This window comes from Phaenicophaeus curvirostris, chromosome 11 (genome assembly GCF_032191515.1).
Source record: "Phaenicophaeus curvirostris isolate KB17595 chromosome 11, BPBGC_Pcur_1.0, whole genome shotgun sequence".
NCBI lineage: Eukaryota > Metazoa > Chordata > Aves > Cuculiformes > Cuculidae > Phaenicophaeus > Phaenicophaeus curvirostris.
The window spans coordinates 1387055-1499740 of NC_091402.1; the positions used below are offsets into that span (position 1 = coordinate 1387055).

Sequence of the window (112686 nt, forward strand, 5' to 3'; positions counted from 1 at the left end):
AAGAGGGAGATTTTAATCCTCCCTTATTTTGGATGCCAAGGTCAAATAACAGATTTTTCAGAACACGTAATAGAATATAGGTGATCATTCTAGTGCTCCTGATGTGGAGTGGGCACCCTGTGTACCCCTGTTACTCTGTTCACCTGATGCCAGTTCCTCCACACCCTCTTGAAAATAAACTTCTCTGTCTTGGGCAATTCCTCCAGCATGTCTCAGCAATCCCTACCTATTCCTGGTCAACAAAAACAGGTGAGCAGCCTCCTCCCATGCTTCCTGCTGTCATTTATCAGAGTATTTATCATTTATCATTTATCCATAGTTTCTGACAGAGGAGCATAAATTGTGTCTCTCCAATCCACTCACTGTTTGGAGTAAGCATAATTAGAGAAGGAGGGAGAACTCCTAAATATCATCTGAACTTCAATAATTTTGTCTTGAACTTCTGAAGCTCACCTATGCTGGCCACATTCAATGTCTCATTATTGCCATCTCTATATCATTATTATCCGACACTCTCAAAAACTCTCTGAGAGAGCTGCTGAGCTGATGCTTTTTGTGTACTTGTAGCCCAGAAAGCCGACTGTATCCTGGGCTGCATCCAAAGCAGTGGGACCAGCACGGTGAGGGAGGGGATTCTGCCCCTCGGCTCCGCTCTCGTGAGACCCCACCTGGAGCCCTGCATTCTGCAGTCTTCAGTGCAGGAAGGACTTGAATCTGTTAGAGAGACTCCAGAGGAGTCCATGGAGATGATTTGAGGGCTGGGGCACCTGCCATCCAAAGACAGGCTGAGAGAGTTGGAGTTGTTCAGCCTGGAGAAGGGAAGGCTCCAGGGAGCCATTTCTACCTAATATCTTATCTAAACTTTCCTTCTTTCGGCTCTAAACCATTCCCCCTCATCCTATCCCTGCACTCCCTGATAAAAAGACACTCCCCAGCTTTCCTGGAGCCCCCTTTAAGTACTGGAAGGCCAGGTTAGATGGGAGGTGTCCCTGCCCATGGCAGAGGGCTTGAAAGTGGATGGGCTTTGAGGTCCCTTCCAACCCAGACCATTCTATGGTTCTGTGATTGTATGTGAAAACAGAAGTTGTGCAGCAAAGGGACAGCAACTTCTGGGAGGCAAGCTGCCACCCATAGTGAAGAGACCATGGCTGAAATCTGAAGATATCTCTCTCCACTCCCCAAGCCAGAGTAACCCAAGCATTTGTGCTAATTCATCAGCTGACTCAGCTCTTTGTTTGGGAATTTTCCCTGTAGACGATACAGGTCAGCTGTCAGGTTCAGTCTGATAAAAGGCTGTTTGGAAAGCAGAGAGTGGATGTTCACAGAACGGTTTTGGTTGGAAAAGACTTTCAAGATCATCAAGTCAAACCATTGATCCAGCCCTGCTAAGTTCACCACCAGACCATGTCCCTGAGTACGACATCTACTTGTTTTTTAAAAACCTCCAGGGATGGGGACTCAACCACCTCCCTGGGCAGCCTCTTTCAGTGCTTGACAACCCTTTCAGTAAAGAAATTCTTCCTAATATCCAACCTAAATCTCCCCTGGAGTATCTTGAGGCCATTTGCCCTTGTCCTGTAACTGGCTACCAGGGAGAAGAGACCAACCCCCACCTCACTACAAACTCCTTTTAGGTAGATGGAGAGAGTGATGAGGTCTCCCCTCAGTGTCCTTTTCTTCAGACTAAGCAACCCCAGCTACCTCAGCTGCTCCTCATACAATTTGCGGTTTAGACCTCCACCAGCATCATTTCCCTGCTCCTGCTGGCCACGCTATTCTTGATGCAGGCCAGGGTACTGTTGACCTTCTTGGCCACTTGGGCCATTGTTGGCTCATGTTCAGCTGACTATCAATAAATCAACCACCCACAGGTCCTTGTCCTCCAGGCAGCTCTCTGGCCACTCCTCTCCAAGCCTTTAGCACTGTATGGGGTTGTTGTGACCCAAGTGCAGGATGCAGCACTTGATCTTGCTGAACCTCGTGCCATTGGCCTTGGCCCATGGATCCAGCCTGTCTGAGTTCCTGTGCAGAGCCCGCCTACCCTCAGGCAGATCAACACTCCTACCCAACTTAGTATCATCTGTAGACTTAATTTGCTCCTATCAAGGACAGGGACGTGGGTACTTGTTGTTGTTGTTTTTGTTGTTTTTATTATTACTACTCTTTGACAATTTGAAACAGAAGAGTACTTCAGAAATACCTACTGTATCTAGCATTAGTGTGATAAATTTTAATCCTCACAGCTGTGATAAAGAGGCAAAGAGCATCCAACTCAGTCTTCCAATCCACATTAACAGTGCTTTTTTCTCTGCCATAGACTATGTGTACTGAATGGCATAGATTTTAAGTCCATTTTTACCTAGTCTGTAGATCATAAATTATTGCTGATCAAATTGTTCATCTAAACTTTGAACTACTTTTGATGGAACTACAATTATGTTTGGAAATGATCTGGTTTAATTTTAAAAGCCATTTGAGCCTCTCAGCCCTACCTAAACCGCACCTTAGTATTCCTGAATGAAGAACCTGTATGCCAAGGCATCACAGCATCACAACATACATGATCAGTTTGAACTTTTTGGATACCCAGATAGAAACCTGAGAGCTTTTCTCCCAGGACATAGAATCATGGAATGGTTGGGTTGGAAGGGACCCCAAAGCCCATCCAGTCCCACCCCCTGCCATGGGCAGGGACACCTCCCACTGGATCAGGGGCTCCAAGCCCCATCCAACCTGGCCTTGAACCCCTCCAGGGATGGGGCAGCCACCACTGCGCTGGGCAACCTGGGCCAGGGCCTCCCCACCCTCACAGCAAAGGACTTCTTCCTAAGATCTCATCTCAATCTCCCCTCTTTCATCTGAAAACCATTCCCCTCATCCTATCACTGCACTCACTGATCAAGAGCCCTTCCCCAGCTTTCCTACAGGAAAATCTTTGCTGTTCTCTGTTATATCTGCTGGTTCTGGCAAGCTGCAACCTCAGGGTCTTTACTACAGAAGAACATCTTTTGTTGCTATAACTGTGCTTGAAACAATAAATTTGTCATGAATGGAAAAAAAAAAATAGGACCAAGAGCCATATCAATGTACCATCGACACCATCACTGATCTGAGGCAGCCTTCTTGCTGCAGCTCCTGTCTCCTTAGTTATTAGCAGGACAGATGCAACTGTCTGAGAGAGGGGCATTAAGCAATAGGTTAAAAATGTCAACAAAACACTTTGGAGGCTCACGATGTACTGGTAAAATAGGATTGCCCCTATCACAGTTGGTGAGGGTTAGTTTTAGTGACTTCACTCTGAAATATCTTGCACTCACAAGCTTTTTTTTTGTTTGGATTTTTTTTTTTTAATAACTGAATACTCGGAGGAATCATTTAGCACTTGAACATATGATTGAGCTCATTTATAGTAATGCAAGAGCTACTGGCTTTCAACAACGTAGGTGTGGAGGCATCTCTGAACACAGCTTTGTTGTCTGGTCAGGTCCTACCACTTCCATGTTGCTCTGCTGAGTCCCAGCTTTTCACCTGCATACCCTTGGTGATGACATGTCTCTCAGGCAGCTCCGACCATGCAACACTAGTGTTTGTCCTCTCTGACATTTGCTTTCCCACCTTCCAGTACTCCGGATTACCTGGCAACTTCAGGGAGAGTTGTACTGGAAGCTGGGGCTGGCTGGTTGCAGGGATATCAGATTTTCTGTCACCCTGCACGTATCTCCAAATAGGTGTCATAACGAATGCAAGATAGTGGATGAGTGGGGTTTAGCTGGAATAACAGTGAAACAAAGTAGCTCGGGCACTGGCAACAAGAACATTAACAACAGCAAAAATGGGTTTAGGAGCATGTGCAAGGTGGAAAAGTGGCAAAAGTGGCAAAGGGAAACAGGTGAGCTCCCACCACCAGCTGCTGTATTTTGTAGATTTCATAGAATCCTGGAATGTCCTGAATTGGAGGGGACCCACAAGGGTCATTGAGTCCAGCTCCTGTCCCTGCATTGAGTCCAGCTCCACCCCAACATTCAGATCGTGGACTGAGGGTGTTGGCCAGAGGCTTCTGGAATATTGTCAGGCTTGGTGCCGTGACTGCTTCCCTGGGAGCTGCTCCAGTGCTCCACCACCCTCTGGGGGAAGAACCTTTTCCTAATGTCCAACCTAACCCTCCCCTGACACATCTTCCTGACATTCCCTCAGGTCCTAATTACTGTCCAAATTCTTGGGCCACCCAGTCTGCGCAAAAGTTGTTGTCCTCTCTCTCTTTTCCTCTTTCTTCCTACCATAACATCAGCAGAATGAAAAAAGGGAACAAGGAGCAGAGTGGGAAGTGGCTGCCACATCCCATGGTGACAATCCAGCTCCCAGGGGCTTTTCAAACATGATTGTGTCTACATGCACAACTCTGAAAGGTCTGACTGCGTATAGCACAAGGCAGCAATTCCCCCTGCCTGCCCAAGCAAAGTGCTGAGGATGCTTTTCAAACTTTCACGGAGCTGCAGTGATCCCGTAGGGAAGCAAGCCTGGGCTGGTGAGCCCTGCTCGCCCAGCCTCTCCTGCTGAGTCAGTGACACGGAGACAGAAAACCTGAAAAACATCAGCATGCCTTGAGGTATTTCTGTAGCCCAGGTACAGAAACAAAGCAGGGGCTGTGTAGGGAAGTGTTTGAAGTGGGAATATATTCATGTAGGAGAAAGAATTATGGCAGGAGTTGAACTATAACAAAGCTCCAGAAAAGGAAGTTGTGGTCAGCTGCAAGTGTTTAATCTAAAGGTAAGGTTAGGCCTGTTAAAGGTTTACCAAGCAGGCTTGCAGCCCAGTAAGGGGGGAAACAGTAGAAAAAAAAAAAAAAGTGAATAAAAGAGAAATTCAACCCTGATCGGTGTCACTGGGTACATCATCTATCTGCTGGAGAAAGAGGAAACGGCAACCTCAGCATTTGTTTCCCAAAACACTCTGGTTCCACTCATTCTTATTTACATAAACTGCCAATGGCTTACTAGCATACTTGATACTAGAATAGAATACTATTTAGACTCTGAAAGCAGGGAAACAAGTTGACCATGGTATAAAGTTTCATTGAGATATCTCCCAGGGTACCTCATAATTCTTGGTTTTTTAATTGACTTCCTTTGCTTTCACCTCAGTTCTTCTCATTGGGAAATTGCACTGTAACCAGAACTGGGTAGAAAAGCTGGGGGAAACCATCCCTTCCTTTTGCTGCTTCCTTTATCAGTATTTGGGGAAATGTGGAAGTTTCAGTTCTGTCCAAGTTGAATCACTGCCATAGAAAGACCTGTGAAAGTGATGTACAGATGTAGCAGTCTATAGCCAGTACCTATGGTCCAGGGAGCTGGGAGCTGGCAGTTTATTTGCTTGTTTACAGAAACACTAAAAATAAAGACTCTTTATTTCACCCCACAAATGTTTTATTTGCATGGAGAAATTTGGCACGAAATTAACTGTTTGGATCATGTAATTGTATCATAGAATTGTTAAGGTTGGAAAAGACTTCTTAAGTTCATCCAGTCCAACCATCAGCCCTACACCACTGTGCTTGCTAAGCCATGTCCCAAAGTGCCACATCCACATGCTTTTTGAACACATCTTATGTTCCTATTGTTATATTTTATGCTAAACTTGCATATGAAAGCTGTGGGGTTTATATGTTTTCAATCAATTTGTATCCTTCTACGTCATCCTTCAGTATTTCCTTCAGAGCAACATCGGTTCCCAGGCTGAAGATGTTCATGCTTCAGTCTTAGCTCTTTTCTAAAGGGAAAAAAATGCAAGCAGCTCCATGCAAACTGCAGCCTTTAGGTTCTTCTAAGTCAGCGTGAGAACTCAAGACACCTAATTAGAGTGTCTTTGAAAAGTAGGAATCCTTCTGGCTTTGTCTCATGTTCCAAGACTTGCGTGGAGAATCCACTCTCCTTTCTTCTTCTTAAGCTGCCACTTCAATATTTCCTTTCTGTCTTCTTGTGCTACAGCATCAGGACAACAGCCACAGCCACAGGAGTGATTCAGTGAGGGGATATTCTCGCTTTATTCTGCTGGGGAGAAACTGTGGAGAGAAAGGTACATAAATTATATATGTCAGGCTCAGGATAACACTGTCATTTCTCTATTTGCTCTTCCCTGTCACGTCAACAAACACCAGAGTCAGCTGGAAAGAACTGTTGAAGAAAGGACAGTTGAGAGCCTCTAGCCTGGTGTGCTGCTTCCCAGATGGCTGGAGCTCAGCTTTGATGTGCAGAGGCATGTTTGCTTCTCTCAGGAGCCAGTTTGGGGTGGGGTGCAGCAGGTTTCAGTGTGAGTTCAAGAAATGAGATGTGCTGCCTGAGGGTCCCTTTAGGAGCGATGCAGAAGATCTGTAATCATAGTTAGGTAACTGGCAGAGAGACCATGGGATGCTGGCAACTCTGCCTAAGCAAGGAGGAAGTCACAAAGTGGGAGATGCTACCAGAGAGGCTGGGAGTAGCTGAACCAAGCTATGGGAGACCTGACTTCAGTGGGATGTTGTACTACGTCCCTCCAGTTGCATCCTTCCAACTTGCCCTTCCGTGACACAGGGCTGGGCTTATGCCCACAGGAGAGACTAGAGCCCACACCCCACAGACCGTGTGTCTCTCGAAGTCCTCTGTCCCTCCAGCAGTAGGTCCCCTCCAGCCTGTTCAGATGCCCTTGTGAGCAGCCCTTCGGTGTGAGTCTTTCAGCCAGTGTTACTTAAGGAGGAATAATCCTTCTCCCTGGGAGAGCATCTGCATGGGTTCCATGCAAAGCAGTAAAACTGGTGCGGTATCTGGAGAACTGGAGCAGCAGTTGCCTTATGTGGGCAGGGCCTGTGCTGGCCCTTTTCTTCGTTCTTTTGCACTTACAGAAGAGAATAAAACATACTTAGTTCCTGCTCCAGCTCCTGCAATCCGTTAACCTTCCATTCCACAGCGAGGTGCTGTTTTTCCCAGGGGAAGGTGATGCAGTAAATGTGTTCGGAATAATGAAAGCTGTCTAGCTCATTCATGGCTTTTTGAGTTCTGCCTTTGGGGAGACACATGCAAAGGTACTGCACAAGGCCTGATTTCTCCATCTGCTTTGGAAACCTTTCCCTCTTACCGTACAGGCTCATCGGGCGTCCAGGCAGCCAACAACAACAACAGCAGGGGCTTGGCTTTGGCCAGCTTTTTGCTCAGATAACTGGGCTGTGAAGCCCGAGTGGGGGAGTTGTTGGTGAGCACCACCTCAACTGTTGCACCGAACCAAAAACATGGTAAGTAAAAAAATCTTTGTCGTATAGAGAATGTCTTGTGCTGAAGAGAAGGGAAAGGAGGTATTTGTCCTTCCCCAGAAAGCAGACAGACTGTCATTTTTATTGAACCTCCTCCTAGTTGCATGCACTGTGACTTCCTGCCAAAAAGCAGTTTCAAAGCATGTTCTCCATACCTGGCTTATGCTGCATGTCCCTAAATTTGCTGGATTTACTGTATACAGAATAACAGACTCATAGAATCACCAAATGATTTGGGTTGGAAGGGACATCAAAGCTCATCTAATTCCACCCCCTGCCATGGGCAGAGACACCTCACACTCAATCAGGTTGCTCAAACCTGGCCTTGAACACCTCCAGGGATGGGGCAGCCACAACTTCTCTGGTCAACCTGGGCCAGGGCCTCCCCACCCTCACAGCAAAACATTTCTTCCTAAGATCTCATCTCAATTTCCCGTCTTTCAGCTGAAAACTGTTCCCGCTTGTCCTATCCCTGCACTCCCTAATCAAGAGTCCTTCCCCAGCTTTCCTGCAATCCCTTTCAGCACTGGAAATTGTTCTAATGTCTTCCTGGAGCCTTCTCTTCTCCAGGCTGAACAACCCCATCTTTTTTTTTTTTTTTTTCAATCTTAATAGAATCATAAAATCACTAGGTTGGGAAAGACCTCTTAGATCAGAGTCCAATCATTCCTATCTCTCACTAAAGCATGTCCCTGAGCACCTTGTCTACCTGTCTTTTAAATATGTCCATGGATGGTGACTCAACCGCCTCCTTGGGCAGCCTGTTCCAGTGCCCAACAACCCCTTCCGTGAAAATGTAATCCTCCCTTGGTGCAGCTTGAGTTCACTCTCAGCCTGTCCCCTGGATGGGAGGTGCTCCAGCCCTGGGATCATTTCTGTGGCCCCCTCTAGACTCACTCCAACAGACCCATGTCCTTCCTGTGCTGAGGATTCCAGAAGTGAATGCAAGGGCTCCAAGTATCTGCAGCTCCCTCTGGCTTTAGCACTACTGAACACCCAGGGCTGAAGTAGATCTTCAAAACATAAAGCACCCAGAGTCCAGAACCATTCCCAGAAAAGAATATATCCTTCTGTGTGAAAGGTGTTCTACTTCAGAGCTGTCATCTGGCTATCTATAGCGATATCAAGTTCTATTAACAGTAATTAGCTATATCGAACAAATAAACAGTGTGTGGTTTTATGACCCTTATCTGAAGTCTATTACACAAACGTAAAGCAGACCTTTCAGCAGATCACTTGCTCTCAGAGCTGTTTTACCTGCAGTTTGCATTGCATGGTTCTAACTCACTTTTTCCACAAAAGAGAAAATGTACTTACCAGCCAAATTTCCTGCGTGGAAAGAGGGACTCTCATGCTGTCAAAGATCAATCCCTTCTTGTGCTGGGACCTTAGATGAAAGTAGAATGTACAGGACATGCTGTGAAGAGCACAAGAGTGAGTGTCCATAGCAGGAAGATGTGCCAGGGGAGGGTTAGGTTGGACATTAGGAAAAGGTTCTTCCCCCAGAGGGTGGTGGAGCACTGGAACAGCTCCCAGGGAAGCAGTCACAGCACCAAGGCTGACAATTTTCCAAGAGCCATTGCCCAACACTGTCAGCCCCACAGTGTGAATGTTCGGGTGTCCTGTGCAGGGACAGGATCTGGACTCAATGATCATTGCAGGTCCCTTCCAACTCAGGACAGTCTATGATTCTATGACATATGTCAAGTTAATGTGCTTTTATCTACTTATATTGAACTAGGAAACTATGTCCATTTCCTCAATGGACTGGCAACAGTAAAAGAGCAAAATAAAATGCTTCTCCAGCCTTGCTGGCTCCTGCATGGTCATGCAGACACTTAGGTAAGGAATTTTACTCATGTCAATAAGAGCTTTGCATTTGTTCAAATACAGAACTGTTTGCAGAAGTTGCCCTGTGTCACAGTTCGAGACGGATACTTTGGTCAAAACTCTGCTTGCTTTCATCCTAGTTTGATCTGATTTCTGATATTGTCTTATTCCTAAATATGTGGTTAAAGCCCAGCTTGATGGTTCCAGTCCATTTACTTAATGTTTTTTAATGTTTCTTTCTTTGCACTGAATTTATTGTCGAGAACCGGCTGCTCGAGGCAGTGGTGGAGTCCACATCCCTAGAGGATTTGTAAGTTGTGTGGATGTGGTGTTTAGGGACACGGTTTAGTGGTGGAGTTAGCAGTGTTTGGTTTAGGTTGGACTTCACGATCTTTAGGGCCTTTTCCCACCTAAATGATTCTGTGATTCTATGCTTATTTTGAAGATTCGCACAGCAGTGCGTAATCAGCTGGCCAAGTACAACATTGGGATTACTCTCCTCTCCATAAAAATGTCATCAGGGAGCAGTTAGTTGCCCATCTGCAGAGGGTCTACAGCAGTAGGAGTTCAAAACTCAGTGCTAGCAGGTAAAGACAAGGCTGATGGATTTAGAAATGTTGTCAGTGGTACTGCACTGCCCTGACCATGCACAGTTGGGATAAAGAGGAGCTTTCCAGGTGACCAAAATCGGGTCCCTTGCACTGAGCTGAGCAGGGGAAGACGGAAGACAGGAAGAGCTCGAGAAAGAAACAGAGGCTGCAAGAACAAAACATGCAATATGAAGCCAAATAATTCATATAATTCATATATGAAGTATCTATGAAATATTGATAAATGCTGTAGGCGTAATGACATAAAAAACAATAGCTAGTTTCAGTGCAGTGACAAATAGGTGGAGCATCCTTTTCAAGTGTGACATATCTGGGATATGTGTGAAATACCTGCATGGAAGGTGTACTTGGATGGAAACAGGAGAACGCTGATTATGGTTTTGGCATTATATACAATGTGAGTTTGAATTTATGGAAGGGCTTTGTCTGTGGATTCTTATTGTAAGCATGGGTTGTAATGACCATATAGTTTACCTTCATTACTGTGTATAAGAATTGCAGGTATTCCAGTCCAGAATAAGACCATTAACATTTCCTTTATTTGTGCTGCATGTTAAATTATGTTACCTGTATAACACTGTGGATTTCTTCACGTCAGGGCAACAATGGATTGCAGTTCCTTGGATGTGGATTCACATCAGGCTGCCTCTGGCTTCAAGCTCTTCTCCACCAGCTACAAGGGTTTTAAGCTGAAAAGGCAGAGACTGATATGAGACCTTAGGAAGAAACAATTTGCTGTGAGGGTGGAGAGGCCCTGGCCCAGGTTGCCCAGAGAAGTGTTGGCTGACTCATCCCTGGAGGTGTTCAAGGCCAGGTTTGATGTGTCTTTGAGCAACCTGATCCAGTGAGAGGTGTTGATCCATGGCAGGGGGGTGGAACTCCATGGACTTTACTGTCCTTTCTAATCCAAACCATTCCATGATTCTGTGATTCTTTTGGATCAATTAAATTAATGTCACAGTTATGTTTTGGGTTTGCTTGTATTTTAATCTAATCTAGAAGATTGGCACTGAGGAATACCGTATTTTGAACAGCAAAATGAGTAGAAAAGGAATAACAGCCATTTCTTGCCTCATTGAGATACTTAACCTTGCAATGGGTGCATGATTGCATCAGCAAGATGTGCTTCACAGTTTGGCTTCCCTCAGATGGGGAAAGTGCTCTATTTAAAATTTATTGAGGGACAGTAAGTCATTCAAAATAGATACACTGGCCCAGATGTGAGGTGTCACAGAAGTGTGCTGGCTTGGAAGGAGAAAGAAATTTTTGTAAGCAACTTTTACGTGAGCCTAGTCTCCAATCAAAAGCAGAGTTGACGTACTTCCCAGAGGCTTGCTTTATATAAAGAAAAGTGGCACTGCCAGGAAGGTGCTCTAGCAGTGAGGAAGTCATCTGACTGCAGAAATGCTGCCTTGCTGTATCTCCCAGATCAGCTCTTCAGCCAAAAATTATAGAGGAGGAGGCCTCAGTGGCACCCTGGGACACTGGCACATTGCAGGGGGTTGCAGAAATGCTCTTCAAAGGCATCAAAGCTGCAGTGCCCCATTGGCGTTGTAAGGGCATTCTTTCTGGGGCCAAACCCCTGCCCTGCACCCACAATTTGGAGTGATTCAGCTGCCACTAATGAAATTGCTGTTGCGTGTGACTGTGCAGGCAAAGCAGGTTCTGGCTTTGTCTCACTTCTGAGCATATAAGAAGGAAAATAAAAAAATTTCTTTTCTCACACCGGTGGAAGCAAGTAGAAACATTCCTGCTTGTACAGAGAAGTGGCTTGTGCAAACCTCATGGAGTTCAACAAGGTGAAGCACAAGGTTCTGCACCTGGGTTGAAGCAATCCCAAGCACAAATACAGGCTGGGAGATTAAGGGATGGAGAACAGCCCTGAGGAGAAGGATTTGCGTTGCTGATGGATGAGAAGCTCAACATGAGCCAGCAATGGGGGCTTGCAGCCCAGAAACCAACCATGTCCTGGGTTGCATCCAAAGCAGAGGGACCAGCAGGGAGGGAGGGGATTCTGTCCCTCTGCTCTGCTCTGGTGAGACCCACCTGGGGCCCTGAGCTCAGTTCTGGAGCCCTGAGCACAGGGAGGACATGGAGCTGTTGGAGCGAGGCCAGAGGAGGCCACAGAGATGATCCGAGGGCTGGAGCAGCTCCCATCCAGGGAGGTCAGACTGTTGGGGTTGTTCAGCCTGGAGAAGAGAAGGCTGCTGTAAGGAGCAGCTTCCAGTCCTGCAAGGACAGGTAGGAAAGCTGGGGAGGGGCTCCTGATCAGAGAATGCAGGGACACGATGAGGAGGGGGAACGGTTTTAAGCTCAAAGTGGGGAGATTGAGATGGGATCTGAGGCAGAAATGTTTTGCTGTGAGGGTGGGGAGGCCCTGGCCCAGGTTGCCCAGAGCAGGGGTGGCTGCCCCATCCCTGGAGGGGTTCAAGGCCAGGCTGGATGGGGCGTGGAGCCCCTGATCCAGTGGGAGGTGTCCCTGCCCATGGCAGGGGGCATGGAATTAGCTGATCTTTAAGGTCCCTTCCAACCCAAGCCGTTCCACGATTCCACGCTGTCCCCGCGCGGGGTGCTGCCGGCTCTCTCGCTCAGCACTCCCGTGTACTCGCCCGTTTTTCTCTCGGTCCTTTCTCCCCGGCCCGGGACCCGCCCCGGGGATGGCGCTGGGGCCGGGGCCCGGGATGCCGTCGCGCCCTTCCCACGGCGAGCGCAGCCCGACAGGGGGCGCGCGAACACATCATCCACCGCCCCCGCGCTGCGCACGCTGGGAGTCGTAGTCCTCAGGGCGGGGCGCGCAACGTGCCGGGAGCGGGCGCGGACTACACGTCCCAGCGTGCCGCGCGGCGCCGGGCCGGCCGTGCCTTTTGAATGCTTTCCCTGCGGTCGGCGCTCGGGGCGAGCGCGGCAGCGGCGCGGCGGATGGCAGCCCCGGCGGGGTCCCCCGGGTAGCAGCGGCAGCCGGGGCCGCGCCAGCGCCATCGCCGTCCGGTCCGCTCGGGGAGCCGGCGGCCGCCCCCCCCCCCCCCCCCGTCGACATGTCGGTGGCCGTGGAGGAGGAGGAGTACGCGCGGCTGGTGATGGAGTCGGAGCCGGAGTGGCTGCGCGGCGAGGTCCGGCGGCTCTGCCAGGAGCTGGGGGAGACCACGCGGGAGAAGATCCAGGCGGCGGAGTACGGGCTGGCCGTGCTGGAGGAGAAGCAGCAGCTGAAGCAGCAGTACGAGGAGCTGGAGCTGGAGTACGAGACCGTCCGCGCCGAGATGGAGCAGCTGAAGGAGGTGAGGGCGGTGCGGGAGCCGGGCCGGCGGCCGCTCCCCAGCCCGGGGGTGGCGGGTCCCGGCCCGGGGGGCGGCGGAGCGGCGGCCTCCAGCGCTTCCCCCTTCCCGGCGATAGCGCTCGGGGACGACAGAGGGACAAAAAAAAAAAAAAAAGGCTTTCCTGCCCTGCCCTGCTCCTGTGCCGGGGAGGGGGAAGGGGAAGCCTCGCTCGTCTGTCGCGCCGGCGGCCGCGGCTGTCGCGGAGCCGCCTTTGTCCCCGGGGCCGGACCCGCTCCCTCCTGCCGGCCTGCGCTCGGCCTTGAAGGAGGCGTCAGCCCTGAGGAGCGCGCTGCGGCGACGCTTGTCGGAAGAGATGATCTTGTTCGAGGTCAAAGGATTCCTCCTGCGGGGCTGCGCCCCCCGGGAGCCGCGGGAGCCTTGGGAGCAAGGAGCGTGGGAGCCGGGCCGAGCACCTACACTCTTGGGTGTTTGGGTGACTGTGTCTGTGCGAGCCCCCGGCTGCCTTCATAGAACCACAGAATCCCCAGGTTGGAAAAGCCCCACCAGATCATGGAGTCCAACCATTCCCATCAATCACTAACCCCTGTCTCTCAGCACCTCATCCACCCGTCCCTTAAACCCCTCCAGGGAAGGGGACTCAACCCCCTCCCTGGGCAGCCTCTGCCAGGGACCAATGACCCTTTCTGGGAAAAATTTTTTCCTAATGTCCAGCCTGAACCTCCCCTGGCGGAGCTTGAGGCCATTCCCTCTCGTCCTGTTTGTAACTGATCTAGGCCTTACCTGGACTGTGTAAGACCTGACACAGCATCACTAGGTTGGAAAACAACCACAGGATCATGGAGCCCAACCGTTCCATATACTGATGACCCGTAGACTTGATTGTAGATGTCTTTTCAAACCTCAGTGGTTATCTGATTCTATATGTGGTTTTATTTGACTGCTGCAAAGTGTATCTGACGAGTTTTTCATTTAAGTTCATTGAGTTGGAAAGGGGTTTGAATAATACTGTGTTCAGTTCTGGGCCCCTCACCACAAGAAGGATGGTGAGGCTCTGGAGCGAGTACAGAGAAGAACAACGAAGCTGGTGAGGGGGCTGGAGAACAAGTTTTACAAGGAGTGGCTGAGAGAGCTGGAGGTGTTTAGCCTGGAGGAGGCTGAGGGGAGACCTCATTGCTCTCTACAACTACCTGAAAGGAGGTTGTGGAGAGGAGGGTGCTGGCCTCTTCTCCCAAGTGACAGGGGACAGGACGAGAGGGAATGGCCTCAAGCTCTGCCAGGGGAGGTTTAGGCCGGACATTAGGAAAAAATTCTTCACAGAAAGGGTCATTGGGCACTGGCAGAGGCTGCCCAGGGAGGGGGTTGAGTCCCCATCCCTGGAGGTGTTTAAGGGACGGGTGGGCGATGTGATGAGGGGTATGGTTTAGTGTTTGATAGGAATGGTTGGACTCAATGATCTGGTGGGTCTCTTCTAACCTGGTGATTCTATGAATATCAAAATACAGTATTTCAAGGGAAAGTAAATAACTTGTAAATGGAGTGGCACAAATTCTGCCCCTGAACCTCTGAAAGCCATTTCTACCTGCATCTCTTGTGGCTTTTGGAGTTGTTAATAAAGCTTTATTCTGCTTTTGTTATGTTAAACAAGCATTAAGCAGAAGAGGTTAATTACTTTGAATTATTTGGCTATAAACTTGTTAACTAAATATGCAAGCTGAGCTGAGGAACCCAGAGTGAAAGCCCAAGATGGTCACAGGAGCAGAGATGCTGCATGGAACCGTAGGGTAGAGGCAGACGGGAAAAGAAGGTGCAAGTGGTAGAGCTGTGCAAAACAAGTAAACCAGTACAGTCAGTGGGATGGGAACCATGGCATCGAGGGAGAAGGGACTGGCGCAACCTGTCTCAGCAAGGCAGAGCCTGACCCGGGGGCGGCCGCCAGGTCACCTCTGTCACAGGTAGTGCATTATGCACTGGGCTGGGCTGTGTGCACTTGGGCATTACATGTTTTGGATTTTGGATCAAAAAGGCTTAGAAACAAGTTCTTTTAGGGCTGTAACAGTTCAGAAGCTTGAAAAAGAGATGGGGGGAAAAAAAAAATAAAAAACACCCAGAAAAAGGCAGCATCAAGAATGATTCACTCCTTTTTGCTTTTAACATTCCAAAGGATTTGCTTTGTGTTTGCATGTCCTGCTGTAATTAAGTGAAGAGCTGGGAGGCAAACAGTTCTGGGAACAGCTTGAGGACTGCACTAGTTGGCCTGTGCAGGGGTAGGGTGTTACTTTCCTGGCTTTCTTGAGATGCTGCAGAGGAATCTGCTCTGCATTAGGTCTTGCAAACCTTTTGCAGATACTTGAAGCCTACTCTCAGAGGAGGAGTTTATCTTCCTCGCTGCTGATGCAACCTCTTGCTTTTTGCAGGCACAGCTAGAGGAGCCATACGTACGATTGCCTCATGGCACGCTACTCGAGGGAGGGCATTATCCCACTCTGCTCTGCATTGATGCAGCCCCACCTTGAGCACTGGGTGCAGTTTGGGCACCACAGGATGAAACCTAAAGCTACTGGAGGGTGTCCAGAGGAGGACATAGAGTTGGTGAAGGGTTTAGAAGGGAAGCCGTGTAAGGAGCAGCTGAAGTCTGCTCTGCAGCTTCCTCACAAGGGGAGGAGGAGCAGGCACTGAGCTCTTTTTCCTGGTGACCAACAACAGGACCCAAGGGAATGTCAGGAAGATGTGCCAGGGGAGGGTTAGGTTGGACATTAGGAAAAGGTTCTTCCCCAGAGGGTGGTGGAGCACTGGAACAGTTCCCCAGGGAAGCAGTCAAGGTTACCTCAGCCCTACAGTGTGAATGTTCGGGTGTCCTGTGCAGGGACAGGAGTTGGACTCAATAATCCTTTTGGGTCTCTTCCAACTCAGGGCATTCTATGATTCTATGTCTCCACCTTGGGTTACCTGGGGTTGCTTTTGGGGAAGGCATGGAATTGATGTGGCATGTCTTGCTAGGACAGGAGTGCTTTCCATCTCTTGCTTCTTAACTGTGACTTCGTGCAGCCATTTAAAATACATAAATTCTTGTCTCTAAACCTGATTTTGTTGTTCTCTGCCACATCTGGAGAACTCAGCATAGGCCATGTTATGCTGAGCGCTGCGCACAGCAGAGTTTCCTGTTGTGCTGGTTGTTGCAAATCTGGATATACTTTAATTTGATGTTATGAAGCACCCTGTATCTGGGCCCTACTCTTATCGTGGGTAAATGGGCTCCAATTATGCATAATATGGTTCACTGCTACAGTCATCAGATCTTCCATAGCTTTCTGGACAGGTTCTCCTTCCTGTACCCCATCCCTGATTTTGACAGATTTCATAGCTTTAATCTCCACAGTTTTATCCCTCCTGTAAGTGCAGATGGCATCAGAGCTGCGAGTTCACGCCAGACTTGCTATACAGGTCCTGGTGCAGCTGGAGAGCTCTCCTGTCCTGGCACTGAGGCTCCACACAGATCTGTCTTTAGTCTGAGTCATGGATAAATTGTCAACTTTTACCTGAGTTCATCCTTTTACCTGTTTGTATGCTGATATATTTATGGTCATTTGTGCTGCATTTCTTCTACCATATTAATTTGAGAGAGATAAATGTAAATACAAATTGCCTGCGCAGGTAAATTTGATAATTATCTTGAGCCTCACCTTTGCTTTTGTAAAAGGGAGTTGATTTCAAACTTTTATTGAATGTTATAGATAAATATCACAATTTTCCCTAGTTCAGAGAAATAAGCAACTGGCTTTCTCATCGTGAAATACCGCGTTGTATTTTATGCGTTTAATTTTTATTGGTTTTTTTTCCCCTCTAGGAGATGAAATAATTACGAGTTGTTTCTGTAGCCTGTGTTCAGCTGTGATGTTGCCCTGTGAGCCTTTGTCTGCAGTGGTGCTAATTGTAGTGGTTTTCACAGAAAGCATCATTGGGCATTGGAACATTCACAGAAAGGGTCATTGGGCACTGGCAGAGGCTGCCCAGGGAGGGGGTTGAGTCACCTTCCTTGGAGGGGTTTAAGGCACAGGTAGACGAGGTGCTAAGGGACATGGTTTAGTGGTTGATAGGAATGGTTGGACTCGATGATCCGGTGTGTCTCTTCCAACCTGGTTATTCTGTGATTCTGTATAAATGACAGGGCTTCCTACCTGCCTGGAGTGGGGTTTCTGTACGTATGGGGAAAATCCATAGTATCAGCTCTTTGTGCACTTCAGATCACAGAAGTAGTTGCTGGAGGGTCAATTCTTGGGATTTTGGTGATTGCTAGGGGAATGTGGCGAAGAAGGTTAGCTTGGAAAAGGGGTTATCTGCTGCTATCTGCATTTGGAGCTGCTTTTGAGAGGTCAGATTTATAAATATTAACACTGTTATGAAAGTGGCTGCTCTCCAAAGTTCCTTTTTGCTCAGGTGGTGGTGGCGGCAGACTTGTGTGTAAATCCCTTGGAAAATATGTGCATTATAATATGAATTATTTATTTCTGTAGTAATTTAAAAGTATGCAAGTAGACTGTGGCAGTCCTTTAAGTCTGAAAGCATGTCAGTACATCACAGTTAACAAGATATGTATGGTTTTATATGGTTTGTAAGGGAGACAGGAGGCAAAAAAGCTTACAGGAAGAGCGGCAATGTTTTGTACGTGACCCCTTGTTTCTCTGTAGGGTGGCAGCTGCTCTCGATTTCTGTTTCTTGCCTTTAAGTATTGTGTATTGACTTTATGCAGTGGCATGGATTCTTTGTAGTGGACACCTGGGTAGACCTGGAAGCTGTTTTTCTTGAAATAAACATTCCAGTAACCCCTTGCATCTTGATTTCCCATGAAGCCAAAGCAGAGTGTGCGGTTCAGTCAAGGTGCTGCGTCCTGGGCTGCGAGATCTGTGTGGCTGATTTGGATGTTCTGTGCAGTATCTGTGATCACTGACAGATTTGGATGCTCTGTGCAGGTGGAGGTACAGTACCTGTGGTCACTGATGGAAGTTTTGCTTTGCTTGATTCACTTACGGATGTAGCAGTTAATTGGATTCTTTATCCAGACTGGTTTAATGACTTAACTGTGCACCTTCAAAAGTACGGGGGAGATCATGCCCTTTCCTGTATACCTTACATAGCGCTGTGCACTTTACAGACAGGTGCATAAGCTGGTTACTGAAGGAGCATTGCTTTTCCTCACTTCCAAAGCATTTTACCAGTTGTGCTGCTGTAGTGCTGTGCCCGTTCTGTCTTTAGAACTAATGGCGAAAAGGGAAGAAAAGGTAGGGCTAAAGTCATGTAAAAGCCAGTGACAGACTAGGGTTAATTCCTCCGTGCTTGTTGTTCAGTGCTGGGTTGACCAGGCGTCTCCATTTGATTACGATCAATACTGATGTGCAGTAGTCCTACCTCAGAGGCCTTAGGTGCAGCTCTGCAGCCTCCTTTTAACACGTTTGCATGTAATACTGATTCCTGCTAAAAGGGAAGGATCTTAGTGATGTTGGAGGTTGCCTCTAGCCTTCCAGCACAGTTAAACCAAAGGATTTAGTGCACAAAACAAAGGAAATGTTTTTTTAACTAGACCAGCTTAGGCAAAATTTAATTCTGTTTATACATGTGTAAATCTAGAATCAGAAAAGTAAAAGAAAAGTATATAGGAAAAAAAGTAAAAGAAAATCAGAAAAGTAGATTACAAGTGGATGGGTATTGGGGAACTGGTACCAGTTTTGCACGTATTACTGGAAAATAGCCGTGCTTGTGTGACCTTTCCTGTGGATGTGTATGGACTCTGCCTGCTACACTTTGAATGTAAGAAGAGAATTGCTGTCTCTAGTGTAAAATCAGACTGAAAACTGTGGTTGTGGTAAGCAAAATATTCCCATGTAAACTAAGCTGCTTATATTCTGATAAATCACAGATGGTTTATGTTAAGAATAGAGCCACCTGTAATTTTAATCTGATGTCTGCAGTGGCACACTGTGCTGTGTTCTAGAAATACTGCTTTTCTTACGTGTCCTTGTTTTGAAAAAATCAAAGCCTGAAGAGTTAAACATTCAATTTTTTTCTGCTGTACTGGGATTAGTAACCTGTAAGGCTTCATGTTGCTAACTTAATTTCCTTTGCTAGTGTTGCTTGAACTGCCTTTCTTAAAAATCAAAACAGAATAATGTTTGTAAAGTGCTGATTTCAGATTATTTTCTTCTGGAAGTACTGAATTTTCTTTTGGGGCTATTTCTTTCATGTGGAATCATGTTATTAATGCCCCACCCTCAGGAGTAGTGGTTTTCCCGTAGCTGCTGTGGTCTCAGCTCTGAGACGTGGTGAAATATGAGGGTTTATTTGTGTTTTGTGGTGCTTGTCTGTGCCATGGCCTGGGATGAGGACTGTCCCTGAGCCACCAGCAAAAACTAGGTAATTTGTTTCTAATTTTCTACATTAGATTAAACCTGAAGTGTCATGAAAAAAGTTTGGCAGTAGTAGTGCCATTGACTACCTATTTTTCTGCTGGCTGCATAGCGACACTGGGGGTTTGTGGTCCAGGTGGAGGGGATATGGTGAGCTGCCCTGTGGAACTGAGCCAGATTGTCCTCGTAATTTGCTAATGAAAAAAAAGAAAAACATCTTTCTATTTTTGTATTAGATCGGTCCCTGATTTGGGTGGCAGGAGCACTGCACGTAGCTGTGCAGGTCCCACAGCAGCAGCGGACAGGGGATGGAAAGAGCACCTTAAGCCAGTCTTGCTGCTGAGCTTGCTGGTGAAACACCTGCCCAAACAGCTCCAATGGCACCCTGGGCAGCCTGTGCGGGTCCTGCTTGTCTGACGGATGGGAATGTTCTAGGGATGCTGGAGTGGTGACGGCATGGTTGTCAGGCTGGCAGTTGTGTCAGGGGTTCATGTGGGGATGTAGTCTCTCTTGCAAAGATTTTTGTCTTTGCCTGAATAAACTGTTCCTGTGTTGTGGTTTAAATAGGATCAGCTTCTGACTCTTAACTCAGTCATTTTAATTAACTTAATTTCTCTGAAAACTAACTGCATGGTTTTGAGACAGCGCTCTTCTCTAAAGAGTTCACACAGGGCACTAGTATGCAGAAAGGCCAATGCTTGTACTTAACTGAGGCCATCCTCCAGCTGGTGCAAAAGGTGCTGCACTTTCAAGGAGGGGCGGATAGGGCAGGTGACCCCAAGCTGACCAACAGAGGATTCCATCCCATCTTGGTGTAAATCTGAGAGATCACGAGGGTCTTGCTCTCTTCTGCAGTGGCCGATGTCCAGTGAGATCTGGTTGCTCCTGGTCCTGGATCCATGCGTTCTTCAATCCAGTTCCTGAGCCCAGCTCCCTCCTGGCCATGGACCCATTCCCTCGTGTCTGCTCTGCAGCATTTGTGGTGACATAGATTCATTGAGGGGTGGGCTGAGGGCATGATCCTCATATATTTTTTCATATTTTATTACTTTCTAATTATTCCCTATTATCTATAATTATAATTTCATTAAAGCTGTAGTTCTAGTCTCCAAACTGTAAGTCTTTTTCCATTTACTTCCTTCTACCCTTTCCCTGTGGGGTTTTGGGGGGAGATGGATTTTTGGAGGCTCACCTGCATGGCATTAGCTGCCGTTAAAGGTGAGGCTCTGCATGTGAGATGGAGGGCTGGAGCACAGTTGAGTGGGTCAGCAAGTGAGGACAGTCTGACCAGGAGAAGCACTGGATCAGCTATTGTCTGCTGGCAGCCTCCTTCCACAGGTGCTGCAGGGGAAAGATACCTTCAGAGCAGTATTGCTGAGGGCTTAAATGAACCTGGAGGGCTTCCAGTGGCACTGCTATGCAGGTGGCACTTTGGTGTTCCTGCATCCCTCTGTGGAAGTTTGTGCAGCCCCTGATGTGGCAGACATCCTGCCTGGAAACGGGAACTCTCGGACCTACACTTATCGATATTTTTGCACACAGGGGGTTTCATGTAGCTCTTCTGCGGTGGCGCTCATGATTGACTCATTCTAAATCACAATTCTTACTTGCCTTCTCAGCATCCACTGGAACAAACTCTCTAGTTCCAGGGGGTTTAATACCTAATTTATCCCTTTGAATTTAGGACCATTTTTTTCTTCTAAACTGAAAGAAAATCCTAACGATTTGGAAAATTGCCTGGCTTCCTTCAGAGCTGTGCAAGGTTGGAATAGCAGTTCCGGGGTTTGTGCATTGCCCTGGAGTTAATGGATTCCCCATTTCCTCTCTCGCTCTGCTGTATGTGAGGTTGTGACTAATCTGTAGCAGCGTGGGGCCATAAGATGACTTCCAGAGAATGATGCATCCTCCAGGCATTCATTTGCTTTCTTTCTCTGCTTTTGGCAGTCTGTACAGAATTGTTTGTTCAGTTCTGGTAACCCAGCAACAGTGGAATATAACATGGATTTGAAATATGATCTGCAAATCCTTAGCAGAGGGAAGTGACATAAATAAACCTTGTCATACAAATGAATGCGGCAGCCTCCATTTCAGAGCCCAGATGAAGTTTTAAGTGAAATAGCTTATTTTCCCCCTCCTCCAGCTCTTGTCTTCCTTCTTCCCACCTCCTGATTTCTTCCCCCTCCTCTCTCCCCAGCTCCTTTCCCTACTCTTGACTGGAATACCCAGCAGGCAGCGGAGTCTGCCTCCACATCCCCGTGTGTGTCGGGCTTACCCTGCAGACAGGAGTCACTTTGGAGTGGGTAGATGGAACCTACCAGAAGAGGCTGCTAAGAGCTGGGTCAGCCTTGCCCATAAAACCAATGGTTTTACCACTGGGGCTCTGGGAAAGCCAGTACCCACGTAGTGTCCAGAGGGTCCTTTACACAGAAAACTGCTTGGCTCTGGGGTCCATGTTTCTGGGCATGATCTAACTGAGAGTGTTTGGCCCAACTATAGTTGAAGTGTGGTGTGAGCGTGGATATGGTTACTTGGGAGCCCTGCGGCTGTGCCGTATTAGCACCTATACAGCTCGAGTGGTGTATTTGGTATTGTGTTGCACTCTGCCTGAATGGCCCAGCCTTTGTGGAATGCCAGACTCCTTTGTCTCCTTATATCTTTTGCCTTCATCCCTTGATTGCTGCCAATGCACAGTCTGGGTCTTGGTGAGCTCAGAGTGGTGCTAAGCACTGTGCTGTAGGCAGTGAGGTACCACTATGGTCCACTCACGAGGAATCCTCTCTGTGAGTCCTGTCAGTCACCCCTGAACAGAGCTGGCCTGTGATTTGGCTCTGGCTCTGAGGCAGAGAAGCCTGCTGGATGAATAAGCTTATTTCCTCAGTGTTCCTACAAACTAGAAAGACATCTGACCTGTCATCTAACCTGCCAAAATCAGAGAAGTTTCATTGCTTCCTACACACAGAGAGCTTGTTACATCTGATTGTAGTTTCTGTCCAAGGTCAAAATCCTTCGTGTTTTCGTGGAATCATAGAATCACGGAATGGCTTGGGTTGGAAGGGATCTCAAAGCCCATCCAGTTCCAGCGCCTTGCCATGGGCTGGGACACTTCCCACTGTATCATGTAGCGTCTGCCCTCAGCTTTGGTACATAGTATCAAAATAAGAAAGATTATTTGGCTAAAACATACTTCCCTAAATAAACGGTGGTGTCCGATTTAGCTGAAATCATTCAGCAGTGGTCCTGATTTAAACTTGTCTCTGGCATAGTTTTAATCCAGTACTGTTCCTGAGACTTGCAGCTATGTGAATCAAGGCTCCAGTGTGACTCGCATCTTAGTTCACTGTCTCTGACAACTACACAAGCAGTTCCACTTGGCTCCCTTTTGGTGATGCTTTCATAACCTGTTTGATTTTTATCCAAGAAGTGGTTAAGATAAAATACTCTTGGCTGTTAAAATCAGTTAATAATTTTTCACATAAAGATCCTCTCTTGAAGTGAGGAACAGGGATTTATCTATTTATTCATTTCCAGCTCAGGTTTTCTGCTGCTCCCTTCAGATTTATATAAATGTACATTGTTTAACAGCTGTAATGTCAGTAACAGTGAGGCTTGACTTATAACAAGAGGTGTCATTTTTGCCTAGATCAAATATGTAATCTACCACGTGATTCTTCTTCTGTTCCAACTTTAATCACTGACATTTGTCATTGTGGAAGTCCGTTTTACGCATTTGGTAATGGTTTTTCATCCTGTCACTCAGTGCTGGGATGTTCTCCCACATCTTACAGCTGCAGCAGTAAGCAGAAGGGTTTAAAGAACAATTTACATTGCAAATACAGCAACATATTATCATGATTAAATGTATAAGAAATTGCAAACCTTTGTGCACCCTCTGAAGAGTCAGTACCTGTAAGAAGGCTTTGTCCTGGCCTCGTCCTTTGGACAAGTACGCCATTTTCTTTTCTCCCAATTATAATGGAAGGATAAGCTTTGTGATCTTAAATAAATCTGACTGCTCTAGCGTTTTTTGGCCAGCTTTCTGGCCTTTCATAGCAATATGGATGATTGTTTTAGAATGTGAATGGCTGCTTGGTTTTCAAGATGAATGAGGTCCTGTGATGTAAAAAACCTGCCTTATGTATACATAACAAGTAAGCCTAGTGTGGAAGTGGGGTCTTTAGGGTACTGCATAGAATAGGCATTTAAATACTGTAAATGACTTAATTTCAAATGCATAAAACCCAGAACATTTTGTTAAGCTGTGGCAGGTTGTTGTGGTGCTGCTTGTGTGTTTATGTGGAGCCTTTCTTTCCCTATGGGAAGGCGAAGATGGGTATGAGAAGGAGAAGATTGCAGTTTCAGGTATTACACTGGGCTTATTTTCAGTCTTGCCTTGTGTTTTTTTTCATAGAATCATAACCTGTCCTGAGTTGGAAGGGACCTGCAAGGATCATTAAGTCCAACCCCTTCCCTGCACAGGACACCCCAATATTCACACCGTGGGGCTGAGGGCCTTGGCCAAATGTGTATAGGATATTGTCAGGCTTGGTGCCGTGACTGCTTCCCTGGGAGCTGTTCCAGTGCTCCACCACCCTCTCGGGGAAGAACCTTTTCCTAATGTGCAACCTAACCCTCCCCTGGCACATCTTCCCAACATTCCCTTGGGTCCTGAGGGAAGAGCTCAGCACCTGCTCCTCCTCCTCCCCTTGTGAGGAGGCTGCAGAGCATGATGAGGTCTCCCCTCAGTCTCCTCTTATCCAGGCTGAACAGACCCAGTGCCTTCAGACACTCCTCACACGGCTTCCCTTGTAAACCCTTCACCAACTCCACGCCTTCCTCTGGATGCTCTCCAGTAGCTTCGGGACCTTTTTATCCTATGATGCCCAAAACAGTGCTCAAGGCGGAGCCGCCCCAGCATGAAGCACAGCAGGACAATCACCTCCCTTGCCCGGCTGGCGATGCTGTGCTGGATGCACCCTAGGACACTATTGCCCTCTTGGTTGTCAGGGCACTGCTGGCTCACGTTCAATGCACCTTTGACCAGAACCCTGAGATCCTTACCACAGGGCTGCTCTCCAGCCTCTCGCTTCCCCAGTTTGTATGTATATCCACAGTTGCTGTGTCCCAGGTTTTCTTTGAGTTTTACTTCAAATCCAAACTTCTTTCATTTTCCTGTCACTGGTTTTGGCACACATTTCTGCATTTTTCAGCCTGCTTGTGTTGGGATGCAGTGGTCTTTTCCTCCAGGCATTTTTGTGATCAGAACCCTTTCAGGTGGGTGGGAAGGCACTTTCCTGTCCATTCACATCAACTGCAAAGCTTGTGTAGAGCCAAGGAGGACAGAATTGTAATTTAACTTCTCCTAATTAGCATGATCCCTCTAACATCTGATTATTCAGTTGTGAAAATAACCCATGGGATTTCAGCGGCAGCACAGACTGGCCTAGTATGACTTTGTTTCATAGGTGAGTTATGACTTTCTTGCGAGAAAAACTAATTGAAGTGGGGACTAAAGAAAACATCTGGGCTACTGTTCTGCTGTGTGCCAGGATCACCTGGGAGGTGCCTGGATCTGTGCAGCAAGAGGCAAGGGGTGGCATGCTGGAGTAAGCTGCCCTGCGAGCCTCAAGTGCAGCTTCTCATAAACAACACCCTAGATTTGCAAGCTGCCTGTTTATTGGCAGCACTGCCAGTCTTAAATGCCAGGATATGAGGAATTGTGCCTTTTAAAGAAATCATGTTGATGGTTTTTTTTTGAAGTGAGTGTAAATCATAGAATCGTGTAATGGTTTGGGTTGGAAAGGGACATTAAAACCCATCCAGTTCCAATCCTCTGCCATGGGCAGGGACACCTCCCACTGGATCAGGGGCTCCACGCCCCATCCAACCTGGCCTTGAACCCCTCCAGGGATGGGGCAGCCACCACTGCTCTGGGCAACCTGGGCCAGGGCCTCCCCACCCTCACAGCAAAACATTTCTGCCTAAGATCTCATCTCAATCTCCCCTTTTTCAACTGAAAACTGTTCCCTCTTGTCCTGTCTATGCCCTGCCTGATCAAGAGCGCCTCTCCAGCTTTCCTGGAGCCCCTTTCAAGACTGGAATCTGCTCTAATGTCTCCCTCCCTGGAGCTTTCTCTTCTCCAGGCTGAGTAAGCCCAACTCTCTCAGCCTGTCCTCAGATTGGAGGTGATCCAGCCCTTGGATCATCTTTGTGGCCCTCTCTCAACTTGCTGTAACAGATTCATGTCCTTCCTGTGCTGAGGAAGGAGGAATTGAGAGTTATTTTGACTTGTTTCTTTTGTGCAGCCGCAGAGGCTAGGAAGTACCTGAGCTGCCCCTGCATCTTCCCCTTTTTCTCTCCCAAAGAGGACAAATTGCATGACTCCAGTAGTTGCAGTTTGTATGCCAAATAATTTAAGAGTTCTGAGGCAGTTTTGTATCTGCATGTCAGGGGTGTTAATGGAGCGTCTGACCTTGTACAGATGTTTGTTCTCCAAAGCCCCTTACATGAGCACGTGTGTGCACAGAATGGTGCCTTTCCCTCTCCAGCTGCCTGGGTTTTCCATGGGAGTTCAGGGCTGTGCTTCCGAAAAGCCTTTGCCACAGCTTCTCTGAAAACAGCAGAAAAAGTATGGTCTATGTTCTGTTCTAATTACCTACAACATGGGAGATTGAATGGGAATACAGATAGACCCTGGAACTTAGTGACCATGCCTGCAATGGCTTTTCTTCCCCATCTACAGGAATACGATGTGCTGGCATTTCCATGGAAATGTGCCTTGGTTTTTTGGTGGGAAGGTCAAGTTCAGTGAGATATCCTCATCAATACCTGGATCTTGTTCTGCATTACAGCACCAGATTTTTGCCTTGTTTTTCTCTCTCCTTTATTTTAACTGGGCTGGGAATGTTTTATAGGCAGGAAATGGGAGTGGCTTTTTTTGTGAGCACAGCTGTTTTGAATAAACTCAAACTAGTGGAAGGGGTTGGCCCTATCGGAAAGGGCGAAAAGCCTCATGGAATTGGAATACATCTTTTGCTTTTTGAAACAATAGATGTAGTTTTTAAACTGGCTTCTTGCATCCTTATTTTACAACATCGCAAGTTTCCTTATGGTGTAAATGATGCTTCCCTCATTAAATGTGTGACAAAGGCAGTTGAAGAAAAGGGACTTTGGATTTTGTGCTTTAGTACTGGAGTTTAATCTTAAATTAACGTTCATTCCTTCTTCAAATAAGAAGGTGTCTCTGTCCCTCGCAGGGTGGTGGAACTGGATGGTCTTTACGGTCCCTTCCAACACAAACCAGTCTACGGTTCAGTTCTGTTTAGGGTTTGAATTTCTAATTCCTGTTACCCTTGTTAAGGAAGGAAATACATCCTGAAATTCTCCAAATCTGTTTTCAAGTAAAACTTAATGTACTTAAGCAATTGTTGATAAAATTCCCTTATGTGCAGCCCAGGGGATCGTGCTTTTTCTCACATTTGTACAGCCAATTAGATACAGAGTGGATGAATTTGGCTAATTTATTGTGACCATGGTGAACTGCATTGAAGAATCTCTTTGAACACATCCAGCTGCACTGTAAACGCAGATTTCCCTGTGCCGCACAACTAAAGCAGTATAGGTTTCTCTATTGCATTGGAAGGAGTAAAGCCGAGATGTGTAGCAAATATCTTGTAATAGGAGGCAGCTACTTGTATTTTTATTCCTTACTTTATGTTCAAATGCATGTTTGGCAAGTTCTAGAATTGTGAGAAAACTGAGAAAGCTAGTGTCTTTCTTTTTTTTGCATACAATAGCTAAGTACAAGAAGAAAAGACCTTAAATCTGCTTTTTGTAGGAGTATAGTTTGAAAGATGTTTCTGATCATTCAGTTTTCAATATTTATCATGTAAGGGTGTGTAAATCGTTCTCTTCTGCAGATCCTAGCAGCTGCCAGCTGAGTGCAGAGTACACTGAGCTAGGAACTTTATATCCTTGTTTACACCAAACATGATGAAAACACTTCCCATGCCTGCCCCAGCACTGTCTTCTGCAGAGACCTCCTGACTTTCCCAGAGAGTTTCATTGGATGTATGGAAGGATTTCTGAAGGCATCTTTCCCCAAAGTTAGAGTAGAGCTGCCTCTCATTCTCTGGCTCTTGCTCATTCCATGCTTGCCGTGGATGAAGGTTTGGCCCTTTCGATCAGATACCTGCTGATTACAATTGTTGAATTCAACCTCCTAATTTAATACTAATCTCTTTGGTAATTCAGTTTGGTCTTAAAATTCCTTTGTGTTCAGAAGATGAAAGAGAAAGCATGGACGAGACAACAGATATTTTCTGTAGTTCTTTTCTCAAAGGGTGCTGATCCTCTCACCCTTCTGCTTGTCCCTGCCTCACGAGCCACAGTCTTCATGGACATGGAAAGGGAGTCTCCAAGGCTGGGGGTAAGTGAAGCCGGACAGGCTGGACACTGGGGCAGCTTTCCACTCCCCACAGGAACAAGAAGCTGCAGTGGCTTCATTCCACAGATGCCCGCTGGCACCAGCCTCTTTCTGTCTGTAGCTGTGTGATCATCTGCAAAACTCACAGGGCTTTGGGTTTGTGGTGTGGCTGTTGCCGATTGTGAAATTGCTGCAGTTGGAGAGCAGAGCACTTTGATATAACCTTTATAAAGTTCTCCTTTTTCTGTTCATACAGGGTTTTCACCAAAAAGGTATTTGAAAGTGAAGGCTTAGAGTAAAATAAAAAATATTTATATGAAATTTAGCATTACTAATATGCTACAATTGTGTTTTTCTTAAAATGTTAGCAATTACAGCGTGTGACTGTTGTTTTCAGTTGTGTATGTGTCATGTTTAGTCTTGTATGGGTTTACTTATATAATAAATACTATGTGGTAATTTCTGTTTTCACTACATTAGTTCTACAGCAATGCCAGTTGTACAAAAATATACACAATTGGCTTAAAAAGAAAATCATGGAATCATAGAACCATGGAATTTTGGGGGTTGGAAGGGACCTCAAAGCCCATCCAGTTCTACTGCTGTGCCATGGGCAGGGACACTTCCCACTGAATAAAATTGCTCCAAGCCCCATCCGACCTGGCCTTGAACCCCTCCAGGGATGGGGCAGCCACCACTGCTCTGGGCAGCCTGGGCCAGGGCCTCCCCACCCTTACGGCAAAATATTTCTTCCTAAGATCTCATCTCAATCTCCCCTCTTTCAGCTTAAAATGCTAAGTCTTTGTTCAGGCTGCTTTCTCTAAAACATAGTTAGCAGAAGGAATGTTGTTCTGCCCCAGGACAGGTAGTGTCCAGGTGATTGAGCTGTCTCTCTCCTGACTACCTCTAAACACCAGCCAGCTTGAGAGTTCAACCTTGCAACACAGATGTGTTTGGCAGTAGTGGGTGGGGCACCAGTGGCTATCCTATGGATCTAGATGACCCTTAAGGTCCCTTCCAACCCAAACCATTCTATGATTTGCATGGTAATAGCTTGCTGCTGCATCTTTCCTTGATCCAGTGATGAGCATGCTGTGTACTATGATGGTGAGCAGTTTATTCCACTGGGAAGCTGCCACATGGCAGCGTGTAGCTGGCTTATGGACAGCAATGAGAGATTGCACTTTGTGATGAGAATAAGTGAGATTCACCTTGTGATGGTTTCAGGCTGGGGTGGTTGGAAAGGGCTCAAGATGTGTTGACCAGGAGTTGCCACTGGCAGGAGTGCACGTGCATCGGCACTGGACTCTCCTGGCTCTCGGGTGCAGTGGGAAGATTTGACAGTAACATCTGCCAGCTCCCACCTGCAACTTTGTCAGTGCCTCATTGCAGCCGTGCTTGGCTCAGACACAACTGGCGACACACAAGACAGCTATTTCTATACAGTTCTTTCAGGGTTTTTTTTTTTTTTGCATGAGTGAGGCCAAAGTTCTCAACTGGAGTCACAGGAGAGGAAGCTATTTAAAGGTGTGCTGGAATCAAAATATCCAAACTGATCCCTAGAAAATGAGACTGCTTGCACTTAACTGGCTAAATTAGAGATGTGTTTGGGGAGCCAGGGGTGTTTCAAACCATTTCCCCCTCCCCCCTGGTTACAATTAGGTCTTGTTCTGATACCCTTCAGTAATCTTAAAAATATTTAAGAGCACGTTTGAGTCACTTGAAACACATTCAGCCGTGGAATTTTTTTGTTCCAGCCTGTAGTGTGTTTATGTTGCTGTAGAACAGCCTATAGGAACTAAAGACTGAAATATGGCACATATGTAAGTAACCACAATGTGCCAGGTTTAACTTATTTTCCTATTTTCTTTTCTTTGCCCTTACGTTTTGGAGCCTTTGTCTTTGGGGGCATGCAAAAACCAACCAGGCAATGTCCTGAGCAACCTGCTCTAGGTTGGACGAGGTGTTCTCCAGAGGGCCCCTCCAGTCCTAACTGTTTTGTAACTCTGTTACCCTGATATTTTTTTTTATATGTGCATATATAAATGTTTTTTGCCTGCTGTACTTTATAACGTTCCCCATAGCTTGAGATTCAGTTCTAAAGTTTGAACTCATGTTTATGGTTCCCCCATCCAGCTATTTTTAGGCAGCAAATACTTGCTGAAGGATTGAGTAGCTGAATCTAGATTTTAGCAAGCAGAGCATGTGAGGTACGTGCACTGTTCGACTAGATTTCGGTAGGGCTGAAGGAATGCTGACTGCTGTGACACTTGCAGCATTACCTCTAAGGAAAGGAATGCAGAGATGGACTGTCTTCTGATAGTGTCCAGCCTTTCACAGGCTTTATATTAATAGATTTTTTTCCTGCATTTAGATGTCTGCAGTGATCCTAGGAATCCCTGTCATGTTCAAGAGGTTTGAAGCCCTCCTTTCACTCCTCCATGTATTCTGTGTCATTCTACCACGCCATCCTTGCAAACTGCTCTTACATTCCTAGAATGGCATACATTAATTATTTTCACCCTTAACTTCACTGGGGTTATGGAATGGGAAAAATCCTGTATTTCAGGATTAATTTTGACCCAAGTGAGCCATGATTGATTATGCTTTCCTTCTGGATCCCCAGTGATGAATTGGAGAGAACCTGTATGTGGCCAGCTGAGTCAGGCTTGGAGTATGTATCTGAGCTTGTGACTCCTCCTTTCTGAATTATGTGAGTTTTTTAGGAAGGTGAGAGAGCCTCTGAGGGCTGGGATGTACCCCTTGAGTTAGGCCTGCTGGGACAGTGATCTCAAACATCTGTCCTGGAAGTTTTGAGGAAAACTTCCCCCCCGAAGCATTCTGTATTTGAGTCTCTCGTCGATCAGTGCTTGGGTAGGGAGAGTGTAGCTTTCCGGGCAGTGTCTTGCTTGAGATGCCCCTCGCCCAAGGGCTCATTAATGAATCAGTTTGATTTTATTCCCTCTGTGGAAGGGCACAAGGAAGAGAAATGTCTCTGAAGATTCCTGCATGGAATGAAAGCCACATGGATTTACATGAGCTGCTACACTGGTTATTCTAAACTAGCATGTGTGGCTGAGTGTCCTAGAGTATAAATGAGTTATTGGAACTGAAGCAAGTAGACCCTTTTAATGTGACACAAAGCCTGTTAACTCAGAATTGGTCTGGTGGTCCCTTAAACCTCCTCCTTGTTGGGGTGTGTGGGAGCATAGTAAGGCATTTATTCCTTTTGTGCTTCTCAGCATGTCAGACTGCAACTGGGGAACATCTCTTGGAATGTGGCTCATCCCAGGGAGGCTTTTGGGGCTGACAAAACCTGTGTGAGGCATCTGTTGGCTTTTAAGGTTCTTGGTGAGAGCCGGATTCAAAGAGCATCTACTGACCTTGTGGTCTCCTATGCCTCTTGGTCAGCGTGGTTGTGTACACCCTTGTTTTCACAACAGGCTGTCCTGTGCTTACTCACAATAGGTCTTAAATAGCACTAAGGGGGACACTGTATTTCTATGTGCACTTCACAAGGAATGTATTTTCTCATTTTATCACTGTTCTCTGTGCAAGGTCATCTCCGCAGAAAGTGGTGAAAGTATTTCTTTTGCCCTGGGCTCCTCCGTTTGCTGCACAGTACCATGCTGTGTTAGTCACGTGTTAGCTTTGTCTTACTGCACATAATATGAAGCTTTGTATGAAGAATGTGGCCTTAATCCTCAGTGGGCACTGCTGTACGAGGGAACAGAGCCTCCACGAGATGTGCAGTTCCTGCAGCTCTGAGTTCAGTTCCATTGCCTTTTGGTTCAGCGAGGCTCTAAATCTCGATTTTCCTTGTAAAAGATCACCAGAGCTATCCAGAACAGCCCAGTACCTGGTATCTGTTTGCATGGGAATCATCAAATGTCCTGCTTTGGAAAGGGCCTGAAAGGGTCATTGACTCCGACTCCTGTCCCTGCATAGGACAGTCCTCTGGTGTACAAGCTTGAATTGTTTAACTCCTCTTGTGTTTTTATATCAGTCTTCATTCTGCCTTTGGAACTGGTGTTGCAGCAGAGCCCAGCTGTAGTGTTTTCCCATTGGACTTTGCAATCCAGCGTCTTGAAATGTCAGGACTGCAGATAATGTGGACATCTCTCTTTCTTCTTGTAGTGCAGAAACCTGCTGTAATAATGAAAAAGTTACATTTGAGGAGTTTGAATAACATCAGTGAGAACAGCTAGAATTCTTCTGACTGTTTATTTAGCCTTCTTGGGCCTGAAAGCAATGTTTATTTATAAGGCAACAAATCAACTTGCTTAAATGTTAGCTCTAAATGTGAAATAAACTCTTGGAGAGACAGAGAAATCTTCCTTACAGCCTTAACAAATGTAACTGATCTGCCTCAGTATCGCAACAAGCGCAAGATGGGACACTCTGCTTCTCTCAGTTCTGAGTTGAGGTCGTGGTATGTTTTGGAATTAGTCATGTGTTGTTAGTCTTGTATCAGCATACCTGATATTTGGGTTGAGAATGAACAGCGTAGCAGTGAATGCAAAGTAGCACAATCGTATCTAAGGAAATTATGGGGTGAAGAGAATGCTATTAAGAGTGCCATTAAGAAAGTCACGTGTTTGACTCTGAAATGCTGAAGAACATAGCTTTAAAACTTCCTTTGGTCCTGGCTTTGCTCTTTAACATAATCTCTTGATTACTTCTCTAAATCTAAGACAATGCACTGCTGATCAGCTACTTTGTTGTGACCAGAGTGGGGCCAGCATGAATGGAGATGTGCTACAGCAACATGGACCTAAGCCCAGATGTGTAGCTTAATGCACTCCACGGTACTGTGAGCACCACTGTGTCCCTGCTGTGGGGCTGCATTAAATACATATGGCACAAAAATAAACCAGGGGGCTGGAGCACCTCCCATCCGAGGACGGGCTGAAAGTGTTGGGGTTGTTCAGCCTGGAGAAGAGAAGGCTGTGGGGAGACCTTAGAGCAGCTTCCAGCCCTGAAAGGGGCTCCAGGAAAACAGGGAAGGGGCTCTTGATTGGGGAGTGCAAGTGTAGGATGAGGGGAATGGTTTTAAGGTGAAAGCAAGAAATGTTTTGCTGTGAGGGTGGGGAGGCCCTGGCCCAGGCTGCACAGAGAAGTTGTGGCTGCCCCATCCCTGGAGGTGTTCAAGGCCAGGTTGGATGGGGCTTTAAGCGACCTGATCCAGTGGGAGGTGTCCCTGGCCGTGGCAGGGGAGTTGAAACTAGATGGATTTTGAGGTCTCTTCCAGTCCAAACCATTACATTATTCTATGTCTGAGCGCTGTTCTCCTTCTAGGGCCACTCTGTGTCTACGTGTAATATGCTAAGAGGCTCATTGTGTCTTAACTGTAGTTACTTCCAGTCCTCTGTTGGCAGTGACTTAGGCATTCATGCAATTGCATTGGAATATGCAGGATCGCTTAACATTTGGTGCTGGGTAGAGTGGCAGAGCAGTGGCCTTAAATGTCTTTTCCAACCTAAATGATTATGTGAATTTCTTTAATCAGTGAGCCAAGAAAATGGTACTTGGGGGTGGCTTGTTCAGGCAGATAACATTACACAAGCACTCTGAATATATAACTGCAAAAATGTATCCCTTATCAAAAAACAAAGCCAAACAGGTGAAAATCCTGCTGCTATTTGCTCCCCTGATGTGTCTCCCAAGGCATTTTTGAGTGTGATGCCAGACTGCTTGTCTTGAAGGGAGGAATGCCCTGGGAAACAGTAGTTACTCAACTCAGGTATTGTTCTTAAATAATCCACGATGTTTTGAACTAATATGTGCTTACTTGATTTAAGTGAAGTGGAGTCATCTGCTTTCTCTTCTGTAGCTGCTGCCGCAACTGACAGCAAAGTGGAATTGGGCTGCTGGTAGGTGCAAACCAGTGAAAAAGTGTAGCTCTCATACTGGTGTATTTAAGCCAGCGCTGTTTCTTGTCCTGGCTAGGGTGATTCCCATGTCGTGTAAAGACTCAGACTGAAATAATGTCTTTATTTCAACTTGTGTCTCTGACAGTTGCTCTTCTGCTTGTTAGCGTGTGATATTTTTAAAGACATTTATGTGGTTCTGTTGGAGGGCATGGTTGGTTCTTTATCTTTACCTTGGAGATCAGCACGGGAGACAAACTTCAGCCTTCGGCTGAATAGCTGGAAGCAGTTACGGCATAAAGGGGCTGAGGACAGCTGGCAGCCCATTCATAACAGAGCTTGTGGTGGTCTAGCAGCTATAGGGTCACATCTCTTCTTCCCACTCCTTCTTCCTCCTGCCTGTGCTTTTACTACTCTTCCTTGGTTTCCTCCTGAACTGCCTTGCAGTCTCTGCCATGCTGGTTGCATTGACCCCCTGCTGTCCCTGTTACCCTGTGCCACTGTCTTTTATCTTTTCCCATGGACACACACTCTTTGCTTCCTTCTTATTAGATTTGCTTTCTCCCTTTACACTGGTAGTTCTCATGGCTCTTCTTCTAACCAGTCCTTCCCTGACAGTCCTTCCCTGACAGTTTTCCTCTCCAGCTTGCACCCTCTTTGCTGCAGAGCCTCCTTCTCCCCTCCTTGGTTCCCAGAATGTTCACATGGCTCAGCCAGCTTGGCAGCAGCAGCATCTTTCAGGCCTGAGGCTGTCAGAATGCTAGGCACAGGTAAGAAGTAGAGGGAGAGGAGGCTTAACCTTGGCTTAAGGCCTCCTCCAAGCAAATAAATTATTACTGAGTTGAGTTAAACTGTGCTGCAGGCTCCAGGATGTCCTTTGCCAGCCTAAACTTGGATTATTCCAGTTCGTTGTTGGAGCACAGATGTTAGACAGGCCTTAGTGCTGAAGCAAAATCTGTTTGAACAAGAATTGAAGTTTCCTGGCCCCTGTTCTGGAAGAGAATTAGGATTGCTTCAAATTAGATGACATTTGTAACACGCCCTGAGTGGCTGTGAGCTGCTGGGTCTTGGCAGGGATCTGGCAACCCTACACCTGAAGCATGTTGCACATCTGCTGTGGCAGAGCTCTCACTGCCTGAAATACAGCCCTGTGCTTCTCGCTCTGTCTCCAGGGAGTGGCAGAGCGGCACGGTGAGCCAAGGTCTGCGGGAGGTGCCACTGCTGCCCTTCAGACTGACAACAAGATGGAGAAATGGGCATCTCCCCTGGTACGGGTTCTCTGCTAGTGCTGTGCTCAGCCTTGTGCCTTGTTTACAGCTGAGCCCTTTGAAAGGTGGCTCCTCGCTGCGCTTTGTGGCAGCCTCTGTGCCCCTTGGCACCACAGACTTTTCCTCATTTGCGCCTGAGTTTGTGTCTTCTTTGGGTGCCGTTGCCTCAGTGGAGGTGCCAACAGCTGCCACCGTACTGGCTGACTCCTGCTTCCCTCCCTCACCCCCCTGGGGCCTGACAGGCCACCGTGGCCACCTTGGCCAGCCTGGGGATGGCTGCTTGGGATGGCCTGGGGTGGCCGACCTGTCCAGCCTGGGGACGGCTTCTGGGGACGGCCTGGGGTGGCTGCTCTGGCCAGCCTGGGGACGGCTGCTGGGGAAGGCCGGGAGTTGCTCTCTGCTTCTCTCCGTGTAGCTGTTGCTGGCTGGTTGGAGGCTTTGCAGGATAAAGGCTTTTCATTGCTGCCTGTGTCTGCCAACTCCTATTGCAATTAAAGGGTAAGCTTTTCTAAATGGTGCTAAATTAAGTCTAAATCCCTCCCTCATGCCACATAAGAGGATGAACTTAGGTTTTCTAAAAACAGCTTATTGTTTGGGCCACTGCCCAGCTGCCCGGTACAACAATGGGCTGGATTATTTGTCTATTGAGAGGACTCAAACTTTTTGCTCTGTCTGTCTATGTGCATCCTCCTCGGAAATGCCCTGTGGGGGACATGGAGAAGTAGATCAGTTACTTACTGCTTCCTTGTCTTGCATTTGATCTGAAACGTGGGAGAAGTGTTTGGAGTCCCTACCCTGGCTGCTGCGGGGTGGGAGGTCACTTACTCAGGACCCTGCGTGCTGGGTCCCTGCTGGCAGCCCTGGCTCATGGGCCACTGGCAGGCATGGTGTGAACCCCTGTCAGGGAGCACTCCTGGCTGCCTGGGGCGGTTTGGTTTTGACAAGGCAACTGTGTGCATGAAACTGTCTGAAATTATTGGCATTTGACATACAGCTACTGCCAGAACACAGACAGTGAAGAGTGGGGTTAAGTTTTGACATCTCTGCGGGGACTAGGGATCTGAGTTAATAAACTGGATATGCAACTGATTTCACCCTCAGGGAAAGGAGGGAACAGCCTTTGAATCCCTTGTTATCACTGGGCCTTGATGGCTCTTTTTAGGTGAACTATGGAAAATCATGGAGTCAAGGAATAGTTTGCCTTGGAAGGGACATCAGAGGTTGTCCAGTTCCAATCCTTGCCATGGGCAGGGACACCCCCCACTGGATCAGGGGCTCCAAGCCCCATCCAACCTGGCCTTGAACATCTCCAGGGATGGGGCAGCCACAGCTTATCCAGGCAACCTGGGCCAGGGCCTCCCCACCCTCACAGTAAAACATTTCTTTCTAGAATCTCATATCAATCTCCCCTCTTTCAGCTGAAAACGATTACCCTCATCATGTTCATGCATGCCCCAGTAAAGAGCCCCTCCCCAGCTTTTCTGGAGCCCCTTTCAGTACTGGAAGCTGCTCTAAGGTCTCCCCAGACACTTTTCTTCTGGCTGAACAACCCCGAATCTCAGCCTGTCCCATGTTATGTTCCTACTAAAAGTGAGTTCAGAACTTGAGTCAAGACCTGCTTACTTGTTTACAGATGTTTTTTTCAGTTTGCAGCTGCTCTCTGTACCAAGGATTCAGAGTGGGCTGTGCCCACGTGAAGGGCCTCTGGCTGGAGATGCAGTAACAGTCTTTAACAGGCATCCCCTGAGAGAACTGAACATCTGCAAAGCTGAAGGGCTGGCCAGACAGCCGTGCTGATGGAAAGACTCCAGAGAGATCCCCGAGCAGCTTCCAGTACTGAAAGGGGCTCCAGGAAAGCTGGGGAGGGGCTTTTGTTCAGAGAGGGCAGGGATAGGATGAAGGGGAGTTGTTTTCAGCTGAAAGTGGGAAGATTGAGATGAGATTTTAGGGAGAAATGTTTTGCTGTGAGGGTGTGGAGGCCCTGGCCCAGGTTTCCCAGAGCAGTGGTGGCTGCCCCATGCCTAGGGCCAGGTTGGATGGGGCTTGGAACACCCTGATCCAGTGGGAGGTGTCCCTGCCCCTGACAGGGAAGTTGGAATTGGATGGGCTTTGATGTCTCTTCCAACCCGAACCATTCTGTGATGATTCTAAGATGATGAAAAGCAGCCTTTGAATTAGTCCTCACAGCAGTTAAAATGAAGTTCCCTCACATGTTCAAAATCATAGATAAAGTTTCCTCTATGCATTTTTGTTGAAGTTGATAATGGCATTTTTCTTTCTGTTCGGTGGGTAGGGCAGGTGGTAAGACCCTTTTTAAGGAATGTGAATGTGTACTTCCTACTGTGCTGCTTTGCTGCAGTCTTACCCTGCTGAAATTAGGGATGTGAGGAACTTGTGAGCACAAAAAAACCCGAAATGAGATCCTTTCAGAAGGGGAAAAAGGCTTCCTTTTTGTTTTTAAACAGTATTTTGCCATCACTTTGTTAGTACTGCTTAAAAAGAGAGTGTCTGAACTGAGTCCTCGCCCCTTTCCACTGGATTTCTGTGTACGCAGTTCTGTCTTTTGGTCTTACAAGCAGTTTGGAACTTGCTCTTTGTGGTCAGTATTTAATGTTTATCACAGCTGTATTTACTGTCTGCCATGCACAGCAGAGTTCTGCACACCTTTATGCAGTTGGTGTACCTTCATACCAGGTTGGCATAAGTAGCACTTAGTACCCAAGTTTACAAGCTGGAAGCCGTTACCCATGGAGCAGTGTAGCAAAATGAGATGCTCATCTCCTGAAATGATGAAGCTCGTGCAATTATTTTAAAATTTGTCTGGAGATGGGAGAAAGTCAGTTCACTAGTTCTGCTGGACATTAATTCTTTAATGAAATGGAAGTTCTATTTATGTTTTGACTTAGTGATAAACTGATGTGTTCCATCAGCTATTTTAGGAGCTCTTAACTATGATCTACTTTCCAAGCCTCCAAAATTCAGAGTTACTGCGTTTTATTTTTGAGTGTCTGGAGCTTTGGAGTGAACTAATAACATAGCCCTTTCAGACCTGGGTCTTTGATAATCTTGAACAGATTGCTACAGCTTGATTCACTCCCATGGAATGGTTTCACAGTTTCTCACTGTGTGGAAATCCATCAGGTTTGAACATCTTTGTTGCTCTACGCTGGATCCTGTGTAGCACTGGCATCATTTCAGGTTACAGACCCTGGCTTTGGACTCTAAAGACAGAGGTTTTCAAGACACTCTTCTGGAACCTGTTGTAATGATCATAGACTCATGGAATCATGGAATGGTTTGGATTGGAAGGGACCTTAAAGCCCATCCAGTTCCAACACACCTGCCATGGGCAGGGACACCTCCAACTGGATCAAGGTGCTCCAAGCCCCATCCAACCTGGCCTTGAACACCTCCAGGGATGGGGCAGTCACAGCTTAACCAGGCAACCTGGGCCAGGGCCTCCCCACCCTCACAGCAAAACATTTCTCCCTAATAGCTCATCTAAATCTCCCCTGTTTCAGCTTAAGTTCATTTAGGTACTTCCTCTTTCCACAAAAAGATGTCAGTGGAAAAAAAAAATCCATTGGCTCAATGGCTTTCCAAATTCCTTTTGGTTATCTATCTTTTAAAATGAAAGGCAGACCAGTCAGCATGGTCTACACATTGAAAGTTCGTGTGTTAGTGTATATGAGTGTAACTCCAGTGAACACACCAGCCACACTGCAGATTTGCACTCCCTCACATGAATGCCAGACTATACCTATAAGCGTGCAGGGAACTGAATGGGCTTTAAGATACGTTCCAGCCCAACCCATTCTGTGATTCTGATAAATGATACTGCTGTGCAACTAATGCAGACTCATTTGAACTTATTTAGCTGAGAAATTGGCACGTTTCTTGGAAAAAAAAAAAGTTTTTGTCATCAGTTTTAATTACAGTGTTTAGTGCAATTTACGCCAGAAGTGCCAGAAGTCACTGCTCTTATTTGCTGTTTGTATTTATGGGACCTAACTCCTGGGAGACATGCCCTCCTTTGTAAAAATGGGGAAGAGCAGCTGTGGAAAGTGGCTGCGAGGGATAATCACAGCTCTGGTGATCTTTGTTCTGGGGTGCTCTGTTTGATTACTCCTGAAATCAAGACTGTGTGGCCTCTGTCATGGAATTTCTATGAGTCTGTTAGTTTTAATTTACCTTTTCTTTGTTTCCGTGCTTACTTGTCTGTCACCTTTTTCTGCTCACTTAATAGGGGCTTAAGGCTGCAGGACAGATGTTGCAGCACTTTAGGGCTTGATGATTGCATGCTTGTTGCCATGATACGTGATTGTTCCTGGTGTGGCTTTATTTCATAGATATAAATCCAATGTATACTAATGAAGTCTTCACTGTTTTGGGCACTCTGCAACTGTCTACGTGTTTTTTGTGTGGTTTGCATTCTAGCTCATATCCTGGGCTGTATCCAAAGCAGTGGGACCAGGAGGGTGTAGAGGGCATTCTGCCCTTCTCTGCTCTGGTGAGACCCCACCTGGAGCTCTGCATCCAGTTCTGGAGTCCTCAGCACAGGAAGGACATGGAGCTGTTGGAATGGGGCCAGAAAAGGTCATAGAGACAATCTGAGGGCTGGAGCATCCCCCATCCGAGGACAGGCTGAGAGAGTTGGGCTTATTCAGCCTGGAGAAGGGCCCAGGGAGGGAGGCCTTAGAACAGCTTCCAGTCTTGAAAGGGGCCCCAGGAAAGCTGGGGAGGGGCTCTTGATCAGGGCGGGCAGGGACAGGACAAGGTGGAATGGTTTTCAACTGAAAGAGGGGACATTAAGATGAGATCTTAGGAAGAAATGTTTTGCTGTGAGGATGGGGAGGCCCTGGCCCAGGTTGCCCAGAGCAGTGGTGGCTGCCCCATCCCCGGAGGGGTTCAAGGCCAGGTTGGATGGGGCTTGGAGCCCCTGATCCAGTGGGAGGTGTCTCTGCCCATGGCAGGGGGTGGAACTGGATGGACTTTAAGGTCTCTTCCAACCCAAACCATTCCATTATTCTGTCATTCCTTGGTTATTCACTTGTCTTCTTACTCTAACCTGTTATGTTCCCAGCTACCGTATTCCTGTGCAGCTCGGGTAGGATACATAAAATAGCATAGGCTTTAATGTGCTAATGCAATCCCTTTGGATAAGAGCCATCCCACTGTGCTGTCAGGGAGGAGGGCATCAGGGGGAGGCTGCCTCTGGGCTACATTTGGCTGCTGATCTGCCTCTGGTCCAAGCAGCCTGTGTGCAGAGCACAAGCTGGACGTTGTCCATCGCAAGTGACTTCATGTGGCTTTAGCTTTGCTTTGCAGCAGTTCTATACTAGCAGGGACTCCCTTGTGTTAACAATGACAGGGCTTTTCTGTGAGCCTAAAGCATTGTGAGGAGAGCTCTGTGCTTTAGGGGTAGTGGAGAAGTTGAGAATTTGTATGACTTTCTCAGTGTTACATTTAGATGTAATTAAAAAAGAATTAATGTAATTAAAGAAAAAGGATAAAGAGGCTGCAAAATGTGACATAGTTTTGGTTGCTTGGAGAGTCCTGATTTAAGGAGTGCTCAGTATTTTAAACACAAGGGTAGCTGGAAGTCTGGCAAGTGCTAAAGGATTGATGCTTTTAATGGGGATCTGTAACTCCCAGCAGCAGGATCTCTGTATTCATAGCCTGCGTGTGGTAATTTTTTGTAATTCCGAACATGATGATTATTCCATGAGGGTTATTAAAATCATGAGGAGCTGAAGAATGAAGACTTTGATGGATTTCGTTTTAGGATGACCTTGGAAAAAATGAGCATCTGTATTGAGGAAGGCTTTCCTGGTTGTGTTTAAGTTGTCTTACTAAAAGCAGCAATGGTATAAAAGAGTGGCAAGAAATCAATTCCAGAATGGCATTTTGCAAATCTGGGAAAGATTTCAAATGTACTGACTGCTTGTTTCTTTCTGTCATACAAACTGTGTAGCATGTGTGAAGATGAGGAAGATGAGGTATCTCTTCTGATATGGTGTATTTTCTACACTTGTTTTTGTCACTCTAAATCTTTACAGTCTTATATTCCTATAAATGAGAGCAGAACTTAAGATCTTGGTGTAGAATTTAGGGCAGATAGTGGGAACAGGAAAAACTTTATTTTATGGTTGCATTTTTGAGCCAGCAATTATGGCTGGGAATGGCAAGAATAGTATTTGTCAGTAGTTGACTATAAAGGTAAAGTCCTTACATTGCTCCTGTGACCCCTTGGAGTAACTCATGAGGCAGAAGGAAAACGCCTCTCCCATCCCATGGCACACCCAGTTAGTGTGTAGCTCTGGCATCCCTTAGGAATTAACACAGAAGGAAGACAGACTGTCCAGGCTTTAAAGACCTTGAGTTTTGTTTGGGAGTGTCCAGGTGTTTAATGTTTTGGATTCCTTTTTTTTCTGGCTTCATGTGGAATTTGGTGGTTCCTTTTGATGCCATGACATGCTGAAGTGCTGAATCCTTGATGCCAAGGAAGTGAGAGAATGGGATTGTGTCATTGTTGATCTCATCAATGTATGGAAGGATCTTGTTGTTCATCTAAACAATGCTTTACAATTCTACAGAATTGCAGTTATTTGTCATAAGTGAGGAACCCAATGTTATTGAGCAAAGCTGCAAAGTTTGAGGTTTCGTGGTTGCCTGTTTATAGCAGCAATTAGGCCACATCTTGTTTGGTGCCAAATGCAGATATCTGTGTTCTCAAAGTGCAGCCTGTGATAGAGTCTGAGGTCTATACACAAGGGAGGTGGGTACCTGGTTAGCATTCCTTAGGTAGCTGGAAAGCAGGCATCTGGAAGCACAGTGATTGTATATCTACAAGACTGAGGAAAATGAATGAGGAACTGTATAATGAATCTTTTAAAAATATATAGTATAGAATAAGTATTGACTGTCTGGCTGTTTGAAGGAACGGCCCGGGGCATAAAAAGCAGCAGGAATCTTTCTGATTACAGTAATGCAGACAGTCTCTAATTATTAGAACAATACGGCACTTGAAAGAATCTACACAAGAGGTGCCAGAGCAGCCTGTGGTGCTATCAGATTGGGCTGTGGAGGCTGTTTGCTCATAAGGTGGTAAACAAAAATGAACGTAAATTGTGAGAAGTATGAGCATATTTGAAGAGAAAGAGGAGGCACTTGCTTTGCTGCTTATGTGGTTACCTGAGAATCTGGCAATTTAGGACCCCACTGATAGCTGCAGAACCGTAACCCATTCCATAATAGTGGACCCTGGGGGCAGTCCCTTTGGCTAGCGTGGATGCTACTTAGACCAGGTTTGAACAATGGGGTGATTGATGATCGCTTCAGCACATGCGTGAGTGTGTGCAGTTCTATATTTGCATTAATCCCTTTAAAAAAAAAAATTGTGCTCTTTTCATCTGCCAATGAGACAGGCGAGTGTTATTTCTTTATTTTGACAGGCATTCTGCTCTGCAATCAGCTACAGTTGCTGTAACCTGGAGGAGGCTATGTAGAAATAGCTACAGGCACTTTTGGGATGTGATGGGCCTGCTTCTTCCTTGACCGCGACCGCTGGGGAGGGACGTGACTGTAACGGAAGCTTTTGCTTCCTGTTTGCCTTGCCTGATGTGAAGCACTACTGCTTTGTTTTCTCCTGTGTTCGGTAGTTCTCTCTTCCCTAATCATAAAATCAAAGAATCATAGAATGGTTTGGGTGGGAAAAGACCTCAAAGCTCATTTAGTTCCAACCCACTGCCGTGGGCAAGGACACATCCCACTAGATCTGGTTGCTCCAAGCCCCATCCAACCTGGCCTTGAACACCTCCAGGGCAGCCACCACGTCTTGGCCAACCTGGGCCGGGGCCTCCCTACCTCATAGGAAAACATTCCTTCTTAAGATGTCGTCTCAATCTCCCTTCTTTCAGCTGAAAACAATTCCCTCTGATGCTATCCCTGCAGTCCCTGATCAGGAACACCTCTCCAGCGTTCCTGGCTTGTGGGGTCGTGTAGATTGAAATTGCATTTGTCTTCCTGTTTTTTCACTTACAGAAAGAGCAGAAAGAGCGTACCTCTACACTGTTTCTCATGGTGAGATCCCTAGCAGCTCTACACATAAATGTGGAGGTGAATGCCCCGACAGCAGTGCCTCTGCTCTGTCAAACACTGGCTCAGCTCCAGGTTTCCGATGCAGTGGTGCACACCAGTGGCTCAGCCGGGTGTGCTGTTCTGGTTCACAGTTGTTGGCGATTGTAGAAATTGTGTGAAGAGGAAAAGGTTGTGGGGTTTTTTTCACCCCTTCTTCTTTCCTTTTAACTCAAGCCTTAAAAAAAAAGCCCCAGTGTGTCTGTGCCTAATGATATTTTTTTAAACCGTAGACAGGTACAATGGGCAATGGTGAGTGGATGCGGGTAACTGCGTGTTCAGGGGGAAGCCTGGGTATAAGCTGCGAGAAGAAATGTGACATGGAATCAAGAGACTCATCTGGAGCTGGTTGTGAATGCTCTACTAGCTGGACAAAAAAGATTGTGCAGCTGTAGTGGAATTAAATTCTCTGGGCCTTTGCTCAAGTCTGAGGGAGTTGGTGTTGTTCAGCCAGGAGAAGAGAAGGCTCCAGGGAAACCTTAAAGCAGCTTCCAGTACTGAAAGGGGCTCCAGGAAAGCTGGGGAGGGGCTCTTGATCAGGGAGAGCAGGGATAGGGCAAGAGGGAACGGTTTCCAGCTGGAAGAGGGGAGGTTGAGATGAGATCTTAAGCAGAAATGTTTTGCTGTGAGGGTGGGGAGGCCCTGGCCCAGGTTGCCCAGAGCAGGGGTGGCTGCCCCATCCCTGGAGGTGTTCAAGGCCAGGCTGGATGGGGCGTGGAGCCCCTGATCCAGTGGGAGGTGTCCCTGCCCATGCCAGGGGTTGGAACTGGATGGGCTTTGAGGTCCCTTCCAACCCAAACTATTCCATGATTCTGTGATTCTAAGTGGAAAATAAATTTGCTCTGTAGATGTAGGGAGTTTTTAATGAAAAAGCTGTTAAGACCAAAGAAAAGCCAGCTTTTTGATTGCAGAAATTGCTGCCAATGGTATATTTGACTGTCTGCCTTCTGCAGGTTTGGGTTTTTTAAAGCTCTCTATGTACAAGGTAAATGAACAGCTGAGCTTGCGTGAGTACAGGTAAGTTTAATATTGCAGCAAGTGATTCCACAGTTACCATCCAGTCGCCTTTCCTGCTTCAGTGGTTACCAGTGTGCTTTGGTATTTAAATAACTAGTCCAAGATTTATTTTATTTGATTGCCCAGTAAGTGCCTCCTGTCTTGGCTTGCTTTGGTAGTAACAACTCTCAGACTGTTCTGGGCTGTGCTTGCACACCCATATATCTGACTCCTTGTGGAACAGAGGTTGTTGATGGAAGCCTGTGTTGTTGCCACACCATAGAAAGTCACCTTCGTGTCCAACAAGCAGCCAGGCACTGAGTTTTATGTTCAGTATGATTTGCAGGATGGGACTCTCTTCCTCCTGTTGTTTCTTGAGGGGGTGTGCACACTCAGCTAGTGAGTCTTGTTCTTAAGAGTTGCCAGTGCAAGGAGATGCTGATGCCCCTTAACTGTTGTGTAACTGGAAGAAGTTACACGAGTGTAACTGTGTATAACTTTTACCCATACTCGTAACAGTGAGTTGAGGAATAAAACTTTCTAGAATGCATGAAGTTTCGGTGCTGAAGAGAATGGAATCGTCGAATCACAGAACTATAGAATGGTTTTTAGAAGGGACCCCAAAGCCCACCCAGTTCCACCCCCTGCTGTGGGCAGGGACACCTCCCACTGGATCAGGTAGCTCAAAGTCCCATCTAACCTGGCCTCCAACACCTCCAGGGATGGGACATCCCACGCTTCTCTGGGCAACCTGGGCCAGGACCTCTCATTCTCATAGGAAAACATTTCTCCCCAAGATCTCATCTCAATCTCCCCTCTTTCAGCTGAAAACTGCTCCCACTTGTCCTGTCCCTGCACTGTCTGATCAAGAGCCCCTCCCCAGTTTTCCTGGAGCCCCTTTCAGTACTGGAAGCTGCTCTAAGGTCTCCCCACAGCCTTCTCTTCTCCAGGCTGAACAACCCCAATTCTCTCAGCCTGTCCTCAGATGGGAGCTGCTCCAGCCCTCGGATCATCTTCGATGCCTCCTCTGGACACATTCCAACAGCTCCATGTCCTTCCTGTGCTGAGGACTCCAGAACTGAACACAGGGCTCCAGGTGGAGTCTCACCAGAGCAGAGCAGGGGAGAAGAATTCCTTTACTCATTCTGCTGGTCCCACTGCTTTGAATGCAGCCCAGGACATGGCTGGCCTTCTGGGCTGTGAGCACATATTGTTGGCTCACATTGAGTTTCTCATCCACCAGCTCCCCAAAATCCTTCTCTTCAGGGCTTCTCTCAATCCATTCTCTGCCCAGCCTGGTACTGCGCTTGGGATTGGAAGGAGGCTCCTAACACTGCATTCTGTGCACAGAGGAGGTGCTGTGGTTACCAGTAATTAAAGAGTGAGTAGAAGCTGAGTCTCCTCATCCCTAAATGGTCAGACTTGCTCCCAGTATAAACAACTGTCTCATCAGCTGTCTAGTGGCAAAGGCTGGATTGGGGTAGCAGGAGTGAGAGAGGGGTTAAGTTGAATTTCTTGGAACTTGGTGCTAATTCAGGGAGAAGGTCCTGCAGCACTGGATTAAATTCTTGGTCGACCTTGTAGAACTCAGCAATTAAGCATCAGTTGTGTAAGCTGGTTGTGTTTGTATTTAATAAGCAGTCTTTCTCATGTGAGAATGAGGTGTTATATCTTCTATTTTATTTTTATGCTAATGGTATAGAAATGTATTTCATAATATTGCAGCAACCTCTCTCATTTGTTAAGTTAATCCATCATTATGTACAAGGACATTCCGCAGACTTTTTTACAGGAGTAGGCAAAAAGCCAGATACCTCAAATTTCTGCAATGTCAATTTGTTCCCTCACAGCTGTAGTCTATTACTTAACAGACCCCCAATGGTAGATGAGCTCTGTTGCAGGGTTGTGTGCTGTGATGCTCTGGAAGGATAAATCTTCTTCATGTTCTTGACTCTGCTAGGTGAAACCACAACATCTTATAGAAAGGCAATCTAGAATTATTTTGTGTATTAGCTGGCTTTTCGCCACAGAAAGCATAAACTATGATTTTAACACCATTGAAGCCAGATCAAGGGCCAGACTCTTTCCTGGAGCATGCACAAAGTTTTGCTTTTGCATCGCTTCTTGGGAGATGAGTTTGGTGACTGTGTGTGGGGTGGGCTGCCACAATAGGAAGTAGCATATTGCTCTGGAAAGCCTCATGACTTCTCTGTAGGAACAGAAGGGTGAAGGATGAACTACTGTTTGTGAATCTACTCCTACCACTTCGCTAAATTTTGCATTGGCCCCTGCAGATGTTTGTGTGTGGGAGAAAGAGCTGGTTCCCAAACTTGTGAAAATGTGAGAGCTTTCACAATATTGAAGAACAAACAGTGAGCTGAGGTCTGTGTGGTTGTACTGGCTGAACTTGAGCATGGGTTGGGATTCTGGAGAAACCACCGTTGGTGCTGGGCTGGAGGTGGTAGGTTGCCGCGAAGACTCAGCAACACCCACGTCCAGCAGGGCCACACAGCTCTACCTGTGTCTTACCCCCAACTGCAGACAAACTTTTTGCAGATGGTCAAATAGAAACCAAAAAGATTTTACTTGTGGGGAAGAGGGATAGGATACTATTCCCATTTTGGTTTGTTGTGAAGGACACAATGCATCTATGTGCTTTGTCCGCAAAGTGTAACTCCTCCTGACTTTAAATGCAGTCACAAGTGTGGTTAGAGGAGCAAGATCTAATTTGATTTTTTATTCATCTCCTTGGGGAAGTTTTTAGTTGTAGCAAAAGTTCAAATGACTCTGTAGGAATGGTCCAATATATAAGGCTAAAAAAAGAGCAAAAAGGCACATGCATGGGAGGATACTGGTTTTAATGGTATGGAGTATTAGAATCATAGAATGTCCTGAGTTGGAAAGGACCCACAGGGATCGTTGAGTCCAACTGCTATCCTTGATCAAAGTTTTCTCTTCCATGGATTTTAATAACAAAGGCTGTGTGAGGGGTGTACTTAAGGTAACACTGCATTGTCCTTTATCAAGGGTGTAATTTCAGTATGGTCTTGTTGGGTTTTAAGTAAAGAGCGAACATTTTAGGAAAGAATGGTCTTTTTCTAATGTTTCTCGTGTCCATTATACCCTTTCATCACATATCTCCTCAGGACTGATAAGGGATTTCAGTTACTTATGCCTTGTGATCAGCTACCAGAGATCCAGTGTCAATTATAGATTTTTGGTCTTTGGGTTTCGGTTTTAAAAAAATAGTTAATAGTTAATACCTACATTCAATTTCTGCGCTATCATTTTTTTATGCTAGTCCTGACCTGTTTAGCTTGACAGCCTGCAGAAGTGCACAATCTAACAGGACACTGCTGTTCTTTGTCTGTTTGCAGTCACTTCTAGATACATACACAGGGCAAGATGAAGACCCAGCAGCCTGCTCAGCAGGATGCAGCTGGTGCTGTGAGCTGGCCTGTACAAATAAAGCATTACAGCAAGCATAGCAGAATAGTTTGAGAGTCAGCAATTGATGATCAAAATTTCCATGCTGTGATTTTGGAAAGGGTGTGTTTTAGCTGTGCTTTGAGACCTCAGTGGGCAGTGAAGGGCACCCTTCTTGCTTGTGAGTAGAAGTCTATCATCTCTTCTGCCCTCAAACTACTACATAGTGCTGATGCTCAGCAGCATTAGCTCCTTGTCCCAACATCTCCACCTATGGCAGCATCTTTCTTTTCTTTGAGGCCCAGTTGGGAGCTCTGCAGAAGTCTGCTTGCAATAGGTAAGACCTTTCGTTGATGTGTTAAGGGTACAGAGGAGAAAAATACATGGCTGAGAGAGTTGGGCTTGTTCAGCCTGGAGAAAAGAAGGCTCTGGGGGAGACCTTAGAACAGCTTCCAGTACTGAAAGGGGCTTCAGAAAAGAAGATGATGCAGGGATAGGATGAGGGGGAATGGTTTTCAGCTGAAAGAGGGGAGATTGAGATGAGATCTTAGGAAAAAATGTTTTGCTGTGAGGGTGGGGAGGCCCTGGCCCAGGTTTCCCAGAGCAGTGGTGGCTGCCCCATCCCTGGAGGGGTTCCAGGCCAGGTTGGATGGGGCTCGGAGTCCCTGATCCAGTGGGAGGTGTCCCTGGCCGTGGCAGAGGGGTTGAAACTGGATGGGCTTTGAGGTTCCTTCCAACCCAAACCATTCTGTGATAACAGCACAGTGCTACTGGCCTGCTGTGGCTGGCATCCTCATAACAGTTTGTGGAGAAGCTGCTCTGAGTTACGGATGGTTGACTGACCCACGTGCAGGCCGATCTGTTTGGGATGCACAGCCAGTCACGTGCAGGCTGCGGGATTGCCCTTGCTATCCATGCTTGTGGAAGGGAATCCCTGCCCATGGCAGTGGGGTTGGAACTGGATGGGCTTTAAGATCCCTTCCAATTGAACCCATTCCATGATTATTTATGAAAGAAAGGGGTGAGTTAGTTGTGGGCAGATGTCCGTATCATGAAAACTTTGAAATTAAGAAAGCAGTTTGGATGTCTGAGAGCGGTGGTGAATTGATGCCAGTGGAGCACAGCTGTAAGTGCCCAAAGGAATTTCTAGTTTCTTTCTTTAGGAAGAAAATCTCAACATCACATTTTTCTAGACCTGAAGTATCCAGCTGTTGCCCTTTCTGCATAAAAGCCACAGAAAAGCCATGCTGGGTTCTTTTGCAATGCAAGCTTCACGCTATTTTCTTTGCTGCAATTTTTGTGTTGTGGTTTTGGGTTTATTTTTATTTTCTCCAAGTTATCAGCTTTATCCTCTCTACCTGGGGATGGATGTTCTGGGATAAGAGTCTGCAGTCTGTGTTGCCTGCACTCACTGCTCTCACTTGCTGGTTTACCTGTTTACTTGTGTTCTGTCCTTTGGATAGTGGATGAGTCCAGGCTTTCCTGCTGAATTAGAGAACGGAAGGACAAGCATTGAAACTGCTGAAGATAATTCCCAGGTTGCCTGGCTGCTGAGGAAGCCAGCTGTGCCAAAGAAAGACCAGGCAAGGGAGCAGCTTTGTGTCACCCCTGCGCTGTCATCTGCAAGGGAGAGCCAGGAGAGGCTGTTGGGAGAAGCTCATGCTGTCCATACTCCTCATGCTGGATCTTGTGTGCATTTCTACATCTCCTGACTCAGCTGTCATCGTAACACCTTTTCACATGAATGCACTTTGGGAGCAAACTGATTCTCAGCTGCTTCAGCAGTTTCCACACCTCATGTCAGACTCTTAGCTTTCTTAATCCCTTTGGAGCCTCTGCACCCCTTGGCTTATGCCTTCTATGAGGATCTTGTGTAACAAATAACAAAATCAACGGGAATGAAGCACGCTTGGTGACTTGAGTGGCTGTCTCCCCCACTGCTCTGAGTCATTTCCACTGACTTCATTTTACCTGTGTATTTTTTTTTTTTCCGATGAGTCATACCAGAAGAGTATTTATTGAGGGAGGAGAGGAGGCTCCATCCCATTCCCAGCTGTGTCAAGTGTGGCCAATATCTGGTGCCAGTAGCTCTTGTACCAGTATGGAGAGTTGCTGTCTGGCTGCTGATCCAGGCACCTTTGTATTTAGCCCTCCAGACTGGGCAAGCTCATGCAGTTTAAGTGTCTAAACTAAGCTGACAGGCTAAATTAGAATTTAACCATCAGATCTTTTCATTCCAGTGACAGTGCACTGGAGCATTGTATTTGAAATGCAGGCTCCAGTATGGGTTTTTACCATTACCCTCCCCCCAGCCCCCTGTCATCTGTGGAATGTCCTAATCTCTGAGGGAGAACACTGATTTTAGAGGATATTTGCATTGCTTCTTGCTGAACCTTGTTAAATGTGGTGTAGTCTGATTGCTCTGGCTCAGCTGGTATGGAAGCAAAGGAGCGCTGGAGCGCACCTCCTGCATGTCCTGCTTGTTCATCTCCAGTGTTGCCAGAGCATCCCTTCTGCTCCACTGTCTCTGGTGCTTTAGGGCAGGGAAACTTTGCAGCTGGCTTCTGCCATGCTGCCCTCCCGGCTCTTAGGAGAACAAATAGGAGCCTGCACGGGAATAATTCATGAAACACCAGACCCAGAAGTCATCTGAATCTTGTATTGTGATATCAAACCCTCACATTTGCTTTTGAGAGTTTTTGGGTTTTTTTTTTCTTTTTTTTCCTCTGGAATTTCAGACTTCTAAAACAGCAGCTCCTCTAAGGCACTTTCTTCTAGTGACAGAACATCACAGAATGCCTGTTCTGTTTGGGCTGCTGTTGAGGTTTTAACAGTGGTGAGGTCTGGAAGATTAAGCAAGGCTCCAGCTAACAGGTACTGGATATGTGGAGGAAATGTGAAAGAACCCTCACTGGGGTTAAGGATTTTGGTCTCAGCAGGGCAGCTGAGCTGGCTGTTGCTGGAACGGGCAGGTTTCAACCTTGGTTGCTGCACCTCCCTCTGTCATGGCAGCGCTGCTGTCAGCAGGGACTGAGTCAGTGGGAGCACGGGATTAGGTCACACTCAAAGGATTATGATGGGAACACATGAAGATGCCTGTGTCACCGCGGCTTTAGGCATCTAGTATGAGGCGGGTGCCTTCATTGAATAAAACTTTGCTGAGCAGATGTTGGTTGAAGTGCTGGTCTATGAACTGAAGAATCCCCAAATGGTCACTTTATGAGGAAATCTAAAATGAAAACAGATTAATCCAATGCACAAAGAGGAATGTAACACCTCCTTTTGTTAAATTCCTTGCTGCCTGTGAAGAGCCGTCAATCTCTTCACTATCTTGGCACTTTGCTGTTGCTATTTTTGATCTTTACGATCATAATGGATTTATTATTATGAAAAATGTGCAATGCTTGGTGAAGCTGCAGAAAACATCTTTTATTTTGAATCTGATATGCAGAAGGAATTATGAACTGAACTGGTGCTGACATTTTATAAACTGATGTAGACTGACACTGCAGAAACATGAACAAAAATTTGAGAGGCTTTTAGTGCTAATTAATCTTCTGATGCGTGTTAGCATACCCTGATTAGTTTAATGTTGATGAGACATAGTGATAATTAAAATGAAGGGGGGAAGTTACTAGGAGCAAAATATGAAGCTGTGGGTTTCTTACAGAGGGAGAGAACACCAGTGTTGCGCGGTACCATGTGAAAACTGCTTGCAGAGGTCATTGTGGCTCCTCTGTTACATGGGCAGTTCTGGTGGCAAGGAATGGTTTTCAGAATTGTGGAATGGTTTGGCTTGGAAGAGACCTCAAAGCTCATCCAGTTCCACCCCCTGGCATGGGCAGGGACACCTCCCACTGGATCAGGGGCTCCAAGCCCCATCCAGCCTGGCCTTGAACCCCTCCAGGGATGGGGCAGCCACCCCTGCTCTGGGCAACCTGGGCCAGGGCCTCCCCACCCTCACAGCAAAACATTTCTTTTTCAGATCTCATATTAATCTCCTTTCTTTCAGCTGAAAACTGTTCCCCTATCCTATCACTGCACTCCCTGTTCAAGAGCCCTCCCCAGCTTTTCTGGAGCCCCTTTCAGTACTGCAGGTACTTCTCTTCTTCAGGCTGAACAACCCCAAACCTCTCAGCCTGGCCTTGGATGGGAGTTGTTCCAGCCCTTGGATCATCTTTGTGGCCTTGTCTGGACTTGCTCAGTCACCGGAAGATGTGCTACTGCCCTGTTCACCAAGATGTCTTGTCATTCCCTCTACCTGGAAAACTATAGAAAAACTCAAAATGTTTGTGTTTATTGAATATAGCTTTGACAGTCCGAGCTTGAGGGGAGAGGTGTCATAACATCCCTGAATGTCACATAGAAGGAGGGTGCATTAGAACAGAGCGCTCCATCTCACGTGCTCTTTACCTGCCAGGAGATGACGGGGGGTTTGTGGGATTGCCATGAGCACGGTGTTAAAGCCACATAGAGGTTATAAGTATCCTTGGCTAGCATTCATTTCACAGCATTGAAAGCAATTCAGTGTTACAGTGGGGTTTCTTATGCACTCTTGCTAGGATTTCTGTAGACTAAGAAGTCTGTATTACGATTTGTAATGCTTTCACTTAATGATTATATGTAAACACAGATTATAAGCAGTTACAGAGCAGACGTTAAAATCACCGGTGGTTTTAATGCTTTCTCCCCAGCTGCTGCTCAGTAACTCGTGACTGACTTGTGTGTGGATTCACTACATGAGAGCTTTCTTTGTTCCAGAAAATAAGCTCTAAATTTGCATCAGTGGTGTGAGGAAACAGCAGGCAGCTTATTTATAAAATGACTAAAAGAAAAAGGGGAGATTAGGATGAGATCTTGGGAGGAAATGTTTTGCTGTGAGAGTGGGGAGGCCCTGGCCCAGGTTGCCCAGAGCAGGGGTGGCTGCCCCATCCCTGGAGGTGTTCAAGGCCAGGTTGGATGGGGCTTGGAGCAACTGGATCCAGTGGGAGGTGTCCCTGCCCATGGCAGGGGGTGGAACTGGATGAGCTTTGATGTCCCTTCCAACCCAGACTATTCTATGATTGTGCTGTTCTATCCTTTCTAGTCCTGTGTCTGAAGACTCATTAGGAAGGGCTGTCTCCAAATCATAACCGGTGTCCAGTGCTTGGCTCCAGGCTGTGTATAAACTGGTTAAGCAAGTACCTGCATCTCTTTGAAAATCCAATGTTGGTTTCTGATGTTTGAGAATATGTTGGATTTTTCTTTTGTTTGTTGTTAAGTGTTTATGCCATAGCAACCGCAAAATGTAAGATAAACTGACCAAAGGGAAAGGAAGAACCATAGAATAACCAGGTTGGAAGAGACCCACTGGATCATCGAGTCCAACCATTCCTATCAAACACTAAACCATGCCCATTAGCAGCTCATCCACCCCTACCTTAAACACCTCCAGGGAAGCATTTTCAGTAAAAAGATCAGTTTGGCTTGTGCTCAGGCTGAAGAATTACAGCAGCAAAACGTTTTTGTGCAGCTTTCTTAATCCTTCAAACCTTGTATAAGCAGTTGGCATTCCTTAACCCCTGGTTATTTAAATGGAGAACGTTTTCATTCAGGTTTAGGTGACAAAGGATTTTGTAAGCACCTTAAAAATCTCCTTTACTGAAAGATGTTTATTGTTTTCTGGTTTCTTGGGTGTGTTCTTTCATTGCACAAGAACCTCATCATCATTGTAGCTGAGTAAAGAGGGAGATACTGTTTCGAACCTGTGTTCCTCTGTGACACGTGTGTGTGTTGTGACTCTTTCCTGGTCTGCTTTAGGCGGCTCTGGGGCTTTCTCTTTGCCCTTTCCCTCTTGTTGCATTTGCATGCACCTCAGCTTGTGAAGTGGGTAAGAAGACAGAGCCAGCGCCGTGTCCAGGGCAGCTGTACAGGGCAGCCTGCGCTGCTGCAGTGGTCCCTATGGGGCAGCACCAGGTCCTCAGCAGACTGAGGGATACAGCTCTTTGCAAAGCCTGGTGAAATATTTGAGATCATATTGATTTAGTTCTAGCTCAGAAAGAGCCCTCCCCTGCATCATCTGGTGGATGAGAAGCTCAGCATGAGCTGGAAATGGGTGCTTGCAGCCCAGAAAGCCAGTGATGTCCTGGACTCCATCCAAAGCAGCAGAGCAAGGGAGGGGATTCTGCCCCTCTGCTCACTCTGTTGAGATGTCACCTGAAGCTCTGCATCCAGTTCTGGAGTCCTCAGCACAGGAAGGACATGGAGCTGTTGGAGCGAGTCCAGAGGTGGCCATGGAGATGATCTGAGGGCTGGAGGAACTCTGCTATCTGAGGAGAGGCTGAGAGAGTTGGGGTTGTTCAGCCTGGAGAAGAGAAGGCTGTGGGGAGACCTTAGACCAGCTTCCAGTACTGAAAAGGGCTTCAGGGAAGCTGGGGAGGGGCTCTGGATCGGAGAGTTCAGGTACAGGACAAGACCCCATCCCTGGAGGTGTTCAAGGCCAGGTTGGATGGGGCTTTGAGCAGCCTGATTGAGTAGGAGGTGTCCCTGCCTGTGGCAGGGGTTGGAACAGAATGACTTTTGAAGTCCCTTCTGACCCAAAGCATTCTATAATCACTTTTTTTGGTGGTAGTGACATCCTGGTATTTTTTGCTAAACTGAACAGCCCGCATGAACACCTTGTTTTCAGCTTTGTGCTTCAGGGCATCCCAGAAAATGTGAAAATATAACCAGCATACTTTGGGTGGATTTAATGAATTTTAGGACCTGCTTCTGGTTAAGGAGACATCTGGAGGGACAGATTGAAGAAGAAGGCAAATGAAGCAGTACTGTCCTGGATTTTCACAAGGCCTAGAGTTGCACTTTGAGTATGGCTGAGACCAGATTGTGCATTTCTGAGCTATTCTGATAGAAGTTCTGCATTGGAAACTCTCCTAGAAGTGTAGTTCCAAGATTCATAGACTCATCGAATCATGGAATGGTTTCAGTCAGAAGGGACCTCAAGGCCCATCCAGTCCCACCCCTGCCATGGGCAGGGACACCTTCCACTGGATCAGGGGCTCCAAGCCCCATCCAGCCTGGCCTTGAACCCCTCCAGGGATGGGGCAGCCACCCCTGCTCTGGGCAACCTGGGCCAGTTCCTCCCCACTCTCACAGGAAAACATTTCTTCCTAAGACTCAACTCAATCTCCCCTCTTTCAGCTTAAAAAGGGGCCAAAAATGAGGCCAGCAATGCACAAAACCATTAAATGTAAATTTTTTTTAAATGGGTTACTAAATGTTAATAGCTCTTCCACATTTATGTTTAGCATTCTGCTCCAAGGCTTGAGGCAATCCCCATCTCTGGGAGGTTATTGGGTTCCTCGCACCTTTCTCTGAAGTATCTGGCATAGCCTCTGTAGAAGACAGGATATTGGATTAAAAAAAAAAAAAGCCCAGTCTCATCTGATTTGGCATTTTCTGTTTCCAAATACTCACTGCCAAATAATGCCTTCTGAAAAATGCTAATTTTCTCTTTTCTATTGATAAAGAAACCCATGACCTAGCATCTGCATCAAAAGTTTTAGAAGCAGATTAGTCTTTATTCTCAAGAGTTTCTTCCTTAGTGGTACTGCCCAGTTTCTTGGTTGAATCCTGCTTGGACTCTGCTACCTGGTCAATCAGATGTGGCCTTTGGTGTCCTCAGCTTCAGTGTGCTCTGTGTTGACATCCTGCTGCCAAGTAAAAAATGCCCAAAGTTCCTTTGCCTGCTAGAGATTTGTAATAAATGTCTGTCTATGAAAGATGGATCTCAGTTCTTCATGGAAAGATGGTGTATTTGAGAAGCTTGCATGGTTTTTGCTATCCCTTTAACATTTATGGAGATCTTAGGTATTAGGCTTTTAAGCTGCTTTGCTGAAACTCATTTGACAGGGCTTGCACAGATGGTGCATTACTTTCTGTCTGAAATGTGACGCTTTTTAATTTCCCTTGGGTCATCTCAGTGAATCTGGCTGCATTTTCTTCAATGGATATTCGTCTGTTGTATTGGACGTGCTTATCTGCAATGAAACGTAGTCTGCTAGGAAGGAGCGCGTGGGTGTCTTGAACTGTAGGCTGAGCTGGCACATTCAGTATCTGTTCAGCCCTAATACTTCCAATAATTACTGTACTATTAATGCATCTGGTCTAATATATGAAGTAGGAAAATACTGAAATCTCCTTCTCTTCAAAGCCATTGTTTTCCTGCGCTGCTGGTGTATTGCTAAAGAGCCAACACAAGGTGATTAACGGCATGTAATGTGTGACTAGACAAGGAGTGTTATGAAGTGTTGATCTGTCCTTGACCTGGCTTAGAGCCTGCTATTATTGGTGGCTGTGAAAACCTGCCGTATGGGCACTGGCATCCCAAAAGATGCTGTGGCACTTGGAAGCTCCTAGTATATTCTGGGTTGGATTGTGGTACACACACATGAAGCAGTTAAGAGATATCATTCATTAATCTCATTGCCTTTGGTCCATCTGCCAGGCCAAGTGCTATAAATACGTACCTACTTAAAATTTTATAATCTTTGCTTCATAACGTTCATTAGTGAATGGCAGGGGTGGGTTTCTTATACGCTGCAGTTCCGGCTGAGGTCTCCATATGGGCTGCTTCCTCATGTATCAGAGAACACTGCTGCTAGGAGCAGCACCTTGTTGGGTTTCAAGCAAAATGAAACCCGCAAAAAGAATCAGGAAGAGGTAAAAAATGAGAATGTGAGATCTGAACGGAGATGTGCTATGCTGAGGAGGTTAGATCTCTGACCTGCCTCTAAGTCTCTTTGCTGGCGCGCTGCTGAAGATGACGTTTCCAAGAGCAGAGCTGGTTGGGTGAGTGTCCGCTGACCCACTTCAGCAGGATGACTCGCGTTAGCTTAACCTGGTTACAGAGTCACCCTGCTAACCTCTCTCACTTACGGATGCAGTGGGTTAGCAGGATTGAGGGGACAGTAATCTCCAATGATGAGCAGCTGAGTGTGAAGATATGTTTCTTCGGCATAGCCGCGTCAGGGAGAGTAAGCATGCTCCCAGCCTGAGCCATGGAACAGGCTGCTAAGGCTCAATCTGGTTTCAGTGGTTCTGGTTTTGTGGAACTGAGTCTGACCCCACTATGCGCATGCAGAAGGGTCTGGTCATCTTGTAGTTGTCTTGCTGAAAATAAGGGTTGCTTTAGCAGCAGCTTCAAATCAGTATACGGTCATTCCCTCCCACAAGGGTTTATATAAGGTTATATGTTAAATATCTGGTGCATCACAAAACATTGTTTGGGTGCTACACGTTGCTTTCAGGAGCCCAGCATTGGCCACTTGATAGTATTTAAAGGTTCGGAAAAGGAGAGTACAGGAAAAGGTTGCATTGTTTTGCATCAAAGTAATATGAGGGTAAATAGTTTCAGCTTTTTAAAACGGAAGTTTCTTATGTGGAAGTCTGGGTTTCCTACTAAGAGATTTGTTTTCTGACCATCCTAGGCTTTTGGGCAGGCCCACACCAACCACAAGAAGGTAGCAGCAGATGGAGAGAGCAGAGAGGAGACCTTGATTCAGGAATCGGCTACCAAGGAAGAGTACTACATGAAGAAGGTCATGGAGTTGCAGACAGAACTGAAGCAGCTCAGAAATGTTCTTGCCAACACCCAGTCTGAGAATGAACGCCTTAATTCTGTTGCGCAGGAGCTGAAAGAGGTGAGTGACAGTGCACAGCGTGCACTACGGCTGGTGGTGAGATTCTGTTTTCTTGTGCTTTGTAACCAAAATAAGGAAACTCCTTGAGCTGATCACTATCTACTGAGTACTGTCAGCTGCTAAGATGGGCTCAGTAAGGGTTACATCCAGCTGAAGCTGTGATCCAGCAGTGCAATAAATCCAAGCTCTCTGGTTCCATCCACCGAACCAGCCTGTTGTGGCGACAGTGGTTCTGACCAGGACAAACTCACTCTGCTGTGTTCAAACACTTACTAGCTCTGCTGTAACCACTGTGTTGCCCCAGCTTGTTTGACGGATCTATGACTGCGTGTCCAGACCCTGCTGGCGCTGTGGGTTCTGTGCATCTGTACTCTTAGTCCAAGAACTGTTGCTTTAAAAAGCAGACGAACCTGTTCAGTCCAAGCACAGAGATGCTTTGGATATGCTTTTTCTGCCTCGGTCATGAGACATTTTCTTGCTGCAAAATATTTGTGGCATTTTATCACATTTTCCAGCCTAACTTCTAAGGATGTGGGAGCATAACAAAACACTGAATTGCACAGAAGGGGTAATAGTGAAATCTCTAGTCATGTGTTTTGTCTCATGAAAGCAGTGTCTTTTACTTTTCCGTAGGTTGCTTAACTTACTACCTCAAGATAGCTTTGACTTTTAATTGTTTTAGTATTGAAACTGCCCGTTTCTGAGGAAAAAATAATCGCTGAAAAATTGACTTTAAAAGTTTACTTACAAAATCTGTAGCCCAGCAGCAGTCTCTGTAGCACTAATGCAGAGAAAAGTGCTCAAATGATTGCTTAAATTTAGACTGGGTAGAAGTTCCAGAGGCTGTAGACCACAGATGGGTGTGGCAAACAGTCTGCAATGATTCCTCATGAGCTTTCTTTCACTTCTCTTCAGAGTATTGGATACTGGTCTTGTGTGGCCCAGAGATAACAGACTGACCTGACCTGCCAGGAAGGGAGATTCTCTGAGAGCCCACAGCTTCATCTCAACATTTTCTACATGACTGCCACTGAAATTGGAAGTGTCTGGTTTAACTTCTTTAGGACATAGTAACAAATAATGTGGATAATATTTGGTGTAATGATTCACGAGGAGATGTAGGTTCCTTCTATGGAGACACAGGGGTTCAATGGTGCTTCTCTTTGGGATACAGCAGAGAGGGTATTTGTAGGGCAAACTGTGATCAAACACGCCAGTTAAGATGTCCTTTAACGTCATGGGTCCTGACTGTGGGATAACAGAGCTGGAATCAGGCCATGTGCTCTGCTTAGGCAAGTAACCAGTCCCTGCAAGCTCACACGCCTCTTCTTGTTATTTCCTAACCTTTAAGAACAGCTTAAAAGAAAAGCTCCTTGCCCCAGAGGCAGCATCATGTCCATAACGGATTCCAAACTCCACTCCAAAGCATGCTGACTGGCACCTTTCAGTCCAGCTCCTGATGTCACAGCGGCAAAAGGGGATTTTTTCCTCTAGATACTGCTGTGTTTCAGCCACCTTTGCTCGTTGCTGCATTTTGCTTTATACAGCCCTCAGGTAAGCTGTCAGTTTGTAAGAATTTATGGTGGCTTTTTCTTGGGCTCTGTCTTTCCACCTCACCCACACACTGTTTTGCACAAACACACTGGTGCGAGCTGGACCCCAGTGAGAACTAAGTAGAGCAGGAGGAGGGAAGGCAGATGATGTCAGGTTTCTTGTGAAGATTCTGTTTTCTTTAAAGAATTTTTTAGACTCTCTTCTGCTGAATGGGGGAAGATGTGCTTAATTATTTGAAAACTGGAGGGATTTGGACAAGCTGGAGAAGTGGGCTGGGTGAACCACATGAGGTTCAACAAGGCCAAATGCAACGGCCTGCATTTTGGGCGGGGCAACCCCTGGCATGAATACAGGCTGGGCAACGACATGATTTGAGAGCACCCCTACGGAAAAGGATTTTGAGGGGCTGGTGGATGGCAAGCTCCGCATGAGCTGGCAATTAATGCTCACAGCCCAGAAAGCCAGCCGTGTCCTGGGCTGCATTCAAAGCAGTGGGACCAGCAGGATGAGTAAAGGAATTCTTCTCCCCTGCTCTGCTCTGGTGAGACTCCACCCGGAGCCCTGCGTTCAGTTCTCGAGCCCTCAGCACAGGAAGGACATGGAGCTGTTGGAATGTGTCCAGAGGAGGCATTGAAGATGATCCGAGGGCTGGAGCAGCTCCCATCTGAGGACAGGCTGAGAGAATTGGGGTTGTTCAGCCTGGAGAAGAGAAGGCTGTGGGGAGACTTTAGAGCAGCTTCCAGTCCTGAAAGGGGCTCCAGCAAAGTTGGGAAGGGGCTCTTGATCAGGGAGTGCAAGGACAGGATTGGGGGGGGAATGTTTTTGAGATGAAAGAGGGGAGATTGAGATGAGATGTTCGAGAGAAATGTTTTGCTGAGGGGGTGAGGAGGCCCTGGCCCAGGCTGCGCAGAGCACTGGTGGCTGCCCCATCCCTGGAGATGTTCAACGCCAGGTTGGATGGGGCTTGGAGCCCCTAATCCAGTCGGAGGTGTCCGTGCCCATGTTAGTGGGGTGGAACTGGATGACCTGTACAGGTTCCTTCCGACCCTGACTACTGATGAAAGAAAAACTGCTGTGGCTCTTCTCTGTCTTTTAGTGAATGTTTGTAGATAGATTTAGTCCTTACAGTTTGTATTTTGGAAGTCCTGTTTTATTGCCTATTGAGAGAACTGACTTGCAGGGTGTCTGAGGGAGCAGGAAACTTGATTTCCATTGCAATTGTTTGGATTTGAGCCACATAAGAGGAAGGATTTGGAAATTGTTCAATTACGTGTCCTCTGGCCAGGCACCGGTTTCTTCCTGCCCTAACTGAAAGGAATTTTAAAAGGAAATTAAAAAAAAGTCAACAAATAACTGATATTGAATCTGTACTCTATTTTTAAGGTAGATTTCCTTGTCAGAGCTGGCTGCAAAAGTTTTTATCTGCTGTTTTGTAGCTGTCTAATAGGATAGATGGTTTAGTAGGCACAGTGGTGCTGGGCTGATGCTTGGACTAGATGATCTTAAAGGTGTTTTCCCACCTTAATGGCACTATGATTCTATGATACAGAGTTCTGTTGCTGCTTGGACTGTTTTGAAGAGATCTGTTCAGTCTTTAGCAGTGGCACAAGGATGATGGCCAAGTGTATCAGGCAGCAGCGCCTCTCAAGATGCTGCTGGCAGCAGCAGTGACGGTGAGATGGAACAAGATGTTGACCCACAGTGGTTACAAGCGGATTCAGGACTGTGCGTTTCAGATACTGTCATTCTTTTCATGTCTTCTCAGGACACTTACAGGGAGGCAATGAGTTGGTTTTGAAAGAAGAGTGGCATTCACAGAATCATAGAATGATTTGGATAGGAAGGAACCTCAAAGCCACTTCCAACTCTCTGCCATGGGCAGGGACACCTCCCACAGGATCAGGTTGCTCCAAGCCCCATCCAGCCTGGCCTTGAACACCTCCAGGGATGGGGCAGCAAACATTTTCTGGGCAACCTGGGCCTGGGCGTTCTCACCCTCACAGCAAAACATTTCTTCCTAAGATCTCATCTCAGTTTCCCCTCTTTCAGCTGAAAACCGTTCCCCCTTGTCTTGTCCCTGCACTCCCTGATCAAGACCCCCTCCCCAGCTTTCCTGGAGCCTCATTCAGTATTGGAAAGCTACTCTAAGGTCTCCCCAGAGCCATTTCTCCAGGCTGAAGAAGTCCAACTCTCTCCAACAATCTTCGATGCCTCCTCTGGACACATTCCAACAGCTCCATGTCCTTCCTGTGCTGAGGACTCCAGAACTGAACACAGGGCTTCAAGTGAGGTATCACGCAAGCGGAGCGGAGGGACAGAATCCCCTCTCTTGTCCACTGCCTTGGATGCAGCAGAGGACACAGTTAGCTTTCTAGGCTGCCAGCACACACTGCTGCTTGTACGTCCAGTGCACCTGGAGTTGCTGCAGCTGGCACAAGTGGTTTTGATGCTTTCTGTTGGATTACCCAACTTTGGCCTGTTAGGACAGGCTGGCAGGGTGGTTATCAGGGATGAGTTTCACTGCTGCCTTTTGCTGGCTCAGCAGCTCCTGTGCCCTGGAAGAGTCATTGGAAGAAGTAATTGCTCTTGAGTAATTGCTAATTGCCATTCCTTTTCAATTTTCTTTAATCTCTCCTGTGTTTTAGCAGCATCAAAGCAGATTCCATAGGATGGTTGGGCTGTGAAATCGTGAGGCAGCTGTGCCTATTTGTAGAGTAGCAGAAAAAAAAATGAGCTATTTTCTTTCCCAGGAAAGTAAAAGATGTTCTGAATATGTAAAATTAAAGAAAATCCAATATGTTAATATGGGTGCTTTTATGTATTAAGAAAAAAAGCTGACATGACATGGTACAATATAATAGGTACTAAATAACAGGTGGTAAAACGCCTGTAAGTTTGTTTTCAACCCTAGAGAAAAGGGATACACAGCAGGCAGATCTCCATAAGGATTTGTCATTTTTATCCCTTCATCTTGTTCTCTTGCATCACACTGGAAAAATTGGTCATGAGTTTGTTTCTCCAAAGTCTTAAGTGACTCCAAAAACCCTCGTGCTTTGGTCAAATAGGAGACCTTATCACTGTCTACAACCACCTGAAAGGAGGTTGTGGTGAGGTGGGTGCTCGTCTCTTCTTCTAAGTAACAAGGGATAGGATGAGAACAAATGGCCTCAGGTTGCACCAGTGGAGGTTTAGATTGGCTATTAGGAAAAATTTCTGCACTGAAAGGGTTATCAGACACTGGAATGGTCTGCCCAGGGCAGTGGTGGAGACTGGAGGTGTTTAAAAGATGGGTAGATGTCACTGCACATGTAAGGCAGTCATGGCCCAAGTGGCCTGATCCAATATACCACCTCTTATGTTCCCGGTGATCGAAGATCAGCTTCCATTTGAAGTCGCTCTCATCAGAGTGCAGGCAACTCACCAACTCTGTGCCCTTCTCTGGACAGTGCACAACAGATACCCCTTGCCAGACATGGATGGAAAGCCTCCGTGTTTTGTGTTCCCAAAAAGCTTTGCCAGGAGGCCAGGAGCGATGCTCAAAGAAGGCATGGGTTTGATTATAGCAGAGAATATGTGGAAACAACATTTTATTGTTCTAAATTACAGGCTGTGCATTGCTGGTAAACAGCAAAAAATGCATTCAAGTGGTTTGTTGCAATGCACTCTAAATTTGAAGTCCTATGGTTTCTGCAGTCTGATCTGTATTTCTGTATTTTTTTTAATAAACGAATGCAGCAGGAGTTGTGTTTTTAATCATATGGAGATCTGTGTTAAGAGGTGTCCCTCAGGGGTCCATACTGGGACCAGTGCTTTTTAATATTTTCATCTATAATATAGACAGTGAGATCGAGTATGCCCTCAACAAATTTACAGATGACACCAAGCTGAGTTGCCACACCAGAAGGATGGGATGTCATCCAGAGGGACCTGGCCAAGCTGGAGAAGTGGGGCTGCGCGAGTCTCATGAGGTTCAACAAGGCCAAGTGTAAAGTCCTACACGTGGGTCACTGCGGTTTCAATAGAGGCTGGGGGATGATGTGATTGAGAGCAGACTACAGAGAAGGATTGGGGTGCTGATTGATGAAAAGCCTGACTTGAGACAGCAATGGGCACTCACAGCCCAAAAGGCCAGCCATATTCTGGGCTGCATCAAAAGATGCATGGCCAGCAGGGTAAAGGAGGCAGTTCTCCCCCTCTGCTCTTGTGAGACCCCACCAGGAGTACTATGTCCAGTTCTGGAACCCCAAACATAAGAAGAATATGGAACTGTTGGAACGGGTCTAGAGAAGGCCATGAAGATGATCAGAGAGCTGGAGCACCTCTGCTGTCAGGACAGTTGGGGTTGTTCAGCCTGCAGAAAGGAGTTCTCTGAAGGGACCTTACAGCAGCCTTACGGTACCCGAAAGGGGCTCCAGGAGAGCTGGGGAGGGACTTTTTACAAGGGCATGGACCGACAGGACAAGGGGGAATATTTAGATTAGACACTAGGAAGAAATTCTTCATGATGAGGGTGGGGAGGCCCTGGCCCAGGTTGCCTAGGGAAGCTGTGGCTGCCCTATCCCTGGAGGTATTCAAGGCCAGGTTGGATGGAGCTGTGAGCAACCTGATCCAGTGGAAGGTGTCCATGCCCATGGCAGGGGGTTGGAACCGCTTTGAGGTCCTTTCCAATCCAAACCATTCTATGATTCTATGATTGCTATAATATTTCTGGATGTATTGCAAAGGTCAAAGAAACTAGAGGTAATGTTAATCATATAGTGAAAATATGCTTGTAGAAGAACACTGATCTTCTGTCCGCACTTACGTGGCGTAGGGTAAACCACCTTCCCAACTCTGGATAATGTCTGATCTGTAACACTGCGTAGAGAGAGAGGCAAACAACTTAGAGAAGGGAAAGATGAAAGAATTATTGTCTTTCCTAGTGAGAATCCTGGAAAAGAAAGGAAGAAAACATTTATTGATTTCTAGAAGAGTTCTTTCCAAGCAGAAAGGACAGCAGTGGAGGACATGCAGCTTTTGGAAGCAGAAATGTGAAGAATGTTTTAAGAATGGCATTAAAATGGTGTCAAATGCAGAAAGTGAGGAAAAGGCGTATGCTCATGAAGAATATGACTTGGAGGAAAAGGAAGGAAGGTGACTTCAATTGTAATTAGGGTGAAGTAGACTGGGTAACCCCGGAAGTTGACGGTAGCATTGGTTGCTGTGGAGGAACAGAGCCTGGAGTTTTTGCTTTTTGAGAAGTCTTGCCTCTAGGATGTACAGAGTTGCAGACCTCGGGGAGGCAGAATGAAGTGGGAGGTAAACAGCTTTCAATGTAACACTTGGGGGATAAAGATGGTTCTCCCCCATTTCTCCTTGGAAGAGGCTGCCCAGGGCAGCGGTGGAGTCCCCTGCCCTGGAGGGGTTCAAAAAATGTGTGGCTGTGGCACTAGGGGACATGGTTTAGAAGGCATAGTGGCGTTGGGCTGATGATTTTAGAGGTCCTTTCCAACGTTAATGATTCTGTGATTCCGTGATTCTTGTTCCAGAATCCCATGGCAACCCTTAATTTCTAATGGAAAAGCCTCAGATCACAGATCATGTAACATTCCTATAATTCCGCGCAGCAGCATATGGAAGGTATTCTCTGATTCACTGCTGAATTTGTGAACTGTATGTACAGAAGCACATTTAAATAATGCTAAAGCACATGGAAGCATTGTGTCTGAAGTGAAGAGTGTGGCTGGAAATGAGCTGCTAAACGTGCTTGGAATGTGCAGATGTCTACAATGCAGACTGGGAAAGCTCCGTTTCCAGCAGCAAAGCCGTGCCGTTCAGTCTGCAGGACCAGATTTCTTGTCTTGTAATGTGCTGGAAGAATAAGAAGGGTGACAGTGTGAACAGTTTTGTTCTGGGCTGGTGTTTTTTTTCAAACGCCTGTCTTTTGTCTGGTGCAGGAAGTTGGGAGGCGGCGACGGCGACGGGAGCGCAGCACGCCTGCGCGTGGGCTCAGCGTGTTGCAGGCGGCCGCAGATGGCAGCTGAGTTCTTCCCACCTCTTCATTTTCATTGGGTTTTGTACTGACAGCTTCCTTTTTTGTTTGTTTGTTTTAGAAGAATGATGGGAGCTGAATGTTTTTATAAGGAAGTGCTGCGTATGGCTTGTATCCATTTGAAACAGAATAAAAACCCATTCCAAAGCAGAGGAATTGCTGTGGAGATTCAGTTGCTGTGCTGTGTTCGAATTCAAGGAGGCCGCTGCTTGTGATACCTGCATTGTTATGGATGGATATGTTGAGAGGAAGGGTGTTAACAGCAAGATTTCTTAGAAACTCAACATACAAAAATGAATTAATACTGAAACTTAGGGTGTTGGAAGTCACCATCTGAACTCTGTAATTTCAGATTTTAAAGAAATATTAAAATAAATTCGTGTTGTTCAGACACTATAAAAATCTAAATATAATTCTCAAAGTTCCAATTAGCAGTGAATAGTCCACAATACTTTGTTGTTTGGGAATTAACCTGGCAGGACACTTACAGAATCATAGAATGTCCTGCGTTGGAAGGGACCTCCAAGGATCATCAAGGTCAGCTGCTTTCCCTGCATAGGACAACCCAAGCTTTCTCACCATGTGAAAACATTCACACCCTGCGTGAGGGAGGATCTTCACATTGTTCTGTTGCTGTGTGCCTGTCAGTGCTGCAGTAGGATGAGTGGTTTTAGTAACAGCTCCTCGGGACCTTCATCTGACCTTTACACAAGGTTTCCAATGAGCAGGAGCTGTGGACAGAGAAAGTCTTGTACGTAGCTGCAGTCTTTTAACTGATATAAAATCAATATGCACAGATGAAACAATGGCTGGAAAGGCTCTGATCAGTGCAAGAACAGCTTGAAGTTACTTTGCAAACTGTTAATTGGAGAGGTTTATCCCCTACAGCCTCTGGATGAAAATTTCTGCTTTGCTGAGAATGTGATTTTTAGGATGCTGAAGCAGGGATCTTGGTTAGCACTGCTTCCATCCAAGTGGGAGGTCCTCGGTGATCTGTCCGAGCGAGACTTGGTTGGGTCTGATTGGCATTTTTTGAGCAAAGGAAAGAATGAGTACTACGCTGTGCCTCAAAGCAGTACTGCAGCGTGCTCAGGAAAGCAGTTTCCATCCTGCAGTTCTGGGCTGGTCGGTTGACCTGCACCCTGGGGTTTATTTCTGAGTCACATACTGTAGGTTTTAAGGACGTGGCTTGTAACAAAACATCACTCAGGCAGAAGCACAAAGAGCCAGTGAGAGGATGTGCTGGCAGCATCAGAAATAACGTTGCTGTGCCATTGCCGCCCTCGTGACTATATCAAAATCTGTTCTGTTTTGTACCTTTTGCTTTGGTTTTCAAGTTTAGTTTTGATGTACTTTACTGATATTCCTCAAGCAAGTCCAGAGGAGGCCACAAAGATGATCCGAGCACCTCGCATCTGAGGACAGGCTGAGAGAGTTGGGGTTGTTCTGCATGGAGAAGAGAAGGCTCTGAGGAGACCTTAGAGCAGCTTCCAGTGCTGAAAGGGGCTCCAGGAAAGCTGGGGAGGGGCTCTTGATCAGTGAATGCAGGGATAGGATGAGGGGGAACGGTTTTCAACTGAAAGAGGGGAGGTTGAGGTGACATCTTAGGGAGAAATATTTTGCTGTGTGGGTGGGGAGGTCCTGGCCCAGGTTGCCCAGAGCAGTGGTGGCTGCCCCATCCCTGGAGATGTTCAAGGCCAGCTTGGATGGGGCTTGGAGCCCCTGATCCAGTGGGAGGTGTCCCTGCCCATGGCAGGGGTTGGAACTGGATGGGCTTTGAGGTCCCTTCCAACCGGAACCATTCTGTCATTCTGTGTTTTATGTTTAGTTTTGGGTTTTTTTAAGGTTAAATAACATTGGGATAGTAATGCATAAAGTCTTCCTTCCAGCTCCCCATAAATTCCCACTGGATCATCTACTGATGAAGGAGAGGATCCAGATTTTTTTTAATTGAAATTGCTTAGTGTTCTCTCCCTTCATTTTGTAAGTGTAGCTAACTAATTAACCCCTACTAATTTTAGCATTTGATTGCCCAGAGGGGGATGTCTGTTGCTGTAAAAGCTCAGCAGATGAGAGAAGCCTGGGGCAGCTGGCTTTTTCCTACAGCAAAGGTATTTGTCCTCTGCTTGCCAGGCTGGTGCCAGTCTGAGTTGTTCCTGATGTGGCCAGGCCTGAAGGGGAAATACTCAACAGAATAACCAGCTACTGAATAATCACTCTCAATTAAGGCCAAGCTGCTTCTGTGTGGAGTAGCTTAGGTCTGGAAGCTGGAGAGGTATCCTTGGTTTTTTGGGGGGTTAAACTGCCCTGCCATTGCTGTGGAGATTGAAAAGACAACTAATTTCAACCTGATAAATAACTGGTTTGGATCTGGGTTTTGAGAATATCTAAGAAAGCGTTAAGGTCATGTGGCCACTATGAAAACAGTCAGCAGCTCCAAGAGAGGTGTTTGTTAGGACAGCTTATGGTTAACTAGCAATAGGGGTTCTGTCAGCACGTGCACTGGCAGCTGCTGATGAGAACTGGGTGCTACCACTTCTGCTGTCATGGTAATTTGCCCTAAAATGTAGAATCTAGAACAGAGAGTAGCCCTTTTTATGTCTTACTGATTGCAGTGGTTGTCCTGGTAGTGATGCTAACAGAGGTGTTTGATCTTCACTATGTCTCAGCCATTCAAGTTCAGAGGAACTTGGAGAGAAGCTCTTCTGGGAAGAGGAACCAGCATGGGGTCAATGAACTGAGTTTTTTTCATAACAAAGGAACTCTTTGGTTATGTTGCTGCCACTTTTGCTTTCGTATAGGTTTTTATACAGTATAATTTTAGTGTGATTTATCAAAGCAGTTCTTCAGAAAATCATCTTTGTTTATAGAAAGAGGGCAGTGTGTTACTCCTACATGGCCAAAGACTGATTTTTTCTTTTTCCCCTTGATTTATGGGAATATCAGTCAGTGGCCTTATCACAGGCATAGAGCATGTGCTTTGAGTGAAAGTGTACAAAACAGCATCTTGCTAATTCCTGGTACCCAGCTACTGTGTCCCGTATCCTGCATGCAGAACTCATCTGCTTCCTCCAAAGCATGTCTTGCAAGGAGGAGCTGCTGTGGTGTAAATACACACAGAATAACTGATCCCATGGTGGTTTTGGCTTTTCAAAGCCTGTTGTAGCTGTGAAATAAGAGTTGAGAGATAAAGGAATTGTTTGGAAACAGCATTTCATCATTGTATGATGCGGATCCAGTTGCTGTGTCCCACATCCATGTATTTCTCCAGGATACAGGGTAGATGTAACATGCCGTCTGAAGAATAGCTGTGAAAAGGGAAGGGGATTTCATCATCAGAAAGTTAGGTCTGTTCTGCTAACTGGTAAACAAGGCTGCTGAAAGACAATCCAAACTGCTTGGTTCCTGGCCCAGTTGTGACCTACAGTTTGTCTGTTGGAAAACAGCAGTGCAGGCTGTCCCAGCAGCAGCTGGGGTTATGCTCATACTGATCTCCCTCTACTCTGTCCTTGGCTTTCCATCCTACGTCACTCACTCCTTTTCTCTCCCAGGAGGTTCTGCCTCCAGTTTAACGAAGGTTATCCGCAGCATCACAGTGCAAATAAATAAACCTGGGTCTTTAGGTACTTACAACTTGTGCAGTCTGTGTACAAGTCAGTGTGTTCTGTGTGAAGCATTGCTAGAAAATCTTGCTGTTGAATTAGAACACAGCAGGTTTGAACTTGAAATGCTGAGTGATCCCAGTTCGGAAGCACGAACTGTGCTGGAGCCTGACTGTGCCAGGATTCAGAGCTGTGCCTGCAGCAAGATAGATGGTGTCCCTTGCTGAAGTTGGCTGTTTCTGTGAATGAAGACTGGTGGAATCATAGAATCATTAAGGTTGGAAAAGACCTCTGAGCTCATCCAGTCCGACCATCAGCCTGCCCTCTACTGTGCCTACTAAACTATGCCCTGAAGTGCCATGTCTACATGTTTTTTGAATCCTTTCAGGGATGGGGACTCCACCACTGCCCTGGGCAGCCTCTGTTATTGCTTCACCACTCTTTCAGTAATGAAGATTTCCTGATGTCCAATCTAAAGCTCCCTTGGCACAACCTAGAAGCCATTTCATCTAGAGGCCATCCTATCCCTTGTTACTTGGGGGAAGAGCCTCACCACAATCTCCTTTCCAGGAGCTGTAGAGAACAATGAGATTTCCTCTCAATGGTAGGAAAAGCAGGACTACTCCATTAGCAGATTTGCTCAGGAAGGAAAATTAAGCTATTTTTTAACCAGTATCACAGTATAGAGCTTACTGTATCCACCAGTTGCATGGTTGCCGGCAGCTCATGAGTGCTCGAGTATTTCTGACCACCCCAGGTAGTAGAGGTAAGGCTGGCATTTCCAAACCCATGGATGGACATGGCACTTGTTCCTGTGAATGAAACCAGGGATGGTTATTGTTTCATGACTTACACCATGTACTTCTCTTCCTTTGGAGCTTCCAGGCATTTTCTTCACCTCTACTGTACTGCAGAAGGAGTACTACACCTGTAAATGGAAAACATCTATTGACTTCTTTATCCAGCTTCTGTAAGGCTTCTATATGATGTAGAAGCATAGAATCATGGAATGGTTTAGGTTGGAAGGGACCTCAAAACCCGTCTAGTTCTAATCCCTGGTCATGGGCAGGTTGCTCAAAGCCCCATCCATCCTAGCCTTGAACACCTCCAGGGATGGGGCATCCAACACCTCTGGGCAACCTGGACCGGGGCCTCCCAGCCTTCACAGAAAAATATTTCTTCCTAAGATCTCATCTCAGTCTCCCCTCTTTCAGCTGAAAACCATTCCGCCTCGTCCTGTCCCTGCACTCCCTGATCAAGAGCCCCTTCCCAGCTTTCCTGGAGCCCCTTTCTGCACTGGAAGGCTGCTCTAAGGTTGTTTGTTTTCTGTAGTTTAGTATTACATCATTTTCCTTTATTCCATAGCATTTTCTATAAAGAAGTACCACTTCCATAATCTAAATTTGAGCAAAATCTTTCCTGCACCTCTGCTCCTTATAAAGTGCTATCATAGGTATCGTTAATTTAGATAGAGAGCTCCTTCAGAATTCAGTTCACTAGAATTGTGTGAAGTAGTGAATGAGCTCCTTGATAAAGAGTTCTTCCCAGCCTTCCCTTCCAATGTGCTGTTGTGAAACCTGCTTGGGAAAAACTCACCACTGGGAACAGCTAATGGAAACTTTAAAATAGACCTTTAATATTATAATAAGAAATATGAGTAAGAAAATAAATGAGCCTCCAACAGAACTCATTACAGAGGGGGGCAGACTTTAATTAACAAGAGAAACTTGTAGTTAGGATTATTGAAAATGGGTGGTTTGTGGCCATTTTGAGGTACTAAGGGGCATGGTTTAGTGTTTGATAGGAATGGTTGGACTCGATGATCCGGTGGGTCTCTTCCAACCTGGTTATTCTTTGATTCTATGATTCTGATGAGGCAAACTGAGCACGGGACACAACAGCTGGGTAAAACTGAAGGTTTGGGCTGCAGGCACAAAACACGGAGCACAGCACAGAAAATTCTCTCATATAATAGAAGTGGGAGGGGTTTGGTCAATAAATCTCACTGAATAATGGAAGGATGTTAAAACCAAAAATCAGAAGTAATGACAAAAAAGGCTTGACCATGGACAGAAACATTTAGGGGTTAAAGGAGGGCTATAAAAAGTGGCTTATGGACATACAAGACTTGTTTTAGTGTGGATAGAGCCAGGTGAGACTCTTCAGCACACTGATCACCGTGATGGCAAGGAAAGGTCTGATAGTGTTAGAAGGGATTTCCTGCTGCTTTTCCACCAGGGTCACCATCCATCACCACTTCTGTCCCAAGGCTGCTCTGTGCCCGCAAGCATCAGCCACAACTGCTTTGCAGGACTTCCCCACATGGCAGGGGCTGAGGCACGGGGTGTGCAGGAGCAGCAGGCTCACTCCTGGTCCCATGGCACCATGTAGGGCTGGAGCTGGGTCAGCTCCCTGGGAGGAGCCTAACACATGGGTCCTGCAGACAGCGAGATGGCGCCTCAGCAAACAAGGTCCCTGCTCTGCCAAAGACTCTGGTTATCTTGCAAGTCATATTCCAGCAGCATAGTCGCTCTTAAGAGGAGGAGTGTCTTCATGGAACCAGAGGATAGGGGAATTAGTCTGGTTTGAGTTTGCCACCAAACTCACGTAGTGGATTGCTTGTGTTTGACTTTCCAAAGACACCTGAAGTGTGATTAATCCTTAGAGGAGTCTGAATTATGTCTTTCAGTTGGGAAATGAAACTCTGAGAGCTTTCAAGGGTCTGAAATTAATTTCAGCAAATTACCGCTTCAGAGTTTGCTTTGTGATCCTTGTTCTGTAACTCCTCAGAGCCACCACAGCTTCTCCAGACTGAGCAATGTCTCAGTCACAGGTTGTATCCCTGCTTTCTTTTAAGGACTGCTGATACAGGGGGATGGCTGATGTTGGTTGTTAGGTTTTAAAAGCTCTCTCAATCTGGAATAGAAAAAACTATGTTTGATATCACAATATACTTTTTGTTAATGAAATGTGGCTTAAAGCTACTAATTGAAATAACATTTTGGTACTGCTTTATTTGTGGTCTGTAAACAAAGCCACACAAGAGGCCGCAAAGGCTCTCTATGTAAGTCTAGCCAGTTTATTGTTCACTTTGTTTTCCTGGAAGTGGTCCTGCACCTGAGTTGGGGCATTCTCAAGCACAATTACAGAATGGATGGAGAATAGGTTGGGAGCAGCCCTGAAGAGAATGACCTGGTGGTGCTGGTGGATGAGAAGTTCCACTTGAGCACTTTCTCAGGGAGTGCAAGGATAGGATGAGTAATAGTCTTTGGCGAAAAAGTGGAGATTGAGATGAGATCTTGGAAAGAAGTGTTTTCCTGTGTGAGCGGTGAGGCAGTGGCCCAGGTTGCCCAGAGAAGTCACAGCTGCCCCATCCCTGGAGGTGTTCAAGGCCAGGCTGGATGGGACTTGGAGCAACCTGATCGAGTGGGAGGTGTCCCTGCCCATAGCAGGAGGACTGGATAGGCTCGAGGTCCCCTCCAACCAAACCGTCCCATGATTCTATGATTCATCTTTCCAGTCCCTTGCTAGTTTGCATCCATAGGGAGAGTACTGTAGCTGGAGATTGAGTTCAGCTATTCCAAAGGTGTATCCACCCTGTGTCCTCCCCGACCTGCGGGAATGACATGTGATCTGTTCAAATGCAATGGGCTGTTGCCTCAGTTGCTGAGCTCTTCTCTTTCTTCTCCTGTCAGCTTAAGGGAGGTTTAGAGAACAACCTCGAGCTTATTTCATTAGCATCTGAAAATACAAACTCGGGGAACCCTTCAGTACCCACTGGTTGAGGCAGCAGGTGACGGGTGCAGGGCTGAGCAAGGCTGCAGCAGAACATCACCCATCCCTGCAGGTGGTGGCTGTGGACACCTTGGGTGGCTGTGACCATTCTGGGCTTGGCTGCACCAGACCTCCTGAAAGGAAAACCTGACAACTACCTAACTATTCCTCAGCAGGCCTTGGGAGGGTTGAGTGTTTTCTTTGTGACAGGGAAGGACATGGAAAGCTGCCAAGCATTTAGGCCTGAGATTTGAAAAGCAGCTGGATTTCAACTGCTCCTAGCAGTGATTTAGTGCAGGAAGAGGAGACTGCAATAATAACATTGCGCAGTGCCATTCATAGCACTGTGGTTAAGTCTGGGTCAGTGTTTTCCATCCAGCCTCCCACGCTCGCTGCGGCTGTGGGTCCAGGCCCACACGGTGCTGCGTGAGGAAAAGCCCAGGTCTCTGGAGAAGTGAAGCAACTAGGAGGGCAAAGAGGGAGCGAGGTCCCCACTTATGCTTCTGGAGCTCAGGAATGGCTCAGTTTTATAGGCTGTGAGATAACTGTTTGGAAACGAGACCATCAGCAGTAACTGACTATTCCTGTTCTAAAATGGGTTATTTTGGATGGATTTAAAAAGTTGTCCTCTGGTCTCAGAGACTTAACACTGTCTCCTGGTTTTGATCACAAGGCTTATTCCAGTCCTCCCAGTTTCTTCTATGCCATTGATCTGTTTGTTTCTATGAAGACCCCGCACCCCTGCTGCTACGTGTGTGCTCGCACCAGTGCCAGGCATCTTGTGTTCAGTGCCCGCTGGAGGGTGGGCCATTTCACAGAATCGCAGAATCACCAGGTTGGAAAAGACCCCCAGGATCATCAAGTCCAACCATTCCCATCAATAACTAAACTGTGCCCCTCAGCACCTCGTCCACCCGTCTTTTAAACACTGCTCTCACCTGCTTTCATTGCAGGTGTCATTGCTGGGGGAGTTGGTTTTCTTTTCGTGGGATTTTATTCCTGACCGTTCTCAGAGCGAAATGACATTCCAGAGAGGCACCTGGGAAGGGAGAATGCACAGTTATCTCTCTCGGGGTTGTTTTGGCTCAGTAATTTTTTTCTGCATGAAATGTGATTAAAGCTTCACTTTGCTTCTGAAGTCACACAAACAAAATACAATGTCTTCTGCTTCTGAGTGACCACAGCTCTCTGCTTTCCTCATTCCTTAGCAAAATGTACCATCTTCTGTCTGCAGTCACCCCAAGGCTTTGAAAGCCAAGCAGCTTTCTAGCAGACAGACCACGTCGCAGCATGACTTGTAATGACATGGTGGAGAGGAGTCCAAACTGCAATTTAGCAGAAAACCTACTTTAATAACATTGACTTCATTTTTCTCCAGTGGGCTTGTCTGAACAAGATGCCAAAACTACTTGCTATAAATTCTTGAAAATACAGCCTTCCTGATGCAGATAGTGACTGTCTCTACTGGCTGTGTGGCCTGTCTGGTGGAATATTTCTTCTGGATGTGTTTGCATTGTAAAGTACAGCATGCTGATTTTTTTTCACTTGTAATTAGAAGATGACTTATATCAGAAGTGTGACCAGCATGGTGAGAGAGAGGATTTTGCCCCTTTGCTCTGCTCTCATGACACCCCACCTGGAGCCCTGCATTCCGGTCTGGAGTTTCCAACACAGGACATGGAGCTGTTGGAGCGAGTCCAGAGGAGGCCACTGAGATGATCCAAGGACTGGAGCGCCTCCCATCCAAGGGCAGGCTGAGAGGTTTGGAGTTGTTCAGCCTGGAGAAGAGAAGGCTGTGAGGAGACCTTATAGCAGCTTCCAGTGCTGAAAGGAGCTCCAGGAAAGCTGAGGAGGGGCTCTTGATCAGGGGGTGCAGGGATATCCTATCCCTGGGAATGGTTTTGAGCTGAAAGAGATGAGATCTTAGGAAGAAATGTTTTCCTGTGAGGGTGGGGAGGCCCTGGCCCTGGTTGCCCAGAGCAGTGGTGGCTGCCCCATCCCTGGAGGGGTTCAAGGACAGGGCTTGGAGAAACCTGATCCAGTGGGAAGTGTCCCTGCCCATAGCAGGGGTGTGGAACTGGGTGACTTTAACTATTCCATGATTCTAAGAAATCCTTGCTGTTTCCAGCAGCAGGGATGCTCAGAAGGGGCCCTTGCAGAATTCTTCTGAGGAAAAGCTGAGAGGATGAAGGTGCTGAAGACAAGGTCTCAAGCAGTGAGAACAGGGTAGTCTGTGGTGTTTAGATCAGGAAAAATCACTTCCAGATCAGTGTTTTCCTGGGCAGGATGGATGGGAGGGTCCAGGTTGGGAAGTTGAAGGGTTTTGTCATGTATTTTATGGCCACTAGTGCTCCACTTGGTGGTAATGATGTTTTGAAGTGTTGTATGATTTGCCTTGGGTGGAGGGGTGGCTGTTAGTAAAGCTGAGAGCCTGTCCAGGCCTGCTCTTGTGCTCCAGGACCCTACGTTCAGGGCAGGGGAGGAAGGAAGAAGCCACAAAGGCCCCAAAAATGGTCACAAAAATGTTCAAACTCATCCATAGGTCAGCTCACCTTCTGTACGGGCTTGAGGAACACCACTTGTGAAAAGATGGGCAATGTGTATATGTCTTACAATACATGAATACCATTTTGTGACCTCAAGTTGCACCAGGGGAGGTTTAGATTGGATATTGGGAAAAAATTCTTTACGGAGTGGTAAAGCAATGGAAGAGGCTGCCCAGGGCAGTGGTGGAGTTGCCATCCCTGGAGGGGTTCAAAACACATGTGGCCGTGGCGCTTGTGGACATGGTTTAGCAAGCATGTTGGGGAAAGGCTGACAGTTGGACTGGATGAGCTTTGAGGTCTTTTCCAACCTTCATGATTCTGTTTTGTGATTCGGTATGGGTAGCAGCAAACACTGATCGAGGAAGGATGCAGCAGCTTCTCTTTCCTGCAGAACTCCCACCCCTTGGTTAGTTCTAGGATATTGCATGGCACCCAGTTCAAGCCTCAACTTGCAAGCATACACATTTTTTTTACTAGAAGATGCTAAGAGCAAACTGAATGCATGGCTTGGTAAACAGCCAGCAAATCTAAGTTACGTCTTCCTTCCCTGGTCAGGAAACAAGGGAGCTATTTTTAAAACTGGCCTTCCTGTACACTTTGAAGTAGAATGGTTTTTCTTGTGCTAGACAGAGCTCGACAATACTTTCACATTAATAATGAGCTCTTACTGTTGCCCTACGTTAGACAGGCAGGGTTGGACAGAAACTATTCTTTTTCCAAAAAGGACTGCCTCCCGTGATCTCTAGGCATTGGGCTCTGCAAAGATCAGGTCATTCAGGGAGGAAGAGGAGCAAAACAGCCTGAGTGGTGGGGGAGGAGCTCGCCGGTAGCTTTGTGAGAGGACTTCCATTGCATTTCACTCACTTGGGAATGGGGAAAATTAGAGATAAGATCTCCTAATTTGTATGAAACACTGTTTGATGCAAGAGCCTTTTGCAATCCTAACTGTTAAACAGTTTGGATTATCTGGCTGGAGACTCTTTCTGGCAAAGGCAAGACGTCTCCATTACAGTTGTTAAGAAGAAAAAGTGAATACATGAATTCATAGAGTCATAGAACCACAGAATGGTTTGCGTTGGAAGAGACCTTAAAGACCACCCAGTTGCAATCCCCTGCCATGGGCAGGGACACCTCCCACTCGATCATGTTTCTCCAAGCCCTATCCAACATGGCCTTGAACACATTCAGGTGTTCTTATCAGCGTGTAGCCTTCAGTTACCTACACCTACCTACCTTCAGCTACCTATACATCTTCCCTGTGGCGCTGGGTTTGGACAAAGACAGACCAACACTTGCCAAGGCATGGGCTATGAGATATAGCCCATGGGTAACCCTCTTTGTAAGGGAGGACTTGGACACTGTTGAGATGGATTGTGTTGATGAGGAGATTGAGTGCCTGTGGGTTAATATGAGAGGAGCCCACCAGAACGTAGATTTTGTGATGGGAGTCTGTTACAGACCACCCAGCCAAGGAGCTGATGAGCTCTTCTATAAACAGCTGGGGTTAATCTCTAGATCGATGCCTCTCGTTCTTGTGGGAGACTTCAATCTTCCTGATATCTGCTGGAAGTACAATAGAGCAGAAAGGAAGCAGTCTAGGAGGTTCCTGGAGTGCGTGGAAGACAACTTCCTTGCACAGTTGGGGAATGAACCAACAAGGGAGGATGCCCTCCTGGACCTGCTGTTGGTGAACAGAGAAGGCCTTGTGGGGCATGTGGCAGTAGGTGGACGCCTAGGACAAAGTGACCATGAGATGATAGGGTTTTCTGTTCTAGGTGAAGTGAAGAGGGTGGTTAGTAGGGCTGTAGCATTAAATTTCCAGAGGGCAGACTTCGAACTCTTCAGAAGGCTGGTTGGCAAAGTCTCATGGGAGACAGTCCTTAAGGGCAAGGGAGCCCAGGAGGGCTGGGAGCTCTTCAAAAAGGAAATCCTAGCAGCTCAGGAGAAAGCCATCCCCGTGTTCCAGAAAAAAAGCCGGCAGGGGAGAAAACCAGCTTGGTTGAAAAGAGAGATCTTGAGTGATATCAAGAAGAAGAGAAACGTTTATGGGCTCTGGAAGAGGGGACAGGCCTCTTGGGGGGGCTACAGGAGGGAAGTGAGACTGTGTAGAGAAGAAATCAGAAGGGCTAAGGCTCAATTAGAAATCAGATTGGCAAAGTCTGTGAAAGATAACAAAAAATCCTTCTATAAATATATAAATAATAAAAGGAGGACTAGGGAGACCATACAGTCCCTATTGGATGCAGAAGGAACAACAGTGACAGGGGATGAGGAAAAGGCTGAGGTACTTAATGCCTTCTTTGCCTCAGTCTTTAATTGTAAAGAAAGTCGTTCCGTCTGTGTACAAACCCAGGAGCTAGAGGAGCAAAATGAGGCTCCCATGATCCAAGAGGAGGTGGTCAGAGCCTTGCTAGCCCGACTAGACACCCACAAGTCTATGGGATCGGATGGGATTCATCCAAGGGTATTGAAGGAGCTGGCGGATGTGCTGGCCAAACCCCTTTCCATCATCTTCCAGCAGTCCTGGCTGACTGGGAAGTTCCACTGGACTGGAGGCTGATGTTGTGCCCGTCTACAAGAAGGGTCGCAGGGAGAATCCAGGGAACTCCAGGCCTGTCAGTCTGACCTCAGTGCCAGGGAAAGTCATGGAGCAGGTGATCTTGAGTGCTACCATGAAGCACATGCAAGAGAACCGGGTGATCAGGCCCAGTCCACACGGGTTCACAAAAGGCAGGTCTTGCCAAACTAACCTGATTGCCTTCTATGACAAAGTGACTCGGCTGCTGGATGAGGGCAAGGCTGTGTATGGATCTTCCTGGACTTGAGTAAAGCCTTTGACACAGTTTCTCCCAGCATTCTGCTTGGGAAACTGTCACCTCTGGGCTGGACAGGCGCACACTCTCCTGGGTGGAAAACTGGTTGGCTGGAGGGCCCAGAGAGTGGTGGGAGATGGAGTTAACTCCGGCTGGAGGGCCCAGAGGGTGGTGGGAGATGGAGTTAACTCCAGCTGGAGGCCAGTGACAAGTGGTGTCCCCAGGGCTCAGTGCTGGGTCCAGCCCTGTTCAATGTCTTTATCAATGACCTGGATGGAGGCATCGAGTGCACCCTTAGCAAGTTTGCAGATGACACTAAGCTGGGTGGAAGTGTGGATCTGCTGAGGGCAGGGAGGCTCCAAAGGGATCTGAACAGGCTGGATCCATGGGCTGAGACCAATGGCATGAGGTTTAACAAGGCCAAATGCCGGGTCCTGCACTTGGGGCACAACAACCCTGTGCAGCTACAGACTAGGAGAAGTCTGGCTGGAAACTGCCTGGAGGAGAGGGACCTGGGGGTGTTGGTTGACAGCAACTAAACATGAGCCAGCAGGGGCCCAGGTGGCCAAGAAGGCCAATGGCATCTTGGCTTGTATCAGAAACGGCATGACCAGCAGGGCCAGGGAGGTTATCCTCCCTCTGGACTCAGCAGTGGTGAGACCGCTTCTCGAATCCTGTGTTCAGTTCTGGGCCCCTCACCACAAGAAGGATGTTGAGGCTCTGGAGCGAGTCCAGAGAAGAGCAACAAAGCTGGTGAAGGGGCTGGAGAACAGGCCTTATGAGGAACGGCTGAGAGAGCTGAGGGGTGTTTAGCCTGGAGAAGAGGAGGCTGAGAGGAGACCTCATTGCTCTCTCCAACTACCTGAAAGGAGGTTGTGGAGAGGAGGGAGCTGGCCTCTTCTCCCAAGTGACAGGGGACAGGACAAGAGGGAATGGCCTCAAGCTCCGCCAGAGGAGATTTAGACTGGACATTAGGAAAAAATTTTTCACACAAAGGGTCATTGGTCACTGGAACAGGCTGCCCAGGGAGGTGGTTGAGTCACCTTCCCTGGAGGTGTTTAAGGCACGGGTGGACGAGGTGCTGAGGGACATGGTTAAGTGTTTGATTGTAATGGTTGGACTCGATGATCCAGTGGGTCTCTTCCAACCTGGTTATTCTATGATAGCAGCTTTTCTTTTGCATTGTTGTACTGTAGCGCCTGCTTTCAGTAGTTAATATTTGGTTTAGCTTCTCAACATGCTGGGACATAGCACTACTCATGTCATTGCTAAAAATAAGCAGGCAAGTTTATATAGTCTAGTCCCTACCTGACATCTGAGGGAGATCTAATTTAGATTTATTGGTCTTAACAGTTGTAGCTGATGCTGTGTTTGTGTTCAGAAGGTGCCAGTTTTAAGTCTTAGGATGTCCTCCTGCTGCAAAGATTTCCATTCCCTCTTGAATTTCTGTGGGTACCTGGTGATAGCTGTCGAGTTGGACTTCTGTGGATTCCTGCTGCACCCTCACAGGAGGACCCTGACTGTATTTTATCAATTGCTGACATGCTTTTTTCTAACCCAAATTGGGGAACACTCAGGGAGTCTGAGTTTGTGTGCCAGAGGATGCAGGTCTCTTAGCTAGGCTCGGTAGGTGGATACAGAATTAAGGTACTATCCCCTAGCCAGCTGAACTTGCAGGCTGCCTCATTTGTGAGCTCGCAGTTGGTTTGAGATGATTTAGACCTCGGTGGAAAACCCTCCTGCAATTCACAGGTACGGCCACTGAAATACCTGGATGCTAATTTTATAGGCAACTCTGTTGCCTGTTTGCCTGTCTTTGAAGATATTTCTTATCATGTTTTTGAACATAATTTTCCCTTTTTTTTAATTAAGTATATAAAGATGTGTCTTGACTGAAAATAATGTTGGAAAACACTAGACCTAAGTACAGCAAGGCATTCACATACTGGAGATGTGCTCTCTGTGTTTCAGCGTCTCTGTATATTAACAAAAAATCTAAAAATCACACTACTGCGATATTTTGGGTTTTCTTTCTTATATATCCCAAACCAATAATGGTGATTTTTTTATTTCTGAAGCCTTTGTTTAAGTCCTTGCAGAAGGCCTGGGGCTGAGGGAAGGGAACATGTTGTAAGTCAACCAGAGTTGCTGTTTCTTTCTACCTGGGATCCTGGACTTCACTTGAGCTTTAATTCAGTGTCTTTCTCAGAAAAGGATACATTGGAACATATTCCAAAGTATTGCACTGGGTATAAAGAAAAGAGCATGAAGAAAAGCTCTCCTGAAAATCAGCAACAGATATGTGTCCAAATAAGAACATTTGGAGTCAACTGAGCCTGTCTGTCTCTTCTGAACGGCCCTTCCTGCTCAAGTGTTAGCAGTTTCAGGTTTTGACTTTGGATCTGGAAAGCTTTTGTCCATTGCTTACAGGCAGTGAGGCAGCAGAGGTGTGAATGCTGCTTTTCCTGCTGCTCATTAGCTTTTCTTTGAGTCCATGGTGAGAATTTGTCACAGAAAGAAGAAACCAAACTATAATTATTGAGAAAATTACTTGAGTTTCTGTACTTTCTTGTGGTAAAGAGGAAGAGTTTCTATTTGGATGGAATCTAATTGATTAGTGTACTTAAGGAAAGATACAATTTGGCAGTTTAACTGTAGCTGACTAACTCACCATCATTTTATGGCTTGCTTGCTTTTCCAGGTGAACCAGAATGCAGAAATGCAAAGGGCCCGTCTGCGAGATGATATTAAGGAATATAAATTCCGAGAAGCGCGTTTGCTGCAAGACTACACAGAGCTCGAGGAGGAAAACATCTGCCTGCAGAAACAAGTGTCTGTCCTGAAGCAAAACCAGGTAAATTGTTCAAAATAGCAAGGATTGCTTTGGTAGCATCAGTTAATTCCTGTGTTACAGTGTGGCTGTGTCTGCTTTGAACATCCAGCCGCTCCTCTGTGTTTATAGTACTTTTGAGACCATAAGCACTGCCTTTTAGTAGCAACAGTTGTCCCAAAATGTTTAAGTCCTTTCTGTTTGTTTAAGTCCTGTTCTGCTATGGCTGTTCATACATAAGATTCTATTGCTTCTACGTTGACCTTCAAGTCCTTCCTTTGCATTCCCCCTCTTTGATGGACGTGAAGTCTCTACCAGTCTGCTTTGTTTAGTCTTTTTGCTACACTAGTATTTTGGTGTCTCTTGTAATGCTGTCTGTCCGTCCGTCCATCCATCCTTCAATCCATCCATTCATCCTTCCTCTTCTACCGCATCTATAACTAGATGAATTTCTCAACCTATGTTTTTATTCCTACTTCATGCTTGCATTCCCTCTCCAGTTCTGTTCCTCTCCTCTCTTCTGGGTACTTTCTTTAAGTATGGACTACTGTTATAGTTGTCCTGTGCTGTCAGACCTATGTGACCGCTCATCTGAAAAGTCACGTTTTGTTGCACAGTTACAGCTATTTTCAGAATTTTAGAAAACTGCAGTTTTGGAACAACTGAAGAATTTCCCTGAGTTGTCATTTGCACAGGTAATTAGATTAGGTGTGGCCTTTGGCATGGTTCACTGCTCTTTGCCCTGAAAGACGGGATATTTAGATTGGATATTAGGGAGAAATGTTTTGCTGTGAGTGTGGGGAGGCCCTGGCCCAGGTTGCCCAGAGCAGGGGTGGCTGCCCCATCCCTGGAGGGGTTCAAGGCCAGGTTGGATGGGGCTTGGAGCCCCTGATCCAGTGGGAGGTGTCCTGTGGCAGGGGAGGGGAACTGGATGGGCTTTGAGGTCCGTTCCAAGCTAAACCATTCTATAATTCTGTGATTCTGTTAATGATAGCAGATTATATAACGTTTTATTCTGAATATATAAAAGCAGCGTTTGATTGCTAGGTGCATGCCAGCAGTTTAAACCCGGTGGCATATTCTGATAGCGGTGCAGTGACAGAAGCATAGCTTTGTGATGCTGGCGTTGGGAAATGTTGAGGTTGAATTTGTGGGAAGGCTGGCCAGGGAACTTGTAAATCAAACAGGGAAAGGGCATATGTTATGTGATAGGAAAGCCTGTTTTGTAATGCCTCTGTATCAGACATTGTATCTCCTGCCTGTCTTAATTAAGCAGGAATAGATCAGCTGATTTGACAGTTTGCTTAGAAATGTTATTCCATCATCTCCGTGAAGGTGTAAGCAGTGCTCACAGTCGTAGTGCCAGACTCCAGAACTAAGAAAGTTATTTTGTTCTCATCATCTTTAGTGAAATCAGACATTCAAAAGTAAAATCGCTTGACGCCTTGCAAGCAGACGTTTTCATTAGGGTTTTTTCCCCTCCATTTGTTTATCTCCAGGTGGAGTTTGAAGGCCTGAAACATGAGATCAAAAGGCTGGAAGAGGAAACAGAATTTCTCAACAGCCAGCTAGAAGATGCCATACGGCTGAAGGAGATCTCTGAACGGCAGCTCGAGGAGGCCTTAGAGACACTGAAAACAGAGCGGGAGCAGAAGAACAATCTTCGTAAGGAGCTCTCTCACTACATGAACATCAATGACTCCATGTACAACAGCCACCTGAACATCTCTTTGGATGGACTGAAGTTCAGTGACGAAGCCACAGAGCCCAACAATGATGAAGTCATGAATGGATTTGAACAGAGCTGCCTCAGCAAACTCAGCAATGGCAAGAATAGCGCGTCGACACCCAAGAAGAACGAAAGCTTCCCTCCAGCCCCAAGCCTGGTTTCAGATCTTCTGAGTGAATTAAACATCTCTGAAATCCAGAAGCTGAAACAACAGCTTGTACAGGTAAATGGGTTTCCTGAATGACTGCCTGCTTCCAAATGGCTGTTAGAGTTTGTGTAGTCATTTCAGTCTTGTTAAGATCTCATGTGGCCACCGTACAGTATAAACAGGCTCTGACTAAATGTTTGTCAGTGGGAAAACACAGCTTTTTTGTTTTTCTTCTTTTTTCGATGCAAAGAAGCAAGCAATCACATCCTGTGTTTGGGGGAAAGGGGTAATGCATTTCTTGTGCAGAATGTTTGGTGACTACTTCATTATGGAACAAGTGAGAAAGATATAAAAAAATTGATAGTGGCTCCAGTCAGCTTCATGAAAAGGAGTTTTGTACATCATAAATAACTATTTTCTGTGACCTGTTTGAAGAACATGAAATTTTAATCATTACCAATCTTTTCTAGTTTTTATTTGTGCCATTGGGAAGTTGGAGAGTGTGAAACAAGGTACAGATTTGTGTTACCTAGAAATGTTTTGAAGTTAATTTTGTCTAGCATTTTTTAGTGTTCTGTAAAGAAAAGCCTTTGCAGAAAAAAGTGATGGATTTTTTTCAAAATGAGAACATTCAGAGGAGAAACTTTAAAAGTTTCAGTATTTCTGATTATTTCATGAAGCTCCAAGCTTCCACCATAGACTGGCTGTGTGTTTTCTAGTGTTTTCTAGGACAAGAGGGCACAGTTTTCAGCTGAAAGAGGAGAGATTGAGATGAGATCTTAGGAAGAAATATTTTCCTGTGAGAGTGAGGAGGCCCTGTCCCAGGTTGTCCCGAGCAGTGGTGGCTGCCCCATCCCTGGAGGTGTTCAAGACTAGGCTGGATGGGGCCTTAGGCAGCCTGAACCAGTGGGAGGTGTCCCTGCCCATGGGAAGGGGTTGGAACTGGATGGGCTTTGGGGCCGTTTCTAGCCCAAACCATTCCATGATTCTATGACTTGCCTGATAATTTGTAAACTTTAATTTATGTTCATCTAAAAGGTTTTTTCACAAAGAGACCATCAGCTGCAGAAGAAGTGTGTAAAAACATGCATTTCAGGGTGGAAATGGGAGAGAATTTGCAAGGGGCGCTGGGCTTGAGATACATTTTGAGTAAATTAAATAGCATTTTCCATAGTGTGCAAGCGATTGAATTTCTGTACCCATGCATACCTTGGCTAAGTTGCTATCTCTGATAATAAAGCTGTTTAAGTGATAGAGCTTGCTTTACGTAGGTGTCTGTGCTCATGCTTTTCAGATGGAAAGAGAAAAGATGAACTTGTTAACAACGCTGCAGGAATCTCAGAAGCAGCTGGAAAACACACGAGGGGCCCTCTCAGAGCAGCATGAGAAAGTTGGGAGACTCACAGAAAATCTGAATGCGATGAAGAAGCTCCAGGTCAGCAAGGAACGTCAGTCTGCGCTTGACAATGAGAAGGACCGAGACAGCCATGAGGATGGAGACTATTACGAAGTTGACATCAATGGGCCAGAGATCCTGGAGTGCAAGTACAAAGTGGCTGTGGCAGAAATTACTGACCTAAAAGAAGAGCTTAAAAATCTTAAAGCCAAATACAAAGAATGTGAGTCTAAATATGAGGAAGAGAAGAGCAGGTATGAGACAGAAAGCCAGGCTCTCACTGAAAAGATCACCTCGCTAGAGAAATCCTGTAGGCATGATAGAGATCAGGTGGCCAGGCTGGAGAAGGAGCTGAAGAAAGTGAGTGATGTTGCTGGAGAAACACAGGGCAGCCTCAGTGTGGCCCAAGATGAGCTAGTCACCTTCAGTGAAGAACTGGCCAATTTGTACCACCATGTATGCATGTGCAACAATGAAACTCCAAACAGGGTGATGTTGGATTACTACAAGGAAGGGAAAGGCGGACGCAGTAGTCCAGAGGCCAAGGGAAGAAGGTCTCCCATTCTGCTTTCTAAGGGGCTGTTAACAATAGAGCTAGGAAAGGCAGAGAATGGAAGCGGTGACAGCAGCCCATCGCCAATATCATCTCTGCCATCTCCTGTGTCAGATCCTCGGAAGGAACCAATGAACATTTACAACTTGATCGCTATAATCCGAGATCAGATCAAACACCTACAGGCTGCTGTGGACAGAACAACAGAGCTGTCCAGGCAACGTGTTGCCACTCAAGAACTTGGGCCGGTGGTAGACAAAGACAAGGAAGCTCTCATGGAAGAAATCCTAAAGTTGAAGTCACTGCTGAGCACCAAGAGAGAACAGATAGCAACTCTGAGAACTGTGTTGAAGGCCAACAAACAGGTAACCAGCTCTTACCAAAATGATGGTTAAGGTAGTGGGGAATGAGGTGATAAACATAAAAGAACTGATGTTGGAGGTCATGCTGCCGTACCCTCAGCTCAGTGGGGCTTCTGTTGCTGGTATTTGTTTGGTACAGGGCTGAGGCGAGCTGTTTCACTGAAGGCACATCACTGTCCTGCTGTAAAACTGAGCGCTGGGGCTTTAACTAACCTTTTGTCGCAGACTCATGAGACTTGTTTATTAAGCCTGAGGTAGCGTCAGTCTACTACCTATCTGAATTAGAGCAAAATAAATAAGGCTTTTCAAGGTGAGGATGTGATATGACATGGTCAAAATAACAGGCCTGAAAGGTAGTATTAGTGTGTGGGGACTGGGCTGTGCCAGTTGATACACATCAGCGGTGCAGTAGAGGAAAATAACTGCCATTAAGACACTGTGTGGCATGCTTCATTGCCTCCTCTAAAGTTAAAGGAATGCAAATTGGAATTGTATTAAAAAAGGTAAGTATGATGTTATTTGAGAAATATATCCAGACTTCCAGTTTTCTCCTAAACATTTCAATAAAGATGTTCCCAAAATGTAAGACAGGCAAAATGTGGTAAGGGTTAGAGAATAGCAAGTTACTGAGGAATGTATTTAAATATAGAGATACGAAATAGCACATTTTGCTTTTTGTGTTGAAGTGTGTAAATTTTAATTCCTTTTAGGAATTGGAGATAGATGTCACTAAGTTGGTGTTCTATAACTCCCTAGGTGCCTCTACATGGTCAATGGGAGCAGGAGACCCATGTGTCCTGCGTGTCCCCAGTGTTCAAAATGAAACTATTTAATTTATACAAGAAAAACTGACCTGAAGCTTAACATGCTAGTGCAAAGGAAATGTTTCATGATGTGAATAGTGATTAGAAATCTCTTAGCCAGCCACTTTGTGAAGAGTTTCATTAACGAGTACTTTTCTCTTAAAACAGACCGCAGAGGTGGCCCTTGCCAACTTAAAAAGCAAGTATGAAAATGAGAAAGCTATGGTTACGGAGACAATGATGAAGCTGCGAAATGAGCTGAAGGCTTTGAAGGAAGATGCTGCTACATTCTCTTCCCTGAGAGCAATGTTTGCTACAAGGTAAAGGACATAAGAGCTCTGCAAAATGTCAGAGGAAGAGCCCATGCAGAGAGGAGCAGGGAGGGGTGCCTTTTCCCCAGGCTGTCGCACTGGTTTTATCTGCAATATGTTCCAGTCAATGAGGAAAGTGCCAGGGATGTGGTAGGTTGCTAGAAAATAAGAAATTGTTGTGGTAGTATTTAATTTGGATGCGAGGTAACCCCTGGTTCTAAAAGCCGTGGGCTCTGGGGAGGAGTGACATTTAACAGTGCAGAGTGGGTGTTTGTTACACAGTGAAGGTGTGACTGCTGGTCCTGTGATGATCCAGAAAAAAGTAAAGACGTTGCAAAAATCTTATTATTCTGAGGTTGTCCATCCAGCATTTGGCATCTCTGACCTTTCATTTACCTGTGTTAGGTGATTTGGGTTACATATGTCTTTGGAACTTGCTTCTCCTTCTTAGTTCTGCTCTGTGGTATTACAGACCACAAATACCTGCTGACAAATCGGTGCTGCAGCAGTGATAAATACCAGTTGGATTGCTTACTGCTGCAGTCATTGATTTCTTCTTTGAGTCTATGCATTTCTTTTGGGGAATGCTGAGGCAACACCATGATATTACAAAATCCATATCAGCTTCACAGCTGAGAACTGAATGTGATTGGTTTGCCTTGTAGCAAACCAGTTAGCTCCTGGGCAGAGATGATCCTGGAGAACAGGAGAAGAAAAAGCTGGATCTAAAAGTTGACAGTCTCATCTTGGTGAGATTCACCAGGGACATGTCTGGCAATGTTGCATTTACCTGTGTGTTCCATGCACTGGAGAAGAGAGACTGTAAAGGAAGCAGAACAGAGCTGGCAAATATTTAAGAATGCTTTCCATGAAGCACAAGAGTGCTCAGTCCCCACCTCAAGGAAGTGAGGCAGGGAAGGGAAGAGACTGGCATGACTGAGTTGAGGCCTGCTGATCACACTAAAGAAGAAGAGGGAATTGCACAGGCAATGCAAGCAGGGACAGGGAACCTGGGATGTCTATAGAGACATGGCCTGGCTGGGTAGGGATGAGGTCAGGAAGGCCAAGGCACAGCTGGAGCTGAACTTGGCAAGGGAAGTGAAGACTAACAAGAAAGGCTTCTATAGGTATGTCAATCAGAAAAGGAAGGTTAAAGAGAACGTACCCCCACGGATGATTGAAAATGGTGAAGGAGAAGGCTGAGATACTCAACGACTTTTTTGCATCATTCTTCATTGATAACTGCTCTCCTCACCCCTCCTGGGTCGTGGGAGAACAAGATGGTGACCAGGGGGATAAACCCCCTCCCACTGTAGAGGAGGGTCAGGTTCATGACCACCTGAGGAACCTGAACATATATAAGTCTATGGAACCTCATGAGATGCATTCCAGAGTCCTGAGGGAATTGGCTGATGTGTTTGCCAAGCCACTCTCCATGATATTTGAAAAGCCATGGCAATCAGAAGTCCCTGGTGTCTGGAAGAAGGGTAACATTGTGCCCATTTTTAAAAAGGGTAGAAAAGACGACCCTGGGAACTACTGACCTGTCAGCCTCACCTCAGTGCCTGGGAAGATCACGGAACAGATCCTCCTAGAAGCTCTGCTAAAGCACATGGAGGACAGAGAGGTGATTAGTGGTGGACAGCATGCCTTCACCAGAGGCAAGTCCTTTATGACCAAGCTAGTGGCTTTCTATGATGGGGTAACCACACCAGTGGACGCGGGAAAACTAGCAGATGTGATAACGCCTTTGGCATCGTCCCCCACAACATCTTTCTCTCTAAATTGAAGAGATATGGATTTGATGGGTGGACTATTCGGTAAGTAAGAAATTGGTTGAATGGTCGTATTCAGAGAGTAGTGGTCAACGACTTGAAATCCAGATGGAGATCTGTGACAAGTGGTGTCCCTCAGGGGTCCGTACTGGCACCAGTGCTGTTTCATATCTTCAACAGCGATATAGACAGCGAGGTTGAGTGCACCTTCAGCAAGTTTGCAGATGACACCAAGCTGAGTGGTGCAGCTGCAACAGTGGAAGGATGGGATGTCATCCAGAGGGACCTGGACAGGCTGGAGAAGTGGGGCTGTGAGAACCTCATGAGGTTCAACAGGGCCAAGTGCAAGGTCCTACACCTGGGTTGAAGCAATCCCTGGTTTCAATGCAGGATGGGGGATGATGTGATTGAGAGCAGCTCTGCAGAGAAGGACTTGGGAGTGCTGATTGATGAGAAGCTTGACATGAGCTGGTAATGTGTGCTCGCAGCCCAGAAGGCTTCAAAAGCAGCGTGGCCATCAGGTTGAGGGAGGTGATTCTGCCCTTCTGTTTCTCTCATGTGAGACCTCATCTGGAGTATTGTGTCCGGTTCTGGAATCCTCAACAGAAGAAGGATATGGAGGTGTTGGAACGGGTCCAGAGGAGGCTACAAAGATGATCAGAGGGCTGGAGCACCTTCCATATGAGGACAGGCTGAGAGAGCTGGGGTTGTTCCACCTGGAGAAGAGAAGGCTGTGAGGTGACCTTAGAGCGACCTTCCAATACCTGAAGGGGACCAACAAGATAGCAGGGGAGGGACTGTTTGTGAAGTCTTGTAGGACAAGGGGCACTGGGTATAAACTGGAGAGGGGCAGATTTAGGCTAGACATAAGGAAGAATTTCTTCACGATGAGAGTGGTGACGCCCTGGCCTAGACTGCCCAGGGGAGTTGTGGCTGCCCCATCCCTGGAGGTGTTTGAGGCCAGGTTGGATGGGGCTTGGGCAGCCTGGTCTAGTGGGAGGTGTTCCTGCCCATGGTAGGGGGTTGGAACTAGATGACCTTTTAGGCCCCTTCCAACCCAAACTATTCTATGATTCTATGCTGCTTACTGAAGCCTAGACCCTTACTTTTCAGTTAACCTAGGGGATGGGAGAGGCAGTATGTGCTGGGTGCTGTTTCTTTCCTGCTTTCTCTGGACACTTTAAAAGAGCAAAACCGAAATAGAGAAGGTTTTCTTTGTCATCTGCTGCAAAGCACCCTAATCAGGAATTACAAGGATGCTTAGGAGGATTCCTGAGGCTTTTCTGTATCGTCTTTTATGGGGTGGTTCTGCAGCAGCTCTCATGTTCCCTGAGTAATCTTTGGCTTCCTGGTGATTCTGCATTTCTCAGCAATAACCCTGCACATGGGTAAGCCTGGAAAGGAGAAATGGATACCAAGGAATGCTAGGGGTTGAATTGTGGCAGCTCATTGTGCTGGAGGAAGGAATGCCCTGTGCAGTGTAGATTTGTTCTACTTTCTTCTCTTACTCTCTTTCTGGAGTGTAATTAGTATGCAGGAATTGCAATCTTTGTTAGTTGTAGATTAGCCTGAAGCCAAGAGGAAAGAGAAAAAACACACTGTTAACTTTCAGTGATCTTCCCTGGATGCTGGTAACTGCAGTGTGGTCCCCTGGCAGTGTTCCTGCATGAGAGTGACTGTGGACGGCTTTGGAGAGGAAGAATTGTCAGAGAGATACCACAGGGTGATTCTCTCACTGCTTTTCCCTTAGTGTGTTATCCATAGATCAATCTTACCATTTTCCTGGAAAGCCAATAATGAGGATTACTTGGCATGGAAAAATTGGAGGCAGAATAGATTTTTTTTTTCTGAAAGCCCCAAACTGGTGAGCTCTGTCCTGGAACTGTCAGGGAGAGTGGTGGGTGGCTTCAGGCAGGAGCGAGGTTTGGGGATGCACAACAGATTCCCTGCCTGAGATGAACAATTGTGATTCCTGAAGTTAGGCTTTACTTAGTGACTGTAGTGGAAAAAAGAGAGGCCAAGGAGAACTTGAAAAGCTGAGGGTGGTGTGGGTGGGGGCGTGGTCTGCTGAGCCTTTGATTTTGTGAGCACTTGCATTCCTCATCATTGCATGGCAGATCAGCAGCTTATGTTTTGCATCTGGCCTGATACAGAGGCGGTTGCATAGGACAGGAAGAGTTGCTGTTTTCTCCCTGCATGCCCAGCGTTTCAGATACCACAACAGCTACCAAGACCTGTTACTGCATGTAGCGTCCTGTCACCCCTTTCCCCCAGTCTCTGGTCAGAGTGGAGAAGGAGCACAGTCGTCAGCCGAGTGTGTTCCTCTGCCATGGTTATTTCATCCAAGTCTCTGTTTCAGGTAAGGTGGATTTTGAAGGAGTGCTCCTAGGTACTGTGGTGAAGATAAACTCAAAAGCAGGTTTTGAGTCTGATTTCGTGGAGTCATAGGATGCTTGTTTGGAAAAGACCTTGAAGGTCATTGAGTCCAACCACACCTGTCCTCTACTAAACCATCCTTGAGCACCTCCTCTGCCTGTCTTTTTAAATCCCTCCAGAGATGGGGACACCACCACTGCCCTGGGCAGCTGTTCCAGTTCCTGAGAACCCTTTCAGTCAAGAAGTGTTTCCTAATAGTCAATCTAAACCTCCCCTGGTGCAACTTGAGGCCATTCCCTCTTGTCCCTTCTTCCCCAGGAGAAGAGACCAGCACCCAACCCACACAACCTCCTTTCCAGGAGGTGCAGAGAGCTCCCTTCCCTGCTCCTACTAGCCACACCACTGCTGATCCAAGACAGGATGCTGTTGGCCTCCTTGGCCACCTGGACCACTACTGGCTGTTGTTCAGCCACTGTTGACCAGTACCCCCAGGTCCTTTTCCACCAGGCCACTTTTCAGCCAATCTTCCCCAAGCCTGGAGCACTGCCTGGGGCTGTTGTGCCATATCAGAATTGTGTGGCAGCCCTGTTGTCTTCAGCATCACAAAGAATCTCTTAACAGCCTGCAGTTTGTGGTGTTTCCTCTCTGGCCAAGAAGTTTGTATGGGCAGAGGCCTGTAACACGTGGTTGGGCCCTCACCCCACTGTGCTGGTGTCAGTGCTGTGTTTGAGCGTGGGGTGAAGCAGACTGCTGCACAGAGAGCCATTTTTCCCACAGGAAACCACCCATTTTGTAGGATGCATCCTAGAGAGCTGTAACAATACATGAGAGTTGAAGCCGGGGCATGAATATAGTAACTGACCTAATTTCCTTTTGAAAGTAGGTTAATCCCACTAATTTGACAATACTACTAGCTATTTTTAATAAGTCATGAAAATACAATAAGACAAAGAAGGCTTGTACAACACAGATTAACAGCTCCCAGCACTGAGGGGCCTTGGCAGCACTGTGCACCACCACACTCCTAAATAGCTGTTGTATGAAGGAATAAATCCAGATCTGTATAATGTGGATGTACAGATGATAGCTGTCTTTTTGAAGTCCAGATGTTCTTAATCAATGCATACATCCCTGTTGTGTGCACAAACTGGTTGAAAGCACTGGAAGCCAGATTAGAATCTGCCCTGTAGAGATGAAAATGGAATTTATCTGCTTAATTAGACTGCAATAGGTATTTACGTATCACTGTATTAAAATCATTTTAATCTTTCACTAGTAAACTCTCTCTTCACCACAAAAAAAAAGATGCAATCACTTCTCCATTTAATAGGATAGGGCCGTATAATAATGATAGTATGAGAGGGGACAGTTTTAAGCTGAAAGAGGGGAGATTGATATGACATTTTAGGAAAAAACTGTGAGAGTGAGGAGGCCCTGGCCCAGGCTGCCCAGAGCAGTGGTGGCTGCCCCATCCCTGGAGGGGTTCAAGGCCAGGCTGGATGGGGCTTGGAGCCTCTGATCCAGTGGGAGGTGTCCCTGCCCATGGCAGGGGGTGGAACTGGATGGGCTTTGAAGTCCCTTCCAGCCCAAACCGTTCCATGATTCTCTGATCTTATCCTCTGATTGACAGTAGAATGACAGCTGATGAATCTGCACCTGAATGCAGTTTTGCTCTGTGTAGTTTTTTTCCAGTCTACTTTATATTACGTAATGGCAATAAATGTCCCTTAAAGCTAAGGGCTTTTCTATTTTGATGTTGAAAGGAACTTCTCTGATAATATTTTTGCTTTTATGTAGAAGGTATGTTTTACAGATGCAGCTTTTGTAAATTCCAGCCAGTACCTGTGAATATTGCTTTTTCTACCCACAGGTGTAGTTGCTCTTCTGTTTGCAGTCTGCATGTGAAGATGTTAATTTTTAACTTGTTCAAGATGCACTGTGGGAGTTAAGGAACTCCCAAGCTCAGTGGAAGTGACTGTAGATGAAACAGCTTGCAGGTGTTCATCCCCCTTCCCATGGAATGCTTAAATTGCTTTAGAACTGATTTTGATGGTGAAAACTATTATATAAAGGCCACTCACTGCAGAGAAAACAGTAATAAAATAGCATTTACAGAGTGTTTATATCAGGAATCAGAGTAGGGTGAAGTATAATTATGAAAGATGCTTGCTTTTAGCAGTGGTGTTCAGTCACAACTGGAAATCTGTTTGGTCTCCATGTGTAAAGTTACAGCTTACAGAGTTCAAGTGCACACCAAATGATGCTGACAGCTATTCCAGCAATGGTCTTCTTGCCGCACTCCTGCTGTTTCCCTCAAGCTCCCTGTCCAGCCTCAAGCTCAGAACCGTTGCGGTCTCTGTGCAAGCACAGCCGAAGTTAACTTGTCTGCATTGTGCCTGCTCTGCACAGAAGAACGCGTTACTGACCTTTCAGACATGAGTCCTTCGAGATCAGTCTCAGTGTTGTCATTATCTAAGGATGCTGTTAATTATTCTGCATCTTGGTAGGTGTGAACGTCACTGCTGAGTGTGGGGTTGCAAGAACCCTGGTGAAAAGTGATTGTGGTTCTGTACAGGTTTTGTTGAAGTTCCTGTCTAAAAGAGTGTGTATGCAAGTAACTTCAGAGCTGTCACTCTGCTAACATTGGCCGGGCCCACAGGAACTGTTTGTAGAGGTGGAGACAGGTTTGCTAAAGGTTGATGTATTTCGTTGCAGATGTGATGAATATGTCACACAGCTGGATGAAATGCAGCGGCAGCTCGCAGCAGCTGAGGATGAGAAGAAGACTCTCAACTCCTTGCTTCGGATGGCTATCCAGCAGAAACTGGCCCTGACCCAGCGCCTGGAGCATTTGGAGCTGGACCACGAGCAGTCCAAAAGGGTGCGCACAAAATCCGCTTCCAAAGCCAAGAGCAGTAACCCGACTGTAAGTCACATTCGGTCCTGCGGAGACAGGGCTGAAGGATCTGTCCTTAACAACCAGGTGTTCTGTAGCGAGAAGTATAAAATTTATTGTGACTAGAACAGGCGTGTAGAAAAATCATATTATGCATCTTATTTTATGCTGTGTCAGCGTAAATCCCCACTATCTAACGTCGCAGTGAGTTGACTTGTACTAGTATGTTGTTGAACCAGGTAATACACATTGTATTATGATGGTTTTAACTGTATCTAATTCATAAGTGCGGGGATGCTATTAACAAGTTAATAGTGGGAAGGAATTAGCTTTTTCCACAATTAACGTGTATGCGGTTTGCTGTTTGTGGTAAGTGTTGAGTACACCTGATATAGTATATCTGGTGCTACGAACTGTAGTCTGTATAGCACAAGTGTGATCCTGCCTCCAGGGTTGCAGCATGCTTCAGTAAATACTTCCATAGGCAGGAACAAGCAGAATACCTTCCTTGTTATTGTGGATTAAGAAGTGGTGAAAAGCAAATGTTAAAATTAGAGGTTTGTCTTGAAAATGCAGAGCATTTTGAAACTGGAATTCAAATTCTTTGGCACGTTGTGGCAGACATTGAGAACCTGCTGTCGTATTACCACTGACCAAAGCCGTAAAGCTTTTATAGGCTATAAAAGCTAGGAAGAAACTTGTTAGGGTACATTATTTACGCTGCTTCCCTCTCTTCAGGAGGTTAAGCAGAAGAAACTTGCACATTTATATTCCAAATATGCAATGTTTATCCCATCTGATATAAAACGTAAAATTCTCAGAACTGGGATCCTACCTGGCAGACAGTTCCACTGTAAAGTCACACTGTGGAAAGGTGTCATGTCCCGAAAGGGTCTTTGTAGTCTCACGTTGCTCCTTGCAAGCACACCACATTGGAAAGAAGCTGTTTTATATACTGCTGTAGCCGCACGACGTAGGTGTATAGAGTTGATGTGACTGTGCTGTAGGATTATTGGTCACAGAGCAGTTGTTCTCAGCTTTCAGTCTTTCTCTACATCAAGAGTATCACAGAGCTCTGATCAGGTTTTGAAGTACACAAGATTTTGCATTCCCAATGCAAGCACTTGTTTCACAAGGCTCTACATTATAGGCAAAGAAATTGAACCAGATCATCCTGTGAAGCATTATTTGTGAAGTAGCTTAGTATACATATTAATCTTTACAAGCAAATAAACCTTTGTCTGCTGTGGAACTTGTAAGGGGCCTTTTAGCCACTTAATTACAATATGTTTGATAATATGAAAGTGTACTTCAGAACCGGTGCCTAGAGAAAAAGATTGAAGATGTTGTTTCTAAAATCTGTGGAGCACATCAAGGCACGCTTTGTTCTTTGAACCAGAGTTTGCAAGTGCCTCGCCTCACACTTTATTTTAATGTAAAGCCCTGTTCATTTTGTACTCCTTCAAATAACTTTGTATGCCTATAGTATTACTAAAAGCAACGCGAGCCTGCTCCCGCTGCCTGCTTGATGGTGATGTTTGCTAAAGCCATCCTAACCCTCTTGCTGCGGTGCCAGCTTCGACAGAGGATCTGCAGCTCACTTCCCGCGCAGTGTGCTCTGCCTATTAAGTAGTCAGGAGATATCCCAGTGCTAACAAGAGGTAATATGGAGCACATCTCGTTTTCTCCGTGAAGGGAAACCACCTGGAATTTGACTTCCCAGCTAGTAGAAGGGGCAGCTTCTAATTTCATTCATTGAGATTTTAAAAAAAAATGGAGTTCTGGAAAGCTTGCTCCAAAGCTGGGAGCCATCGGAATGCCACAGTCCCATGCCAGAATTGCATTTGCCAATATCAAGAGGAGGAAAAATTGTTTTAAGTCAGATATGTTGCTCAAACATCACTGCTTGAGCAGCTTAAACAATTCTGGCTTTGGAAACTGGGCCCTGTGTGTTATTACTTTTTTTTAGAAAACACTGAATTCTCCTGAATTTGAGTTTTAATCTTGCTAAATAGCAGGTTTGATAGTCTAGAAGCGAGGCACCTTTTAACAGTTTTCAATCCTGCTTTCTCATCTTTACTGCACAATCTCCCAAAGGCCTTTACTCTCCTCATTCCTGCATGAAGTGTGATTTAAAAAATACTCTGTAAAAGCAGGCAGTTGAGTGCTAACTTTGCTCCAATAGAAACAATTACCATTTTGCTTCCGCTATGGTAGGGAGCTTTAACAGTTTTCACTGCTTCCATGTCTCTCATGGCAGTATTTTTGCAAAATACCAATGGCAAAAAGGAAAATGGGAGAAACTGATTGAATGCATTGTTAGTTTTTTTTTCAAACTAACTGGAACTTTATAGAAGGGTTTCATTGTTATTGGATGGTGAGTGTCATTGTCAGTCTTAACTCACGTTCAGTTCCAGGTATGAGCAATTTTGGTTTTAGCCCAGTAATTTCAGTCGTCATTTCCATCTTCATTCATTCCTTTGGATATTTAAAATACAAAAAAGCCAAGAAATCTGGCTGCTATTTGAGCTGTCAAGGTTCTGGTTTAAATTTTAGCGCCTGTTACAGAGAGCGGTGAGGAGTGGCGGTAAGGTGACCTGGTCCTGCTGTTTGTATTTTTAGATAGTATTTCAGATAGAGACTTGTAACTCTTGATTAACATTTTCTTGAAACGTACCTTTGCTGTATGTCTTTCACGTCACTTCCAATGGGTTGGGATAAAGCATGGATAATTCCGTAAGCCGGCACCTACCTCTGCAAGCAAGATGTTCTTCGAGATGGTGTTCTCTGCATGACACACTGACCTGCATGCTTCTGGGGTACTTAAAGCTTCATTCAGAATGTTTCTTGCACATTTATTGCTGTTAACTTGTGCTGGAGTGGCAAAGCTTTATTCAGTACTTGTAAGAAACCTTTCTGCAAAGCTCCTGCTTCCAGGCTAAACCCGTAAGGCATCATTTCACCACCTTGGAAAGCCAGATTGGCTGCTTCTGCCCCAGCGATCTAACAGATGCCCTTGACCAACTAACCTGCTTCCGCAGCACGGCGGTGTACCTCTTGAGTTCTTTCATTGAGAAATAAACACTGATTATTTTTTTTTCCCTAATGCTATGTTATTTTTCCATTTTTCAGCTGTAGAGTAGTCCCTGGAGAAGCCTTTCCAACAGTGCAACAGCATTCCTTAGCCTCTTTCCTTGTGGTTAACAGTGGTAGCCCATTGCACAAAGAGTGGGAACCACTGACCTAACTCTTGAAAACACCTTTTCCTGTGTACTACCTGAACCTTCCTTTTATGTCTGAAGCTGTAAAACAAACAAGCTTTCCCTGTAAGTGCTGCTGCAGTAAGAAACCTTACAAGTGCTGAAGAAACCCATGTAACGCTCACCATTAGCGTGTGATCGACTAGAAATGCTCGGATGGGGAACTCCTCACTTCATTGCAGATGCTCAGTTTTTACCTGATTGTTAAACCTGTGCACTTTGGTATTTTTCTTTAGCTTCTTTAGTTCCTTACATAGAAGAGTTTATATAAATGCAGTGGTTTGTGCTCATAGTCTCCAATTTGGGCTTGTGATTTTCAAACTCTCCATCAGTGTGTGGCAGAGATTTGGGGGGTCTCTAATTGTAATTAGAAAAGAGTTTCAACACAAATCTGGAGCTCTGCTAAACTGTGTGCTGTGCTTCAGCAGCTTTTTTTATTATTATAAACTGTTGAGCTTTATATGTTTAAATTACTGATTCTGTTTTTTTTAACTGCCATGTTCATTAAGAAATCCAGGGTATTCAAATTCTGGGGTTTTTTTCATATTGTATTATTATTCTTAGGAATAGTTCAATGTAACAAGAAGAAAACTTGTCTTTGCTCTGGTTAAAACAGTAATAGGCACTTGAAAAATATAAAATAAGTAGTATTACCTATAAATTCCAGAATTCCTGGGTTTTAGGAAGTTGAAGTATTATTGATTAACAGAATTTTATACAACTATACCAGTGAAATTCCAAATTGGAATTGTTTTGTTACTTTTTCATTTTATTGTGCCAAATTGTGGTACATTTAGAAAGAAAAATTCTAAAGTTGTCGATGATTGATAGGGTGTTCTGTATCAGCGCCTTTCTGTCGTTAATTATTGCCAGTAGTGCCTTTAATCATTTTAAGGGAGACTCCTAGAATAGCTCAGTCAAGGTCCTGTAACGTAAAAGAACTGGAACGGCTGGTTTGGAATTCAGTGAAGACCTGGAGCAATAAGTGCAGAACGAGCTCCCCTTTCGCACATTTTGACTAGAGGTTATAGACTCAAGGACTTGTGAAGAATTCTGTTACTCAATGATATTTCACCATGCAAATCCTTGCAAATTCAGGGGTATAAAGAAAAAAAAAAAAACAACCACAAACAAACCTAATCAACCCCGAATTCACTTCGGGAACCAAGCGGACTCGTGGTGAACCAACGCATCAAGGCATTTGTGGTGCCAGTACCGAGGGCGTATAGGAACACGGACGTTGCGTTAGCTTTGTGCAGTGGTGGATGCAGTTAACCATAGCGCTGTTGGCAAATGTGACCAATGAAACACGGATATATCCTCTTGCATGTTGTACGTAATCCTTGTGATTCCAGGAAATAGAAACGAAGGAGCGCATCGACAAGCTGAGCCATCGCTGCCGTTTGTTGAGGCTCACTTGAGAGATTAAATTGGTACCTGTGGGGGGAGCATTCCCACCCCTCAAAACCAGTATAAATTGAAATGACGTTGCCAGTGGGGAAGAGAGTTCTGTTTGCTGGAAAGAAGCATTGTTATTCCTAGATGTGGGGACTTGTATTTCCATCTTCTGTTACAGTATTGATTCATAAGAACTATTGTTGCATTTAAACTTACTCCATTTGTATGTGGGTATTTATTTGAGCTGATGTCAGAGTACTGTACTATGTTTTATGTGCATTGCCTTCTAGCGGTGGGTTGGTTTTCATTTAATGTCAATTGCATGTATTCCTGCCAAGTAACCTTTACACGGATGGGAGTGGGGGGAATACGAGATACGGGATCTCCTTACCAGTGTAACCCTTGTGTGATGGGATAACCTAGGAGGCGTAGTGGGCAACACATCACAAGTTAATAAAGTGTTTAATGTAGGAAAGCAATCTGCCTGCTTAAAGGTAGTCACATTGGCAGTACCAATAAAGGAGAAAAGAAATTGCGTTTTCTGCTTCTTGTTTCCACATTTTAAAAAGGTGCTGTTTCAATCCAAAGCGATTTTAAGTGTAGGGATGAATATATATGCAGCAGGGCAAGGGGGGTGTTTCTGCCCCTCTGCTCCACTCTTGTGAGACCGTAGTCGAAGCCCTGCGTTCAGTGCCAGAGTCCCCAGCACAGGAGGGACATGGAGCTGTTGGAATGGGGCCAGAAAAGGCCATAGAGACAATCCGACTGCTGGAGCACCTCCCACCCGGGGCCAGGCTGAGAGAGTTGGGGTTGTTCAGCCTGGAGAAGAAAAGGCTGCGGGGAGACCCTGGAGCAGCTTCCAGTGCTGAAAGGAAAGCCGGGGAGGGGCTTTTGATCAGGGAGGGCAGGGACAGGATGGGGGGGATGGTTTTCATCTGAAAGAGGGGAGACTGAGATGAGATCTTAGGGAGAAATGCTTTGCTGTGAGGGTGAGGAGGCCCTGGCCCAGGTTGCCCAGAGCAGTGGTGGCTGCCCCATCCCTGGAGGGGTTCAAAGCCAGGCTGGATGGGGCTTGGAGCCTCTGATCCAGTGGGAAGTGTCCCTGCCCATGGCAGGGGTGGAACTGGATGGGCTTTAAGGTCCCTTCCAAGCTACAACCACTCCATGATTCGATGATCTTTGCACACAAATGACAGCAGAACAAGGACAAAGCTGTTGAAATAGTAAAACAGTGCAATCCAAAAATGATGTAGTAAGAAAATAAGGAAATGAAAAGCTTGGCTGGCTATTGGTTAAAACAGTTCTTTGACTCCTTCCTGTGTAGAAAAGCTACCGTGGCTGGTGGGAATGTGGCCTGTGCAGTATGGGGAGGGTGGGTCACCCACTGTGTTCCAGACTCTGGACGTTGCTGTATTTGGTCACTGGAAAAGGAATCCACCCACTGATGTCACTCGGACCTTCCAAAAGATAAAGGGAAGTAGACCTGGAAGTCCCCATGTACCAGTTTGCTTTTTGGAGATCCCACTGGATAACATAGTAAAATTCAGTCACACAAATACAACAGAAGCTGGAGTTTAAAAATATATTCATGTTCTTGTGTTTTTTAAAGGCTAACAATGTAGATTAACCTATAGGACCGGAAAAATATATTTTTCCACCCAAGGACTTAGCAAAACCAATGAACTGTAAAGATCCCTTCTGTGAGGTCAAAACCAAGCAAGGCAGCCAGTTAATGTGATTATTTTCAGTACATGGCTGTTTTGAGTAGTGCATCGAATATGGTATGAATAAAAGCTTCATGCAAACATTCCTTAGCAATTGTGGGGAAAAAACACAAACTGCTCAAGAGATGGTTTCATCGTCTTCCCTCCTTTTCTTCCAAGAGGTGATGGCCTTTCCCAGGGAAGGAGGTGGTTGCTGCTTCTCCAGGCAAAAGCAAATTTCCTCAAGGTGCTCTGGCAGCTGCAGTGAGCGATCTTCCCTTGCACTGAGCATGGGAGCTCCGAGGTCATTGAGACCTGATCTGCGTCAGCCTCACCTTGGCCAGCCCTGGGACGCTGGGACGCGCTGTTCTGAGCTAAGACTTTAAGGTTAGGCATTTATCTAAGTGTAAAAGGTTTCAGATGTGGTAATGGGGGAAGGGGAGTGTAAACAAACAAACAAGCTGTGTCTGGTTTCAGCTATTAAAGTAGACGATTTGTGCAGTGCCGCTAACGTACCAAGCGGGCGCAGTGTGGTGAAAGCTGATTTTTGTGATTATGCTGGAGAAAACCCGAACGGAAGGTTCTCACAGAATCACTAGGTTGGAAAAGACCCACAGGATCATCAAGTCCAACTATTTTGACATTTACTTGCTGCTGAATTTACACGGGAATTTAACTGGGGTGCTGTATGTGATACTCTCCTTGCTGATGAAGCTACATACACAGGCGAAGCTGAGTGAGCTACACCAAGCTGAAGTGCTTGAAGCTGGGCTGAAGCGAGTTCTGAGGGTTGGGCTCACCCCAGTCAGAGCGAAAGGGGGTAACGTAGCTGGAAGGGGCTGCAGGGGCAAAACCCACAGACACTCTGGGGTTTAGAGAATCACAAGCTGGGTTAGGACGCTCTGCCATGGCCAAAATGTCCCTGCCCAGTTCCCTTTATGTTGCAAAGATTTTGAACAACTTATATTTTTAGAATATCCCTGCGATTGTACTGTTAACCATGTCAGCAGTGGACATCGGGCTGTGAGCGCCCTGTGCTAAAATCCTGTGACACGCTGGACAGGCAGGAGAGCCTTTAGACCTCAGGATTTATATAGAGATTTACATAATTTTTTTTGTATTGTTTTAATGAAACTGTGTATTAAAAGAGCAGAATTTTTTATTATATTAAATCTATTTCTTTTAAATAAATTCTTGCTAGCACATGCACACTCCATTTTTCTTACCAACAGTAGATTTTAATCTTTTTTTGAAACAGATCAGTTATTTCTGCTTTTCAAACAGCAATGTATTTGAGAAATTGTAGATCTCCATATTGAAGTTTAAGGAGAGAAGAATGAACAACTTTCATTTCAGTGTATACTGGTTTGTATTGCTCGACATTCAAAACATTTTCTCCTTTATCTCTTCCATGGAACTTTGCTCCCTATTTCTGACACAGAAGTTTCAGGTTAGAACAGTACCTCGGTATTCAGTGCACGCTAATTCAAAGCTAAGGGAAGCACTCAATTAGGCAATTTATGATCATAATCACCAATATTTTTCCCTTAATTGCTGATGCTGAGGCTGTTTCTGTCCAGGACACCTTCCATTCTTAGTCCAAATTACCATGAGTAAATATTCAGGTAGCTTCTATCAACCTCAAATGTTATTTAGCTTGTTTTTCTGCATGTCTTCTACCCTGAAATTCAAATTAATGCAACACAAGGCTTTATCAAAGGATACAGAGGAGGGCAACGGAGCTGGGAAGCGTCTGGAGCCCAGGGGTTTTGGGAGCAGCTGAGGGACTTCGGGCTGTTTAGCCTGGAGAAGAGGAGGCTGAGGAGAGACCTCATTGCTCTCTGCAGCTCCCAGAAAGGAGGTTGGTTGTGGTGAGGTGAGTGCTGGGCTCTTCTCCCAAGTAATGAGGAATAGGACGAGAGGAAATGGCCTCAAACTGTGCCAGGGGAGGTTTAGAATGGATATTAGGAAAAAATTCTTTACTGAAAGAGTAGGGAAGCCCTGGCAGAGGCTGCCCAGGGCAGTGGTGGAGTCTCCATCCCTGTAGCGGTTCAAAAAACATGTGGCTGTGGCACTTCAGGACATGGTGGTCGTGGTGATTCGGTAACAGCTCTCAAAATAAGGTCAGGTTTTGTAAAAGCAAGTTCCTTGTGGTTTTGTCTTTCTCCATGGGGACAGGAGATCTGATCTAGTGGGAGGTGTCCCTGCCTGTGGCAGGGGATTTGGAACTGGATGGGCTTTAAGGTCCCTTCCAACCCATTCCATGATGATACGACAGGATTCCTAGCTATTGGCAATTGCCAGTACACACAGGCTTTTCATGCTTAGGTGTTTGGTTATTGCAAATACTTGACTCAAACAGCAGAAAACTCAAGCACAGCAGAACAGCCAACACCCAGGAGCCTGCTGGCAGCGACTCACCTCCATGGTTTCAGCTACAGGTGCTGCAGGTTATATAGTCTGGGTTGAGTTACTCAACACTGTGGCCTGACGTGATGGCTGTGCTTCACATCTGTTGCAAAAAGTTGGTGTTTCCTCTTTCCTGCCTCCAGATGTTTTAACCTGAATAAAATCAGGTAAGTGGGCAGATCCGGACCAGTGTGCAGTTGTCAGCATGTCTGAAGATGCTGTTGCGTTGCCAGATGAACCGGCCACCCAAGGGAGTTGGAGATCTGACTGTGCTCAAAGAACTGGGTCAAAAGAAACCTGTGCCACCACTGTTAAATGTCAGAGCAGGCTCCTGGTCTTGCATCTGTTCTCCCTGACCAGGCAGCCCTGCAGGTCTTGCTGTCAGCACGAGCGCTGCTTTTCTCTCACAGGTTCGTGTCCTGCTGCTGAATTTGTGCAAGCTGGTGAGCAGCCATGAGGTATCAGTTTTGGCCTTTGCTGGCATGACACTAGGAACCAGCTGAAAGAGAATGATTCCAAGTTTCGGGCATCATGTAATCTGCTTTTCACTTGCAGAAACAAAGCTGCCTTCCCCTGTAGGACCTGCTGCTGCCTTACAGGACAGGTTGGTGCAGCTGGCACCTTCTGTTCTGTGGCTGGTGGTGCAGCAGAGATGGGGGCACCTTCGAGATGCCTCAGAATTCCACCTTCCTGTAGGCTGCCAGTGAAACTATGTGCCCTACACTGCATCTCTGATAGCGGGATAATGTTTTTCTTAAGTTACCACTTGTAGGTACAACAACACTGGAATGGTAGGGGAAGGGAGAAAGATCTTTGACTTTTAGCTTTTTTCCTGTGTGCTGTATGGATGAAACCTGGGAATATTTTTTAACTTTCAGTAACACAAGAATGTAAAGATCTCTTTTCTGATTCAATTTTTACTTTCTGCAAAAATATGTTTGCTAAAAGCTTGTTCAACCCTTAATTGGAACAATGAGGGCGTGGAACAGCTGAGAACACTTCTAAGAGCTCAGCTATGCAGAGGCTAAACTATATTTCATTGACTCAGTACAATATGCAGTTCAGCTCCGGGTGATGTCCACAGCAGAACTGAAGTTGCAGCCCAGAGAAGGGCTGAGAGGCAAGGATGGTGTTTGTGTTCTGCCTTTCTAACCTAGTGGCAGAAGCCGGTTGGGAAGTGGAAAGTATGGTCAGAATGCGTGCCACCTTCCCTGGGTTTCTTCCCTTAGAGTCACGGATATATCTTGAGCTTTCCTGACTGCTTTTCAGACTTGGGTTAGACTTTTCATTCTCATCTGGAAGGTCCTTCCCAGAGTTGTAAAGCAAGGCTGCTTCATCATTTCTATGAAGCTCAGGGCTCTTTGGAGAAACCTGCTAGAACATCTGCTAGCAAAGGGGCAACAAGCGTATGTTCTTCAATCTCTGTGTCATTTGCAGGAGGTAAAAATTGTCACTGCTGCTTCTCCCACTCCTCTGCAGGCCAGCCTTTACCAGTGTCCTGTTTCAGAAGGGCCGGTGCTTTTACGGAAATCAGCTGGCCAAAGAGGCCATGGTCCAATCCCAAATACTGATTCCTAGTGTGGAATTGACTGGTGTGTTTCTGTGGGGTGAGAAGAGGAAGTGACAGGAGGAGAAACAAGAAAGTGAGGGTAAAGGGTGTAAGCACGAGGCAGATGTGAAAAAACAGTGAACAAAGAGATGGGTATGCAAGAATATGAGAGAGGCAGCAGTGGGTTGGGATGGCTGCTGAGCAGCTTGGAGCAGCTGGAGCTGCTGTGGGCAGGGATTGCTTGGCGTAGAGCCAAGGAACAGCTCAATTCCCAAAAAGCAGCTGGCAATTCAGTGTAGTCTGGTAGTACAGACTGCATCGTGTGCGTTTCTCCATCTTAAAGGCACCGCCTCACACATTTACCAGCCATCGGGGACCAGGAACAGGCACACGAGACTGCAGAAAGAAGAGACAGGACAAGAAAAGGAGAACGCAGGGGAGATTAATGTAATCCCTGGCACATTTGAATACTTTGGTGTGTGGTTTCAGAATGTCTCCTGGGCTGTAGCAATCCTCTTTCTCTAAGCTCCAGTTCATAGAATGCTTTTCTATTGAAGTATATAAAACTATTTCTTTTAATTTACATCTGAGTCAATCTAAACACAGCTATCCTTACCTGACTGCCAATATAAAGGTGCAGACACCTTTGGACAGCCTCAGGTTAGGCTGCTTCTAAACATGGTTTTAACTGAAGTAGTTTCTGTGTTGTTTTAGTAAGAGAACTCGAGGTCACTCCCTGGCTGCCTGTGGAAAGCTGCCAGCCAGACCAGCGTCTGTGTCAGAACCAGCTTCCAAAAGTGAACCAGTTTCCGAAACTAAAGCAGCCCAAACACTTAGCCTAGTGTTTCAAACACTTAGCCTAAGCTAAAAAGCTTAGCCTAGCACTGAACAGAGTCCTGGTGGGGCTGGTGGTTCCGTGGCCTTCAGCTCCCTGTGGAAATGGTGCAGAAAGTGTTGGATAGAGAGAAACAGGCAATTAGGCAGAGAGGCAAGAAAGCTGGGCAGTCCAGAGAGAGGAGTCACAAGATTGCTATGGGTGATGTGGCAGTGAGTGGTTTAGAACTTAGTACCCACAGCAGCGATATCATTGGGATTACCACATACTGACCTGCCTTCCTTACTCAGAGCCTGTATCTTTGTGACATCCTACCTGGAAGTCCCTCCTTCAGCCATGGACACCTCCAGGGATGGGGCAGCCACCGCTGCTCTGGGCAACCTGGGCCAGGGCCTCCCCACCCTCACAGCAAAACATTTCTTCCTAAGATCTCATCTCAATCTCCCCTCTTTCAGCTCAGAAATGTTCCCCCTTGTCCCATTCCAGCACTCCCTGACCAAGAGCCCCTCCCCAGCTTTCCTGGAGCCCCTTTCAGGACTGGAAGCTGCTCTAAGGTCTCCCCAGAGCCTTCTCTTCTCCAGGCTATACAACCCCACCTCTCTCAGATGCTCCAGCCCTTGGATCATCTCCGTGGCCTCCTCCGTCCTCGCTTGAACAGCTCAATGTCCTTCCTGTGCTAAGGACTCCAGAACTGAAGACAGGGCTCCAGATGAGGTCTCATGAGAGCAGAGTAGAGTAGAAGGGCGGAATCCCAGCCCTCGACAAACTGTTCCTTAACAAGCTCCACAAGTGTCATGGGGAGGTGAAAGCACAAGCGCTGTCTCAGCTGGACCCCTTCCTGCTAACAGGATAATTTGTTTTAGGCCTCTGTGGGGTTTATACTTAGTGTCCAGGAAATCAAAGCATAAATTTGGTCAGTGAGTTAAAATCTGTGTCAGCTTATCAGTTCATGCAGTGTGGCTGGAAGATCTGGCCAATACTATAGTGCCTGTTACATCACATTCCTTGCAAGTCTGGCCACCACTGAAGCGCTGAGCTGGTTTTTCTCCTATGTGGCATTTGTACTGAAAGCGCCAAATTTCCAGCTCATCCCCCCGACCCCGTTAGAGAAGTTAGAGAATTGCCAAATGTCTAGAAGAGCTCACTCTGTAATCTCTGCTCTGTGGAATAAGATTGACTTTGGGCTAAGAGGAGGGAGGAGAATCCAGACTGGGAGATCTTGTTCCCATCTTTTCAAGAACTCTTTCCAGATATCAGGAGAGAGAAAAGAGGAACAAACAAACAAACAATAAAACAAAACAAACTATAGAAACGCAAATGCCAGACCCGGGGGTGGGTTCGAGCTCTTGTGTATAGAACAGTAGAAAAGGCAAACCATGAATGGTTTAGTGTTTGATAGGAATGGTTGGACTCGATGATCCGGTGGGTCTCTTCCAACCTGGTTATTCTATGATTCTATGAATGAGTTCACTGCAGCTCCCAGGGAAAAGACTGGATCCCCTGACAATTCTTTCCTTCTCTCTGGATTCCCGCGGTCTTGTAAAGGGTTGTGTCATCCCTGTTAACTCTTTCATTCCAGGTTAAGAGTTCCCACAACGAGCCCTTTAAAAGCTTCGTATAGAGTCTGCAACTCTGTGTTACGAATGTTATGGAAGCTCTCTCAGCTTCCATTCATGGTAAAAACTAAACGGTAAAAACTGCAAAGGATGCGCTCTAGATGCTCGAACACGCGATCCCATCGCCTGCCGGTGTTTGATTTCGGAGCAGTTCTGCCCGGCCAACAGGAGGTGGCACAGCCTCCCTGGGAATGCTGCACCAAGCCTCCCGCAGCCTTCCTCGCTAAAAGATTGGATTTTCGTCTCAAGCTTTCTTCTCCCTGTGTTTAGCTTTGCCAGTGTTCCCCGTGGCTTTCTGCAGCTCATACTAAATGCATTTCTTGCTCTGCTGCCAAGCTGCTAGCTTGGCAGGTTTGAAACATATAAAGCTTTATGAACAGTAACCATTGCTGCAACTGATTACCCAGAGACCCATGTCACAACAATAAATGGAATCACAAGGGCGAAGAATTTTTCTACTTTCTGTTTTTTGCTTTAATCCCTCTGGTAGCTCAGCCTGGTTCTTGGGCATTTGCCATGTGTCGGTATACCATATAACCATCTATTTCAGGCTTGTGCTGGCCCTACCATGTCCAGGAACCTGCCCTGCCTCCTAATTTTAACGCTGAGGAGGAAAGGGTTGTGGGCCAGCAAGAGCTCTGCTTCCAGCTGCACATGTGGTCAACAGGCTCGATAGAGTGATTGTCAACCGGCAAGAGCTCAGCCTCCATCTTCCACTCTGCCTGCCCTTAATCCAGAGTTTGAGAGCCTGTTTCAAACCAGCATGGCCAAGATTTCATCCCAGGTGAGTACAGCACCGCCAGGAGCTGGGGAGGCAGCTGTGGGTAAGGGAGCACTTCTACATATTTTCAGCTCACCGTTTACCAGTGTCTGCACGGAGCCTTTGGGAATGGTCACACGCCAGCCCAGCGCTGCAGTGGGTCTTGCAGCAGCCATGGAGGCCCAAGCTGCAGAGAGGAACAATTCTAAAACTATTGAAATACATCATAAATCTCATTAACTCCTGGATAGCTCAGCCACACATGCATGGCAGATAGCAGGAAATTAAATACAGTGTTGTATAGAAGCTGTCATGCTTTGGCTCTCTTCCCTGTCATGCCATCCCTGTTTGGGATCTCATGCTTTTTATCAGGAACCAGAGAACCAGGAATTTGCTCTTGCTTTGCAAAAGATCAGGAAAGGATTTAGAGCCAATGGGAGAAGTATATTTGTCTTCCTGCCCGCCCCCCCCAGCCCCCAGCTACTCTCCATTCAGAAGAAATGAATTCCTACATCTCTAGCCTCCTCATTGGTTGTTTCTTGCTATTTCTGTTCTAGCTTGTTTCAACATACATTTTGGAAAAGGTGCATCTGTCATCTCAGCGCTGTCCTGTGTCGTGAATCATTCAGTGTCCTACGCATTTTGACTTGAGTGCCATTTCCTAAATTATGGATATTTTTTTTTCTCCTTCTTTCAATGACTGCAGGGAAGTCTAATGTCCGGTCAGAAAATGATCAACTAGTCTGAAAAGTTATGATGAAATATGTGTCTAGCTGATGGCTCTTTTCTGCCCTGGACCTGAATTCATGGTGTACGTTTTTGGTTACTGTCACTCTACATGTAACAGAAATAAAGCAATACATCGTTCTACATCTGGTAAAATCCAACCGGCAGTGCCAAGCAGCCTGACTCTAGGAGAGGACTGAATGAAAATCTCGACTTGGACATGGAGCTGTTGGAGCAAGCCTGGGGAGGCCACAGAGATGATCCGAAGGCTGGAACCGAAGGCTGGAGCGCCTCCTGTACTAGGACAGGCTGAGAGAGTTGGGGTTGTTCAGCCTGGAGAAGAGAAGGCTGCGGGGAGACCTTAGAGCAGTTTCCAGTGCTGAAAGGGGCTCCAGGAAAGCTGGGGAGGGGCTCTTGATCAGGGAGTGCAGAGAGAGGATGGGGGGGAATGGTTTTGAGCTGAAGAGGGGAGACTGAGATGAGATATTAGTAAGAAATATTTTGCTCTGAGGGTGAGGAGGCTCTGGCCCAGGTTCCCAGAGCCACTGACCTGTGGCTGCACCATCCCTGGAGGTGTTCAAGGCCAGGTTGGATGGGGCTTTGAGCAACCTGATCCAGTGGGAGGTGTCCCTGCCCATGGCAGGAGGTCGGAACTGGGTGGGCTTTGAGGTCCCATCCAACCCAAACCATTCCATGATTCTCTGATTCTATGCCACCAGTGAGGGACATTAAGGTATGAAGGCAAAAAAAAGGAGGATGGAATTTTGCTATTGAATCACGATAAGGTGTGGATGTCCATAGATGTGTTGGCAAAAATTGACCCAAGAATGTTTCTAAGTAGTGAAATGAAAAGCCCAGTTTCATTGGTTTATGATGTTTTGCTGCCTAGTGCTGCTGTATAAACTACAACTGGTGTTGCTTCTTAACAGGAGGTGGGCCTCCTACATCAACAGCAGGTGGACCTACTACACTATTTAATCAACAATTAAAGGCTAATAGCACTCCAGGAATGGTTTGGTTTCTCTCTGAGATTTAAAGAAACTCCACCAGATAGTAAAGGCCATGCTACTTAGAACCTGTATTTTTTCATTACAGTGACATCTAAGAAAATATAGATATAAAGAAAAACAGACAGTCTAAAATCTCTTATCTATTAAGTATATCCAAAACATATGCACAAGATAAAAATTACATCTACTAGATAATTCAGGAGATAAAGATCTAGAAATAAAAATCCTTTGATTAAAAAGCCACTTGCAGATTCTGATTTTCATAGAATCACAGAATCATGGCTTGGGTTGAAAGAGACCTCAAAACCCATCCAGTTCCAACCCCCTGCCATGGGCAGGGACACTTCCCACTGAAACAGGTAGCTCAAAGCCCCATCCAGCCTGGCACTGAACACCTCCAGGTGTGGGGCAGCCACCACTGCTCTGGGCAACCTGGGCCAGGGCCTTCCCATTCACACAGCAAAATATTTCTTCCTATGATCTCATCTCAATCTCTCCTCTTTCAGCTGAAAACCATTCCCCTTGTCAAGAGCCCCTCCCAAGCTTTCCTGGAGCCCCTTTCAGGACTAGAAGTTGCTGTAAGGTCACCCGCAGCCTTCTCTTCTCCAGGCTGAACAACCCCAACTCTCTCTGCCTGTTCTCGGATTGGAGGTGCTCCAGCCATCGGATCATCTCCATGGCCTTCTCTGTCCTTCCTCCAACAGCTCCATGTCCTTCTTGTGCTGAGGACTCCAGAACTGAACGCAGGGCTCCAGGTTTGGTCTCACCAGAGCAGAGCACAGGGGCAGAATCCCCTCCCTGGCCCTGCTGGTCCCACTGGTTTGGACGCAGCCCAGGACACGGTTTGCTTTCTGAGCTGCAAGAGAATGTTGCCAAGTCATATTGAGCTTCTCATCCATCAGCACCCCAAAAATTTAGGCTTGATACAAGTATATCAGTTAGATAAGGTTTTAAAACCTGTTTTTGAAGCAACCGCGTAAGATGTTTATGCTGATTCAGCCTACCCACACTGGTGGTTTTATTCAGAGTAATGAAATTCTATTAAATATTTTGTCTTCAACTGATTTGTGGGGTTAGTCATGGAATGATTACATAATTGATTCAATGTATTTAAAGTAACATTAAAAAAAGGGGTGCAAATGCCTTTATCCAATGGTTGTTTCTGAACTCAGATTAACAGTGTCCAGGATGACAAAAGCCAAGTGCCGTAATTCTCTGTTCCTGTTTGAGAGCTAAAACTCATTGTCTGCCAGACCATTGTGGCATGTCTTAAAATTCAGCATTTCTAGCCACTTCCAGGCCAAACTGGAGTAAATTTCTAATCTAATGTTCCCCTGCATTTCCCTATCCTGTTTGACAGAGATTTCAGTTTTAGTACCTCTAATAAAAGCAAAAAATTGATATTTTGGCTGATTTTAGGTTACAGAAATCTTTAAGGTAGAATCTACAGTGCCCTTTAGATTATTTAAATATGTAACTAAAAAATTCAGAAGAGGCTTAGCCTATGCCCTGCTCAATACTAAGACCATTTAGGTACTTCTGTCCTGATGAATAACGGAGTTTATGGTTCTGAAAGACATTGCTTTTGAAAAATATCACCCTCTGTGCATCTGTGCCATGTCAGATGATTTAATTCATAAAGCATGTCTTGTTTTTTAGGGCGATGTGGAAGTCAGCACTGGTTGGAAATGTTTAATCAAAGAGTGACAATCTATAGCTCTTCATTTACTCTATAGTGTGATACAAAATTAATGACAAACATGAGAGTTGAAAGGACCTTCTGGGTCACTGAGTTCATCTTCCATTCTGCAGATGAATATACACGTCTGACGGGTCTGCAGCTTTCAGCAATCTAAAAATATAAATGCAAACCCGCAGTAAACAGACTCTAATATATGCACTGAGGTTTCTGTAACACTGCTGTGTTCTGCTGTAAGCTTACCCTGGGTGTTCTGGTTGTGGCTAGCAGAGACACAGGCACTATGAGATCAAGGGCCGTCTGGCTGCCACACACGTTGACTTTTAGCTGAAGAGGTCAGTTACATCTCCCTGTTCTCATCATCCTCTCCCGTAAGCATGGACAATCGCAGATTAAGAGTAGCTTTTCTTGTCAGGCCATTAGGAGTCCCCTAATGATCTAGGGTCCTACCTTCATTTTATGCTGGAGACACAGAAGAAAGCACCCTTGTAGCTCATTGTTATTTGTTAAGCTAGGTCTACAGGATTATTGTTCTCCCCAGCCCAGCATCTAAAAGATGAAGAATGGCTCTGTTGCCTCCTTGGGGGCTCCCAAAGAGAACATTTTTTGTTGTGAAGTTCAGGCTCTGGGAAGAGGTTCCGCACTGATGATTCTGTGATTATCTGTGACACTAATGTAATTCTGCTTTCACAGAATCACAGAATCATAGAATGGTTTGGGCTGGAAGGGACCTCAAGACCCATCCATTGGGCACTGGAACAGGCTGCCCAGGGAGGTGGTTGAGTCACCTTCCCTGGAGGTGTTTAAGGCACGGGTGGATGAGGTGCTGAGAGATATGGTTTAGTGTTTGATAGGAACGGTTGGACTCGATGATCCGGTGGGTCTCTTCCAACCTGGTTATTCTGTGATTCTGTGATCCAGTTCCAACCCCCTGCCATGGGCAGGGACACCCCCCACTGGATCAGGTTGCTCCAAGCCCCATCCAACCTGGCCTTGAACACCTCCAGGGATGGAACACTGATGACTTCTCCAGGCAACCTGAGCCAGTGCTTCACCACCCTCACAAGAAAACATTTTATTCCCACGATCTCAACGCAATCTCCCCTCTTTCAGCCTAAATCTCTTCACACTTGTCCTACCCTACCCTCCCTGATCAAGAGCCCAGACAGAAAATTTTTATTGCCATAGGAAGATCTGAATCAATTTATAGGAAAAAAACTGTTTAGCCAGTGTATAAAGAATAACAGTGAGACTAGGAAGTCCAGGATTTTAAATGCCTCAGTGTTCAGGAGAATTAACACGGACTCAAAATATAACCTCTATTCAATATTTTAACTTCAATTCCTTTATGCAGTGGGGATAAAATAGTGACTATTCCACTCTGCTATAAAAATTTTCTGCCAGAGCATAAAAGCTGCTCCAGGACTCATGTCCTGAACAGATTGCTGCTCTCCTTGTATCTGCAGTCCTTTATTTCTGTCCATCTGTGTTTCTGTTCCTCTGGATTCCTAGCTGCGCTGGAAACTGGTGTTGGTGAGTATGCAATAAACTTGCTTTTGCCTAAGGTATCATTAGAAAAACCCCAAACTCTACCTCAGCAGGGTTTCAGCTTAAAAATATTTCCCTTTGTGAGCTACCTTTGATGAATCCTTTTTTTTTTTTCAACCTCTTTTGGTAAATTTAAAGTGAAAGCAAAAGAATCATTTTCAGTGCTGCCATAAATTTGAATTTTTATATTGCAATTGCTGGTCTGATCTCATGCTCTGCAATTGGAAAGGCTCAGTTTCAAATTCACAAGAATGAGATTGTGTAAATACTCAAAAGACATCACAGTAATCTTCAAATGAAAACTAATCTCTTTAGAAAGAGGAAAAAGAAGGTCTGGTCGAACTTCTGCAAGTTATAAATAACGACTCTGTATACAAAGGAACTTTGTATATTCAGTAGTGTCATATGATGGCAAAAGCACATGAGGGTCTCCCTGAGGATTACATCATCCAGAGCACAACATGCATCTCACATGAAAAGCATGGCAGACAAACCCCATGTATTTGCAAAGCCTTAGCTTCCGGGTCTCCAGTGTCTCGTTAAATGTTATTAAAGGTTATTTTTACCCTCTTTAGATTTATCTTTCCTGGACATGCAATGATAATCCTTATTTGACTGAAAATCCTGCCATGAGGGAGAATTAATTTAAATTGAGAGAGCTCTTCTTGTAGAAGAATTTTAATGAGATATGACAGGTGACTTACTTTTTGGGGAGAGAAAGAAAGAGTGATTACATGAACTCTAGTAACTGCTTACACTGCATTTATTGACCCTTTTCTCTTATCCTGGCATCAATGTGCATTAGACATCAAGGGTCTGAAAATAATAATAAATACTCCACAGTAAAGACCACATTCAGTGGACATTGCCCAGTGCTTCCAGACTTAAACGAAAGCAGTATACTGTACCAGGTACAAAGTGTGATTTGCATTTGCAAGTGAGATTTAATAAAGCTAAGACCTTAAGTTGCTCTGCACGATCCAGTTCAGTGCAGATACTGCCAAGCAGTTTCAATCCATTTTAACAGAAGCTTTAATTTCTTTGAGATCCACCCTGAGAATGGCAGAAGTGACAGAAATGCTGACAAAGAGGACTTGTTCCTCTTACAGTTACCTTTGTAAGAGGCTGAAGGGAACCAGCTCAGATGCCTGAAATAGTCAGTTTAGGAGGACAGGTCTTAATGTAGCTGGATGTGCATCTACAGCCTGCAACTCAATAAAATGTTGAGTCTAATGCTCTCGGTTAGGAGTCAGAAACCATGCTGGAACGCACAATCATAGATTTTGTTCCTCACACTTTTAAAGGATTGGGTTCCTTCAGTTCAGGGAGGGGAAATGAAAATATTCAGAGGACATGTTCCAGCAAACACCTTTCTGCTCTAAAACCAAATCTCTACTGGTTTGCTTTTTTGCTGGTGGTGTCAACCTACCTGCTTGGTAGCTGTTATTCTTTCAACTCCCTAGCAAAGCGACAACAAAGAGCC

The 112686-nt window shown here is 46.1% G+C and overlaps 1 protein-coding gene and 1 long non-coding RNA gene across 5 annotated transcripts; one reads left to right on the forward strand and one right to left on the reverse strand.

Moving 5' to 3' along the window:
* Positions 1-5419: 5419 nt before the first annotated feature.
* LOC138725146 (uncharacterized) lies at positions 5420-10406 on the reverse strand. 2 transcript variants are annotated; one of them, XR_011338186.1, is made up of 3 exons: positions 10288-10406; positions 8597-8666; positions 5420-6058 (listed from the first exon to the last, which is right to left on the reverse strand). It is a non-coding gene; the product is annotated as an uncharacterized lncRNA (long non-coding RNA). The 2 variants fall into 2 exon arrangements; XR_011338185.1 differs by having other exon boundaries at positions 8597-8696.
* Positions 10407-12715: 2309 nt separating this feature from the next.
* On the forward strand, positions 12716-97880 carry BICD2 (BICD cargo adaptor 2). Of its 3 annotated transcripts, none has more exons than XM_069865672.1 (8): positions 12717-12995; positions 56979-57191; positions 80213-80365; positions 81841-82293; positions 83513-84532; positions 85501-85652; positions 92510-92675; positions 95823-97880. In XM_069865672.1, the coding sequence occupies exons 1-8, from the start codon at positions 12756-12758 to the stop codon at positions 95826-95828; spliced, it is 2403 nt and encodes an 800-aa protein (XP_069721773.1). In that variant the 5' UTR covers positions 12717-12755; the 3' UTR covers positions 95829-97880. The 3 variants fall into 3 exon arrangements, with proteins under 3 accessions (XP_069721771.1, XP_069721773.1, XP_069721772.1); XM_069865671.1 differs by having other exon boundaries at positions 12718-12995; positions 92510-92720; XM_069865670.1 differs by having other exon boundaries at positions 12716-12995; positions 92510-97880.
* Positions 97881-112686: the final 14806 nt, after the last annotated feature.

Coding starts and splice junctions, on each gene's coding strand:
- BICD2 (XM_069865670.1), top strand. CDS start 12,756: ATGTCGGTGGCCGTGGAGGAGGAGGAGTACGCGCGGCTGGTGATGGAG. Junction 82,294..83,512: donor TGAAACAACAGCTTGTACAG/GTAAATGGGTTT, acceptor CATGCTTTTCAG/ATGGAAAGAGAAAAGATGAA. Junction 85,653..92,509: donor AGAGCAATGTTTGCTACAAG/GTAAAGGACATA, acceptor ATTTCGTTGCAG/ATGTGATGAATATGTCACAC.